The 112,795-nt window shown below is 42.2% G+C and overlaps 1 protein-coding gene across 2 annotated transcripts; it reads left to right on the top strand.

Moving 5' to 3' along the window:
- Positions 1–9,390: 9,390 nt before the first annotated feature.
- mtdha (metadherin a) lies at positions 9,391–93,158 on the top strand. 2 transcript variants are annotated; one of them, XM_043687643.2, is made up of 12 exons: positions 9,413–9,491; positions 24,052–24,165; positions 35,977–36,067; positions 50,560–50,748; positions 52,549–52,803; positions 62,554–62,640; positions 71,598–71,696; positions 74,178–74,302; positions 77,717–77,839; positions 84,912–85,034; positions 87,638–87,791; positions 91,007–93,158. In XM_043687643.2, the coding sequence occupies exons 1-12, from the start codon at positions 9,438–9,440 to the stop codon at positions 91,075–91,077; spliced, it is 1,485 nt and encodes a 494-aa protein (XP_043543578.2). In that variant the 5' UTR covers positions 9,413–9,437; the 3' UTR covers positions 91,078–93,158. The 2 variants fall into 2 exon arrangements, with proteins under 2 accessions (XP_043543580.2, XP_043543578.2); XM_043687645.2 differs by lacking the exon at positions 62,554–62,640 and having other exon boundaries at positions 9,391–9,491.
- Positions 93,159–112,795: the final 19,637 nt, after the last annotated feature.

The following is a 112,795-nucleotide window of genomic DNA, read 5'->3' as shown; positions in this document are numbered from 1 at the left end:
TATCAGTCTAATAGTCTCTGGGGACATATCACTCTCACACATTTGTGCGCACGCACATGCACATTCAAACCCTCTCCCCAATAATTGCCCAAACCCCACCAAATACAGCAGACCAGCTTGTAGGGGTCACTAGCTGGTGGTTATTCATTAATAACCACCAGCTTGTAGGCATCACCCTAATACTCTGGGTTCAGGCCTCACCCCAAACCCTAAAAAATTACAGTGCTCCCAAATCCAAATACCCAACCCGTACACTGCAGGGATTGGTGTCACTCCAGTAGTTCCACTCAGCCCCCCTGTCAAAATCTCACTGGCTCCCAATACCCCGCTGAACTCAAATACCTCTGGTGGGCCAGGCGATACCTTTATAACTGCCATGCCCGAAACCCACCTCACTCCAATACCAGCCAGGTAACCTAATTCCCCAAATTGCTTAACTACAATATCGTGAAAGACCAAATATTCCAAATGGGGCCGACATAATTCTAGTCCCCCACCCCGTTCAATACTTGTCTGAAACTTAATAGGTAAAAGTGAGGACTGCAGATGCTGGAGATCAGAGCTGAAAAATGTGTTGCTGGAAAAGCGCAGCAGGTCACGCGGCATCCAAGGAGCAGGAGAATCGATGTTTCGGGCACAAGCCCTTCTTCAGGAAGGGCTTATGCCCGAAACGTTGATTCTCCTGCTCCTTGGATGCTGCCTGACCTGCGCTTTTCCAGCAACACATTTTTCAGCTCTGAAACTTAATAGACCTGCTTCAGTGGCCCTGTGGTTAAGTAACCACTTATTACCTCCTCAGTAAACCACATTCCCCCAAAACCCTTGAAACTGAATAGTTCCTGAAACCAAAGATCCCCCTCTATAACCCTTTAAACCAATACAACTTTATATCAAACTTCATTCTTCACATCCTCTTAAACTGCACAACCTCTTCCATACCCCGAAACTAAATACCACTTCTAAATTGCATATCCCACTCTGTGCCCCCGAAACTGAATCTCCTGTTTAGATTTTCTTAATACCCAAAAACACCTCACCAAGGAAGATATCTGTATTCATTAAAGCAAACCCCTTAAGTTCTCTATAATTTCTCAACATATGCCGCCTTGAATCACTCATAATTAACATCCACAGTCCCCTCAATGTCATCTTCAAATCTACTCTTAACATAATATAACTGTTAATCTTTATACATCTTGAAACTTCTTTGTACATCCCATTCTTTACAAGAGGGTTATAAATGTCAGCAAATAGCTGAAAAATAATTGGGGGGGGGGGGGGTGGGGAGGGGGTTTCCTAAAGTAGAATGTCTTCACAATGTGCCTTGTGAACAGCCTCAACTGAGGCTTGCCGACAAAGCACAACGATGGTGTGGTTAGGACTGTATCCAAGAACAATTTGTGTGATGTGGCAGTCCCAGAGAGAGAGAGGGAGGAAGAAATTTGTGCCCTACCTACATTTATGGGTGCACAAATGTCGTGGCTCTTTTGTGAAACTGCACATGCATAGACAAATTTACTGTAGTGATACATTAAATGGTTACTTCCGTTTCAGTGTAGATTAGCTAAAGAAATTTGTTGAACAGTTAAAGCGTGTGTCTTGGCTGCAAGTAGTTAGCTATAAACTTGTGTGTTGACTGAGCAAACAAAAATGTTTGTTTAATATTTTGCTACTGCGAGTTACTTTGTGGCACTGTTTCAATCATAAGCTAAAATGATAAAAGGAAATCTGTTGAATACAGAAACCTATATTTTCTTAAATACTAAATGGACATTTTTCTGCAAAGTGCTCTAGATATACTTTTAGTCAGTATTGTGACCAAAATTCCTCCTTTAAAACTCTGTTTGATGTGGGGAACGATTGAGATACTCACTGTTTTTAATCTCAGTCTTGTGACCAGACAAATTGCAACTTTGGTGTTGCCTTTCATCCTCCAGCCTCCCATGTTCTACCTTCTATACGCTTGAGATCATCCCAAAACGTCACTCACATCAAATGCTATTCGCTTATTACCCCTATGCTCACTACATTGGCTCAATTTGAAAAATCTTGTTTCAAATTCCAGCATGGCAAAGGCTATCCTGATCTTTGTAGTCTTCTTAAGCTCTGAAATTCTTTGCAATCTATACGCTTGCAATTCTGAAACTCTTGTGCATTCTCTATTTCAGTTGCACTACCTCTGACAGCTGTGTCTAAAGCTGCCAATGCCCAATGCTCTGGGATCCCCCCCCCCCCCTAAATTTAAGACGTTCCTTAAACCTCTTCTTGATCAAACTTTGATTTTCTGACCTTGTATCTCTGTGTGGTTCAGTTTCATATTTTGTTTGATTTTGTCCCTGTGCAGCATCTGGGGTGTTTTGTTATGTTAGACAACCGATCTAAATGTAAGATCGTCTTATAAAAATTACATTAATTGTTGGGTACTTTCAATAATGTAAAATGCCTGTTTCTAAAAGTACTTCTCGGAGCCTGGTACAATTTGGGGTGGTGAGGAGTGATGGATGGACCAAAAAGCCAGCTTGAAGAAATAGATTTGAAAGGATGGAAAGGTAGAAAATATGGGGAAAGCGGAGGACATGGATTGAGACAGCAGGAACCTGTCACCAACAGCGTGGAATACATGAGATATGAGAGGCTGGGAGCAGTGGGTATGGGAAAACTGGGAAAGGTGGCCGAGTCGTAGAGATCTGCAGCATGGAAGCAGACCCTTCGGTCCAACCTGTCCATACCGACAAGATATCCCAACCCAATCTAGTCCCACCTGCCAGCACTCGGCCCATATCCCTCCAAACCCTTCCTATTCGTATACCCATCCAAATGCCTCTTAAATGTTACAATTGTACCAGCCTCCACCACATCTTCTGGCAGCTTATTCCATACCCGTACCACCCTCTGCATGAAAAAGTTGCCCCTTAGGTTTCTTTTATATCTTTCCCCTCTCACCCTAAACCTATGCCCTCTAGTTCTGGACTCCCCGACCCCAGGAAAAAGACTTTGCCTATTTATCCTATCCATGCCCCTCATAATTTTGTAAACCTCCAAAAGGTCATCCCTCAGCCTCCGACGCTCCAGGGAAAATAGCCCCAGCCTGTTCAACCTCTCCCTATAGCTCAGATCCTCCAACCCTGGCAACATCCTTGTAAATCTTTTCTGAACCCTTTCAAGTTTCACAACATCTTTCCGATAGGAAGGAGACCAGAATTGCACGCAATATTCCAATAGTGGCCTAACCAATCTCCTGTACAGCCACAACATGACCTCCCAGCTCCTGTACTCAATACTCTGACCGATAAAGGAAAGCATACCAAACGCCTTCTTCACTATCCTATGTACCTGCGACTCCACTTTCAGGGAGCTATGAACCTGCACTCCAAGGTCTCTTTGTTCAGCAACACTCCCAAAGACCTTACCATTAAGTGTATAAGTCCTGCTAAGGTTTGCTTTCCCAAAATGCAGAACCTCGCATTTATCTGAATTAAACTCCATCTGCCACTTCTCAGCCCATTGGCCCATCTGGTCCAAATCCTGTTGTAATTTGAGGTAACCCTCTTCGCTGTCCACTACACCTCCAATTTTGGTGTCATCTGCAAACTTATTAACTGTACCTCTTATGCTCGCATCCAAATCATTTATGTAAATGACAAAAAGTAGAGGGCCCAGCACCGATCCTTGTGGTACTCCACTGGTCACAGGCCTCCAGTCTGAAAAACAACCCTCCGCCACCACCCTCTGTCTTCTATCTTTCAGCCAGTTCTGTATTCAAATGGCTAGTTCTTCCTGTATTCCATTCCTTGCTAATCAGTCTCCCATGGGGAACCTTGTCGAACGCCTTACTGAAGTCCATATAGATCACATCTACTGCCAAGTATGTTTGTCAAGGGCTTTGACTGATGTGTGGATGTAATGTTGGTGTGTCACTTTGTTTAGCTGGGAGGTAGAACAGGGCTTAGTATGGCACAATAGTGTCATAGAGATGTACAGCACGGAAACGGACCCTTCAGTCCCAACTCGCTCATGCCGACCAGATATCCCAGTGCCCAACCCATATCCCTTCATACCCTTCCTGTTCATATACCATCCAGATGCCTTTTATACTATTGTACCAGCCTCCATCACTTCCTCTCGCAGCTCATTCCATACACATACCACACTCTGCGTGAAAAAGTTGCCCCTTAGGTCTCTTTTATATCTTTCCTCTCTCACCCTTAACCTCTAGTTCTGGACTCCCCCACCCCAGGGAAAAGACCTTGTCTATTTATCCTATCCATATCCCTTATGATTTTATAAACCTCTATAAGGTCACCCCTCAGCCTCCAACACTCCAGGGAAAATAGCCCTGGCCTATTCAACCTCTCCCTATAGCTCAAATCCTCCAACCCTGGCAACATTCTTGTAAATCTTTTCTGAACCCTTTCAAGTTTCACAACGTCCTTCTAGTAGGAATGAGACCAGAATTGCACACAATATTCCAAAAGTGGCCTAACCAATGTCCTGTACAAACGCAACATGACCTCGCAACTCCTATATTCAATACTCTGACCAATAAAGGAAAGCATACCAAATGCCTTCTTCACTACCCTATCTACCTGCGACTCCACTTTCAAGGAACTATGAACCTGCACTCCAAGGTCTCTTTGTTCAGCAACACTCCCTAGGACCTTATTATTAAGTGTATAAGTCTTGCTAAGATTTGCTTTTCCAAATGCAGCACTTCACATTTTTCTAAATAAAACTCCATCTACCACTTCTCAGCCCATTGGCCCATCTGATCAAGATCCCATTGTAATCTGCGGTAACCTTTTTTTGCTGTCCACTACACCTCCAATTTTGGTGTTATCAGCAAACGTACTAACTGTACCTCTTATGCTCGCATCAAATCATTTGTATAAATGATGAAAAGTGGCACTCCACTGGTCACAAGCCTCCAGATTGAAAAATAACCCTCCACCACCACCCTCTGTCTTCTACCTTTGAACCAGTTCTATATCCAAATGTTCTCCCTGTATTCCATGAGATCTAACCTTGCTAACCAATTTCCCATGGGGAACCTTGTTCAATGCCTTACTGAAGTCCATATAGATCACATCTACCAGTCTGCCCTCATCAATCCTCTTTGTTACTTCTTCAAAAAACTCAAGTTGATTTCCTACGCACAAAGCCATGTTGACCATCCCTAATCAGTCCTTGCTTTTCCAAATATGTACATCCTGTCCCTCAGGATTCCCTTCAACAACTGCCCACCACCGATGTCAGGCTCACTGGTCTGTAGTTCCCTGGCTTGTCCTTACCACCCTTCTTAAACAGTGGCACCACGTTAGCCAACCTTCAGCCTTCCGGCACCTCACCTGTGACTATGGATAAGGGCAGTGATGATTCAAATAGTAGTCTGGTCAGTGATTCCAGTGGTGAAAGAGCTGTATTTGTGGTGAACAAGGGCAGTACTGCTCAGAAGAATTCTTGGCGATTGTTGAAGTGTAAGATTGCAACTCGATTTGGACAAGCAGCATCTGAATAGTGGCTTAATGAGTACGTGTGAAGTGGGATTGGTGGCAAGGGAATGGAATGATGTGAAGTCAAAATAATGGCCTCTGTCTTGGAACATGAACAGAAATGAGTTTTTTGTACAAAGCAGACAATGGAGACATTATAAATAGTGAAAGATACGTGCTTCAGAAAGCAGTATCTGGCATTTTGTACTCCAGGTTTGGATACATTGGTCATGTTTGAAGATGCACTGAGAGTTATGTCACTTCAGTTTCATTTTAAGAGCCTTTTAAATTGCTTTGCTTAAACTTCTGTTGTCCCAAGGTGTGCCTATTTAATAGGCAGTGATGCAAGTTTAAAGGCATGGGTGATACAGTGGCTTTCTTGTGTTGAGCTGGGGTGGAAGAGAGTGAAATAGCCCAGAATAAATTTCAGAAAATGAAACGCTGCATCCACAATTTGGAACATTGTAGACTTTGCTTTATCATTGTTAAATTGTATCTTAACTTTTAACCTACAAAAATGTTACTCTTAAAATTTGCAAGATTCAAGAATAAAATTGAATTTCTGATTTGCGTCTGAAACATTTCCACTGTTTGGAACTCTCTCTGTTGTAGGGGTTCACCCTGAGAGAAAGGTTGCCCTTCTTCAGATGTGGGAAGGGGAAATCTGTAGTTCAGACTTTCTGTTTATGTTTGAAAATCTTTTAAACTTCTTCGCAAATGCACACTTTATCAAGTACAACATTGTGTGCTGCTGTGTCACAGCAGAATTTTGCTGGCAACTTTGCACTACCAGATTTGTTGCTATTCCTTCACCTCGCACTATCGGAACAAAAGGCCACTGTAGCTACATGAGTGCCGGCAGGCTGAAAAAAATGCTGATGGAAACCTTTTTTGCTGGTTTGACATAAAGATGGAATTTTGTTTTGCAGCTCCCCTCTCAGGCATGGTTTTTGCACATGGATTTGTTAATTTAACTCGCTGTAACTGTTTATAAGGAGAATACCGTGGTTCAAAAGTATGCTGACTATCTCCACCTACAAGATGCATCACGCTGCTTGATCAGAAATAAAAATAGAAAGTGCTAGAGTAACTTAACATGTCTGTCAGCATCTGTGGGGCAGCATGGTGGTTCAGTAGTTAGCAGTGCTGCCTCACAATGCCAGGGGCCTGGGTTTGATTCCAGCCTTGGATAAAGCACATGTGGGGTTTGCACATTCTCATATTGTCGGGGTGCTCCAGTTTTCTCCCACAGTACAAAGGTGTGCAGGCTAGGTGAATTGGCCATAAATTGTTGGTAGTGTCCAGGGATTTGCAACGTAGGTGGTTTGCCATGGTAAAATACGGGATTACAGGGATAGGATGGGGGGTGGGTTTGAGTGGGATGCTGTTTGGAGGGTTGGTGCAGACTTGATGGGCATATTGGCCTCTTTCCACAGTAGGGATTCTATGATTCTCTGCTTCTAAGAGAGAAACCGAACCACTGGAAGATAGAAATAGGAGTGGGATTAGGCCATTCAGCCCATCATGGCTGATGCTCTGTCTCAACACCATACTGACTCCTTTACACCTTAAGCTGCCAGAAGTGTTTCATTCTTAAATATATTCAGTAACTAGCCTTCCACAGCTTTTCTGTGGGAGAGAATGCTCTTGTTTGCCATCCCTGAGTGAAGATATTTTTCACGGCCTATCCCATATCCTGAGACTGTGACCCCTTATTTTGGGTCCTCTGGCACAGGGAATCATCACTGCAACCAGTCTGATTAGAAATTTATGGGATTCCCTCTCATTCTCAAAACTCCAATGAATACTGATGCAGTCAATGCAATCTCCTTAGGGGAAAAACTTGAGAGCCCAGGAATCAGTCTGCTGAAACTTTACATTTCCTCTCTGGAAAGTATATCTTTTAGACTTGGTATTTCCAGTCTGATTTTTTTCTTTTTCAAACTCTTGCTCTGTGAATTTGTAAGAAAGGACAGTACTCCAGAAATGAAAAAGGCTATTTGATCCCACATTGAGTGCATGAACTCTTATCATATCTAATTAAACAAGTGTTTATTGGTTTCTCACATTTTACTTACTCTTCCTGTCAAGGTGAGGAAAATCAATTATGGATTCCAAATGGAAATTAGAAAGTAATTGAAGGGATAAAATACGCAGAGCTTCAAGCGAAGGTGGAAAAGTGAGACTGGCTGGATTGCTTCTGCGTTGCGTACCAATTCAGAATCCAGCAGGAGCCCACCTTGGGTAGAAAATCTACAGTCGAATGACCTTTGGAGAAAAATAAAACATTCTGCCGTCTCAGTCTTACATGGAAGACACCTAATAGTTTTAGACAAAGGGAAACATCCTCTTAACATCCACACTGTCGAGCCCCTTTGGGATCCCATAAGTTTCAATGTGATCACCTGTCATTCATATGAAGTCCAACGGGTGTAAGCCTAGTTTGTCCAATCCTTCGTCATAAAGCAACCCCTTCATCTCAGAAATCCATTGAGTGAACTGTTTCTCAACTACTTCTTGTGTTATTCAAGTAGGGAGACCAACACTACACACAGGATTATGGATGTCCAGCCAGCATGGACTCAATGGGCTGAATGGCCTTCACTTTTGTTGAGATCCTTCTGTGATTCTATTTCCCCTATTATACTCTACCTGTTGGTCTACTCAAGCCTTTGCAAATGCTTCATGCCTTCCTGAGAGCTTACTCTTCCACTTAACCTTTGTCATCAGAAAGCTGGGATGCATATTTGTTGCCTTCATTATGTTTGTTAAAGTATTTTGTAAATATCTGAGACCTCACCACTCATCCTTGTGACACTTCACTAGTTACAGCCTGCCAAGTTAAAAGTGAGCTGTTAATCTTGATTCTCTGCTTCCTATTTGTTATCCAATCCATGCTATTAGACTTAACTCCAGGAGCGATTATCTTGTGTCGCCTTATCAAATGTTGTTTGAAAATCCAAATGCCCGTTAGTACGAGTTTCCTCTTTATCTACCCTGTTACTTACATCCTCAATGTAAAAAAAGCTAATAGATTTGTCAAACATGATTTCCCTTTCATCACTCACAGGGTTTTGAATCTTTGAAATTTTCTACCACACAGAGTGGTTGCTTGTTTGATCTGTATATTCAAGGCTGACTCATTTTAAAGGCTGGTTTAAAATAATTTTGAAATTATTTTTTCCATTACACTTAAGATTGTGAAACTTTAAACCCTCTACTTTAATCTTTTTTGCATTTTGTATCCTGTTGAAAGAAACTTTATCATGCCGGTGACAATACTGGTGTTTGTTCTCAATTTGGACTCGCCAGTGTATTGGAGAGTTTTAGTGTAACAGCAGTGAGCTTGCACTGCTGTATTTTACATGAAAATCTTTTTATTGTATAGCTTTGCTCTGGTGACAGTTACGTTAGCTTTACGTAGACTTTACGTGCAGAAGCAGACTGTTCAGCCAAACAGTGATGTCAGTAATTATGTTTCATATGAGCTGCCGTTATTTTTCATATGAAACCCAATCTGTTCTATACCTTGGTCACTTTTGTAATTAAGGCACTCCCTTAAATGTATTTGTGCTGTTTGCCTAAACTACTCCACACTCTAGCCGTTGTCCAGGTTGAGGTACCTTCAGGTAGACAGTAGCAGTTTGAGATAGCAGCTCGTGATCATAAATAAGCACATGGGTGATGATGGGGTAGTGTAGGGGTTGAGCTGAGAATAGTTCACAGGTCGGTGCAACATCGAGGGCCGAAGGCCTGTTCTACACTGTTGTTCTATGTTCTATCACGTTCCCGGGACAATAATGCATGGGTAATAAATGTGCCCTAGCTAATGGTGCCCACAACCCTGAATTAATATTGAAGTATGTTTCTCCTAGAATTTCCTGTAGTAAGTATCGGTACCTGTTATTTTTATGGCCCTTAGGTCTGGACTGTTCCACAGATGCAAAGATGCTCTCTAAATTGATCCTAACAAATCCATTGAGTTTTAAAGACCCCTATCAGGTCAGTTTAATTACAGTTGCATATATGTTCCACATAATTAGCTATGGTAAATCCCAGGACTCTGATGCTGTTGATGCTTAACTAGACAGGCTTTATTTCATTTTTGAATTTTTTTTAAGCAAATGTATCTTTTCAGTAAACAAAGTTCTTTCATTTTCACATTGCATGAAGCTCTTAGTTTATAACCATCACTACAGTTCAAAGGCTATAAAGCACTCTTGGACATCCGACAGTCATGCAAGTCAAGACAAAATTGCAAGGCTTACCTTTTATTTCAACTCTCAGTTGATTCTAAATGACATGAGTATCTTCAACCTATAGTTAGATCCTGGCTGAGGTTGACAGGAGGTGGAGTGAGTGAGAGAGTCTCACTTTGGCACAATGATATGAAAAAAGTCTCTTCTGAGTTTGAAATTAAAGGCGAATTTGTGAGTACTTTAGAGAGAATTTGTGGCAAGGGGTGTTCTAGACCTGAAATGTTTGCTATATGCCAGCAGAAGGTTCAGCTTTGTGTCCATTCAAAATGGATCAACTGTAACAACTTGAATTTATACACCTCAGTTAATGTAATAAATATTTCCCAATGTGCTCCATAGGTGTATTATAAAGCTGAGTATGATACTGAGCCATGTAAGGGGACATTAAGGTATATCAGTAAGACTTGGTCAGAGATAAGTTTTAAGGACTGACTTGTAAGGAGGGAAGCAGAGAGGTGAGGTGGTGTCAGGAGGAAATTCCAGAGCGTGGGGCTCCACCAGTGAAGGCCCAGCTGCTGGTGGTAGAGCAATTAAAATTGAGGGCACTCTCGAAAGGCCATATTGGGGGAGTGCAGATTTTTCAAATTGAGAGGCTGGAGGATATTACTGGGATATGGAGGGGACAAGACTCTGGAGGGGTTTTAAATTGAAGATAATTTTAAAATCATAACTGTGAGATTGACGAGGAGCAAGTGTAAGTTTAGGCATGGTCAGCAGAGTTTTAGATAACCTCAACCCCAAGTTTAGAGTTGGAGACCAATTGGGAGTGCATTGGAATTGAGTATAGAAGTAATAAAAGCACGAATAAGAGTTAAAAGCATAAATAACAAGGTTGGTTTTGTTTATGATAATTGCCTAATTGGAATTGTTGCATACTCTGTGCAGTTTAACCCCATGAAGAAGTTTACTTCACTTTTTCGCTAAAGGCATACAGCATAATAAGAGCAGAAGCGGGCTTTTTTTTTCTTGTGGGATGTAGACATTGCTAGCTGGCCAGCAGTTGTTAACTGTCCCTAACTACACTGGAGAAGGTGCTGGTGAGCTGCTGTTTTAAAACGCTGCAGTCCAAGTGCTGTGGGATAGACCCATAACGCTCTTAGGAAGGGAATTTCAGGATTTTGACACAGCAACACTGAAGAAAGAGCTTTACATTTCCAAGTCAGGATGGTGAGTGGTTTGGAAGGAAACATTCAGGTGGTGGTGTTCCTATGTATCACGTGCCTGTAATAAGATCTATCTCAGTGGTTTTTAAACCTTTCTTGGCGCAAATGGGTTAGTGATCACAGTCATCTTCCATGGTATCGTACACAAAATGCTATTTTGTTGAAGTGTGTAACTGTGTGTCTTTTTAATCCTTATCCCTGCAATTGTTGCATCCTCAGCACCTAGGTGCTGTTCAAGGATTTTCTGATCATTGAACATTAAGCTAGATTTCTTTTCCTGGATACTTTAAAGAATAAATAAAAACCTCTCTTTTCTAAATAGACTCCAAGTCAGTGTGAGGGTCTGGTTTATCTACCTTAAAATAATTAGAAGGTGCTTGCAGCAACTGAACCTTCAGTTCAGTGAGAGATCAATCTAAGTTTATTTTATATGATGCACATATCACACTAATAATTTTTTTATTCATACCTGTATTTGCCTTTTGGCAAGGTTTATAAACTTGACACTACGTACAAGCATTTAATTTTTAGAATGAGTTTACCCAGTCATACTAATAATTAATTAATGTACAGAAATAGATGCCCATGAGGAATCAACTCTCAAAATATGTTAACAACCATGTATCTATGGTGTGCTTCCTGTGTTCAGATTCTCCTTTGTCCAAAAGTTGACATAGAGTCATACTACACGTAAACAGGCATTTCAGTCCATGCCAACCATAATTACAAACTAAACTATTCTCTCTGCCTGTGCTTGGCCCATATCCCTCCAAACCTTTCCTAGTCATGAACTTATCCAAATATCTTTTAAACATTGTCACTGTACCAGCATCCACCACTTCCTCTGGAAGTTAATTCCTCACACAAACCATTCTGTGTTTAAAAAAAAAAGCCGCTCATGTCTCTTCAAGGTATTTCTCATGGTTTACAGGCACATTGAAACATGCCTTGCAAATACCAGTCCAAACCGCATACCTTCCTGACTGGGATCTATATTGTCATTTCTTCCTTGTAGTTGGGTGAAAGTACTCAAGCACCCCATCCAATGGCCATTACACTGTGCAGTTCACCACCAGGATATTCAGGGACAGACAACAGATACTGTCACTTTGCTAGTGACATTCCTTGAACATGTCAGCAGTGAGTAGCATTGAGACAGTTTAGAGACTTAGAAGGTGCTAGACAATTACAAGTTCATTAGTCCCTTTGAATGTGAAGAATAGTTGCTTTGTTTCTGACCAGCGTTCCATCTGAATTTTCATTATGCGCTGCTTGTTTTAGTTCAAGGAAATTACTTTTCTGTAGCTGTCCATGGGGTATCTTAGACAAAACAACTTGTTTCTGAGTGGTATGCACAATACCTTCATGATTGCTATGTTCATCTGCTGCTGTGCACTCTCCCTGCTTAGAGAGATCTTTAATAGGTCCCCCTCCACTCTGCTACCCCACCATTAAACCTCAGTTTCTGACAACAAGTTGTAATCAATTTTAGAGAAATTGATGGATGTACCATCCTTTCCCAATACAAACAGTTATAACTAATGCATAAACAAAATACTGTGGTTGTTGGTAGTATGCAGTAAGTCAGGCAGCACCAGTGCAGAGAGAAGCAGAGTTAACAGTTTGGATTGCTGCCATTTTGTTGAACCTGGGAAAAATTCGAGATGGGTCTGGCTTTGCAGTTGCAACAGATAGGAAAAGCGGGCTGTAAAGAATAATTGAGGTGGGCAGTGATAGGCTAAGTGGCAGGAAAGATTAATGGAGCAATGATGCAGGCAATGGGGAAAACGCTAAGATGGCCATGGTATGCAAGTGGGAGAAGTGTATAATTACAATTTAGGAATTTCAATTTTAAATGTGGAAATTTGTACTGGATGGCTAAAATTAACCTGAAAAATGGGGGACTGAATTGCAATAGTCTCCTCTGGTTTATTTACTCCTCTCTTTAATCCTACTTCACTTAATTTCAAATCCATTATGCAACCATTAAGAAGCAACCACTATTATATATTAGGTAAAAATAATTACTGTAGATGCTGGAAACCAGAATCTGGATTAGAGTGGTGCTGGAAAAGCAAGCAGTTCAGACAGCATCCAAGGAGCAGGAAAATCGACGTTTCGGGCAAAAGCCCTTCACCAGCTATTATATATTAGCCTACAAGTGTGTGCACTCCCTGGACAAACCTGTCATTATCAATGGATTTGTCTGCATTTAAAACAAAAGTCTGTGCTCTCTGCCTCCAGAACTGTATAGGTTGCTGTCACTGCCTAGGCAGCAGCAGGGCCTGTGCAAAAATTAGATTAGATTAGATTACTTAGTGTGGAAACAGGCCCTTCGGCCCAACAAGTCCACACTGACCCGCCGAAGCGCAACCCACCCAGACCCATTCCCTTACGTTTACCCCTTCACCTAACACTACGGGCAATTTAGCATGGCCAATTCGCCTAACCAGCACATATTTGGACTGTGGGAGGAAACCGGAGCACCGGGAGAAAACCCACGCAGACACGGGGAGAATGTGCAAACTCCACACAGTCAGTCACCTGAGGTGGGAATTGAACACGGGTCTCTGGCACTGTGAGGCAGCAGTACTAACCACTGTGCCACCATGCCGCACATAGCTTCCTGCATCAAAGATTGGGTCCATCCATAACACACAACAATCCAAACCTGTTCTAGCAATTGCCAAAATGTGTTCTGTTTCAAATATTGTGTGATTTTGCTCTGGCAGCCTGATATGAACCTCCGAATTGTAGTTCACAGAGCCCAGCAAGGTGTAGAGCTAGATAGCACAGCGAGCTGAGCCAAGCAGACAGCAGCCAACCACCATGCCTTTTGGAGTGCTGAGCATGTGTGTGTGTATGCATATGCAATAATGTCACTGACATTGCAGTTGTGTCTTTTGGCAAGGTGGTTGTCAACTTTCTATTCCAGGCACACATTAATTGGGCCTGTATTGGGTGGCATGGTGGCTCAGTGGTTAGCACTGCTGCCTCAGCACCAGGGTCCGTGGTTCAATTCCAGCCTTGGGTGACTGTGTGGAGTTTGCACATTCTCCCCATGTCTGTGTGGGTTTCGTCTGGGTGCTCCAGTTTCCTCCCACAGTCCAAAGATGTGTAGGTTAGGTGAATTGACCATGCTAAATTGTCTATATTGTATTAGTCAGAGGGAAATGGGTCTGGGTGGGTTACTCTTCGGAGGGTCAGTGTGAACATGGTGGGCCGAAGGGCCTGTTTCCACACTGTAGGGAATCTAATCCAATCTGATGTCACCAAATTCCTGTACCAATGCAATGGCAGGAGACACTAAAAAATGAATTTAGCTGGTCAACGTGTAATGCCATCCTCCTGCTGAAGTGCTTCCATTTTGCGACATCTGCTCTACACAAAAGTTGAACCAATTCTGTAAGGGGGAGGGGGGGCTTTCCCACTGAAAGAACTGCTAACCAGTTCACAATCACCCGATTGTTGAAATAGTATGTGTTGTAAAACCCCAGCTGGTGCATTGTTGTCCTTTCTAGTCTGGGCTGCTACCTGATTTCAGTCAAACAATGATTTAACTGAATCTTAAACTGCCTTCTGAGCTGGCTGAGCATGTTCTGGGCAGCTAGGATGAGCAATAAATGCCAACCTTGCCAGTAATGCTGACAGCCTATGAATGGATAAAAAAGGTTTAAAATTATCTGCTTCATTAAAAAAAAGCCCTCTACTTTCCAAAAGCTGTTGCTATTTAGCTATAATTAATATTAAATTAAAAGTGTGTATAAGGCTAAAATGTATGATATGAAAATAGATGTTGAATTGGATCTGGAGGAGGCCTTGGGTCAAATATCAAACATCATTTTCTGAAGCTGGATCTAAATATTAATTCTCTGGATAGTATCAGAATGGTTCCTGGAATCAGTGACTTGAATGATGTGGAGCAATGGCATTGTTAATGTTAAAGTAGAATACCTTAACGGGAGCTTTAATAAGGTGCTGCAACCCCCCCCAGTTCATTCATAATTACTGGCCCTCGTTTTGGCAGAAAGGTCGCTAACCAAGGAATGCAGAATGACCAAAGAATTGGAGATTCCAGACAATATATGGTCCAAAAGATCCTCAACAGAACAAGTAAAGGATGACTATGGATCTTCTTAATTGTGAAGGGCAAAGAAGGCCGAGGCCAGAAGATGGTCCCAATTGCTCGCCACAATATGATTACCAACCCATTAATAATATGTGGACAGTGATGGCACTGCATGCTCCCATGTTGAAGAAAGTCAGGTACAAGCATTTACCAGAGTATACTGCGATCCTGGAGAGATGACGTCCTTAAATCAAGGCACAGCTGACGACAATGAGAAGGGTAATGAAATGGAAGAATTGTTACAGCAAGGAAAGGTGTAATTCTGCCCATATGTCAGTGCTAGCTCTTGTAAAGTGTAAAGAGATTACTTTAAGGCAACTAGTTAGAATCTGGAATGTTTTGAATGAATAGGTGACAGAAGCAGAGTCAGTAGTAGCTTTTGCAAAAGGAATGTGCCTGATAAGCAAAACAATTGCAAGGCAACGAGGAGAGAGCATCAGAGTTGAGCTGATTGGATAGCCCTTTCGAACGGCCAGTATTGGCACAATGGGTTAAAATCCATTCTGTGATGTGTTATTGTGTGTGGACCCCAGTAGCAGGTGGTGCAATCAAATCGTTGGCCGTTTCCTGAAGAACACTGGACCTCATGATGCTGTAACCATATAGTGGTTTTTTACAAAGGGTTTTTGGTGGCGATTTCAGAGTAAACCCTTCGAGTATGCACCAATATGTAATTATATATTGAAGTATTCCATCATTTATTTGGACAATTAAGTCAACTGCCCATTGTAATCAATTAAAGGTGGGCCTTGTCCATAATCAGTCTGACTATAAATGCTGCAATATGAGTTAATCCTTTTACAGTAAATTGCCCTATAAGGTGTATTTACTGCAGCTTAAGGTCAAGGGCCAATGTGGGTAGTGATATTGTTGGTCTGCCAGCATACTTGTCGTCTTATCAAGCAAGTATGTAACTTCTTGTCCTAATTTTTTCTGGCATATGGATGAAATGATTTAGTGGCCTCCATGGTCAATGTTGTAATTAACAGCTGATCCCGAAATAAGACATACGATCAAATGCAAAGGTGGTCTTTGCAACATTTGCGGAGCTGATTAGCAATAGTTTAAAAAGTGGCTACCGGCAGACGTCAGCTGGAATGAAGTGATAGACTTTGAAAACTGAAAATAGTGATTAGGAGATATTGGTGTGGTGGGAATATCAGTTAATCAGTCAGTGAGGTAACCAATCTAATTCTGTGCAGACATGGGTTCAAATCCCACCATGATGGTTGGTGAAATTTATATTCAATCTGGAATATTGAGCTAGTGACCATGGTAACTATCAACAATTCTTATAAAACTGCAACTAGCTTATTAATGTTATTTAGGGAAAAGAGCAGAACGTTATTTAAATTAAGAAAGACAACAGAAAGATGCAGCACCAGGGGATTTTTGGATCCTCTTACCTGAGTCATAATAAGCTAACATGCAAGTTCATTGTGTATCAGGAAGGCAAATGGATGGTTTGCCTTTATTTCATTGAGAATTGAGTGTAAAAATAGGGAGGTCTTACTAAAACAGCGTTAGTTTAACCACGCTTAGAGTACTGTGAACATATTTCGTCCTGTTACCAAAGCAGCAATATTTTGGCATTGGAGCCATTCCAGAGAAGGTTCATGAAGTCAAATCCAGATCTGGAGGGGTCTGCTAATGAGATGAGATTGTCGGTTGGGCCTGTCCTCATAGGAGTTTAGAAGAACCTTGTTGAAATTTATAATTAAGGTGATCGATAGGGTACATGTTGTTTCCCTTTGTGGAAGAATTGAGGAGAAAGTGAGGTCTGCAGATGCTGGAGATCAGAGCTGAAAATGTGTTGCTGGAAAAGCGCAGCAGGTCAGGCAGCATCCAGGGAACAGGAGAATCGACGTTTCGGGCATAAGCCCTTCTTCAAGAATTGAGGACCAGAGGGCATAGTATCAAAGTAAGAAATCACCCATTTAAGACTGAGACAAGGAAGAATCGCTTTGAAAGTAGTGAATCTGTGGAATTCTTTAATGCCTAGGGCTGTTGAGGAAGGGCCATTAAGTATATTCAAAGTTAGGATAGATTTTTAATCAGTACGGGTTCTGGAGAAAGGGCAGAAAAATGGAGTTGAGGGTTATCAGATCGACCAGGATGTCGTTAAATGGTGGAGCAGATTCAGTGGGCTAAATGACTAGCTTCTGCATCCCATGGTCTTAAGGTTGAAAATCTGCCATTCTTTCCCGGTATGATCGACTCCAGACACACTGCAATGTGGTTCACTCTTAACTGCCCTCTGAAATAGCCTAGCAAGGCACTCAGTGCATGAGCTGTTTGGAATGAGCAACAATGCCGGTCTTGCCAGCACGCCCACATGAATGATAAATGAAAAACAGTTACTTTTGGAATGCAAGTAAGCTCAGTGATGAGGAATTTATGTACACAGCTTGATGGAACATTAAAGAGAGTACCTGGGTTGATGTGGTGATATCATATTAAAATCAATTCTCTGGAGCTAGGTTTATTAAAGAAGTATAAACGAAAAGATAACTGAGGCCACGTAAATCGATGATAGCTTCTTGAGTGGATTAGAATCAGCATTGGTTTTTCTTGTTTGTTAGATTTATTTAGCCTGTTAACCTGTTCAGCTATGTTGTGATGCCATACCTGACCTGCATCCTAACTCTATCTCCTTTAACAGCGCTGGCTCATTAGACTATCTCAGATTTAAACTTATTAGTTGACTTTGCTGTCATTCTTTTTAATCTTATTTTTATTTCTGCCAGAGCCCTTCCCCCTCAGTTATGTTGATTTAAAGTTCTTTCTGGAGCCCTATTTAGCCTTTCAGCTTTGAACTGTGTCCCTGCCTGGCTTAGGCGATGCCCATCCAGAACCATAGCGTGCTCCTACCAATACAATTATCAAAATCCTATCACATGCAACCACTTTCTTGTTCAAATATCTTTACCACATGTCAGCTTTCCGAATCTATTTCGCCCTATGTAAATTTGCTTGTACTCAAATGTATTGAGCTTGCACAGAATCTGTCAGTTGTTATGACACAAAAGGAGGCCACTCAGCCCATTGTGCCTGTACCAGTTTGTTAAATGAGCATCATGACATGTGTCGATTTCCTGCTTCCACATCCTGCCCCGATAATGTTGCACATCACTCGATTCAAATAATCATCTGAATGCCTTAATTGAATCTGCCTGCACCACACCTTAACTACTGAGTGAAAATTTTTATTTTTTCACAATGCTCTTGCTTCATTTGTAAATCACTTCAAATCTGTGCTCTCTCATTCCTGTTTCTTTTACAACAGGGAACAGCTCCATCTAGTCACCTCATGATTTTGAAAACCTCTATCAAATCTCCTCTCAGCCATGTTCTCTTCAAGGAGACTAGTCCCACATCTTCAATCTTTCCTCCTAATTGAAGTTTCTCATTCTTGTACATCACTTCTGCACTTTATCGAACGCATTCACGTTTTTCCTATAATTCGGCAGCCAGCTGAGATCTAACAAGTTCAGCATCACCCCCTTGCCCTTTAATGCTTTACCCCTATTAATAAAGCCAAGAACTTTATTATTAATATTAACTGCTTTCTCCACTTGTCCTGTCACCTTCAATGATCTGTGCACATGTGCACTCTGCCCTGCCCTCTTTAGAATTGTACCTTCTATTTTACATTGTTTTTCAATGTTCATCCGACCAAAGTGCATCACCTCACACTTCTCTGCACTGAACCTCATTTGTCACCTATATGCAGAGTCCACCAACTTGTTAATGTACTTTTGAAGTTCCACACTGTCCTCCTCACAGTTTATGGTTCTTACAAATTTTGTTTCATCTGCAAAGTTTAAAATTGTTCCCTGTGCATCAAGATCCAAAGAGGAGAAAGTGAGGTCTGCAGATGCTGGAGATCAAAGTTGAAACTTTATTGCTGGAACAGCACAGCAGGTCAGGCAGCATCCAGGGAACAGGAGATTCGACGTTTCGGGCACAGGCCCAAACCACCGCCAAACCACAACAACCCGACGGTCGGAGGAGGAGCGTCTTATCTTCCGACTGGGAACCCTCCAACCGCAGGGGATGAACTTGGACTTCACCAGCTTCTTCATCCCCCCTCCCCCCACCTTGTCTCAGCCGGATCCTTCCAGCCCGGCACCGCCTTCCTGACCTGCAGTCTTCTTCTTGACCTCTCCGCCTCCACCCTACTCCGACCTATCACCCTCACCTTGACCTCTTTCCACCTATCACATTTCCAACTCCCCTCCTCCAAGTCCCTCCTCCCTACCTTTTATCTTCTCCTGCTGAACACTCTCTGCTCATTCCTGAAGAAGGGCCTGTGCCCGAAACGTCGAATCTCCTGTTCCCTGGATGCTGCCTGACCTGCTGTGCTGTTCCAGCAATAAAGTTTCAACATCAAGATCCAAATCCTTAATGTATTGTAAGGATCCCAATATGAACACCCGTAGAACTCCATTACAAACTTTTCTCCAGTCTGGAAAATATCCATGGCTATTTCTCTATTTCCTATCGCTCAACCAATTTTTGTATCTGTGTTGCTCCTATATCTCTTATTACATGCTTCACAATTCAATTATGTAGCACTATCATGTGTGCATGAATACCACATTAACAGCATTACTATCATTCAATCTCTCTGTTACCACTTCACAAAATATCAGCAAATAATTCAACATGATTTCTCATTTAGAAATCAATGATGACTCTTATTAATCAACTCAGCTTTTTCCATTTGACTACTAATTTTATCCTGGGCATACTGAGACATTGTGGCCAGTGGTCTAGCAGTTTCTACATTAATTTCATTCAAAATCCTCAGATGCATCTCATCCAGTTCCAGTACGTTGTCAACATTACAGAACATTTTCCTGATTATTTTTGACCCCTCCTTTTGACAGCATTTCCCCCTCTTTGGCACAGCCTAATCAGCATCATCTTTTGTAAAGACAACTGCAAAGTATTCATTTAAAATCCCTGGTGCGACCCATGCCTCCAAATGTAAATCTCCTTTTAGCCTTGAATCAGCCCTGCACCTCCTTTAACTACCTCTTCTTATTTATATGTCTGGAGATGATGTTGAGATTCTCCTTTGTATTACCTGCTAGTCTTTTCTCAAAATTCCCATTTATTTATCTTATACACTTTTTCATCTCCTGTCTAAACCTTGAGTATTTCGTTTGGTTCTCAACTGTATTTTCTGCATTAAACTTGTCAAGAACACTTTTTTTCCTTTCTGACATTAATTTCTCCCTCCATTGTCATCAAGGAACTTTGGATTTATTTGTCCTACCTTTCCCATTTGAGGGAATATGCCCAAGCCATCACCTCTTTGAAAGTGGCCCATTGCTTGGTTACTGTTAATCATGCCAACCTTAGTATGTAGACCGGCAGAAGAGGGGAGAGGCCATTTTGGATTTGGTGCTTGGCAATAAGCCAGGACTGGTGTCAGATCTCGCGGTGGGAGAACACTTTGGTGATAGTGACCATAACTGCCTCACATTTTCCATAGCCATGGAGAGAGAAAGGAGCAGTTACCATGGGAAGATATTTAATTGGGGAAAAGGAATTTATGACGCTATCAGACAGGAGTTGGGAAAGTACAGACTGTGAGCAATTGTTCCACAGAAAGGGGACAGCAGACGTGTGGAGACTGTTTAAGGAGCAGTTGCAAGTGATGCATAAATTTGTTCCTTTGAGACAGGCAAGAAGGGGTAAGATTAATGAGCCTTGGGGTGGCGAGAACAGAGGAGCTTCTTGTCAAAAGGAAGAAGGCAGCTTATGTAAGGTGGAGGAAGCAAGGGTCGAGCACAGCTTTAGAGGATTACAGGCTTGATAGAAAGGATCTTAGACATGGACTGAGGAGAGCCAGGAGAGGGCATGAAAAAGGCTTGATAGGGAGGATTAGGGAGAACCCAAAGGCATTTTACTCATACGTGAGGAATAAGAGAATGATCATGGAGAAGGTAGGGCCGGTCAGGGATAGCTTAGGGAACTTGTGTGTGGAGTCTGAGCAGATAGGGAAAGCCCTAAATGAGTTTTCACTTTGGTTTTCACTAAGGAAAGGGACCTTGTTGTGAATGAGAACTTTGAGGAGCTGGGATACAATAATACAATAGATCAAGTTTGATGAAGTTGATGTGCTGGAAACTTTGGCAAACATTAAGGTTGATAAGTCCCCAGGGCCAGACCACATTTATCCTAGGCTGCTCCGGGAAGCGAGAAAGGAGGTTGCTAAGCCACTGGCGAAGATCTTTGCTTCGTCACTCTCCACGGGAATTGTTCCAGAGGTTTGGAGGGAGGCGAATGTTGTTCCTCTTTTCAAGAAGGGGAATAGAGAAGTGCCTGGCAATTACAGACCAGTCAGTCTCACGTCTGTGGTCCACAAGGTATTGGAAAGGATTCTGAGGGAAAGAATTTATGACTATTTGGAAAAGTATAGCATGATTAAAGGCAGTCAGCATGGCTTTGTGAGGGGCAGGTCATGTCTCACAAATATTATTGAAGTCTTTGAGGACTTGACGAGACAGCTCGGTGAAGGTCGGGCAGTGGATGTGGTGTATATAGACTTCAGCAAGACATTTGATAAGATTCCCCATGGTAGGCTCATTCATAAAGTCAGGAGGAATGGGATACAGGGAGATTTGGCTGACAGAAGGTAGAGAGTGGTTGTATTCTTCCTGGAGGTCAGTGGTGAGTGGTGTCCCTCAGGGCTCTGTTCTTGGGCCTCTGCTCTTTGCAGTTTTTATAAATGACTTGGATGAGGAGGGTGAGGTGTGGGTTAGTAAATTTGCCGATGACACAAAGGTTGGAGGTGCTGTTGATAGTATCGAGGATTATTGCAGGCTGCAGCGCGACAATGACAGTATGCAGAGAAATGGCAGGTGAAGTTCAACCCAGATAGATGCATTTTGGAAGGTCAAACTTGAATGCTAAATATAGGATTAAAGACAGGATTCTTGGCAGTGTGGAGGAACAGTTGGATCTTGGTGCATAGATCCCTCAAAGTTGCCACCCAAGTGGACAGGGTTGTTAAGAAAGCATATGGTGTTTTGTCTTTCATTAACAGGGGGATCGAGTTTAAGAGCCACAAGGTTTTGCTACAGCTCTGTAAGTCCCTGGTGAGAACACACTTGGAAAACTGTCCAGTTCTGGTCACCCAATTATAGCAAAGATACGGAGGCTTTGAAGAGGGTGCAAAGAAGGTTTACCAGGATGCTGCCTGGATAGGAGGGCTTGTCTTATGAAGAGAGGTTGACTAAGCTCGAATTTCTTTCTCTGTAGAGGAGGAGGAAGAGGTGTGACCTGATCGAGGTATACAAGGTAATGAGAGGCACGGATAGAGTCAATAGCCAGAGACTTTTCCCCAGGGCAGGAGAGACTGGCATGAGGGATCATAGTTTTAAGGTGTTAGGAGGAAGGTGTAGAGGAGACGTCAGAGGTAGGTCCTTTACGCAGAGAGTTGTGAATGTGTGGAATGTGTTGCCAGTCGTGGTGATGGAAGCAGAGTCATCAGGGACATTTAAGCAACTGCTGGGCATGCACATGGACAGCACTGAATTGAAGGGTGCGTAGGTTAGGTTATTTTATTTTAGATTAGGAATAATCCTCGGCACAGCATCATGGGCTGAAGGACCTGTTCTGTGCTGTCTTTTCTATGTTCACTTAATCCTGGCCAACTCTGTTTTTGCCCCATTGAAGACAGCTCTTTGCCTGTTGACTTTTCTCCCACTGTCAAAAATCACAAACATTAGGTTATGGTCCAACAGGTTTATTTGAAAACACACGCTTTCAGAGCCCCAGGCAGCTAGCCAGTGTTTCTCACACTGGATTGTTGTATGTCATTCTCCCTCACCATTTTGAACTGTACGATGCAATACTCACTATCTCCTAAATGTTCTCCCACTGACACGTGATCCACTTAGTCCACCTCATTTTGAAGGATCATGTCCAACAATGCAGCTTTTCTTATTGGATTAGGCACACATCACTGTCAGAAGCTCTCCTGAACACAGTTTAGGAACACTTGCTCCTCACTGGCTATTATACTACCAGTATCCCAGTCTATATATGATTAAGTGAATTCCCCCATTATAACTTGAAATAGCAATAAAACCATCAAGAATGAGTATAAGAACACAGAGTGATTTTGCTAGAATGCTTTCTAGTATAAAATACAAGCACAACAAATTGAGAGGAGGAACTGGGGCTTTTTGTAACATTGCAAATTATGGGAGTAATATAACAGAAATCTGGTTTTACGTGCATGGGGCAAGGTGGACAGGAGCTGGTGAATGTAATTCTCTGCAGTGGAAGTGTTCAGAATTTGGGACTGGAGGTGAAGAGAGAGTGAAATAAAATTTGTAACAAAGAGTTGTGAGGTTGTGAAATTGAGATTATTCGATGAGGAACCGACTGTATCAACATCAAAAGTTAGCTTGGTATTTAAGTGGATGAAGAAAGGGAAAAGGAATACGTGAAGAGGGTGAGTAAATGTCATTTGCTTGAAGGCAGGCAGCATCTTGAATTTGCTTGAGCCAAGTGTGTATTGTTGTAGTTGTATATTAGTCAACATAAAACTTCTGGCTCTTTGATTTTTCTACCACCTTGTCTACAACTGGTCATGGAAGAAATCAAAAAGTTGCCAATAATTTCTTTTGTTCTCATTGTTTGACACTTCAAAGTGAAACACCCTGTATTTAAGACAAACTTCTGTGAAAGTTGTAGCTGTCGAGCATATTTCAAAATGAATTGAATTTGTTTTCAGAAGATGCCTGGTTGTTGTGTGGAATTATTTCCAAGTTGAGGACTTTGGTTGGCAGTACTTGACACAGGAATAACCGTTGCAAGTTTGAATGCTGGGTGGGGGTTACCACTGTTCTTGACTTTGGAGGACTTGTTCTGTCAGAGCTATTTATGCCACTTGCAGTGAAAAATTAAGAAATAATATTCCTCCACTTGTTCTGACATTCATGAAGAATCTAAAGGCTGTGTATTTATGGTTGGTCTTTGTTTCTTAGAAATCGCAGCCAAATGGGCGAGCGGGAACTGAACCATTAGACGAGGAAATTCTTCACCCGTTTGAAAAGCTAATTGTCAAACAACAACTGGACACTGAGAAGAAAACAGAAAAGGTTTGTTAAAGTGTGTGTGTCAGATGTTTTAATTTTTGGATATGATATTTGTGTAAGCACATGTGCTAAACCAGCTATTTCAAATAAGTAATTGTGAGTGATGTTCTACTATAGCAACTTGTATTCAAAGCCTTTTAGTAAAATTAATTATAGAACATTTCAAAGATGTATTCAAAAAGTAGTTACTGGAACAAGGTGGGTGGGATTCATTTTGCAGCTTTACGTGTTTGGAAACAACTGAATGGGTGAGCGTGGATGAATCCTTGTATCCAATAATAAAAACACATATTGCAGTGGTTCAAAGGGATGGCCCATCGTAATCTTGGGCAGCAAGTTTTGACGATAATGTACAGAACTTGACCATGTCTCAAAGATAAGTTCAAAGCACAACATGGTTGAAGTTAGAATTTTACGTTCAACTTGATGAAATACTTTGGTTATGCCTTACAGCATAATGTGATAGTGTAATGTGGTTGATGGTTCTAGAACGTAAGAAATAGGAACAGGAGTAAACCATAATTATATTTTAGGTGAAAGGACAATTTGGGCAAGAATTGCAAGAGAAAGGTGAGGAAGAATTTTTTAATCCAGCAAGTGGTAATGAACTGGAAGTGCGATGTATTCAGGATGGGGGTGGCTATGATTTTTCAAAAGTAAATCCAGTGGGCACGTGGGTGAAATAAACTTAAAAAGCTGCATGGGTAGAACAGAGAAATGGGATGTAGGAGCAAACTACTGCAGATGCTGGAATCTGAACTGAAAACAAAAAATGCTGGAGATCATAGTGGGTCAGGGAGAAAGTGAGGTCTGTAGATGCTGGAGATCAGAGCTGAAAAATGTGTTGCTGGAAAAGCGCAGCAGGTCAGGCAGCATCCAAGGAGCAGGAGAATCGACGGTTCAGGATTTCCTGAAGAAGGGCTTATGCCTGAAACGTCGATTCTCCTGCTCCTTGGATGTTGTCTGACTTGCTGCGCTTTTCCAGCAACACATTTTTCAGATCATAGCGGGTCAGGCAGCTTCCATGGAGAGAGAGCAAGCTAACATTTAGTGTCTAGATCGCATGTCAGCAGAGAAATTGAATGATTTGTTCCATAGAGAGCTGACAGTCAGTGAGCTGAATATCCTTGCTCTCTGCTGTAAATGCTTTCAAACTCTAAATGCTTAGTTAAAATCACTTGCTCAAGTTTAAAATCTGGTGCTGATGTACAGTTAAATACCTGAGATAGTATGAACAATAAATATGATAGTTCACTTAGCTTTTATCAATTTATAGCAAGGAATAATATTTAGTTGAACTCTAAACACTTGCAGTAGAGATTGTATTTGTTGCATTTAAATGTGGGAAGCTCATTTTTGTGGTAGATTCTTCAGATATTGGAGGTAGAACCCCAGGTTTTACTTGGAAGCAGGAAAGAACGTTATAAATATCAGCATCCTGGCCAATTTTATTTTTAAGGCAGTGGGGAACTTTCAGTTTTACACAATCCTGCAGAGTTTCTCCAGTCACGTTGCAACAGCTAAAAGTCTTTCCAGAGCAGCTTGGCCACACAAACTGCCACAGCTCAAGCAAGTATGACTTGTCACTTTTTTTTCCTGATTTGTTCTTTTCTCCCTCAAACAACTTCCTCACATATTAGACTCCAGTTGTGTTAAATCCACCGCTTCACCTCCCTCAGAAGGAGCAGGCTGACCTCGGGCACTCTGGGTGGCAGCCAAATTTCGTTGCTTCCTCCTGCAACCTTGCTGATATAGAGTCCAACCTCATTTGGGAAGTTTTAATTGCCAATGGGCAAGATTCCAATGTGTAGAACTTCCTTGTACTCAAATGAACGTATGAGCCTTTTAGTAGCAAAACTAAGGCTGCAGTCCTTTTTCAAAAAAAAAATCCATCCAAAATAGATGTATAAACGTGATTCTTTCATGGGCATTTTATTCCTCATACCTAAATGTCTTTGAACTGAATGGCTTGTTAGGCCTTTTCAGAGTGGTTTAAAGTAACCACATTCCTGTGGGTGTGGAATCATAGTTAAATTAATCAGCCATGACACACCTCCAGGGCTGGTGGAACCTGAACCTGTACCTCCTAGGCCAGAGGTAGGGACACAGATGCTGTGCGCGAAGAGTCCTATGGTCTGGAGTCACATGTCATCCTGACGAGGTGAGGACAGCAGATTTCCTTTGGTGAAGGATATTAATGAATCAAATGTGTTCTTATGGCAATCTATATTAGCTCAATGGTCACCATTAATAAGATTAGCATTCAATTTGACTTGGAATAATTGAGTTTAAATTCATTGGTTGTCTTGGTGGGATCTGAACCTATGACCCCAGAGCATTAGCTGAGTCCCTGGTTTACTTTGCAGTACTTTACCATTAGTACATTTCAGTTATGTCCTTGTTGTCCTTTCAAAATGTCATACATGTGTATTTTTCCATTCAACAGTCTGACAGTGCAGACTATAGTTCTCCAGACTTTTCAGCTTCTGGACAGAGTACACTAAATCGCACCTGATGCTCCCTGCAATGTTGCCTGTCCACCCATTTCTTAGTGATGCACCACCAATCAACTGTTGATGACTCTGAGATCTGTGAAGGCAGATAAGAGCAAAGAAGCAAATGAACTGAAAGGGGAAAGTTAAAAGAAAAATATTCAAGATTAGTTTAGTGCAAGAATGCCAAAGCTATGTGGTTGAAGCAGATGCGTTGATGTCTTTCATGGAGAGCCACTGGTTATACAAGCCTTTCTAACAGGAGGCTTCAAACTTACAAGAAAGAGCATTGAGTTGAAGGGTTCCAGGGCAGGTTCGGGGAAGGCATGTGCAGAATGAGAATGTTTATTATGGACTTGGGATGGAAATAGAAGGGCAAAGCAAGTGAGGAAAAAAGGGCAGGTAACTTTGCAATTAATTCTTAATTAGGTCTGATTGATGTTGTCACAAAATTACAACCTAGTTTTATGCCAAGAAGGATGGAAACAATATATACAGCTGATTCGTGCTCAGAACTGAGGCTCTGAAGCCAACTGCTACCTTGCGCAGCGATTGAAGAGTTGATCGCAGACATTCAACAAATTAAATTAAATTAACCAGTGACTGAAAAGCCTGTGAAAAGCAAGGCCTTGCAGTGAGTTAACAGATGAAAGAGATTAGTTCCAATTTCATAGCCTCTGGACTCTCAAAGTAGTTCACACCCAGCAACAATTTTGAAGTGTAAATCCTGTTGTTATGTTGGTGGATACAGGACAGCATTTCTATCAAACAGCAAATCAGATGAATGGCCAGTTTTTCTGGTTTTGGCAATGGTACTTGAGGGAGGAACATAATCTCTGAATAAGTTGTGGGATAAGTAGTGTTGCAATTTACATAGGAACCTTGATTATCCGAATACCAATTATCCAAAAATCGGATTATCTGAAGGATATATCAAGGTCCTGATGGAAACATTACGTCAAAGACGTGTTGCCAGCAGTGATCGCGTCGTTTGTTTACAGTGATTAAACAGGTACAGATCCAAATGACTGTATGTCTGCCCTCTCTCTCTCCCCACACTTTCCCTGGAGTTATACACGGGGATGTACCCTAACACCCCCCTTTAGATAATCCCTCCAATATTGTCCTGTACAGGGCAAAGGTGGAACCTGTCAAAAAGTTGCAGTAAAAAGTTGTGTATGAGAGTGCTATTGGGAGACTTACCCCACTAAGGCAGCAGCAGCAGTAGCTGTCTTGTTGTTGGTGTCCAGTGCAGCTGCCCTGGAGAGAGGGCAGGAAGGTACAGGGTTGGGGATAGGGCGGGGGCAGGGATGGACGGGGTTGGGGGCAGGGGGGACTGGCATTGGATGGGGTCGGGGGCGGGGGTCGGGACCGTCGTTGGATGGGGTCGGGGGCGGGGAGAGCGGTGTTGGATGGGGTCGGGGGCGGGGAGACCGGCATTGGATGGGGTCGGGGGCAAGGGGGCTGGCGTTGGTCGGGGGGGACAGGCGTTGGATGGGGTTGGGGGCGGGGAGACCGGCGTTGGATGGGGTCGGGGCCGGGGAGACCGGCGTTGGATGGGGTCGGGGGCAAGGGGGCTGGCGTTGGTCGGGGGGACAGGCGTTGGATGGGGTCGGGGGCAGGGGCACCGGCATTGGATGGGGTCGGGGGCAGGGGGACCAGCATTGGCTGGGGTCGGGGGCGGGGGAACCGTCGTTGGATGGGGTCAGGGGGGAGGGACCGGTGTTGGATGGGGTCGAGGGCGGGGAGACCGGCGTTGGATGGGGTCGGGGGCGGGGAGACCGGCGTTGGATGGGGTCGGGGGCAAGGGGGCTGGCGTTGGTCGGGGGGGAGGGCACCGGTGTTGGATGGGGTCGGGGGGGAGGGACCGGCGTTGGATGGGGTCGGGGGGAGGGACCGGAGTTGGATGGGGTCGGGGGCGGGGGAACCGTCGTTGGATGGGGTCGGGGGCGGGGGAACCGTCGTTGGATGGGGTCGGGGGGGAGGGACCGGTGTTGGATGGGGTCGGGGGCGGGGAGACCGGCGTTGGATGGGGTCGGGGGCAAGGGGGCTGGCGTTGGTCGGGGGGACAGGCGTTGGATGGGGTCAGGGGCAGGGGGACCGGCATTGGATGGGGTCGGGGGCAGGGGGACCAGCATTGGCTGGGGTCGGGGGCGGGGGAACCGTCGTTGGATGGGGTCGGGGGGGAGGGACCGGTGTTGGATGGGGTCGGGGGGAGGGACCGGCGTTGGATGGGGTCGGGGGGAGGGACCGGCGTTGGATGGGGTCGGGGGCGGGGGAACCGTCGTTGGATGGGGTCGGGGGCGGGGGAACCGTCGTTGGATGGGGTCGGGGGGGAGGGACCGGTGTTGGATGGGGTCGGGGGGGAGGGACCGGCGTTGGATGGGGTCGGGGGGAGGGACCGGCGTTGGATGGGGTCGGGGGGAGGGACCGGCGTTGGATGGGGTCGGGGGGGAGGGACCGGCGTTGGATGGGGTCGAGGGGGAGGGACCGGCGTTGGATGGGGTCGGGGGGGAGGGACCGGCGTTGGATGGGGTCGGGGGGGAAGGACCGGCGTTGGATGGGGTCGGGGGGGAGGGACCGGCGTTGGATGGGGTCGGGGGGGAGGGACCGGCGTTGGATGGGGTCGGGGGGGAGGGACCGGTGTTGGATGGGGTCGGGGGGGAAGGACCGGCGTTGGATGGGGTCGGGGGCAGGGAGAACGGCATTGGATGGGGTCAGGGGCGGGGAGAACGGCATTGGATGGGGTCGGGGGCAAGGGGGCTGGCGTTAGTCGGGGGCGGGGGGACCGGCGTTGGATGGTGTCGGGGGCGGGGGGACCGGCGTTGGATGGGGTCGGGGGCGGGGGGACTGGCGTTGGATGGGGTCGGCGGGGAGGGACCGGCGTTGGATGGGGGCGGGGGGACCGGCGTTGGATGGGGTCGGGGGAGGGGGGAATGGCGTTGGAAGGGGTCGGGGGTGGGGGGTCCGGCGTTGGATGGGGTCGGGGGCGGGGGAACCGTCGTTGGATGGGGTCAGGAGGAGGGAACCGGCGTTGGATGGGGTCGGGGGCAGGGGGACTGGCGTTGGTCAGGGGCAGGGGGACCGGCGTTGGTTGGGGTCGGGGGCAGGGGGACCGGCGTTGGTTGGGGTCGGGGGCAGGGGGACCGGCGTTGGATGGGGTCGGGGGCAGGGGGACTGACGTTGGATGGGGTTGGGGGCAGGGGGACTGGCGTGCAATGGGGTTGGGGGCAAGGGACTTGCGTTGGTCGGGGGCAGGGGGACCAGCGTTGGATGGGGTCAGGGGCGGGGAGACCGATGTTGGATGGGGTCGGGGGCAGGGGTACTGGCGTTGGATTGGGTCGGGGGCAGGGGGACCGGCGTTGGATGGGGTCGGGGGCAGGGGGACCGGCGTTGGATGGGGTCGGGGGCAGGGGGACCGGCGTTGGATGGGGTCGGGGGCAGGGGGACTGGCGTTGGATGGGGTCGGGGGCAAGGGGACTGGCGTTGGTCAGGGGTGGGGGTTACCGGCGTTGGATGGGGTCGGGAGCGGGGGGGACCGGCGTTGGTCGGGATCGGTGGGGAGGACCGGCGTTGGATGAGATCGGGGGGGGACCGGCGTTGGTTGGGGTCGGGGGCAGGGGGACCGGCGTTGGTTGGGGTCGGGGGCAGAGGGACTGGCGTTGGATGGGGTTGGGGGCAGGGGGACTGACGTTGGATGGGGATGGGGTTGGGGGCAGGGGGACTGACGTTGGATGGGGTTGGGTGCAGGGGGACTGGCGTGCGATGGGGTTGGGGGCAAGGGACTTGCGTTGGTCGGGGGCAGGGGGACCAGCGTTGGATGGGGTCAGGGGCGGGGAGACCGATGTTGGATGGGGTCGGGGGCAGGGGTACTGGCGTTGGATTGGGTCGGAGGCAGGGGGACCGGCGTTGGATGGGGTCAGGGGCAGGGGGACTGGCGTTGGATGGGGTCGGGGGCAAGGGGACTGGCGTTGGTCAGGGGTGGGGGCTACCGGCGTTGGATGGGGTCGGGAGCGGGGGGGACCGGCGTTGGTCGGGATCGGTGGGGAGGACCGGCGTTGGATGAGATCGGGGAGGACCGGCGTTGGTCGGGGGCGGGGGGGACCGGCGTTGAATGGGGTCAGGGGCGGGGGGACTGGCGTTGGACGGGGTGGGGGGGCAGGGTCTTGCGTTCTGTGTGTTGCTGCAGCCTCCTGAACGGGGAACAGACTTTAAAAACTCTGAGCCCCAGAGAGAAGGCATTTAATCGATTAATCGAATAATCGATTGTCCGAACGAAATAGTGCCCGCCCATCACGTTCAGATAATCGAGGTTCCCCTGTATTGGCTCTCTGAAGTCCCTCAATGAGGTGGTGGTGGGCCTCGAGGCATTGCCAACTGTATGAAGATGTTCCAATGATGTTTTGAATTTTTATTCACTTCCAAGATGTGAGCATGTCTGACAAAAGCAGCATTAATTATCTTTGAGAAACTGTTGCTGAACTAACCTTTTGTTAGCTTTGTAGCTTGTTTAAGCCATTTCAGAGGACAGTTAAGAATCAACTGGGTGATAGCATTCTTGTCTTGGGTTAGAAGGTTGTATGTTGAAGTCCCAGTTCATACTTGTGCACACACATTTGGCTGACATGTTTACTACATATTTGGAGATGCTGTCTTTGGGATAACGTGTCAATCTGAAGACCCCTCTGCAGTCTCAGGTGAACACAAAATCCAACAGCACAATTTCAACGAAGAGCAGGGGAATTGTCTGTGTTGTTCAGGCCAGTATTGTCCTTAATCAGTTGTGGAACAAATGTAGCTGTGAAGAAGTTACTTTTTGTTGAAGTGTTTTTGCCTTGTATTTATCACGACATCTTGCAAGAATACCAATCTAAAGGGAACAATTATTTTTGATATTCTTGTGAAAATGTCGTTTCTCACCATAACAAAACTAATTGTTATCAAGTTGCACACTGTTTGTGGACATTTGCTACGTGCAGATTGACATCTGAGTTACAGCAATGACTGTACTTAGAAAAAGTATTTTATAGCTGTAAATGGGCGATGAGCTGGCCAGTGATCATGATAGGCACTGCAGAAATGCAAGTCTTTTTTTTCTCTCTCCATGTTGCTGTGGGTCAGGAATTGTATCCAGGTAGGGACAGCAGAGCTTCCACTCTAAAGGGCATTGGTGAGCGAAGAAGTTCTGAAGAAGGGTCACTGGACCCAATACATACACCCTACTATCTCTCCACAGATACTGCTTGACCTGCTGAGTTTATCCCACAATTTTTGTTTCTTTCAGATTTACAGCATCCAAGTTGTTTGTTTTGTTTTGGGATTTAATGGACATCAGGAAGCTACATATCCCCATTACTAATACTACGTCTTATTGTGCTGATTTGTTTTGTTCACAGTTGAATTTCCCCAGGTGCTATTGCAGTATTTGAGTTTGAAAGCCCAGATTATTGATTCAGGCCTTTCGATTACTAGCAATACCATGATGCTCCTGTTAAGTGTTATTGAGATGGGATTATGGGATTAGAGCAGTGGATAGGCTGGTACGTGAAAGAAGGACCGGCTTTTTCCTCTGAGACACAATTTTTTAAAAAAATGTTCTTCTGATGTGAGCAGTGCTGGCCAGGCCGCCATTTATTGCCATTCTCTGATTGCCCAGAGTAGTGGTTAAGAGTCAGCCAAATTGCTGTGGATCTGGAGTGACAAAAAGACCAGACCAGTCAAGAAGGGTAGATTACCTTTCCTGAAGGACATGAATGAACCAGATTGGTTTTTATGACAATTGGTGATGGTTACATGGTCGCCATTGGATAACTGTTAATTACAGTTTTTTAATCGATCAAAAAATTTATCAAACTTACTGTCCATGAGAATAAAGGGGTCCATTCGCCAGTACCTTGAATCTACTGTAACATCCTTAATCTTAACCATGAGGTACACTGGAGCATGATCAGAGATGACAATATTACCAATCGTATAAGATGCCACCAGATCCAGGGTTACCGCAGGGGTCAGAAAAAATCAATCCCCCTGTGACATCTATGCGGATTGGAGAAAAACGTGAAATCCCTACTTGGAGGGTGGAGACACCACCAGACGTCCACCAACCCTAATTCCCCACACAAGCCCAATAACTGTTTAGAGGGTATCGAGGGACCTTTAGGCAACCTGTCTACTGTGGGGTCCATGAGACAGTTAAGATCTCCCCCTATAATGATGTGCCGAGACTTGAGACTTATCAGTTTAGAAAAAGCATCTACCTAGAATTTAAGAGGATGAGCTGGGGGACAATAAACATTTAAAATACCATATTCTTCCCCATTTATCAAGGATTTAAGAATTACAAACCTCCTGTTTGTGTCTTTAACACATTCCAACAATTTAAATGAGAGATTTTTCCTAACCAATATAGCCATTCCCCTACTTCTGGTATTAAATGATGAAAAATAAACTCGGTCAAAGCCATTTTGCTGTAATTTCAGATGCTCCTTGTCTTCCAAATGTGTCTTCCAAATGTAACAAAGCAATATCCACCTTTTCCTTTCTAAGACTCAAGAGTACCTTCTTCCTCTTAATTGGTGAGTGACTTCCCTTGATATTCCAGGTACATCATTTAATCAAATCACTAGCCATAATCTTCTGCAATTACATTTAAATTCCAGAGAGGAGGAACCCGAACCGCAAATTGCTGAGCCTTAGTGTTGCGTGGTCCACCAAATATAAAAACTACATAAACTAAAACCACTACATTTAACAAACATACAAAATTATTAAAAATAAAAAACAACAAAAACCAGAAAACAAACCAACATATAAAGTGCCAATAGCGCTGAGTAGGGGAACTCGCCCCCTGCCCAGAAGGGGCAACTACCCGTCCTGAACTGTCCATAAATAGGCATCTAACCATCTCAACCGCCTTCACTTCTCCCACCATCGCAAGCAAAGGCTAAAAAGAATAAACACCCCATAGAATATCAATATAAATAAAAAAAATCCTTTTATAAATAAAAGGGGAAATAAATACCCCACCCATCCTTTGGTATGTTCTAACTTAGAAATTTAAAATGTACACCTTAACCCCCGCCAGCCATAGTTTGAACCAAATTATTATCAGTATACAAAAAAAGGGGGAAAAACAAAGCTCCAACCGGATTTCCTTCATTTCTTTTACAGAATGATAAACACATACCCAAGCAACAATATTTATACATACTACAATTATTTAAATTAGGTTAGTTTGTCCACAAAGTCTCTTGCCTTCTCCGATGTGTCAAAGAGATGCATGGATCCATCTAAGGTGATCCGAAGCACTGCCGGATATCTCGGAGGTACTGAATCCCAAGCTCCTTCAGTCGTCTCTTGACACCATCATACGATTTTTGTTTCTGGATCAACACCGCTGAGAAGTCCAGAAAAAACATGATCTTAGACCCCTCGTAAATTAGGGCCTTTGGATCCTTCCCCTGGAGTCTGGAAGCCTCCATGACTCTCTCCTTATCCCGGTAATGATGGAACCGCACCAGGAAAGGACGAGGGCGTTGACCCAGACCCGACCTCCGCGCTGCGACCCAGTGAGCCCTCTCTATCTTCAATCCTCTCATGCCAGTCTCCAAGTCAAGGAATTTCAGAAGCCAATCTTCAACAAATTCCACAGGCCGCTCACCTCAGGCAGACCGATGATCCGAATGTTTGTTCTCCTGCCCCTGTTTTCAAGATTATCCACTTGGTCACGCAAATTACGAGCCTGCATCTCCAGGGCTTGGATCTCATCCTTGAATGAACTGGCATCAGCTTCCACCACTGTGGCCTTGTGTTCCACCTCATCCGTCCTCTTCTCTAGATCTCCCAGCTGCTGCTCATGCTTCTCCAGCATGAGAAAGTCTGGAGCCAGCTCCTCTTCAATCTGTTGCTCCAGCATCTCACGAGATTTCAAGAGCTGGTTCACCAGGTCCTGGAGAGTAATCGGCTCCGAGGCTGCTGCAGGCTGAGCTGCAGACCCAGCCTCGGATGCTGCTCCTCCCTTTTTAGGCATGTCTGGACAACTGAAAATACAGGTAAGTCAATTTTTAAATGTTTCTTGGCGCACCACATTCTTTCCAACGCCCCAAGAAATCCTGATGATCTGGGTTGGGCGGGTTAAAGGACTGTCCTGCTCCTGCTGCGATGCGAAGCTCTGCAGTGTGATCTTCTCAGATCGCCACCATCTTAGATCCCCAAGAAAGCTTGTTGTGGATGACCACTCCCCGGAGTTTGACACTCGTCCACTCGTTCCACCTCTGTGCTGTGTATGTGTAGGAGGGCATGAGTAACATCCTGCTGAAGGTCAGTAATGAGTTCCTTGGTTTTGCTGGCATTGAGAGCTAGGTTGTTCTCGGTGCACAGATTTTCCAGGTCTTCTATCTCCCGTCTGTAGTTTGTTTTGTCGCCATCTGAGATTCGAAAGGCTAACATCAGCAGTGGTGTCTTCAGCGGACTTGTAAATGCCATTCGTCTGGTAGTCCTCTGTTTCTATCTACACTGTAGTGACCTACCTACACCTGTAGCTGATGCAAGGGAAAAAATGGATATTAGTGAAGTGAAAGATTATTTTTGTGACAAAGCTTTAGCCAAAGATAGCAATGCCAAGGTTGCAGACTGTTTGGCAATGGCTTCTGTAATACCAGTCTTTCATTCTAGGTAGTTGCAACCAAGCTGTGAACATGTTGATTTGAAAGTAATATCAGCTTTTTTGAGCAGTTTTCAGTCGTGAGTCAAATTCAGAAACCACTACAGTGAGATTTGAACCCTTGTCCTCTGCATTATTTGTTTAACAAAGGCATACATTGTCCAAACTACAGTGGTATAATGTGTACAGATGCAGGTGAATGGATCACTGTCTGTCTCCATGCACATTTGATAGTCTGTAATGTTTTCTTTTGACAAGTCACTTCATTTCTGTGATGCAGCCAAGATTTTAAAGTCCTGTTTTAGGTTTCTTCATTTTCAATGGACTGCTGAGCCAAAAATACCAAAGTTATTGAAGTAATATAATGTAATATGATTTTTCTTTTCCCCATGTTAAACGTAGTGTTAGTTGTAATGCTTTTGCAGGCATATGTAGACAAAAGGAAAATAAGACAATGTCTCTATGCTGTTAAATCTATATTAAATGACCTTTTCTTGTGCTACAGTACACCCAGTCAAACAGATATGCAACATTGCTAAAAAGGTCACATAGCACTTAAGTGACAGAGGTATAAATATAGATTTGGCCTCAAATTTATCAGCTCTGAGTCGAGTTGGCCATTTGTCTGAGAAAAACTGATCCTTCATCTTTTTTTGACAGACAAAGAAAAACAAGAAGAAGCCAAAGGCAGACATGAAACAATTGCAGGAGGAGCCACAGAACTGGGCTGAAGGGAAAGAAACTGATGAAGGTGGGATATTAGTCTTATAGTTCAAGAATATGTTAATGTTGCATTTATTTTCAAATATCTGGGAGTCTTGTTATTTCCCATCACTTTTCCCATGATGGCATCACCTTAGCAAATCAGAGTTGACTAGCTGACCAGTCGGTATCCTGTTCTCCTAAGGTATAATTTATGATCATTTGAAATTTTGCATTCTTTATTTGTCTTGATAAGTACAAGGTGGAAAAGCTTTGGCAACATATGTCTCTTTTCAGTGATAAACTGGTTTTTACTAATTCTTGTGGTGTGGGTGTCACTGGCGAGGCCAACATTGATTGCTTGACCCTAGTTGCTCTTCAGTGGTAATGAGCTGTAGCCTTCCACTGTTGCAGTTGCTTTGGTATAGGTGCGTCCTTAGTGCTGTTATGGAAGGAGTTCCAGGATCCAGAGGAGCTGAAAATGACAGCCCTTGACATCAAAGCCGCATTTCACCAAGTATGGCATTGAGGAGCCCTAGCAAAACCTGAATCAGTGGAAATTAGGGGGAAAATTCTCTGCTGGTTGAAGTCATACTTGGCACGTGGGAAGATGATTGTGGTTGTTGGAGGTCAGTCACCTTAACTCCAGGGCATCGCTGTAGGAGATTCAGCATGTGCCCAATCATTTTCAGCTGTTGCATCAATGGTCTTCCCTCCAATCTAAGGTTAGAAGTGGGGATTTTACTGATGATTGCAGAGTGTTTGGCACCATTCATGTCTCCTCAGATACTAAAGCAGTTAATGTCCAAACGCAGCAAGACCTAGACACTATCCAGGCTTGGACTGAAAAGTGGCAAGTAAGATTCCAGCCACATAAATGCCAGGCAATATCCAACTCCAGTCAAAGGCAGTCGAACCGTTGCCCCTTGACATTCCAAGAAAACCCAAGAATTGTGGTTGCTGGAAGCCAAAAGCAAAAACAGAAAAATCCTGGAAAATCTCAGCAGGTCTGGCAGCATCTGGTGGAGAGAAAACAGAGTTACTGTTCTGGTTCAATGATTGTTCTTCAGAACAGTTCCGCTGCAAGCCAGTCACCATCCTGACTTGGAAATATATTGTCATTCCTTCAGTGTAACTGGATAAAAATTCTGGAATTACCTCCCTACTGGCTTTGTGGGTCTACCTCCAGTGGTTCAAGAAGGCAGTTCACCACTATCTTCTCAAGGGCAACTAGGACTGGAAATAAACCAGTGATATGCACGTCCCATGAGTAGGGAGAGAAGAGCAACAAGTGAAAGAGTGGTGCTGTCGTTGTCTGTTAGGATCGTGTATGACCAGGAGGGAAGCTGGTGCTATTCCCATGCATCTGCTGCCCATGCCGTTTAAAGGGGGTAGAGATTGAATTTTAATAATAATAGAGTATTTCAATTTAAGTCAGCAGATAATCTAAATTGCAAATCAATTTTGCTTGTAATAATCCACTAAAGATTAACTTTTCTGTGAAGGTTTTTTCCAAAAATTTAAACTTTGCTTCCTTGTTTGTGGATGGAAAGAATCTCTGAAAAACTGTAGTTCCAATACTGTGTGCCAGGCTTCATTGAAATGTACAACTGTGCAAAATTTAAGTACAAACTAAAAATCTAGCTGAAGGACCACAGCGAATAAATAAATCAAGATCTTGGAATCTTCTAGCAAAGCAAATAGCAACTAGTTGGTGGAAAAGTAATGTCATGGGGAATAACAGTAGCAGTGTTCATATTCAAACCCACAGGATCAAATTGAATTGCATTTGCATGATCCTTACCAAATATAATCCCAATGGGTTTATAAGACTATTACTGAGTCCCTAGATATTGGATCTTTTTGGTACGTGTTCCAACATTTCAGCATTTTCCTTCAATATTTAAGGCTAGAATCATGCAACAGTTTATATGGGGGGGAAAGCTAAATGAAAGAATTTATTTAACTGCCAACTGTTTGTGTTGAATATTTTAGAATCTCTCTTCACACCTTATTTAGGGTTGTACAAAAAGGATGCCTTGTTCAATAAGGGGTTGTTTGTTTTTGACAATTTTGGAACCGATTCCTGGCAACAATCCCAAGGAAAGTTCATTCTTAAGCTGATGTTTCCCCTGTATGAAATATTTATTCATCTGGTTTCTACTCCTAGGTTAAAAGGGGGAAAAAAAGGTTGATGTATTTTAGAGCCGGAAAGAAAAGAGAGAACTTGTATTGTTCTAACAACACTTTTTATCTGTGCTTACTGCATTAGCAATTTCTTGATTGCCACCAATTTCTCTTCTGTTGCCCTTGTTTAGCTTGTGGAGATCTTGATGTTGTATAGGAGCTGAGTTCAGTCTACTAGCTCAACTGTTCTTCATGTGAGTGTGCAGTTGATAAAGGAAATTGCAATTAGTGTGTCTTCTATGCCCGCAGGATGTCCCTGCACACGGGACATTAAGCCACTTTTGAAGTGTACTGACATTTAAAGACAGAAACTAATTCAAAAAGTTGTTTTCATCTAACAATAGTGACCAGGAGATCTTTTTTTCTCTTCTGATGTTCGTTGAAGTTTAAATATTGTTCAGCACACCAAGATCAGGTGATAAATAAAAACCGAAAGAACTGCAGATGCTGAAAAGCAGAAATTGCTGGAGAGCCATAATGGGTCTGGCGGCATTTTTGGAGAGAAATCAGAGTTAACGTTTCAGGCCCGGTGATCCTTCCTCAGAACTGACGGTGGCTAGAGAAAAGTTGTTTTTTATGCACAAGATAGGGTAGTTGGAGTAAGGAGTAAATAATAGGTGGAGATAGAGTCCAAAGAGGGAGGAGAACAGTCAGACAGACAAAGGAGTGGTTAATGATCAGCATGGATGAATGAATAGCTTAGTTGACAATTACTGGCTCTAGATTGGTTGTATGTAATAGTAGGCAGTGTGATAACAAAGCCTGCTGTGTGGGGGCTGAGGTAAAGACATAGGCGAAGGGGCCTCAAACCCTAAAATTGTTGAAGTTATGATAGGGGTTGAACCCCTCTGCTAATTTAAACCCAACACACACAAGCTCACCTCACGCTATAATCGGTTAAATTTTGAGAGGCAAAGGACTATCCCAGAGGTCACTATTTCAAGTAAAAATTAACAATTTTATTCTTTAAGTCCAACAGAGAACATTAAAACAACCACTATTTACAACTGTTTTCTCTTAAACATACCTTTCACCTCTCTCACTCTAATACTGGTCTAATTTGAGAAAAAAACCCCAATGAACATTAAAAAAAAATCACGTCTTAAAACGAGCCATCTTTGCCGATTTTTCTCTGTAGATTTGCCCCTGTGTTTTCCTGGGTCATCTTTTCTTCGGTCTTCTGCTGCACAACTTTTCTCGTGGACTAATACCTGCCAGAAAAATATTCGGCTAGCAGTCTATACTTGTGGGTACTCTTTGCTGTTCTCCCCCTAACAGTTCAAAATGTCCGATTTTATACTGCAAAACATTGGATCATTTCATTGGTTTGATGTCATCCCAAATAGTAAAATTCAAGTTCGGTTGGATTTTGGTATCTGCAATATAATTTAAACCGATTGGTCGAATGTGAATTTGTTTTTGTTCCATGACAACACAACTCCAGCTATTTATTTCAACCAGGTGTTATATTTTTAAATTGTTCCAAACACACTATGCTTTCAGTCAGTCCTTGCTGGTTTCCTCTCCCTCTTAAAACTACAGTACGTACCTACACCTTTGTGACAAAGTTAAAATTGAGTTCTGAAGGCTATGGAGTTCCCAAGCTGAAAGTGAGGTGCTGTTCTTCTGTCTTGCGCTGGAGCACTGCAGCAAGCTGGAGACATTTGTTGGCCAAAGAACACGGGCAGTAAATGCTGGCCACATTTCCCACATCCCATGAACAGGCTTTAATAAAATTGTGCTCTGTCCTGAAGTGAGTCATAAACTCTAAGGCTGGAGTACCACACGCTGAGCCGCAATCCTGAACTGAAGGTGGCACAGTTGCAGCTAACTTCGTATCAATTGAATTCCTGTAAGCATAGGTGTAAGATGGTGTACGTCAGTGGTCATTTTTTTTTTAAGAAAGAAAATATATTTTCAATTGAGAAGAAAATATACCTGTAAGCTAGTGCATTCACTGAAATATTTCTGCAAGTTGCAGCCAGTGAAGTATTTGTTTTTCTGATCATTTCAAAGTAAGAGACTAAGTAACAAAAATGTCTTTTTAACACTTCGGTCAGCTAAAGTATTTATTCACAGGGGGATTTGTAATAGTAATGTCTTCCTCTGAGAGAGATGCTTGATCAGTAGGGGAAATCAAGGGTTACAAAGGAAAGTGGATACGAGGAATGTTGGATCAGCCGTGATCCTATTTGGTGGAGTAGACTTTAGTGCCAAATGGCCTACTCCTATTTCTATTTCTTATGGTCTTATTGTACAGGATCTTAATAAGACCTCACATTGCCTATTATGTGCAGTTTTTCTCCTTATCTGAGGTAGGATATTCTGGCTATGGAGGGAGTGCAGCAGAGGTTTACCAGACTAATTTCTGGTATAGCAGGACTTAGTTATGAAGGGAGGCTGTATTAGTTAGGACTACCTTCACTGGAATTTAGAAGACTGAGGGTGAGATGGAGGGAGCCTGTAGCAACCTGGAAAACTCTAACCGGAGTACTTGGGGTAAGCACAGGATGTTAACGATGAATGGGGAGCCCAGAATCGAGGTCGGAGTCAAAGGATGCAGAGTAGACCATTTGGGACTGAGATGAGGGAAAATTTCTTCGTTCAGGGAGTGGTGACCCTTTGGAATTCTCTGCCACAGAAAGCAGTTGAGGCCAAACATTCAATGTTGGCAAGAAGGAATTTGATTTAGTTCCTAAAGGGGTCAGGGACTGGGGAACAGGGGACTGAGTTGGTTGATAAGCCATAATCATAGTGAATGCGGAGCAGGCTCAAAGGAATGAATGGCCTACTCCTGTAGCCATTTTCTATGATTCAGTGCAACGCAGAAGATTTGTTCTTAATTAAGGTGTATTCTTGTCAGTTAATGATCCCTTAGGGCTTCTGTTAATTTACTGCCTTCATGATCTGGTTCAGTTAGCCAGGTGCGCTCTGAAAGATCATCCCCATGACAGTAGTTCAACTGAGCAGAAGACCCCAAGTGCAGCACACACCCTTCCTCATGGGATTCGTCATCCATTTAACAATTCTCTCACAGAACACTTCATCTCCATCAGTTTTAAAATGTTCCTTATATTATGATTCTAATTATGTTATTAATTAATGTCATCCCTCTTTCTTGTAGTGAATGTTATTTTGCTTATAGGTTCACCCTAATTACAGCTAAATCTTCCAAGTTTCAAATTAAATTTGAGTTTTCTAAGAAGTTGACCCATGTCATTTGAATGAATCAGAGTTTTCCAATTATGCAAAGATAAGTGGCGTAGCAAGTAGTTTTGCTGAAAGTATAAAATCACAAGGAAATGGTGACAGATTAATGAATAGGAAAAATGGCAGCAAATGGATCTCAAAGTTTGCAAATGTGAGACCATTGCTTTCAAACAAAAATGGATAGAACAGAATATTTTTATATGATAAAATCTGGATACAGTGAACACTCGAATAGTCTGGTGGGTTGGGGGTGTAATGTCCTTACAGCTTCCCTTGTGGCGATAGTATTGACCTTAAAAGGAGTGCAGTATAGATTTACCAGTGTGATATTCAGAATGTGGTTAGGTCATTGAATATTTTTAAGACCAAAATGGATAGATTTTTATTGGGCAGGAAATCGAGGGTTATCAGGGATAACAGGGAATGTGGAATTGAAAAGGCAATCAGATCAGCCTTGATTGCATAATAGTGTGCATTCAAGGAGCTGAAGTGCCTACTTGTCCTATTCTTATGTTTATATGTCAAGTTTTGTCCCTTCCACAAATATCCCCATCCTCAATAATGAGGGCAATGCATTTCAAAAGGGAAGGCTGAAGTGTTTGCAACAATCTTCAGCCAGAAGTGCCGAGTGGTCACCAGCATTACAGATGCAAATCTTCAGCCAACTTAATTCACTCCACATGATATCAAGAAACAGTTGGAGTCACTGGGTACTGCAAAGACTATGGCCTCTGACAACATTCTGACAATAGACATACATGATGATGTGTGCTCCAGAATTTGTCACACCTCTACCCGAGCTTTTCTAGTTCAGCTACAACACTGACATCTACCCAACAATGTTGAAAATTATTCAGGTATATCATGTGTACAAACAGCAGGTAAAATCCAACCCAGCCAATTACTGACCCCTCAGATCACTCTTGATCATAAAAGTTATGGAAGGTGTCATCAACAGTGCTATCCAGCAGCACTTGTCAGCAATAACCTTTGGTTTCCGCCACTCGATCCTGACCTCATTGCCACCTTAATTCAAACATGGACAAAAAAGCTGAATTCCAGAGATGATGCGAGAATGACTGCCTCTGTTACCAAGGCTGCTTTTGACTGAGCGTGGCATCAAGTGTGGAGTCAGTGGGAATCAGGCAAAACCTGGTTAGAGTCATTTCTGACACAGAAGGAAGATTGTTATGATTGCTGAAGGGTAGTCATCTCTGCTGCAGAATGTCTCTATTGGACTTCCACAGAGTAGTATTGAAGGTCCAATCATCTTCAGTTGCTTCATCAATGACTTTCCTTCCATCATAAGGTGAGAAATGATGATGATTGCTCAATGTTCGCACCTTTTGTGACTACTCAGTTACTGAAGCGCTGCATGTCGAAATGCAGCAAGACCTGAATAATGTCCAGATTTGTGCTGAAAAGTGTTAAGTGTTGTGACTGAGGAATAGCAAACCAACCAAATTCACTTTGTAATTGCAACACAGTAGGATTAAAACATCTAGTGACCCTCAAAGTTGCTCCATTGTTCCTGACCAGACTTGTAAAAATAACAAATCTTGTAAGTTCAGCAAAAATGATCAATTTATTATTAAGAATGTAACTTTAGCAGAACACACACAAACTGCAAAGCGGTCTAATCAACATCCACAATTAAAGCTCAGTCTTCTTTGAATATTAACGTCACTATGATATGGACAGAGACAGACAAACAGACATAGTTGAGGGACAAATTTTAGAAAAGGCAATAAAAGAATGCCAGGTCTTCATGAAATCCTAGTACAGGCACATAGGACTGTACATGTGGCTTGAACTCTGAAGTCAGTGGTCAATACAAATAACTTCCACAGACTGCTAGAGACATACTTATGTCACAGTAGGAATTCTTTTCTCAGAACTTTCAACAAATCATTTAGTGGAGAATGACTAGAGAGAGCAAAGCAAAGTAAACTTTTCTAGTCCAGCAGCTTCTAAAGCAAACTTGTCTCCAATCCAAAATCCCAGACACTACCAGTTTACATTTTGTTTTCTTTTTTGTTTTAAATATGGTCTATCGTTGGCTGGCCATAACTGAACCTCCTTTATTTGACCAATTCAACATCCAGCAAACTGCCAGTCCCTCAGTGTAACAACATCTCAATGATAAATGGTCTGCAGTATCATCAGAGCAGCAATTAACCTGAATTATCTTTCCAGGGTAGTTCCCATGAGCAAATATCAGACTTTTAAGAGCAAGCTGCTATTCATAATTCAGTTATTGACTTCAACTCAATTCTAAACAAAAAGAGAAAAATTAAAGCAAAATAATGTTCTCAAGACAAGTAACATTTGTGCAACACCGATGCTAGGGAATGATCATCTGTAACAAAAGAGAATCTCAACATGGTCCCTTGTAATTCAATGGCATAACTATCACTACATCCCCTATTAACAATATCCTGGAGGTTACCATTGACCAGAAACTGAAGTGGACTATATTTATAAAGGAGGAGAAAGTGAGGACTGCAGATGCTGGAGACCAGAGTTGAAAAATGTGATGCTGGAAAAACACACAAGGCCAGGCAGCATCCTAGGAGCAGGAGAATCGACGTTTCGGGCATAAGCCCTTCTTCAGGAATGTAAATTATCTATGTATAAACTGCAACTACAAGGTCGAGTCAGGGGCTAGAATTCTGCAGCTCCCAGGTAACTCCCTAGGAGAAAGTGAAGACTGCAGATACTGGAAAGTCCGAGTCAGAAAATGTGTTGGAAAAGCACAGCAGGGCAGGCAGCATCTAAGGAGCAGGAGAATCAGCATTTCAAGCAAAAGCCCTTCATCAGGAATGAGGGTGGGAGCCTTGGGGAGTGGAGAGATAAATGGGAGAGGGGATGGGGCTGGGAGGAAGGTAGCTGACAGTGCGATAGGTGGATAGAGGTGCGGGTAAAGGTGATAGGTCGGAGGGGAGGGTAGAGCAGATAGATGGGAAGAAAGATGGGCAGGTTATGAGGGCAGTGCCAAACTGGAAGGTAGAAACTGGGATAAGGTGGGGGGTGGGGAACTGAGGAAATTGGTGAAATCCACATTGATGCCATAGAGTCAGAGGATGCCGAGGCAGAAGATGAGGTGCTGTTCCTCCAGGCGTCTGATGGTAAGGGAGTGGCGATAGATGCGGCCCAGGACCTGCATGTCCTCGGTAGAGTGGGAGGGGGAATTGAAGTGTTCAGCCGGTGAGGTTGGTTGGTGAGGAGTCCCGGAGATGTTCTCTGAAGTGCTCTGTGAGTAGGCGTCCCTCTCCCAGTGTAGAGGAGTCCTCATCAGGAGCAACGGATACAGTAAATGATGTGAGGAGAAAGTGAGGTCTGCAGATGCTGGAGATCAGAGCTGGAAATGTGTTGCTGGAAAAGCGCAGCAGGTCAGGCAGCATCCAGGGAACAGGAGAATCGACGTTTCGGGCATAAGCCCTTCTTCAGGAAGGATTGTGGATTCCTGAAGAAGGGCTTATGCCTGAAACGTCGATTCTCCTGTTCCCTGGATGCTGCCTGACCTGCTGCGCTTTTCCAGCAACACATTTCCAACAGTAAATGATGTGTCTAAGTTCAGATGAAACTTTGATGGATGTGCAAGGCTCCTTTGGAGGGATGGACAGAGGTGAGGGGGGAGGTGTGGGCATGGGTTTTGCAATTCCTGTGGTGGCAGGGGAGCGTGCCAGGAGGGGGCGTGGACCTGATGAGGTCCAATGGAGGGAATGGTCTTTATGGAAAGTGGATGGGGTGGGAAGGGAAATATATCTCTGGTGGGGTTTGTTTGTAGGTGGCGGAGGATGATGCGATATATATGGAGATTGATGGATAGAAGGTGAGAACCGGGGAGGGTGGGGGTCTGTCCTTGTTGCAGTTGGAGGGGTGGGGTTCGAGGGCAGAGGTGCAGGATGTGGATGATATGTGCTGGAGGGCATCAACCACGTGGGAGGGGAAATTGCTGTCTTTAAAGAAGGAGGTCATCTAGTGTGTTCTTTGGTGGAACTGGTCCTCCTGGGAGCAGATTCGGTGGAGGCAGAGGAATAAGGGATAGCATTTTTATGGGAGGAGGTGTAATCCCGGTAGCTGTGGGAGTTGGTGGGTTTGTCGAAAATGTCAGTGTTGAGTCGGTCTCTCTTGATGGGGATGGAGGTCCAGAAAAGGCGGGGGGGGGAGGGGGGTGGTGGTGGTGGTGCCTGAGATGGTCGAGGTGAATTTAAGGTCAGGGTGGAATGTGTTGGTGAAGTTGATGAACTGTTCAACCTCCTCGTGGGAGCATGAGGTGGTGCCGATTCAGTCATCAATATAGCAGAGGAAGAGGTGGGGAATGGTGCCGGTGTAACTGCGGAAGATGGACTGTTCTACGTAGCCGACAAAGAGACAGGCATAGCTGGGGCCCATGGCTACCCCTTTCGTCTGGAGCAAGTGGGAGGATTTAAAGGAGAAATTATTAAAGGCGAGGATCAGTTCAGCCAAACGAGTGAGAGTGTCAATGGATGTGTACTGGTGGGGACGTTGGGCGAGAAAGAAACTGAGGGCTTGGAAGCTATGGTCATGGCAGATAGAGGTGTTTCGGGACTGGATGCCCATGGTAAAGATGAGGCGTTGGGGGCCAGGGAAATGGAAGTTATGGAGGAGTTGGACAGTGTGGGTGATGTCCCGAATGTGGGGAATTCCTGGGCCAAGGGGATAGAACGGTATCGAGGTAGGTGGAGGTGAATTCGGTGGGGCAGGCGCAGGCCTAAATGATGGGCCGGTCAGGGTAGTCAGGCTTGTGGATCTTGAGTAGGAGATAGCACCGGGTGGTGCGGCTTTCCTGAACTGGGAGATTGGAACCTGTGGGTGGGAGATCCCCTGAGGTGATGAGGTTATGTACGGTCTGGGAGATGACGGTTTGGTGATGGGAGGTGAGGTCATGGACGAGGAGGTGGTAGGAGAAGGTGTCTTCGAGTTAACGCCTGGCTTCAGCGGTGTAGAGGTCAGAGCGCCAAACTACCACTGCACTCCCCTTGTCCGCTGGTTTGATGAGCAGGAGAGTCGACGTTTTGGGCATAAGTCCTTCATCAGGAATGTGGTAACTCCCTCCCGACTTCCTTAAGCCTGTCCATCACCTACATGTCACAAATCAACTGCCAGTTCCTCTCCAAGCCACTTACCATCCTGACTTTGAAATACATTGCCATTCCAGGGAAGTTACTGGGTCAGAGTTCTGAAACACACTAATAATATTATGTGTACCTACGCCAGATGAATTGCAGCAGCTCAAAAGGTCTGTTCAACATCTCCTCTTGAGTGCAACTAGGGATGGGAACTAAATTCTGATCCAGCCAGCATTGAGCACATCTCTTGAATTTTAGATGGTTATTAGCGAAATCAGTAATGGTTACACGGTTGCCATTAATTCCACGTTTTCATTAAATTTAAATTTCACCATCTGCCATTGAGTTGACCCATGACCCTAGAGAATTAACCTAGGGCTCTGGATTACTAGTCTGGTGACGTTATCACTATGCCGCTACCTTCTCAATAGCATGGAAGCAGAAGAACTAGCTTAAATGAACAAACTAATTTTGCGGTCCAGTTTGAAGTGAAATGGCACTAACCTCCTGAGTGAGGAAGGAATTTGTGAAGAGTTTAGTAAGGACTTTTTTTAAAGAAAAATTCTTATAGTGGTGATGTTGTGTCGAAACTAAATAACTACACTTCTAACTTCGCACTTAACAAAATTTAATTCTAACTGATGCACCAACATACTTTATTTTTAAGGGGCTATTTATTTAAAATTCTTAAAACATTTTTTTGCGTTATATTGTTATGAAGGTATAGATGTGTACTGTACCTTTGAGAGAAAGAAGGAGGAAGCTCGCAAGGACTGGCTGAAAGCACAGAGTGCTGAACAAGATAAAAATGTAATACTTGGTTGAAACATATAGCTGGAGTTGCGAGGCCATGGAACAAAAGCAAATTCAAATATGGTCAAACAGTTTAAATTATGCACCTGATACCAAAATCCAATTGAATTGGATTTTAGCATTTTTGTGACATCAAACCAATGATTAAGATTAAGATTAATCCTCACAGCACCAGGGTCCCAGTTTCGCTTCCAGCCTCTGGTGACTGTCTGCGTGGAGTTTATGCAATCTCCCCGTGTCTGCATGGGTTTCCTCCGGGTGATCGGGTTTCCTCCCACAGTCCAATGATGTGCAGGCCAGGTGAATTGGCCATGCTAAATTGCCCATATTGTTAGGTGCATTAGTCAGAGGGAAATGGGACTGGGTGGGTTACTCTTCGGAGGGTCGGTGTGGACCTGTTGGGCCGAAGGGCCTGTTTCCACGCTGTAGAGAATCTAAAAGATCCAATGTTTTGGGGTATAAAACTGGACATTTTGAACAGTTAGGGAGAGAACTGCCAAGAAAACCAACAAGTATAGACTGTTAGCTAAATAGCTCTCTGAAAGGTACCTGTCCGTAAGAAAAGTTGTGCAGCAGAAGAGGAGGCGACCCAGGAAAACCCAGAGAAAAATCTACTGAAGAAAATCAACAAAGCTGACTGGTTTTGAAATATGATTTTTTTTTGTTTTGTAAATCTTAATCGGTGTTTATTTTTGGGCCAGTATTGTAGAGTGGGAGGTAAAAGATCAATTTAGGAGAAGGGAGTTGTAAATAGTGTTTTTAATGTTTTCTGTTGGACTTAAAGAATAAATTGTTAGTTTTTATTTTAAATAGTGAAATCTGGGATGTTTCTTTGCCTCTTAAAATTTAACAGATTACAGTACAAGGTGAGCTTCACTGTGTGTTGTGTTTAAATTAGCAGAGCGGTTTACCCCGTGTCGTAACAATATGTACAAACTCAAACTAGTGTAATTTGCATTCCCAAGAGAAAATGTGCTTGTTATTTTGGAATGTCATATTCACACTACTGTCTTATGTTCCTGCAGCAGTAAATCTTTCTCTGAAGTGTGAAAGCTCATAACCCAGTGTAAGGTGGTGTTTAAGCGCTCAACATTAGCACTTAACACTTTAATCCAGTCACAGGCGAACTAATCTAGTCAGATGTTTCTATTGAATTTGATTTGTATTGCCTATGATCTTATTTTTCTCCTCTACTACAGAATCTACTCTCATGATCCAAAGGACCATCCCCTCCTCCATATCTCACAACTACACTCCTTCCCTTCCCTTCCCTCCCACCATCCCTTGAGTGCAGATCCCCACTTGTGGCTGAGAATTACGCATTGCATTGGATGCGAGGTCAGAGGCATGATCTGTAAGGGTCATGGAATCATCAGTTAATGCATCTTAAAAATAGGCCATTTAGCCCATTATGCATGTGCCTGCTGTTTGAAAGGCTATTCATTTAGTCCTATTCACATACTTTATGCAAACTGCTGTTTCCTTTTCAAGTCTGTTATAATTCCTGTTTGAAAGTTACTGTAGAATCTGCTTTCAGTGTTCATTCAAGTCGTATATCCCAGATCATTAGGCACTGGTTGATAATGTGCTTCTTCCACTGAACTAGTAATCCAGAGTCCCAGGCTAATGCTCTGGGGATGATGGTTCACATCTGGTGAAGTTCAAATTGATAATAAAATTGTAATATCAAGCTAGTCTTGGCACTGGTAACCGTGGTAGCTATCACCGATTGTTTGAAAAATCTCTTGTGGTTCACTTCTGCCCTTTGAGAAAGGAGATATGTCATCCTCACCCATGTGACTCTAGACCCGCAGCAATTCCTAACTGCTGGTAAAAGGTAAAACAAGACATTTAAGGGCACTGAGTGATGGGTAGCAAGTTTTGCCTTTGCCAGCACGCATGCCACAAAAGAATGCAAACTACACCTGTTGAATTTGATAGGTTTTTATATCTTATTTTTACGAGTCCTCTTCAATCTTTGCCCTGTGGTTACTGCTTTTCTCCTTTTTTTTTTAAGTCTTCCCTTAACTTTCTGTGAATTAAATTTAATCTGTACGATATCCTCTGTCTATCCTGTCACCTAAAGTATACTGCTGTGCACCTTACCACATTTACAGGTATTTATGTCATCTGCAAACTTTGAAATTATGACCCCTATGTCCAAGTCAGAAGAATAATGTACATCAGAATGAGTTGTGTGTACTATTCTCGGAAAACCAGCTGCACATTACCCTTAAACTGAAAAGCAACTGGCATCTTGAGCAATGCACTTTTTTTTTCTCTCTGACATTCCTGTGGAGTGTCAGTCAGGATGAAATTGGGAGTGGGACTTGAGCGTGCTGCCTACTGATCCAGAGTGCTACCCATCGAGACACATCTAACAGCTGTCCAGCCTTGTGATTACTTCTTACACCTTAGCTATATCCTTGTTGAACACGAGTGGCAGATGTGATATTCTCTATTCCATCTCTCTAATATACCACACATCTCTTTCATGTATCCCAATACTCATGAAATGAAGACTTCACAACTCCATTTGATTTCACCTGACTCTTAACATGCTCTTGCAACAATACAACTCCAGACTGAGCACCTTGTTGTGAGCGACACTTTCACCAGTTATTAACAGGTTAAAATATGTTGAATTTTAATTTTGTTGTACCATTTTGCTGAGGGAGTTATTAGCTTTCTCTTTACAAGAAAAGTAATGAGAAAGTAGAGATAAACCATTTTAAGATTATGCAGTGTTTTAAACTGACACATCACGTGTCTAAACCAAGTTATATAATCCAGTCACTTCGAATGAAACAGTTTGCTGTTTGGATCAATACTGTTAATTGATTGCATTCCGACACATGATAAAGGAATGTTACGATTTTTGCTGGCATGGATTTAGGTGTAGAATCAGATAAGTGAAATGTCTCCACTTTTAGGCTCGCTGTATTACCAATGTTGGGTGAAATAAAGTTTAACAGGCCTCATCACAGCATCCTGACAGTGGTACAGTATTGAAGATCTGGTGCACTATGCCACATTGACTGAGTTTCATGCAATCATAAAGTGATGCAAGCTAATTAGCCTTCCTTCACCCTGCCCTTTCTGTCAGCATACAGTTTCCCCTTTCTAGTAATTTTCCAGTTCTCTGTCTAAAGTTACCATGCTTTTGAAAAAGGATGGTTTTTGCTTCAATTATTAAGCTAAATATTAACTGGACTTCACTTTGGTTCTTTCACAGGGGCATGGGAGACCAAAATCAGTAGCCGGGAAAAACGACAACAGCGCAGGCGTGACAGAGGAATAAATGAATCTCCCTCCGTTGATTCTAGTCTCCCTGCAGTTGGATCTGAAGCTATTCCTGCACAGCAACACACAATAGCCTCAGCTGGGCTGGGCCCTCGAAAGACCAAAGGGGTAGAAACTGCAGGTTGGTTAGAAAAGGGAGGACTTCTGTTTTCTTTGTATTCCTTCTTGGGTTGTGGGTGTCTGGTGCCAGTGTTTTTATATTAAAAAGTAGGCCCCTTGAAGCGATTTCAATTTTAATGTAATGCTCGTGAGAGTTTGTACTTGAGACCTAAGTCTTTGGCTTCTTGTGGTGCCCCTGCCTCTTGTCCAGATTCAAGTCCTACCTCCAGGGTCATGTCACAACGTAACTGGGCAGGTTGATTAAAAGCCTAGAGAGATGGGTCTCTATTGTTTATAATTGAGTGATTGGGTGTTTTGTTTAATAGTAATGTTTGGATTTCTAAAATAAAAAAAAACCTGAGATCTTCCCCAGTAGCTAGTTGGCAGCTGGATAGGGAGAACATCCAGAAGTGAAATTGATACTAGCACTGAATTACAGTTTAGCAACTAAACAATTAAACCTTGAATTGTCATCACCGACCTGATTTACTATGTGGATGTTGCTGCGTCAGACATCTGGAAAGTCAGCATTTGTTGATTCTTGATCCCACCTTGAACCGAGTGGCTTGTTTGGCCATATCAGAGATAAGTTAACAATTAACCATGGTGTGGATTTGGAGTCAAATGTAGGCTAGACTAGGTAAGCACAGCAGATTTCCTTCCTTAAAGAACGTTAGTGAACTACGATGCCAGGACCACTCCCTTATTGGTGAGAATTTTGCTGCATGTGTTCCTCCTCCATATGTATTTTGCAACTCAGGAGTGTGTGCAATGAATTGATAATGTTGGGCACTAATTTCAGGGCTCAGTTGTTGCAATAACATTTTATTAATTATGCCCTCCCAGAAAGCAATGTCTCTAGAATCATCTTATTTGTAAAGGAGCAAAGACTTGATTTTGTGCAGTGGTTTTCATGGCATATTGAAGCACATTGCAGCCAGTGAATTAGTATGGAATGTCTAGTCACTGTTGTAATGTAGGAAATGTGGCAGTCAATCTGTGTAGTGGAAGATGCCCACAAATGGCAATGAGAGGAAAAATTGCAAGCCTGGTTTTATTTTATGTGGTGTTGATTGAGGAATGAATATCATTGATGACACTGGGGATAACAACCCTGGTCTTTTTTGAAATCATGCAATGGGAGCCTCTCCATCCATCTGAGATGGCAGACAGGCCCACAATTTAGTATCTAATCTGAAAGATGGCGCCTCTGACTGTACAGGGCTCCCTCTGTAATGCACTTGGGATTGAGAGTGTGGTGCTGGAAAAGCACAGCAGGTCAGGCAGCATCCAAGCAGCAGGAAAGTAGACGTTTCAGGCAAAAGCCCTTAATCAGCAATGCATTTGGGGTGTCAGACTCAATATTTATGTTTCATTTTCTGGAGTAGGACTTGACTCTAAAGTTTTCTAAGTTAGAGACAAGAGTGTTACTGATCCATGATTGGTGCTTTCTTTTAAAGCAAAGAGTTATATCAAGTTTCAATGATAATTGTCTCTGCCTTATTTGAATAATAGTTACCAGGGGTCAGTAATTACCAAAAAATTTGAGTTAGCTCCATTAGATTGGTCCTAATTTAGGTCAAAAATTGCTATCATCATAAGACTGAAACCTTTGTAGAAGCAGATTAGTTTACTTAACTTCTAAACTAGTTATACATATTGAATCTATTATTAGCAACAATCAGCTTGACATAGATTTCTGTTGCAAAATGAATTTTAAATGTCTCTTTGGCAAAACAGTAAAAGCAGCCACTGTTTCAGGCCGAATCAATTTTCTGGCAATTAATAAGGCTTGTTGATATGTTTTTTTTTCTCTTCAAAGTTGCTCCCGGGTGGGGTGAACAGCTAACAGTGAATGGAGGAAGCTGGTGTGATATCCCAGTGAAACTGCCCACTCAGATTAATGCAACTAAGGATGATAAATGGCGACAAATCCCAGTATTGGCAAATGCAAAAAGAAGCCCGGATCAGCCTGCCTGGGGCCAGGAAAGCAGTGATACCAATGCAGGGTCAAAAGAATGGGCAGTACCCTTAGTTGATAAGACTTGGAGTGAGCATGCACTTTACCCCAGCATTGGTGAGTGTTGAATTGTGTGTCTCTTAATTGAAATATACTTAAATTCAACATGAGGGAGATTGAAATAATTAATTCTTAATAAGATTGAAGATTTTTATATGCCTGTCATTTTCTTCAAACTAAACCTTTGGCTTTGTCAGTAAATGTTGATACTGATTCATAGTACAAAGGATTTCTGGTTTTAATTGCAAACTCATTAGATCTCAGAAAGGATAATACTTGACAATAGTGAACACCCTGTGGTTAGAGAGGGGGAAGTATGCACCAATATTTTTGCAGTTGAACATCATTTACGAATTAGTGTGGGACTATGCTAAATAATAGCCATAGCACAGTAGTTACAATGGAGCCAGCCCTACACTAGCAGGTTTGTGAGCATGCATGGATTAATATGTTTTCTTTGTTTTAAAGGAATGCAAAGTTAAAGATTAATCCAGGTTGACTACACTTTTAAGTCTGGCCAGACTGATGAAAAAAACTTTGATTTTTTTTCTACATCTTTTACTTTTAACATGTTGTAAATATGAGAAGCTGAATAATAACTGAAGTGTTGAGATTAAGCAACTGAGCTCAGTATAGGGTGCAGATGATTTCAAAATTCATGAAGCTTGTTTCTATTTCAATTTAAACGTTTTGAACATAATTTCGGATTGTGTTTATAGTTTACAGTTTTTGATGCTCATATCAAAAAGTAATCTTATTAGCATCTAAGCATTCCATTTTATTTTCGTTCATTAGATTATACATGACCCAATGCAGACTTGATTTTTAGATATAAGTGTTAACCCAATCATCACAAAATGATGCAAGGTATAGTGAAATATTGGAAATTATGCTTGTGGTCAATTTTTAAAATTCTTGTACTTCTCCACAGCATTAATTATAGACTTTTGTCACGATATGGCTTAAGGATTAGAATGGGAGAAGTGGGTTCCAATTTAGGGAGCACTGGCACTAGCATGAGGAAAAGTGAGAGGGCTGTACCTTTGGTACAGACTTCACCTCAACTGTGCTGCACAGTTTGGTTTTCAGTGAATAATATAACTAAGGAAGTAGAAAGGGCTTTAAACTAAATAGGGAAGAGAAGGGATCATTGAAAGAGAATATGAAGTAAATTAGAGGAAGTGGTAAAACAATAGATGAAAGATACTCAAAAAGGTCATGGTAATAGTATGGCAGAAATGATAGTGTTTGCAAACTTAAGTGTGTGTCTGCAGATTGGACCAGAGTTGACCAAAATAACTATTTTTTTAGAAAGCTGAATTAATGTTCCTGCATCTGAATGCCTGTCATGTTCACAGGAAAATAAATTGTCAGCTCAAATAGAAATACGTATGTATGATTTGATCGTCACTTCTCTGCCATGACTACAAAGAAACCAAAGCTGGGCCTGAATATCCAAGGAGTATAGACATTCTTGAAGGACAGAAGTCTTGGAGACCGCGGTAGTCTTGTTTCATTAGTAAATGAGAATATTAGTACTAATGTGAGAGATGGTTTTAGTTCTAAAATTCAGAATGTTGAATCAGTTTGATAGCACAAAGAAACAGCAAGGGGCTGTTGGTGGGAATAACAATGATGATGCAAGTTACGGTATAAATCAGAAAATTAGAGGTGCTTGTAATAAGCGTAATACAGAAATAAAGTTCAGTATTGGATGTAATAGTGTATGAAGGTGGATAAGTCTAGTCCTGAGCAGATATATCTAAGAGCACTGCAAATGGCTAGAGAAGAAATTCCGGGGCCCTGGCTGATATTTTTGCATCATCGCTAGCCTCGGATGAGGTCCCGGAAGACTGGAGATTAGCAAATGTTATGCCCTTGTTCATGGAGGGCTGCAAAGAAAACCTGTGAACTATAGACCAGAAAACTTAACATTGGTGGTAGGTAAGTTACTTGAAAAGATTTCTGAGCAAGAAGACATACCTGCATTTGGAAAGACAGGGTTTGATTAGTAATAGTCAGCATGGCTTAGTGAGTGGGACATCATGCCTCACAAATTTGAGAAAGTTCTTTGATGAAGTGACCAGAAAAGTTGATGAGAGCAGGGCGATAGACATAGTCTATAGGATTCAGTAAGACCTTTGAAAAGGCTCCACTTAGTAGGCTGCTCTGGAAGGTTAGATCGCATGGAATCCAGGGGAAGCTGGTAAATTGAATACACAGTTGGCTTGATGGTAGGAAGCAGAGGGTAATAGTGGAAGGATGCTTGTCAGACTGGAGACCTGTGACTAGTGGAGTGCCTCAGGGGTTGGTATTGGGCCCATTGCCGTCTGTTATCTAGATCAATGATTTTAATGAGAATGTCCAAGGCATGATTAGTAAGTTTGCAAATGACGCTAAAATAGGTGGTATCGTGGACAGTGAGGAAGGCTATCAGAAATTGCAGCAGGAACTTGATCAACTGGGGAAGTGGACTGAGAAATGGCAAATGGCGTTTAATATAGATAAGCGTGAAGTCTTGCATTTTGTAAAGTCAAATCAATGTAGTAGTTTCATGGTGAATGGTTGGGCCTTCAGAGTGTAGTGGAACAGAGAGACCTTGGAGTGCATAGTTCACTGAAAGTGGAGTCACAGGTCAACAGGGCAGCAAGGAAGGCTTTTGGCACACGGACCTTCATCAGTCAGGGCATTAAATATAGAAGTTGGGAAGTTATATTGCAGTTGTATGGGATGGTCGTGAGGCCGCATTTGGAGTATTGTGTTGAGTTTTGGTCACCTTGCTCTCGGAAGGATGTTATTAAAGTGGAAAGAGTGCAGAAGAAATTTTCAAGTGTGTTGCCAGGACTCGAGGGTCTGAGTTATAGGTTGGACAAGCTAGGACGTTTTGATTAAGAGCATAAGAGATTGAGGGGGGAGCCTTATAGAAGTGTATAAGATCATGAAAGGCATGAATCGGGTGAATGTGCTCAGTCTTTTTCCCATGGTTGTGCAATCGAGGACTAGCGAGCATCATTTATGGTTAGAGGGAAAATAATAAAAGGGAACCTAAGGGGCAACGTTTTTACACAGAGGGTGGTATGCATATGGAATGAGCTGTTAGCAGAAGTGGTTGAGGCAGGTATATTAACAACATTTAAAAGGCATTTGGTCAAATACGTGGATAGGAAAGGTTTAGAAGGATATGGGCCAAGTGCAGGGAATTGGGGTTGGCATGGATGAACCTTTTGGTCAGCATGGACCAGTTTGGGCCATAGGGTCTGTCACTGTGCTCTAGGACTCTATGACAGTCTGTGGCTCAGTGGTTAGTACTGCTGCCTCACAGCACCAGGGTCCCAGGTTCGATTCAAGCCTTTGGCGACTGTCTGTGTAGAGTTTGCACATTCTCCCCAAGTCTGCGTGGGTTTCTTCCCACAGTCCAAAGATGTGCAGGTCAGGTGAATTGGCCATGCTAAATTTCCTGTAGTGCTAGGTGCATTAGTCAGAGGGAAATGATTACTCTTCGGAGGGTCGGTGTGGACTGTTGGGCCAAAGGGTCTGTTTCCACACTGTAGGGAATCTAATCTAATCAACTACTAAGCACAAGTTGGGGAGTGTGAATTCTTGGAATGATTGCAACATGATTTTCCAGTGTAGTACGTCGTAGAGAACAGATTATTTGCAGTTGAAAAAAACCCAGCTAACTTGTTGTAAAGAAGCTTTTAGGAAAGAGTGACCATAATATAAAAGCAATTTTACATTAAGTTTAGAAGGGATGTGGTTAAATCAGAAATTGAGATCTCAATTTTAAACAAAAATCTATGAAGTTATGACGGTCAAATTGACTATTTTGTATTGGCAAACCATTTAAAAAATATTATGGTGACAGACAAATGCAAATGTTTAAGAACAAATGCATAGTTCATAACAGAAATACATTCCTTTAGAGCACAAAAAACCAACAGGGAAAATGCTGCACCTGTGGCTAACAAAAGAAATCAAGATTTTCAGAAGGCTTTCAATGAAGTCACATGCAAGAAATTAGTTGAAAAAAATTAGACCTCTTGGAACCAGGGGAAATATACTACTATGGATTGGGAGCTGGTTAACAGGTGGAAAATAGACAGTAAAAATCACAGAAATGTTAACAGAAAACCATTCTGCACTGGCTTGTTAAATGAACATCATTACCTCGTGCCAATCTCTGTTTTTTCCTTATACTCTTGCATGTTATTTTTACTCCAAGTAATCATCCAATGTCCACTTGAGTGCCTCAATTGAATATAATTCATTTTCAGGTTAGAAGACTGACTAGTGGGGTTTTATAAGGATGATTGCTTGGGTCCTAGCTATCCACAATCTCTATTGATGTAGATGTGGGAATTACATGTTATACATCTGAGTTTTCAGATGACTCAAGCTAGGTAGGAATGTAAGTTATGTGAAGGATGCAAAGTCACTTGAACAGAATTTGGAAAGGTGGAGTTAATGGCCATTTGATGTTATCCACATTCGTGAAGGAAAATAATATTGAGATGAATAGAAGATTAGCCATGGTTCCATTGACTGGCAGTGTGAGTTTGAAGACCTATATGGTCTCCTTTTACTTCTGTTTCTTATGTTAATAATTTAATCCTAACATCAAAGGAAGTTGTTGCACCCCTCATTTTGCCCATTCTATCTGTTTGAAAGAGCGTTCAACATACTTGTTTATTCCCTTTAAAATATTTTGTGGAATAACCTGCCACCACGTTTTCAGATGGTGCTTGAGGAAAAGAAATTGTCCTCATCTCTCCTGTAGATATTCCGTTAATTATTTTTTATCTATGGCCTCTGGTTAATGAATCATTTACCACAGGGGATTTTTTTTATTTCTTGATCTCTCTCAATGTCTCATCATCTTGAAAACCTTTGTTGTGTCACCTCTTCATCTCTTTTCCAAAAAGAACTGTCTCAACTCATCCAACTTGTTTTCAACAGTGTTGTTTCAGCATAATCTTCTTGAATTTTCCTAAGTCCCTTGCTATAATGACTTTTATAATGGCTTCTAACATCTTCCAATATCTTCCCTATGACCTGTATCTTGGAATTTTCTGTTTCCCTCCCTTTATGAATTGCTCACTATTTTCCAATCTAATGGCGGCTTCCCAAATCTAAGCAATTTTGGATAATTGCAATCAGCACCTGAACTATTTCTCTAGCTATTTAAGACCCTGGGATTTGTGTATCGGTACCAGAGACTTGTCACCCTGCAACAGTTTGCTCAGTAGTCTTTCCAGGAGATTGTAATTTTATTGAGTTCCTCCCTCACTTCCATTTCCTAAATGACATTTATTTCTGGGATGTCACTTATATCCTCTGAAGACTGATATGCATCACCTGTCCAATTAATCTGCCATCATCATGTCTTGTATTATGTTCCCCAGACTCACTTTCTATAAGATCAATGCCCACCTTGTTAACTTGTAAAAGTTTTTTTTAGAAGGTCTTGCTACTTGCTGACTGACACCCATCTTTATTTTAGTAAATGATCCTTATTTTACTTTGATACTGTCTTTAACTTTTTTAGTTAACTAAGAATGGTGGATCCTCCCTATGGGACTTTTTATTACTTGTCAAGGGATATGGGTGTCTCTGGCCAGGCCAAAGTTAACTACACAACACCAGGTTATAGCCCAACAGGTTTATTTGGAAGCACTAGCTTTTGGAGTCCTGCTCCTTCATCAGGTAGTTGTGGAGCAGGACCATAAGACACAGAATTTATAGCAAAAGATTACAGCATTAGGCAAGTGAAATAATATATTGAACAAACCTAGGTTATTATTAAGTCTTCCATCTTTTTGAATGGGGTTGCAGATTTCAGTTCATTAATATGTAAATCCCAGCACTAATTTTAAGTCACTTTCTCGAGATGACTTAAGGTTTCATGAATAAAGACGACATCTCTTCTCAGACAATGCGTTAAAGGTGTGAGGTTAGAGTCTGTCTGAGTCTTGAGTGAAACTGGTTCTGTTTCCAAAGTGGAATTTACAAAATGTTATGTGGATTGACTGTCTGCAGATTGTGCATTTTTTGAGCAAAATAGAATGTATCTGCAAATGTAATTCTGCAAATACATATTCACCCCATAGACTTAAATGTGTGTGTATGTGCGTGCAGGAGAAAGAGTGTTTGTTGGCATGTGCATGCTTGGTAAAGTGAGAGTGTGTGATCGAGTATAAGCCTGTGCATGGCTGGGGCGGGGGGCGGCATGTGCTAGTGTATGAGAGGGTCTGCGTGAGTATGTAAAAGTATGTGTGCTTTGTGTGTGTGTACACACAGTGTAGTGGAGACACTGGTAGTGTGACATGAACCCCAGGTCCTGGTTGAGGCCATTCCCATGGGTACCGAACTTGGCAATCAGCCTCTGCTCAGCCACTTTGCATTGCATTGTTGCCGATTGTTACGACCCTGGGTAAAACCCCTGCTTAATTTAAACCAGCAACACAAAGATTTATCCCATGCAGTAATCTGTGAAATTTCGAGAGGCCAAGGACTATTTAAAATAAAAATTTACTTTACATTTAACAACTTTATTTCTTAAAGTATAACAGAGAATAATTAACTAACAACTATTTACTACTCCTTCCTCTAACCTATCTTTTACTTTCCCTTCTGTAATACTAATCCGATTAAGATTTACTGAAAAAATTAAAATTTTAAAAACCAGCCAGCGGCCGAATCTTCTTGGTATATCTTCCTCTGTCGATTTGCTCTCCAGATCATTGTTGATGCTTTTTCTCTACGTACACTCCTTCTCTCGACAGGTACCTCTTGGAAAGTTCTGACTGGCAGCCTACATCTGTTGGTCTTTCGGCAGTTGTCTCCCAACTGTTCAATTTTATACCTCCCAAAGCATCGGATTGTGTCATTAGTTTTTAATATCGTCAATATACTAAATTCACACTTGATTGGAGTTTGATATTTTTTGGAGGTATAATTTGAACTGATTGGCCAAATTCAAATTTGTTTTTGTCTCCAGGCAACCAACTATCCTCGCTGTTACATTGTGTCTTATTCAGAACACTTGGTGCTATCAGGTAATTCTGCTAGCTTTTAACTCTCTTGAAGGTACAGTACACCCTCATCTTCATAACACTATCCCGAAGTTTCCCTTGGAGGATGGTCACCTGAAGATCCGAGGCCAAATGTCCCTGTCTGCTGAAGTGTTCCCTGACTGGGAGAGAACACCAGACAGGGTTGTTCCCTCCCAGTGGGAGAACACTTCAGCGGTCAGGGGCATTTGGCCTCAGACTTCAGGTGACCATCCTCCAAGGCAGACATCAGGACACGCAACAACGCAATGTGCCCGAGCGGAGACTGATGGCAAATTTCAGTACCCATGGGGATGGCCTCAACTGGGACCTTGGGTTCATGTCACATTACAGGTGACCCCACTACACGATACACATTCTCAAGCACACATACACACATACTCTCACATTCACACAGACCCCCTCTCATACACACGCTCTCTCTCATGCACATACACCCGCACACTCTCACCCATGCTTACACCCTCACAGGCTTATACTCCATCACAGTTTACCAAGCATGCACACATGCTAACACACACACACTCACATGCACACATTCTCTCTCTCTCTCTTTCTCTCTCATATGCATGTGCACACACACACACAAGTCTGTAGGATGAATTTGTATTTGCAGATACGTTCCATTTTGCTCAAAAAACGTACAATCTACAGTCAGTCAATCCATATAATATTTTGTAAATTCCACTTTGGAAGCAGAAACAGTCCGACTCAAGATTGGGATATAGACAGACTCTAACCTCACACCTTTAAGACATTGTCTGAGCTGAGATGTCACCATTTTTTATAAAACCTTAAATTATCTCAAGAAAGTGACTTAAAAGAAGTTCTGGGATTTACATATTAATGAACTAAAATCTGCAACCCATTCTAAACGATGAAAGACTTAACTCCAATCTAGGTTTATTCAATTATCATTTCAGTTGCATGACACTAATCTTTCACTATAAATTCTTTGTTTATGGTCCTGCTCCACAATTACCTGATGAAGGAGCAGTGGTCTGAAAGCTAGTGCTTCCAAATAAACCTGGTGTTGTGTGGTTTTTAACTTTGCCCACCCCAATCCAACAGCAACTCCTCCACATTCTGGCCAGGGCTTGCATTTACTGACCATCCCTAATTGCCCAGAGGGCAATTAACCAACCACATTGCTGTGGGTCTGGATTCACATGCCAGCCAGACCGAGTTAGGATGGCAGTTTACTTCCCTAAAGGACATTAATGACCAGATGGGTTGTTAGGACAATCAACATGGTCATCTTTATTACAGTTTTTAAAAATTGAATTCAAAAGTCAACATCTGTCATAGTGGGATTTGAACCCATGCCACTAGATCATTGACCAGTGGCATTACCAGTACAACCATTCTGTTGACCGTAACCTAATTTATCAGTTCATTTTATTTGCTTTCATGTTCTCATAATTGCCCTTGTTTAAGTTTTAAAATATTATCTTGGTAGCTGCAAGCTAGGGATGCCTTCACTACATAGTCATGAATTAATCCTATCCCTTTCCGCTAGATATAATGTAGCTTGTTTTCTCGCTCAAGGCATGTTGTTCTCAGAAACAAAAACCATTCCATAGACTCCTCATGAAGGCTACCTTTGCACATATTATTTTTCCATTCTATATATAGATTAAATCCCCCGTAATAATTGCTGTTTAATTTCCCATTATTTCTTCCTTTATGCACCATCCCACCCTATGGTTACAATTAGGAGACCTGATTACCAATCTCACAAGTGACTTCTTGCCAATAGTATTTCTCATAGCTACCTCCAAACTGTTTCCAATTCCCGATTTCCTGTAAAACCCACCTATTTTGCCATTATCGTCAATAGTCAACAGAACCAGCCCCTCCACCTTTTTGTAGCTATGTATCTTTACTATCATTCACCCTTTACACTTCAACTCCATGCCAGTCTCTGTAATGGCTATCAGTTCGTACTGATTTTTTTTGGCACTATCGGTGAATCTGTTTTGTTTCAAATGCAACTTGCATTCATTTAGAGAGCTATTATTTTATTACTTTTATTATCTTTGTTACTGTATGCTTTATCTCTTGATTTGCTCTTTGATTTGTACTCTGAATTTAGTTTTTATTTTCGACCCTCTAGATTGATTGAGATCATTTTTTGTTTAAGGTCTGGTGTTAGAAGTGTGAGCAGAAACATGTCGACATAGGTGCCTCAAATTTCTGCTGTTGCCCAGGAGAACTGCCTTGTGACTGGGTGGAAATATTATGGGACGAGAGATGAATCTTTGCTTGGCTGATGTTAGCAAAACTAGGGTTCTGTCCTCAGTAGTGTGAGATCTGATTTTACTCCAATATAATGGTGTATATGTAACTTCATGTTTATTTCTGTGTTAATTTGTCATCCATTTCCCCCTCTATTTATTATCCCACAAAGGGGGCCATTAGGCCCATGTGTTCCATGCCAGTCTCTGTGGAACAATCCATTTGCCATATTTCTCTCTCCCATTTTAGTCACCCTGCAAGTTTATTTGCTTCAAATGTCTATCTACAATTTTCTCCTTTATAAGAAATTCATTAAAACTACCTCTTGTCCAGGTTTTTGGTCGCCTGTCCTTATGTTTCTCTCTAACTTGGTTTCAAATATTTTTGATCCTATCGGCTCCCTTTCTGTGTCTTGTTAAATTAAGGCAGCTATATAAACGCCTTTTACATGAAACAAAATCTGTTGATGTTAATTGTATATTTTGTTTTTTATTAACAGGGGCTTGGGCAGGTGTCAATAACAGGATGAATACCTCAGAGCAGAAACCTCCTTTCTCAACCACGGGGATAAATGCTGCAGTAGCCAGTAAATATTGTTTTATAGTTGATATTTCACCCGAAAATTGTTTTGAATCCACTCCTTCACTGTATAGACAGAAATTAGTCTAACCATGAACCTGTGCATGTTCAACTGTTATTTCTACACACTACACACTCAGTTGTTCAGATATATAGGGGTTTTGTTAGTGTACCATTTTACATGCACTATACAGCAAGTATTAAGTTCTGATTTTTCTTCAGTCACTGTGTTCCAGGCAGTGTAGAGACCCTGCACTTTCCACAAAATAAAGTAAAATTGTAATTTTAAAAATCATTTGTGGGGTGTGGGTGTCAGTGCCAAGACTCCCTTTCAGTGGTCATCCCATATTTCTTGAGAAGGTGATGGTGAGGTGCTGCCCAAAATACATGTGAATGAATTAAAGGACCATTTCAGAGGGCAGTTAAGAGCCAGTCACGTTGCTGGGATGGACCAGACTGATTAAGGATGGCGGGTTTCCTTCCTTTCTCAGATAGATTTTTATAATGGTCTAGTAGATATATGGCCAACATTGCTGACATTAGCTTTTTTGTTTCATAATTTCATAGAATTATATAATTAGACTAGAAGGTATAGGAGCAGAATTAGGTCATTTGGCCCATTGTGTCTGCTTCACTATTCAATCATGGCTGATATGTTTCTCAATCCTATTATCTTCTCTTTGTAACCCTTGATCCACTTACGAATCAAGAATCTATCGATCTCTGTCTGAAATGCACTCAATGACTTGGCCTTCTGCACCAATGAGTTCCACAGATTCACCATCCTCTGGCTGATGAAATTTTTCTGCCCCTCACTTCCAAAGAGTCGTCCCGTCGTTCTGAGGCTGTGCCCTTAGGTCCTGGTCACTCCTACTAGTGGAAACATGGGTCCGTTCTATCCAGGCCTCTCAGTATTCTTTAAGTTTCAACCAGATTCCCCTCCTGCCGCCAATCCTTCACTCATCAGATCCAGATTCATCAACAGTTCCACATATGACAAGCCCTTCATTCTTGTTAACCTCTGGATCCCCTCTAATGCCAGCACATCCATCTTTCAATACAGGAACTAAAACTGCTCATGATATTCTGCATGCAATCTGACCACAGCCTTATACAGCCTCAGCAGTACATCCTTGCTCTTATATTGTAGTCCTCTTGAAATGAATGCTACCATCGCATTTGCCTTCCTAACTGCCTACTGAATTTTCATGTTAACCTTAAGAGAATCCAGAACAAGAACTCCTTTGTGCTTTGGATTTCCGAAGCCCTTCCCTATTTAGAAGATAGTCTATGCTTCTATTCTTCCTACCAAAGTGCATAACCTCAAACGTTCCCACACTATACTCTATAGTCACATCAGTCCAAAGATGTGCAGGTCAGGTGAATTGGCCATGCTAAATTGCCCGTAGTGTTAGGTAAAGGGGTAAATGTAGGGGAATGGGTGGGTTGCGCTTCGGCGGGTCGGTGTGGACTTGTTGGGCCAAAGGGCCTGTTTCCACACTGTAAGTAATCTAATCTAATCTAATCTAATCTTTGCCTACTCTCCTAGCCTGTCCATGTCTTTGTGCAACCTCCCTGCTTCCTCAAGACTATCTGTCTCTCCACCTATCTCTAAGTCATCTGTAAACTTAGCAACAATGTCCTCAGTTCTGTCATCCAGAGCACTAACATAACATGAATAGTTTGGTCCCAAAATATACTCCTGTGGCATGCCACTAGTCACTGGCTGCCATCCTGAAAAATGACCCCTTTTATACCCACTGTCTGCTTTCTGCCAGTCAACCAATTCTCTCTTCATGCCAGTACCTTGTCTCTGACACCATGGACTCTTATTTTGTTTAGCAGCCTCCTGTGCAGCACTTTGTCAATGGCCTTCTGAAAATCCCAATAAATCACGTCTATTGGCTTTTCTTTATCTAAGCTGCTCATTATGTCATCAGAATTCCAACAATCTCGTCAGGCATGACCTCCCCTTGATGAAGCTGTACTGACTCAGCCGTTTTTATCATGCACTTCCATCCTTAATAACGGACTCCACAGTCTTAGCATCAGCCTAGATCAGGGTAACTGGCCGATAATTTCCAGACTTGTACCTCCCTCCCTCCTTAAATAGGGGTGTTACATTTGCTATTTTCCAGTCCTCCAGGACGCTCCCTGACTCCAGTGTTTCTTGAACCAATGCCTCTACAATTTCCTGCACTATCTCTTTTAGAATTCTGGGGTGTAGTCCATCTGGTGTGGGAGATTTGTCCATCTTCAGACCTTTTGGCTTTCCCAGCGCCATCTCCTTAGTCATGGTTGTTGCACTCAGCTCTGCCTCAAGTCTCTTGAAGTTCTGGTGTGCGACTGGTGTTTTCCATTGTGAAGACTGATGCATAGCATGTGTTCAGCACCTCCACCATATCTTTGTTCCCCATTACTACTTTTTCAGCCTCATTTTCCAGCGCTTCAGTGTTCACTCTTGCCTCTCCCTTGCCCTTTATGTATGAAAAACACTCTTGCAAACCTCTCTTGTATTACTAGCTAGCCTTGTACTTCATCCTTCATAGACCATACCTCACACTTCATCCCCCCCCTGTCACACACACGCACCCCTCCACCACCACCCCAGCACTTTTTTTAACTTATCCTCAGCTGGAATTAAAAGGCTTCTCAATAATTTGGTTTTCCACTAATCTTCACCACATAGTAAGCTTTTTTCTTTTGTTTTTATGCTGATCCTGAGTTCTCTTGTCAGCCTTGACCTGCCCTTACTATGTTTCTTCTTCCTTGGATTGATTTTCAGAAACTCCTGCCATTGCTGCTCCACTATCTTCCCTGCTCGGCTCCCCTTCCAATCAACTCTGGCCAGCTCTTCCCTATGTCTTTGTAGTAACCTTTACTCAATTATGATACTGTTACATTTGATTCCAGCTCTTCCCTCAAACTGCAGGGTGAATTCTCTCATGGTCAGTACAACATCGGGGTTCATTCACGTTCTGTTCCCTAATCAAGTCTACTTCATTGCACTTCACCAAGTCCAGAATAGCCTGTTCCCAAAGTGGTTCTACCACAAGCTGCTCCAAAAAATAAGCATCTCATAGATATGCCACAAGTTCCTTTTCTTGGGATCCCCTACCAGCCCAATTTTTCCCAGTCCACCTGCATATTGAAGTCCCCCGCGACGATTATAATGATGCCTTTCTCTCATGCCTTTTCAATCTCCTGATTTATTTTCTTCCTCATATCTTGACTACTGATTGGAGGCCTGCACATAACTCCTATCATGGCATTTTCTCATTTACAGTTCCTCAACTCTACCCAAACTGATTCTACATCTTCTAGTAAGTTGAATTTAAATTCCACCAGCTACAATGGTGGGATTTGAATTTAAATCTCTGGATCATTAGTTTAGATTGCTACTCCAGTAATGTAGCCATTATAGTTGCCTACCTCCTCTGAGATTAAATGGTGACTATTATGACAGTTTGATGATTTTCAAACTGCTACATTGATTTTATGATAATAGAACTAAAACCGCTTGCTACGACAGACTAAAGAGAATGTTTCTCTTGGTTATACCTGCTCTGGGAGTTCTTGTATCTGAAATGAAGTGATACATTTCTTTCTTCACTCAAATTCTCTTACATCAATTACAGAAATTCTCAAGGGAATAATATATTGATTTGTGTGTGTGTGTGAACTTGTCAAATTTACTTGAAATTAAGTAAATTGACCTTTTCTCTTCCTTTGTTAAATTGTTTGATGTAGAAATGACAAAACTTTAATTCGTGAAGCACTCCTTAAGTTGTTCCAACTGCTTTTAAAGCCAAAGAATTGCTTAAGGGGTGACCTTATAGAGGTTTACAAAATTATGAGGGTCATGGATAGGGTAAATAGGCAAAGTCTTTTCCCTGGGGTCAGGGAGTCCAGAACTAGAGGGCATAGGTTTAGGGTGAGAGGGGAAAAATATAAAAGAGACTGAAGGGGCAATTTTTTCACTCTAAGGGTGGTGCGTCTATGGAATAAGCTGCCAGAGGAAGTGGTGGAGGCTGGTACAATTACAAGATTTAAGAGGCATTTGAATGGGTATATGAATAGGAAGGGTTTGGAGGGATATGGGCCAAGTACTGGCAGGTGGGACGAGATTGGGTTGGGATATCTGTTCGGCATGGATGGGTTGGACCGAAGGGTCTGTTTCCATGCTGTACATCTCTATGACTCTAATGTTGCAGCAACCAATGTGCACATAGCTTTGAGGAATTTGTGTTGAGCTGGATATTGGGAGGATCAATTAAAGCACTGAAATAAGTCTGAACTGCCCTCTATTAATTTTAAAATGCTCATTACTAATTATTCATGAACTTTAATTGTCAAGTTAGCATGAAAAAATTGAACAGGCCTCACATTCTATGAGTACCAATAACAGGCAAGGGATTGAGAGACTGATTAGCCATCATCTAAATGAATAGCTGAGATACTTGAAGGCTGAATGGCCTCCTCTTGTTGTGTTGTTGGAATGGAGAAGGAAACTGAAACAAGCTTATTATAGTATTGTTTTGAAATGCCACGAGATACCAAATTTTACAAAGGGAGGTCTTTATTTCTAAGACTGCTACTTTTAAAATGGATTCATATTCTCATCAGATAAGGATACCAAGTTTGGTCAAATCAAACTTGGTAATCTTGTAACAGTTTTTCAATGATGGATTGTGTATGTAATAAAGGCATCCAGTCCTTAAGTGAATCATTGTTCAATGGCATCTTTGACTGAGTGCTGAAGACCATTTTATCCATAGCAAAGTTTTTATTTAAAAGGAGAAACACAGAATTCTCATTGAGAGACTTGGGATAATGAATTAACTAATTGTCCAATTCTTAATAAATGAAATGATGGATGAGGTAACAAGCCATTTAGACCTAGATGAGGGAAGTACCTATTTGTATCATTAACCATAGGCCATAAATTTGCGGTAATAAATAAAATGAAGAACTCATCGGAATAAAGAAATGCCACTTTTCTCACTAGTTTAACTCGTGTAGGGTTATAGTGTTCTTTGTAAACTATTGTCTTAATCAAGAAATGCAAAACTTGTCTCGTTTTAAGAAGGTATTCAGTCATGGGATACAGACCTTACTGAAAAGCCCAATATTCACTGTTCTATACCAATTTTTGCCAGAATGCACTTGAGTCTAACTACATTGCATTGGGTCTGGAGTCTTATATAGGCCAATATCCTTTGTTCTTTTCTGGCTAATTTGACAATTGAAGTTCTTGTATAATTTGTGAGTACTTTTACATACTGAGGATAATTCAGTCTTGGTAGGCTAATCAACCCCCCTGCTTGTTTGGGAACGAACTAAATTAAACTGGGTTGAAAGTAAATGTATCAAGGATTGTATGAAAACAAAGGTTACTAGAAAAGTTACTTCTTGATATGATCATGAATTCTATATATTATATACGTATATAGAGAGAGACTTAATGAAACACCAGATTTAACAACTAAACAGACAGAAGAGTTGCTTGACCACCAGGAAGACGAATAAGCATGGGCAGGCAGTGTCGGAGTCCCCTTTGGCCATTCCCCCTTGAACAGGTATATTGGTTTTGGATACTATGAGAGGGGTTTCCTTAATAGTGAGAGAAATTACAGGCCAGTGAGCCTTTTGTCAGTGGTAGGGAAATTATTGGGGAAGCTTCCTGGGGACCGGGTTTACTCTCATTTGATAAAATATTGTCTTATTAGCAATAGGCAGGATGGCTTTGTGCTGGGGAGGTTGTGTTGATGTGAGTTTTTTGAGGAAGTGACAATGATAATTGTGGGGAGAGCAATGGATGTTGTCTATTTGAATGTTGTTCCAAATCAGTAAGGTCTTTAGAAGGACCCTTGTGGCAAGCTGATACAAGTGGTGAAGTCACATAGGATCCATGGTGAGCTGATAACATGGGTACTGAACTGACTTGGTCAGATGAAAAGCGTGGTCAACGGGCATTTTTCTGACTGGAGCTGTTACCAGGGGTGTTCCACAGGGATCAGTACTGGGATCCCTATTGTTTGTAATATGTATAGATTATTTGGAGGAGAATGTAATTGGCCTGATTAAATTTGCAGATGGCACAAACATTGAGGGAGCTGTGGATAGCAAGGAGGATTGCCAGAAGGCATAACAGGATATAGGTAGGCTGCAGACTTGGGCAGAGAAGATGCAGATAGAGTTTAATCCAGACAAATGTGCAATGATGTGTTTTGGAAGGTCTAATGCAGGAGGGAAATATACAGTAAATGGCAGAGCCCTTAATCGCATCAACATATAGAAGGCTGGAAGCATACAAGTCCACTGTTCCCTGAAAGTGGCAACACAAATCGATAAGCTAGTTGAGACATATGGCATGCTTGTTGTCATCATTGGGGCATAGCATATCTGAATTGGCAAGTCATGTTGCAGCTATATAGAGCTTTAGTTAGGTCACATTTAGAATATTGCTTTCAGTTTTGGTTGCTACACTACAAGAATGATGGATTTGGAGAGGGTAAGGAAATGGTTTCAGGATGTTGCCTGGTGAGGAGAGATTGGATAAACTTGGTTTGTTTTTATGTGAGGGTCGAAGGATAAGAAACTGACCTGATGAAAGTTTTGAAAATTATGAGGCAAGGATAGTAGGACTCTTCTTCCCCAAGGCAGAAATGTCATATTTATTAGGAACACATGAATAAGGTAAAAAGGGGAATGTTTAAAGCAGATGTGAAAGGTCATCTTTTTTACACAAGGGTGGTAAGTGCCTGGCATGTGCTGCCAAAGGAGGTGGTGGAGGCAGATAAAATTGCAACATTTAAGTGATAAAGGAAGAGGCAGGAAATAAGGGGATGCAGACTTCACAGAAGCAAAGGATTTTAGTTTGAAAAGGCATTGTGTCGGCACAGTCTTAGTGATATGGAGAGCCTGTTTCTGGCATTACTGTACTTTGTTCTTGTTGGGAGTATTGTGATTTCAGTACCACAAACCATCCAGAATGTGGCAATAAATAGCAAGATTCAAGTTTCTCACCAGCCCAAGTTAAAAGTTTTAGAGCTAAAGTTAACATGGTATGAAAATAAGCAATATTAGGATGAATGAGTAATTATATTCACCAAAGGGAAGTGGGTCTGTGGCACACAGTGAAGGAATGTGAGGGACAGAAGCCCTCGTCAGATTTAAAAAAAAAACACTTTAATGTTAACCCAAAACGGCTAGGGCACAAGAGCTTTTAGCCAGAACACACACGATGGACAACATGGCATCTTTCTGAGTGCCACATTTTGCTGGGTTTGTTTGAACACTGAATTTTGCAATTAAGTAATTGCGCTAGATTTCTGTCAGTCAAGTCAGCGATACTTTTGAGTTGAGGATTACTGATATGAAGTTGTTAGTTTTGAGGTCAACATCTCCCGCCCCCCCATGTTTTATTTTTAAAATTGTAGCCAGCTAGTGTTATCCAATATCACCAGTTTAACATTGCTGAATGTTTCTTCATTTCCCATCACCAAAACACTTTTGGAAGGATCAGTTGCATCAGATGGCCCTGTCACAATCATTTCAATCAAGATAGTTCTCAACACTTGCCATTGTATTGCTAAAATATAAGTATTTTGTTAAAGTGTTTGGTCTTTTTTCATCAGGATATTTTGCAAGAATATAAATTCACAGGGACAACTCACATTTGTATTGCGTGAGGGGGGTGTTGGTTCGCAAGTGAATTTGAGGCATTGCCATGGAGAATGCCCCATTAATGCTGATTGATGGTTTACATCCAAGCTTTGTTTAAACTTAAACCAGGCAGGGTAACTCTGATTTGACATACCAGTGCCCTGAGAAATGAGTCAGCAAATAGCTGGCAGCTGTTTTGTTGAATTGAAACAGATGCAGTGCCTGTCCTTGTTCTTTCTGTCTGAAAGGAATGGAACCCTGTGGATGAATATTTGTAGCTTCTAATATGTACACTGTGTCTCACTGCAAGCATAACTGTTTGCCTTTGCAATCCTAAATTAGTTATTATCGCCATTCCTTGCATATTCAGGATTACCCAACAAATGTCCAATTGCAAAATAACACCTAATATAAGTAATTGTTGAAAGTTTTGAGTGTACGCTGGTTTGGTGCAGTCAATACCTTACTGTGAGCAGCTCAATGGACATGCTGTTTGCTAATTATCCAGTCTTTGAGATGTACAGCCTATAGCTGGCATCGCACTATCACAGGAGTTCATATACCACATTATTTATTTGTGTGATAGTTAAGATATCTTTTTGGCCCAACAGCAGCATCCTCTTCGTGGCAAACATTAATTCATATTGTTACTGCATTGCAACATGAAATGCTCAAAGCTTGCAATACCTTAGCCTTCCTGGGCAATCTGGGGTCAGACTTTGCTGGGTGATTTCTCAGGGCATTGCCCTGTCTAGTCAGGGTCACCCTACCTGGTTTAAAATGTTTGCAAAGCCTCGCAGGTAATAATCAAACAGCATCAATTTTCTATAGCAATGCCTCTACCAATCAGAGTCTACTTACCAGCCAATCAGTACTGTTCTCTCATGCAGTGCAAATGCTGCATTTCCCTTGAATTGATATTCCTGTGAGTTGTCCTGATAAACACAAGATGAAAAGCTTTGACAAAATGTCTTTTCTTTTCCCCCAACATTTCTCAGGTGATATGTAACCAAACAACTGCCTGCCATGGTTTTCGCATCCTGTAATTCGATCTCGAGTATTGGTGGTGGTGTTTTGTTTTCAGAAAGTAAACAATGTGGATTTAGTTAAGTTTTTAACCAAAAACAGCAAAAGTTGATTAATTTTACATTTCTTCTCCATAAGAATCCATATCAGTTCACCAGAGTCAAGAGTCTAAATGGATCCTCCCTTCCAGTTTGAGCAGTTACCTTTGAAACCTGTTACTTCATGCCAGTTTGTTCGTATATAATTTGCTTTTTCCCTTCCCCTCCCCAGGCACCTCTAGTGAGCCAGCCTCCCAGTCGAGCACCGCTGATCATCAATGGGATGCTAACCCGACACCCAACCTTGTTGACGATGCCTGGTCTGGAATAAGTACGTGTTTTTCCCTAATAGTGAACGAATCACATGTTGATATTGGGCAAAGTAAAATGAATGTTTGATGAACATGATAAAAAGGAAAACAGAAGTCATCAAAACATTGCAACCTGCCACCCACTCCAAAAAAAAAGTATTGGCAGCATTAAGTGACCACATTTTGTCGCAAAAGCTATGTAGTTAAAAAGCAGACATTTGTCCCATGAGGCGCATTTCGGATGCATTATGCTGGTATCATCTTTAAACCAAAAGAAAGTGAAATCCCATTTGACAAACCCTACTGATGTCTTTTTTTAGAGCCCTAACAACAGTAGAGATGAATGAGAACCAGTGGATGTGCTGGATTTGGGTTTTCAGAAAGCTTTTGAGGAAGTTCCGTGTAAGAAGTTAGCATGCAAAATCAAAGTATAATGGATTGATGGTAATATGTTAGCATGGATTGAAAATTAGTTTGCAGTCAGGGAATAGTAGAAATACTGGGACAAATATGGAGAATACTGGAGAAACTCAGCATTTCTGGCAATATCTATGGAAAGAGAAACAGTTAACATTTTGAGTCTGGTATGACTCTTTTGGATTGAAGCAGGAATTTAGTTAAACTTCTAGGATTTGGAAAATAATTTCTGTTTGTGGGAGAGCGTATAAAAGGAAAAATGGCCTTAAATTTGGAGCCAGATTATTCCAAAGAGGTTAGTTAAGAAGTCATTCTTCATGTAACGAGATGTTAAAGGTGTGGAAGATTCCCACAAAAGCAGCTAATAAATTTTAAATCTCGGGTAGTTTGATTTTTGCACTCCCTTGGATATTGAGTGTACTGGAGCCAAGGTGAGCAGATAAAATTGGGATGCTGTGCAACCATGAGGTCATTGAGTGGTAGAACAGGCCAGAGGTGTTGAATGTTCCAGTGTCAGGAAAGATAGAGCTTGAATTCTATAGAACTTTTCTACTTATGTCTATTTTCCCAAAAGCAGCTTGTGGCCCAGGTCATGAATGTTCAATCTTCAGCTGGTTATGATTGCAGTACATGAATTCCTAATCAAACATTTTTAATTAGTTCATTTTCTGACGAATACAGGTCTTGGAGTAAGAACAGCTACGTAGTGCATCAAAGCTTGTCTATTCATCTTGAAGTGTTTGGGTGGAACAGGTTTACAATTGGAGATAATTACAGGGGTGTAGACAGTGAGACTATCTGGTTTACTCTTTCAAAGAGCTTGCACACATTTGGCAGACCAAATGACCAATGTTACTCTACTGTCTGACTGGCTATAACTTTGCTGCTATGTCAAAAACCAAACCATGTTGGGTGTCCAATATCTAGGTGCTAGTGCCCATTCATGGTTTGATTTAATCAGTCTTTTCCACAAACATTTTCAAACTTATTCCTTGATAATAAATACCAATTAGGATTTCTGTGTCTGAAGGCATGTATGTACTCAATATCCTGAGGTGAAATAACACAGAGTTAGCTTATCAAAGATGTCTTTCAGCAGTAGAAAACTTTTGAAAATCTGAGGTGCATATGAAAGCTTCTATTCTGAGGCACATGTCGGGCCAAGTACTTAGCACTAACGTATCTTATATGGATTTTACCTGGCAAGTTGCAGTTGTAATTGCTGTTTTCCCCAGAGTGGTTATAAATTGGTGTTTACTTGTAATTAAATTCCCTCCAGGGTTTATTTTAGGGATATGTTCTATGTTGTTCTGCCAAAATTTACATTCATATTGATGGGAGCCTAACGCAAATGCAGTTGGAAAAATGTCAAGCTGGTATTTCTCAAGAATCTTGTTTTTCCTTTCCACCCATTTGTATATCTCCACCTTTTCATTACCTACTTTTTATGTGCTGAGCTTCTTTGTTTATGAATGAAAGATTAACAATTTATGCTCTGCCTTTATTAAAGGTCTGGAATTTTTACTTTGTTTCTCCCCATTCTGCAGTTGGCTTGATTTAATCTAATTTGATTTCTTCTGTCCCTTTATTGGCTATCTCATCTTCAGTTGTTTTCTTTTAAATATCATTTGCTAAGACTTGTCTGTCTGAAACGAGCCCCCTAATTGCTGTGGTTTTCTTTTAAAGCTGGTTATGATAAAGACAAGTGGAGGGTATTTGCAGAAATATCAACAGCCTCATTGATCTGTTAAGATTCTCAGTTGGTGGTTAACCCCAGAATTGCAAGTCTGCCTTGCCTGTAAGCTTGGAATTAAAGTATTCAGCGTTAGTCATTTGAAATCAGCGTAATTGCTATATGCAACCGTTCACCTCATTTAAATGTATAATTGATCACTGATTTGAGGAGCCTTAAAACGTCCCAAAGATTTTAAATTACTGTCCTTAAATGTTGAGCATGTTTCTGTGCTTATCATGAAAGCTATGACAGAAGCTGGAATAAACCAATCAAAATGAATTCGGAAGTTGATTTAGTTCAATAATTGCACCTATTAACTTGATTTCATATTTTGCCCACCATTCAACAGATGGGATTTCGACAGTTGACCCAAGTTCTGACTGGAACGCTCCAACAGAAGAGTGGGGGAACTGGCTGGTGGAAGAAAGCACTTCACCAGCACAGCCTGAGGATGTTGCTGCAGAAACTCAAAAAGTTAGTATCCCTGGCCATTGTTGCTTCCTTCAGTGACCTTCCCTTCTCACTACCGCCAGAGCTTATATAGTTGAAATAGCAGTAGGGAATGCCTCGACAAACTCTCCTTTGTTTGCATTTATATGTTTGACTTGAATCCAAGTATTGGTCAATGTCGGTTCCTACTTAACCCATTTCCCAAGGTGATCCATACAGGCATTCAATATCAATTACAGTCATTAATTTAGTGAGAGAATTCAAGTAAAAGAGCCAGAATGTCTTGCTAGAATTGTACAGGGCTTTAGATTACACTTGAATACTAACATAGGAAGAGAGGTTGAATCGATTAGGACTATACTCATATGAGTTTAGAAGAATGATGATAGATCTCATAGAATCCTATTCAATTCTAACAGCACAAACAGGATAAATAACAGGAGAGGAGGAATTTCTTTGCCAAGAGAGTGGGGAGCTTGTGGAATTCTCTGCCATAGAAAGTAGTTGAGACCAAAACATTGAATGTTTTGAAGAAGGAGATAGATTTAGTTCTTAGAGCTAAAGAGACTAAAGGGTGTGAGGTGAAAGTGGGAACAGGCTACTGAGTTTAATACTCAACCATGATCATCTTGAATGTTTGATCAGGTTCAAAGGGCTGAATGGCCTCCCCCGTTCCTATTTTTGACCTTTCCATTTTGCACTAAATCAGTTGCGTGCAATGTTAGTGATAGAAATAGTGTGCATGTACTTAGCTTCTATTTTTATAACTTGCTAACTGGGATTGCATATTGATCACAGGGAGTTTTCAAACCCATATACTTTGAACTTGCAATGGATAGTTCCTTCCTTAAAAAGCTGCTGCACATAATTTACTCATGAATATCATTTCAAATTCCAAAACCATATTTTATGGCAGTATTTTGTTTAGATGTTTTTTTTTAAATTTGTGAGACTTGGGCTCTTCAATAGCAACAGGTTGTAAAAGTTTCAGAAAGTTCATGGCACAGGAAGAGGCTTCTGTGCTTTCCCCACCCCACTCCACAAAATTGAAGCTATTCATCCTAACTCACTTTTCCAGCTTTGGTCTATGGGTTTGCTGGTTATACTGCTTAAAGCAACAATAGTTTCTCCCTCGACCATCCTTTCAGACTGCGTGTCCCATACACCTGCTAACCTCTGGGTAAAAACCATATCCTACTTATATCTAGTCTTTCTGCCAAATACTTCAGAGTATGATCTATACCCACCGGTCGTGGCCTCTGCTCAGGGGAATAGGTCCTTTGTCTCCACTTTCTCTCTTTGGCTACTCATAATTTTCGACCCCTCAATTATATTCCAGTCTCATCTGTCCAATGAAGATAGCCCCAGCTTTTTTCATTTTTAATCAGTTAGAATTCTCAATTTCTGGCAGCATCAATGTTGACCACCCCCCTGTGCCACCTCTAGTGGATTTGCTTCAAAATGGCTTTTTTTTCCTTCCCCTATGTTGGCTTTGAATTGTTCTGCTCAGAGGAAGATGAGTGTTTAAAAGTAATCCCTGAGGCAATGTTGTGAGGACAGAATGGAAGAAGGGACAAATACCAAACAGGGAATTCAAGCCTGATGGAATGAATAAAAACAAAAGGGAAAAACATGAGCAGACTGAGCAACATGTCAGAGCAACACTAATGAACAGTTCAGAAATTACAACCAAAAGCAAAAAAAAAGGAAATAAGATTATAAGACAGCAAACAAAAGAATGAGATGGAAAAGACATTTGAATAGATGGATCTGATGTTGTCTGCTGCTTTATCCACCCCTCCAGAATCAATATCAGTTGAAGAATCCCACTTGCTTTGAAAAACCACTGTCTAGGTTTTAACCAGATATCATCATTCCTTCTTTCAACACTAGGAACTCTATGCAGAGTCAAACTGAAGAAGCAAGGCTGTCAAATTTGCAGCTGTTCCATTTGTAACTTCGGAATTCCCAGCTGCATTGAGTATTGGAGTACTTGAACTTTTTGGGAAGGGTGGGTGGAGTGATGAGGGGCTGCTTCTCCTGAGAAACCTCAGCACTTTTTGGACTTTAGCAGAGTCGCTTGCCAGTTGGGTTTAACTTTCAGGTGGATTATTAGAACACTTGAACAATGCAGCAGAAAGAAACAAATTCAGGGGGCTGAGAGATCATGATTAATGCAATATTTGTGTGCAGATATTTGAATGAACTTGTTCAGTCTGCTAATGTCAGTGTATTTACCTAGTAAATTATGTTATGAGCATGTTGATTGTCTTGGGATTGCAAATTATACAGTTACCTCAAGCGCCAAAACACGAAGTTAAGAAAATAATTAATTCATGGTTGAATTATTTTTAGCAATGCTATTTTTCTCCCTGAATTTAAGAAGCTGTTAACTGGAAACAAATGATAAAAATAGGATTGTAGAATGTGAACGAAAGGAATTAATAGCCCTAACAGTACTAAACACCTTTCTTCAAAAGCATTGCTGATAGCAGAGATGTTTTGATATTTATTTATGGTATTTTGATCTCTCTTTGCCACTGAGATTTGCTATTTTGGGTACTTGTATTCAATAGAGAGTTGCTCAGCTGTCAGAAGCAGCCAAGTCTGTCAGTGACTCGCACGACAGGAGTAATGTGGAGTGGTATCCTTAATGGTACCAGATGCCATTTGGGAGCCACCTGAGTTGGAGACCTTCAGTAACACCTGACTCTTAAGTTGAGCATAGGGTTGCCACTCATGAAGCCACCTCTCAGATGCCACCCAAGGCTAAAAACAAACGTTTTGCATTGCGATCATCAGCAATATCAGCTGAGGGAAAACCCCCTTCTGACTTTAGAAGTATGAAAGTATCGGTGTTCCACAGTAAAATTGATGTGAAATTTAACCAAGAAAGCATTAGTAAGTGGCCACAGGAAAAAAAACCATTGTGATGAGAGTTGTTTTCTGATTAGCATGTTGTGCTGATCTGGGGTTTACTGTTTCAGATGACGGTGAAGGTAGATTTAACTCTGCTTTTCTAAAGGTAATTGAACCTTGACTTAAAAAATAAAATTTGTCAGGCTGTAGAGAAAGACAAATGGCAATGTATCCGATTCGATAGGTTCTTCAGAGCCTACAATGGCTGGAAGGGCTGAATGCCTACTGTGTGTTTTATTCTATACCAGCTAAGTTGATAACTTCAGGAGGATACATTTGAAGGCATGCATGTCAGAGTAAAATCTATGTATTAAATTGTTGTGGCAAAAAAGGAAGTTTTTATTCCAGAATAAAATGTACTTCTTTGCACTCCTGTTTTATGAACCTTCAGTCCTGGTCTACCAATAACATAGTCCACCCTTACAACCCGACGAAGAGGCTTACAAATTAGCAAAGGAACTTGATTGGTATGTGGAAGAAGTTGCATAATGTTTAAGAACTGGTGTGTTCCATTTCCAGCTGTCAGATGAAGAAAAAGAGAAAGCGGACTCTGGTCTGCAAGGTTCTGCAACCAGCAAATCAAAGAAGAAGAAAAAAAAGAAGAAAAAGGGCGAAGAAGGTGCTGCTGCTGCTCCTGTGCAAGTGAGTCACGTAAAAACCAAGCTGTACCCTCAAGTTATAAAAGACAGTAAGAGGTCTACTTCACAGAATTGCAGAGGTGTTACAGCACAGACTGAGGCCGTTTGGCCTATTGTCTCTTCAAATTAGCATCATCTCATATTGCCAATGTCCTGCTTTTTCTAAATGCTCTTGCACGCTACTTCTTTTGAAATAATTCTCTAACAACATCTTGAACGCCTCGATTGAACCTCTCTCCATACTTCCAGGCAGTATATTCCATAATAACTCAAAGCCCTCAAGATATTAACAGGAGAAGAAAGGGTAGATAAAGATAAGTTATTTCCATTAGTTGGAGATTGTAGAACTAAGGTGCACAGTCAGAGAATTGGGGCCAGACCATTCAGGAGCCATGGTCCCAGCTATGCCTGCCTCTTCGGCTACATGGAATAGTCCATCTTCGGTAGTTACACCGGCACCATACCCTACCGTTTCCTCAGCGTCACCTCATAATCCCACGAGGAAATTGAACCCTCCATCTCCATTTCCAATGACCAACTCAACACAGACATCTACTTCAAATCCACCGATTTCCACAGCTACCTGCACTACACCATCTCCCACTCCCACTCCTGTAATAATGCTGTCTGTTACTCCCATTTCCTCTACTTCCATCACATCTGCTCCCAGGAGGAGCAATTCCACTCCAGAACATCCCTGATGGCCTCCTACTTCAATGACTGCAATTTTCCCTCCCATGTGATCGACAATGCCCCCCCCCCCCCCCCCCCCCCCCGAGTGCATTTCCTCCACTTCCTGCACCTCTGTCCTTGAACCCCACCCCTCCAGCGACAACAAGGATTGAACCCCACTGATCCTCACCTTCCACCCCCACCGATCTCCAGACACAATGCATCATCCTCCCCTGCTTCCACCACCTACAGTCAGACCCCAACACCATATTTCCCTCCCCACCCCATCAGCATTCCGCAGAGCCCATTTCCTCCGTGACTCCCTCGTTAGGCCACACCCTCCACTCTCGACACCTTTCCCTGCCACTGCAAGAAGTGCAAGACCTGTGCCCACACCTCCCCCCTTACCTCCATTCCGGTTTGATTGCCAGGCCTCTCAGGATTCCCGTGCATGTCTTTGTTAAGCCTGTCACAGGATGGATGTATTATCTCAGTTGCACTGGTGTCCCTCTTCGTCTGTGTGTATGGATACTCGTGATAGTTGGCCATGTCTTTTGGTGGCAAGCTGGTGCACATGTGGCTAGGTTCCTGCCTATTGGCCTGATGTAATGTTTGTTGCAGTCCTTGCAGGGTATTTTGTGTATGACATTTGTTCTATTGGTTGTCCTTTAAATTCATCAGGAGCTTTTTCAGTGTTTGTGGGCTACCGGAACTCCATTAGCAAACATATCGATTTGGACCCCATTTACAAACCCCTCAGAAAAAGAACCAAAAGTGATATCACCCCCACAACAGACCAAGACACACAAATAGCAAGTGGGACAGAACACCAGCACTTCATTGGAGGCTCACTGATGTTACTAGCATGGTGACAAAACGTCTGAGAACAAATTTACCAACTCAGCTAGCAAACGTACAACCTGATCCATAACCTAAGCTACAAATCTTCTCCAAATTCGCAGATTCACTACCCTCTATCATCATCTGTTTTAAATGTGCAGCCCCTGATTCTGAGATTATGCCCTCTGGTATTAAGACTGTCCCAAACAGGGAGACAACCTTACTGCATCTGCCTGTCAAGTTTTCTAAGAATCTTACATGTTTCAATAAAGTCACCTCTCATACTACTAAACTGAAATCTGTGCTCATAAGGCAATCCTTTCATACCCAGAATCAGCCTTCCTCACTATGTATACTGAGATCAGGGTCGTTTGTTCTTGACCTCTGGACAACCCTGCGTCCAGAAGCTTTTGTCTTATAATCCATTTCAAATGGTGTTTGTTGAATCATGGAGCAGGCTTGAGGATCTGAATGGCCCACTCCCCCTTATTTTTTATCTCCCTACGTAATCTTGGGTGCACTGTCTGAATCTGCTTCCACTAATATTTCAATCATTTCTTTCAAATAAGACTTGGCTAACTATTTTTGAAGATTATCAGATTGGAGAGCTGTAAGGAAAAAGGAATGGCAGAGGGATTAACTGGGCAATTTAAGAGCCATTTCATCCATACAGGTTCAGTAGTCCTCCCTCCATCTTATATGATTGTGTGAAATAGCTCCTGGGATGACCCCTCTGTTTGAGGTGAGAGCTCATTAAGCAATACGCTGATTAGATTAGTGACAGAAATGGGTGGTAGTTTTAGAAATAGCAAAGCAACAGAAAGAGTGATAAAGCTTTGAAAATGTGCTTTTTGACAAACATCAAGCTGTTGACAAGCAGTGAGCATGTGGACTTTAAACTTGAAGGAATGGCTTTGCCCAAGTGATGAAGGGGCTGTAAGGTATTATCTGAAATGTTCCTGAGGAAAAGGATCAGCTATCACAAAATGGAAGAGTAAAATACTATGAATGCTGGAAATCTAAAGTGTAAATAGGAAATGGTAGAATTACTGAGATATGGCATCAGTTTGGCGGTTGGTTAGTTCATTTGGCTGGTTTGCAAAGCACTATGATGCCAACAGTGCAGGGCCAACTCATACCAGCTGAGATGCCCATAAAGGTTTTGCCTTCTCAACGTTGCCACTCAGCTGTGGCATGGTGACCTTCAGGTCAAACCCATCACTAGTCATCTAGTGGTCTATGGTCCACAAGGAGTATGGCATCTGAGCTTATATTTGCAGAGAAAGGAAGAGTCAACATTTTGGATCAGTGACCCTTGAAGTATAATAGGTTTTAATAGGTCTACAAAGTCAAAGATAGGAAAAGAAAAAGAAAGAGCCAAATAGGAAATCTGATGGAGTGAAAGCCAGGAGAGATTAAACAGTAACAGGAATAGCGATGCATCATATCATCGCTTAGTCATTTAAGCTCTTCTGTCAACCACTGCATTATATTCCTTTTTGTTCTTTCTGCACTTCACCCTTTACCTGCCTGTTTATTTGCTTTAATACCTGTTATAGTTATTGTTTCTCCAGTTCTGATGAATGGTCATTTTCTTGAAGCATTAATTCTTGCTCCACAGAGATCGCCTAACTTAAACAGGAAAATGGCTTCAGAATAAGCGATAGCTGCACAAACCAGATCATAATGTTGAGATGCTTTGAGAAAGTATAACGAGTTTAAATTGCCTGGGGCTTGACTTCCCGAGTACAATCGATAATTTTCATGTGATGCAAAGCTAATTGAAGATGTTGAGCTGCAGAGCTGAGCAGGATATACTACAGGGTATTTTGAATATACTTCAGAATAAAGGTGACAGATGAAATCCAATACCATCTCGTGCAAATGGAACAAACCCAGAGGAAGGGACTATTACTGAGTTGTAAAGAAAATGTATAATGTGACCCAAGCTATCCTGTGTCACAAACCAAAGGTATCGCACACAACAATGTTCGATGAATTAAGCAAATCTGATGTTGGGAAACATGAATTAAAAGATAATTATTGGGCCAAAATTAGGATATAATCCTGCCATTGACACCTGGAATATTATGTAGCGTTCTCCAGTACAGGGAGAATATTCTGAAGAAGGCAGCTCAACCCAGAACATTACTGTAGGAATTCCTCAAGATAGATAGTTTCTAATCACCTGTTTGAGATATTATTGTATATATCTGGAGCCGTGGGACTTTAACACAGGCCTTCTAGCTCAGAGGGAGGGATGCTATCACCACCCGACAAGAACCCAACAAGCATCTTCAGTTATTTAAAGCCTTCTCTCCATCATAAGGTCAGAAGTGGGGATAATTGCGTAATGTTCAGTGTCATTCTTGACTCCAGATACTGAAGAAGTTCACAGCCAAGGCTTGGGCTGAAAAGTTGGCAAGTAGCATTCACGCCACACAGATGCCAGGCAATGAGCATGTCCATTCAGAAACAGTCTAGCCATCGCTCCTTGACCCTTAATAGAGTTACCATCACTGAATTCCCACTATCAACATCCTGGGGGCTACCATTGACCAGAAACTAAACTGACTTGCCATATAAATACAGTAGCTTACAAGAGCTGGTCAGAGGCAAGGAATCCTGCAGCAAGTAATTCAACTCCTTACTCTCTAGAGCCTATGCAACATCAACCAGGCACAAGTGAGGACTGTGATGAAATACAACAAGCACTTCAAACTTGACACATCCGGAGCAAAGCACTCTGTTTAATTGGTACCACAAACATTCAGCTCCTCCACCACCAACGCTTACTAGCAGCAGTGTGTGCAATCTACAAAGTGTGTTACAGAAATTTACCAAAGCTCCTTCCAAACTCATGACTACTTCCATCTAGAAGCTCAAGGGAAGCAGATACATTAGGATTCTATCACCTGTAATTTCCCCCCAAGCTACTCACTGTCCTGACTTGGAATTATATCATCATTTCTTATGTATCATTGGATCAAAATCCTGGAATTCCCTCCCTAACAGTATTGTGCATCTAACTATAGCACATGGACTGCAGCATTTAAGAAAGCAGCTCACTATTAAGGACAACTTGGGACAGGCAATAAATTTTGGCCCAATCATTGAGTATATCCAAGACTGAGATTGATCAGTTTCGAATTATTAAGGATAGTCAGGACTGTGATAGTACAAGAAAATGGCATTGAGGTGGAAGACCAACCATGATCTAGTTGAATGATGAAGGAGGTTTTATGGGCTGAATGGCCTCATTTCCTTTGTGTGTGATGGAGTTTTTCCTGCCACACAACACTCTGAAATTTGTGCTTCTCCGTTTCTGGCCTATTGAGTTTTCCTGATTTTTAATCACTTCACAATTGGCTTTCTTTGAACTTTCTCTGACCGAGCTTTTGATCATCGCTCTTGATATCTCCTTATGGATTCTGTTTCAAAACTTTTCTTTATTCCTCTGAGATGTGAGCATCACTGACCAAAGCCAGCATTTGTTGCTCACTCCTAACTGTCCTTGAAATGAGTGTCTTGCTGGGGGCCAGTTATGATGGAATATTTGGAGTCATATGTAGGCCAGAACAAGTATGGACAGCATGTTTTCTTCCTTAAAAATTCTTAACAAATTAAATGGGGATTTTGTTTTAGAATTTCTTATATGCCCCTTCAGATGCTTCATTATGCTAAAGATATTAAAGGTGCTATGTAAATGGAGGTTGCCAGTGAGACCTACAAAGGTTAAAGTAACCAATGCTCATGTTAATGGAAGGAAGAACCCGTATATCTTAGTCATTAAACATATTTGGATAGGCATGATAATTTGGCTATATCGTTGAGCATGGTCCTTCAAACATGGAGGAACAGTTTCACGTGAGGTGATGACCACATGCAAAAATCTGAGCTAAGTTTACACTGGAAGAGATTGGATAAGTGCCAGATCATCAGACAGGCAACTGTAGAGATTTGAAACTAGAAGCTGTAGAGATTTCGCAGAACATTGTTCGTTTGATTCATAACTGTGGATTATCTTTGGTCTTCCCAAGCAGCATTGTGCAGTAATCAGATCATCCATGATCTCATGGAATGGCGGAGCAAGCTTGAGAGGCAGAAGGGCCTACTGCTCCTCATTCTTGTCCATATATTAGTTATAGCTGTTTAATTATTTTGTCATGCATTAGAGCAGAGAAATGATGTGCAGTGCAAACTTCAGACTTTGTTCAAAGGTGACGCAAGATGAAGCTGTTTTAAATCACTGGTCACTGGCCTTATTTTATTCTGACAGATTGTGCAGTCATGATAGTATGTGATTACACTGGTTGGATCAATCTTTGGGTAAAATTCAGCACAAACCTAGTAATATTTAATTTGTATTTGAACATAACTAAAATATATTTTATTTCAGATCCTTATTAGTTTTCTTAATGGCATATGCTGGAATCCTGTGGGTTTGCACATGGAAACTCCTTGCTTGGCCATTGTGAAGTTCAGTCACACTAAGATATGTTTTCATCCCTGTTATCATAATGAACCTGTGGCTTAAACCCTTATTATTTGCAGAATGTTGTGCGTTTACAATAATTCATTGTATTACATTCAGAATGACTTCACAGCTGCCTCAAGTACATAAAATCCAGACAAGTGGTCTCATTTGCCACTAGTGAAATTGAATTAAGCAACATGAATAAAAAAGTAAAGTGGCAATTAGAGGCTGAAAAAAATGTAATCCAATCATATGAGTTGAATGAGCAATGCCATGGATAAAACCAAGTCAGTGTAGTTGCATGTAATTATTTTTAATTCTTGTGGTTGTGTGGTGACACCCCACGCCAGAACATGAGCATGTATTTGAGCTGACAATTCAGTAAGTAATTCTCGTCCTGACTCCCCAGAGCCTGTCTACTGTCTATGATGCAAAGTCAGGAGTGTGATGGAATGCTCTCCTCTTGCCCAGATTAGTTCAGTCCAACTTGAGAAGCTTGCCCCCATTCAGGATAAAGCAAGCTCTCTTGCTTTGTCATTGTAATGGCATTGCTGGTTCCATAATTATTTACAATTGGCACCGCATCTCCCTCCACCAGTAAGTGTATACTGGCTGCAGTATGTACAAGCTGCAAGGTGCACTGCCACAATACTCCAAGCTGCCTTCAAAAGCACATTCCAAACCTATGAACACTATCACTGAGAGCAGAGCAGGCTCCAGGGGTTAATTGGCTTATTCCTTTAAGAATAAGCACAGCAGGTACATGAGAATACCACAACCTGCAAGATCTTCCCCAAGTTGCACAACATCTGAAAAGTTCCAGAGGTTTTCCAGTTCCAAATGCCTTCTGAACTGTGTTCGGAACAGCACTGGAAAGGAAAGTTGGTAAATGAGAGGGGAGAAGGTGATCAGGGAGAGGGGTGAACTGATTCTAAAGGGCCAAATTTTAAATACATAAAGGATTGAGAAAAATATTAATGTAAGCACTGTGCTGCATCATTAACCTTCATTATCATTAACAATTAAGGAATTATTTTCTTGGGTTTTAAATGTATCACTATTTCAATGTTTTCTGAATTTATGAAAGGAGACTGACGAACAAGAAAAGGAATCCATCAGTGGAGATCAGGAGCAACTTATTGTACAAGACCAGCCTGAAAAGGAGATAGCTCCACCTGTTGAAACAATATGCACTAGTGAACCAGCAGAGGTAAGAGTGACAGTGACGCAGCGGAGTCAATCTTTAATAATATACTCAAAATTTGCATTGTCATTGGAACAGGAAGTGGCCATTTTGCATCCCTCCCCCCTCCCCTTACAAACAAACCAAGATGTGTTGATTCCATTCAAACAGTGTGATTGAAAGCCACTTTATAAAGCTAATGTTCTAAATGATATTGATAGAGGATTAACTGACTAGTAGAAGATAGCCAGTTGGGATAGAGGATGCATTTTCAGATTGGAAATCTGTAACTAGTGGAGTGCAGCATGACTGTACTGGGTCCATAATTATTTACAATATATATTAATGAGTTGGATGAGAAAGTAAGTGTACCATTACTGAGTTTGCAGATGACTTGAAATAGGTGGGAAGGCAAATAGTGAGGATGACACAGTCTGCAGAGAAATGTAGACCAAGTTAGCTGAGACCAAAGGGGTAGCTATGGGCCCCAGCTATGCCTGCCTCTTTGTCAGTTTGTGGAACTGACAAAGCTGCGCCAGCACTATCCCCCACCTGTTCCTCCACTATATTGATGACTATTGGTGCCACCTCGTGCTCCCACGAGGAGGTTGAACAGGTCATCAACTTCATTAACACCTTCCACCCCCAACTACAAGTTCACTTGGACCATCTCAGACACCTCCCTCCCCTCCCTAAACTTCATCATCTCCAATTCTGGCAACCGACTCAACACAGACATCTACTTCAAACCCACAGACTCCCACAGCTACCTGAACTACACCTCCCACCTGACCTCCTGTAAAAACGTGATGCTCTGCCTCGACTCCCAGGAGGACCAATTCCACCATAGAACATCCCAGATGGCCTTCTCCTTCAAAGATCGCAATTTCCCCTCCCATGTAATCAACAATGTCCTCCATTTCCCACACCACCTCCTTCAAGCCCCACCTCTCCAACCGCAACAAGGACAAAACTTCCTGGTCCTCACCTTTCACCCCACCAACCTCCGGATACAACACATCATCCTCCGTGATTTCCACCATTTACAAACAGACTCCACCACTAGGGATATATTTCTCTCCCCAACCCTGTCTGCGTTTTGCAGAGACCATTCCCTCTGCAACTCCCTTGTTAGGTTCACGCTTCCCCCATCAATCCTTTCTCCACTCCCGCCACCTTCCCCTGCCACCACAAGAAGTGCAAAACTTGCGCATACACCTCCCTCCTCACCTCTGTCCAAGGCCCCAAAGGATCCTTCCACATCCAACAGAGATTTACCTGTACTTCTACATATGTCATCTACTATGTCTGTTGCTCTCAATGTGGTCTCCCCTACACTGGGGAGACAGGAGGCCAACTTGCAGAACATTTCAGAGAACATCTCTGGGACACGAACTAAACAACCCCACTGCCCATAGGCCGAACACTTTAACTCCCCTTCCCACTCTTTCAAGGATGTGCAAGTCCTCAGTCTCCTCCACTGCCAAACTCTAAGCCATCCAATGCCCGGAGGAAGAATGCCTCATCTTCTGCCTTGGGACCCTCCAACCACAGGGGACCAATGTCGATTTCACCAGTTTCCTCATTTCCCCTCCTCCCAACTCATCCCAGATCCAACCTTCCAACTCAGCAATGCCCTCTTTAACTGTTCTACATGTCCATCTTCCTTCCCACCTATCTGCTCCATCCTCCACTCTGACCTATTGCCATCACCCCCCACCATTCCCAGCTACCTTCCCCATCCCCTCCCATTTATCTCTCAGTCCTTTAGGGCCACCCTCTCATTCTTGATGAAGAGCTTATGATTGAAACGTCACTCTCCTGCTCCTCGGATGCTGCCTGACCAACTGTGCTTTTCCAGCACCACACTTTTCGACAAGTTAACTGAGTGGACAAAACATGGTAAATGGAGTACATTATCGGAAAATGTGAGGTTATTAACTTTGGCAGGAAGAATAGAAAAACTGAATGTTGTTTAAACAGAGTAAGACTGAAAAAAGAATTGCAAATCATTCAGGTTGAGCAGGTAGTAGGGAAGGAAAATTGAATGGTGGCCTTTGTCACAGGGAATGGAGCATCCAGTTAGGGAAGTCTTGCTAAAACTATACAAGGTACTAGGCAGACCAAACCTAAAATATTTAATTATTTTGTTCCCCTCATCTAAGGAAATAAATACTGGTATTGGTGGCAGTACAGAGAAGATTCAGTAGGTTGATCCCAGAACAGCAAGACTATCTTGTAAGGAGCGGTTGAGTATGTTCTGTCTGTACTTATTGAAGTTTAGAAGAATAAACATATCCTATTGAAGCAAATAAGATCCGTTAAGTCTTGACAGGGCGAATGCGGAAAGGTTATTTCCCTTTGTGAGAAAATCTCGTACTAGAGGAGAGAATCTTAAAATGTGGCTCATTTAAGACTGATATTAGGTGAATTTCTTCGCTCAAACATTTCTGTACATTAATTTTGCTTTGTCAATAAAATTGTTGATAGAAATAGGTGGTTACGTATTTCAGGTGACATCCTTCACCTGTACAGTTGAGAATTTCCTGCTTTTGGCTCTAAAGCTGTTTTGGGCTGGCAGGGAAGATTTAAATCTAAAACTTTTTATTCTGGTTTTCGATTCTTCTCAGGTTGAAGAGGCACAGCTGGTAGAAATCACTGAAGAACCAGCTGTAATTATGGAAAGTTCTTCCCAAGATATTACTTCCCAAGTGCCAGACACACTTTCAGAGACAGAATTACCTGTCTCTGCCACTAAACAGAATAGCCTGCCTCCTTCACAAGGTCAGTATTTGAAATCACTCAATGTGGACAAAGTTGTGTGTGCCTATGATATTAAAATCAAACAAATTAAAAGGTACTGTAAGCTGCAATTTGTGATTCAAAGTAATTCTCAGTGGTGTATGATTAGTTTCAATTGTGAAACTTACACCATTCAATTATCTCTAAGATTGCCTTATTCCAAAAATTATAGACAATGCTTTAAATTCTGTCTGAGCATTATTTTACTCACTGACAGTGAGGGTGCAGAAGGTAATGGCAATTTGTCTCTCACCACAATTAGCCTAAACATGAGCGATCATAGCACTTATTCTGTATGGAGTGTTAGCTTAATCTTTGTGGACACATCATAATGTACAAGATTTCCTGCCCTAAGGGACAGTGCTGAACCAGCTAAGTTTTTACAACAATCGATAGTGAGTACATGGTTGACATTAGAAGAGCCTTCAATTCTAGAATTTATTGCCTTCGAGTTTCACTATCTACTGTGGTTGGTTTCTCAGCACCCCAGAGCATTAGCTTAGGCCTCCAACTATGCTGCCACTTACCTGAGAATAAGGCAAATTACTCTGTTCAACTTTTGTGATCGTATTCTCTACATCCATCTTCTCAACTCTATCACTATTTCCCTCAGTCACAGCAAAGGGCACTGGACGATGTTTCTCTCCTTCGTAACCTCTTAATTCAGTAATTGCAGCCATGACCCTATTCATTATGTGGGCGGTTTTCTCTCCTCGTAACCTCTTAATTCAATAACTTTGAGCCATGAGGCTACTGGGCACAACTGAAAGGAGACCTTACAACTTTAATCAGTGGCAAAGAGAGAGATTTTCATCCCCTTCACCTCAAATGAACATACAACACCAGGTTATAGTCCAACAGGTTTATTTGAAAGTACAAGCTTTCGGAGCACTGCTCCTTTGTCAGGTAGCTTGAGAGTCAGGATAATAGGACACAGAATTTATAGTAAAACATCAAAGTATCATACAACTAATGCGATGTATTGAACAAACCTAGATCGCTGTTAAGTCTGAATCATTTAGAATGGGGTTCCAGGTTTCAATTCATTCATATGTAAATTCAAGAACTACTTTCAAGTCGCATTCCTGACGCGAGGTTTTATTGTGAAAAAGGGGACATCTCAGCTCAGGCAATGCATTAAAGGTATGGTGTTAGAGTCTGTATGTATTCCAACCTTGAGTCAGGCCAGTTCTTTTTCCAAAGTAGGAATTTATAAAATGTCACATATCAAAAATTGGGTGCTTTTTGAACAAAATAGAATGCATCTGCAGATGCAAATTCACCCCAATACATCACATCAGTTGTATGACACTTTGATCCTTTACTATAAATTCTGTGTCCTATGATCCTGCCCCACTAGCAGCTACTTGACGAAGGTGCAGCTCTCTGAAAGCTAGTGCTTCCAAATAAACCTGTTGGACTATAACCTGGTATTATGTGATTTTTAAAATTTTGTCCATTCCCCAGTCCAACACCGGCACCTCCACATCAAATGAACATAAAAGTCCAGCATTTTCATTATTTATATACCAGTAATAACCTAGTAACATTTTTTTCATTCACACCATGCAGGTATTGCTGCTAACACATATTTATTGCTCATCTCTAATTGCCCGTTAGAAGTTGATGATAAACCATGTTGTTGAATCCAGTCATGAGGCAAAAACAGAAATTACTGGAGAAACTTAGCAAATCTGGCATCATCCGTGTAGAGAACATAGAATTAATGCTTTGAGTCTAGTGACCCTTCAGAGCAGCTAGGCAATTCCAGGGTCATTTACCAGTCAGCCAAAGTGAGGACCTGAAGTCCAGTTTAAGGCAGATTGAGCAAGGGCTGTGTTTTTCTCCTGAGTAACTTTTATTCAACATTGATTTGGTCATAGTTTCGAGATAAAAGGTTAGCCATTCAGGGCTGAGATGAAAAGAAATTTCTTCACTTGAGAGCTGTGCATTTGGAATTCTGTAGCCCAGAGAGCTGTGGATGCTCATTCGCAGACTGAACTCAATAGCCTTTTCCATACCAAGGTAATAGAGGCATGCAGAGATAAAGCATGAAGGTGAAGTTGATGAGTAATTCAGATTTATGGAGCAGTGAAGCAGGCTCAGGGAACTTTTTTATGCCGTTGTATGCATAAGTCGTGAGTCTATCTCATAACCATTTCTAGATAGAGAATGGTTCAAAGTGACCAGCACAGATACAGCCCATCCTTAAATATCCTTGAGAAAGTAACAGTCCCTGTTGTTTCTTGCAGAGATCATACAGTGTAAGAAATTTATTTTATTCATTCATGGGATGTGGACGTCACTGGTTGGGCCAGCATTTCTGTACCATTCCTAATTGCCCTGGAAAGGTCAGTGGTGAGGTCCCTTCTTGAGCTGCAGTTCTTTTAGGGTTTGGTTACATCAGTGTTGTTAGAAAGGGAGTTCCAGGAGTTGGACCCATGATGAATATATGATGACAAATGTCACTATATTAAAAAATATACAGTAACTTTAAGACAAGTCTTTAATGTTCAGATATGTTTTCAGATAATGTTAAAATTGCTTTCCAGAATTACGTCCTTCAGAGATGTTATTTTCATCAGTAAATGCAGATTAAGATAGTATTGCTCTATTAATGTTTTTAGGTTAAATATTGAGGTGGGAGACAGGTTAATGTATGAGTTGTTGTCTCTACAGTGCTTTCTATTAATGCAGAGATTGATTGGCACCACTTCACTCCACCATCTTAGACACTCAGTCACTCCACCACCAATGCGTAACACAGCACTGTGTACAGCTACAAGATGCAGTAACTAGCCAAGGCTCCTTCGACAGCATCTTCCAAGCCCATGGCCTCTACCACCTCGAAGGAAAAGGGCAGCAGATGTATATTCACCACCACTTGCAGGTTCACCTCCAAGTCACTCACCGTCTTGATAGGAACAATATTGCCTTTCCTTCAGTGTTACTGGGTCAGAATTCTAGGACTCCCTCCCGAACAAATTCCCAACGCAGCGGTTCAAGAGGCAGCTCAACCCACCATCTCCTGGGTAATTAGGAATGAGCAATAAATACCGGCCTGGCCAGCGATGCCCCCCTTTCCCCTGTTGATGAATGGATGAGAAACAAGCCATGTGTGTATTCTAAGATCAAAGTTATTAATAAATGTGGTTACTTATGTCTGTGTCTGAATCCTGTCGTTTTCTTCTTTCCAGCAAAATCGGATGAAAACTGGGAGTCCCCGAAGCAGATCAAGAAAAAGAAGAGAGCAAGAAGGGAAACATGAGCTTTTTTTTTGTATTCAGTGGTCAGTTGTTATGCAAAATGATCTTGAAGAAAAAAAAAATCTGTTTATGCAATAATTTGTGAAAATGTACAGAATTTTATAGAAGAAAATTTGAGTGTAATTTTTATTAAAACTTATTGCAATGCGCATGAGCAACTTGATTTGATACCATGTAACAAACTTCAAGTGAAACACACTGATGCTGTCTACAGCCACTTTCATGCTGGGTCTGAGTTTGTTGACACTAGAAAATGTGATTTTGTCTTTTCTTTCATTTTTTTTGTAAGAGTTTGGGCAAGTCTGTGCAGAACTGCATCATACATTATGACCTTTGGCTCCACAGTAGAAATTTGCAATGAAAGTTGCCTTCTTTAATGAAGAAACTGGGCCATGTGATGAGCAATTGCAAGGGAGGCTTTGAGTTTTCTGTTCCGCTTTACGCTCCCCGTCCCATCTAACGTCTCCCCCCCCCCCCCCCCCCCCACCCCTTTCCCCCAAAAAACTTTGGGGAAAGCAGTTAAAATTAGATCACACGATGTTCGTAGTGGTATCAGGTTGAGCCTAAAGCAGATAAAAAGGGAACGAAAACATTTAGATAGCTTTAATATTTGTGGACAGAATTACAATTTATATCAGGAATGACATTTTACTGCCTTAACCTGTAGTGTGTAGAGAGAAAGATGTTTAGATAACCTAAAGGGAAATTCCAGTTTTCAATGAATCCGTAAACGCTGGTTCATAACAGTGGGTGGATTTGGCGAAATTAGCAGTTGCATAAGCTGGGAAGATGTTTCGCACCAATTAACATTAGAAAGACACTGTAAAATATCCAACTGTTCAGGTGGATGCTTTTTTTAAAATAAAAATCAATGTCAATCTCAAGATGCCATTCCTCTGCTGATTAAAGTGGGCCTCGTCTAACCTGCAGTTTGGTTCTGCTGAAAACTTGCCCCTGCTCCTAAATCAGAATGGTGTGGGAGTTGACACCATTCAGTAGTCAAATCGCTAACTTGACCAGCGCTTCCTGAGCTTGTTCCCCACCCCGGGTAGCCTTGTATTGACCCTTGAAAATTGTCACAATCTCTCAGCGAGATTTGAGGGAACGGGTTTGGGGGAAGTAGGGTGATGTGAGAGAGTGCATGTAGTTGTTATAACTCCGTCTGAGCTCCATGAGAGCGACTACTGCTGCTTGGAGACCACCACCCCAGAATTTCAGCTTGTTGCCCCACTTGGGATTCAATGCCACCATTTTGGGAAGCCCTGCACTAGACTTTGCCAAGCAGCATAAATCTGACAGACTCCCATCAGTCAGTGGCAGCAGAGGGAATTGCTACTGGTCCCAGCATCTCATTATTAGTGCTGTCGCACAGCTTATCACAGTTAAGAAAACTAATGACAGAGAAGGAAGAAAACTAAATTGGATAAGAACAAATGGGAATGCTTGAAATATAAGGTTTATACATAGACAAAGTTAACAAATCATTAAACTGAAATAGTCTGGATAGAACCTCAAACAAAAGCCTGCAGGTAAAGATTCCAGTTTCTACTTTACAGTGTTGGCATCTGAGTATTGTTTGGAGTGTCTGGTGCATGTTATGCCATGTGCATTGTTTAATAACTTTACCAAATGTACATTCACTTGATGAGGACCATGGTATTTTACACCACCTACTTGAGTTAACCTGATCATCGTAAGCCATGATTATTGTTTTTGAATGGGTGTAAAATGTTCATGCTGCACAGTGAGAACAATGGAGCATAACGTTTAAGCGAGCTGATACTAATGGTACTTAGTCCACTAATCTACTGTCATGACTGTTACTTAGTTTGGTGACACCAGATTGCTAAGATTTTGCAAAGTTTAAATAATGAGTGTCATTATGCTCCCAGTAACCTGCCTTAATTGGTTATGACGTGGTATTTGTTGTGCTTTCGTAATTACCTTGATTACTAAAGTTAAACAAATGTATTTATACCTGTTTCAGAAACATAGCGAGTATGTTTACATGTTCTAAAGTTTGTTAAAATGCAATGAATTTCTAAGTTGATTTGTTCAAATAAATTTAGCAAATTAATACTCATGCATTGTTTGTTTCTTCAAGGGGTCTTTGCAGCAGTTTATTGAAGTAGTCACGGTCAGTTTATTTTTAATCGTTCGTAGGATGTACGAAGGTAAGCACTTGTTGACCATCCTTAATTGTCCCTGAGAGCAGTGAAGAGTCAACCACATTGCTGTAGGGAAGCTGGAGAGAAATAGAAATGGGAGGAGGTCCTTCAGCCTGCACCACAAGTCTAATTGTGTCCAAATCTGATGGTGGCCTTAACTCCATTTTCCTGCTGACCCCTATTATATTTGATGGTGAAGAGACATCTGTTGACAGACCAGACAGTGAGAACTGAGCCACCTTCAGGTCCAGAAGCAGAAATTGCTGGAAATGCACAGCAGGTCACAACATCTGAGAGAGAAGAAACTACTGCTATTTGAACCTTCTGAACTGAAGAGCAGAAAATTAAAAAAGCAATTCAATGTAATCCAGAAGGGAAAAGAGAGTGGTTTGAAATAAACTACAGTAAGGAAACTATATGCTGAAATCATAAAGTTAACTATTAACTCGAATAGCCTTCAAATAAAAGCAAATGATTGCTGGATGATATGAATCCACTTAAACATTGAAATTAAAGGCTAGGTGGATGAATTGTTGGAGCATTTATAAAAATAGACAGAACCTAATTTCTCATTCATAGGATGTGGTATCTCCAGCATTTGTTGCCCGTTCTTAAGTTTCTTGAACTGAGTGTCTCTCAAGGCCATTTCAGAAGGCACTTAAGAGTCAGCTGTGTTGCTCTAGGTCTGGGGTCGCATATAGGCCAGACTGGATAAACAGATTACTTAAAGAATATTGGTGAATCAGATGGAGCTTTAGAATAATTTATAGTTTGATGGTTACTATTGTTTTGTATTCCAAGTTAATTCATTGAATGTAACAAATCTAGCTTCCTGGTGCCTGTGTTCTCAGAGAATTATCCTGGAACTTTGGATTACTAATCCAGTGATGTTAACATACACCATCTCTCACTGGACTGTTAGGAAATGGAGGATGTGGCTAAAATCAGATGATACAAAGTCAACTGCAAAGGTTCCAAGTGAAAGATGAATTCTTGTGCCTGAAACTCACAACTAAATGCCTCTCTCACAAACACAAGGCTGAACGACTGAGGTGAGGTGGCAAAGCACAGCGATCTGAGGACGGGGTAGTCTAAGGAACTGAGGTGCAAACTGGCAGGCCCTAATTCATATTCCAACAGAGAGGGCAGCAAACCACGTAAAGCAATTAGAACATGCTGAATAAAGAATGCTGGAAATACCCTGAGGGAATGGCGTCATCAGTGGAGAGAGAAACAATGCTAACATTTCAGATAGAAACAAAAACAGATAATGTAAGAAAAACTCAGCAGCTCTGGCAGCATCTGTGAAGAGAAAGTAGACTCTATGTTTCGGTTCCAGTGACCATTCTTCAGAATTTTTCGGGTTGATGTCCTTTTATCAGAACCAGGAAGAGTTGGGCGTGTAGGTTTAAAGTAGGCAAAATGGGAGAGGGTTTAAATGACAAAAGGGAGTGGTAATGGGACATAGAAACAAATATGTCCGGCGGAGATGAGAGTTCCTGAGTGACTAACAATTTCTGTTGGAAAGCACAAACGAGAACAAAGCCAAAGTATTCCAAGAAAAGGGAAGGAACTGGGGCAGAGATTACAGTCTGAAATCACTGAACTCTGTCAGATATAATTAATCTAATCCCAGTCTGGGCATTTGATGGCCATTGAAGAAGGCCATTTGTAACATGGTCAGCAAATTTGATTACCATCCTTTAAATCCTAACAACAGGCCTGTGATAAGAGTGGCGGAATTTCCTTTTGAGCTGTGCTAGAAATTCAAGCCTTGGATCAATGGGGAAGGTTGATGGTGGAGAGGGGCATCTGCTGTCAAATTTAGCTGCCAAATCCAAAAATATTGGTAACCATCACTGCTGTGTGACCATTCAGGACAGAGATGTGACCCTCATGTCACATAGGAAAGTTGAAAGAAGGAAATAAGTTTCTTTTTCCTCCATCAAGTAGGTCAGTCTTACAAGATGTTAATGAACCAAATGGGTTTTCCTAATCAATGGTAGTAATGTGTCACCATTTGGCTCACATTTTATTTTTAATTGATTTCAGATTCCATCATCTGCTATGGTGAGGTTTGAACCCATGTTTCTAGAGCCTGAATTATCCATGCCGTGTTGTTAGCAAGACGCCACTGCCCACCCTCCCTCTCCTGTTATGTTTTTCTGGGGTAGTGAGTTGGAAATCAAGTCCCATTATTCACATAATCACAAAAAGCCTTCATAAAAGTATGCAAAATTCCCAGATTTATTTTCCTTTCAAGCCAGGGTGACAACATGGATCTGGAATCATTCTATACTTAGCAATAATTATGATTTTAAAGTAGATTAATGAAGGTCACTTACAGTCAGAAATAGGGATGTTTTAATGGGGAACAAAGAGATGGTGGATCAAGGAGATATACACTCTAGTTCTGCCTTCACAAAGAAGGATGCAAATAATATCCCAAAAATATTGAGCACAGTGTGTAGTGAGAGAAGGAACAAAGGAAATCAGTATTAGTAGGGAAATTGTTAGGGAGCATGGTGGAATTAACAGGCCGACAAATTCCCAAGGATTGATAATCTACATCCCAGAGTACTTAAGGATGTAGCCCTAGAAATAGTGGATATTTCAAGATTTTATAGTCACCAGAGGAGTTCCTAGGGATTAGAAAGTAGCTAGTGTAACTCAACTATTTAAAAAAGGAAATAGCAAGAAGACAGGTAATTATAGTCCCATCAGCCTGGCATCGGTAGCAGGGAAACTGCTGGACTGCATGAAAAGCAATGAAAGGAATGGAAAGAGTCAGCATAGATTTCCAAAAGGGAAGTCCTGCTTAATAAATCTACTGGAATTTTTCAAGAATGTAATTAGCTGGTTTGTTAAAGAGGAGCCAGTGGATACGGTTTACTTGGAACTTCAGAAGGCCCATGTAGATTATCATGTAAAATTAGGGGATGTGGTTTGAGGGTAGTGTACTGACATGAATAGAGAATTGCCAGACAGGAAGTAAAGAGTAGGAATAAACAAGTTTTTTCTTAGTGGTTGACAGTGACTAGTATGGTACTGCAGTGATCAGTGTAATATTTTTTCATGATTTATGAGAGGAAATTAAATGCAATATCTCCAAGTTTGTAGCTGAGACAAAGCTTGGTGGGAAGGTGAGATGCGAGTATGCAGAGATGCTTCAGTGTGGTGTGGATGAGTTAAGTGAGTGGGCAAATGAAGTATAATGTGGATAAATGTGAGGTTATGTGCTTTGACAGCAAAAACAAGTAGGCAGATTATTACCTGAATCGCAATAGATTTAAAAAGTGGGAGATATAATGAAATTTCTGCCCAAACATTTACACCAGTAAGCCATTCAGCTACCTGGGAGCCAAACACATAGTTGTTGGAGGCAGAACACATTTGTTATTGGTCTGTTGACAACCGGTCATTGTTCTATCAGCTACTTGTTGCCAGCCAAATCTACATTCATCCACACTTAGGCTCACTCCATTTTGTCTACAGTACTGCTTGACCAAGGAGCTGTGCAAACAGCACTTATAATGAGTGCTAGTAACCTGCTTTTTAAAAAATGCAGCAACCTATCCACAAATCTTGGTTCTTAAGAGTCCTTTTTCCAAAGTCTGCAATCAAAAGTACAGAAAAATAAGGTGAAACAGTCTTTATATTGTAACCTACTTTAGCTCTACAATCCTTCAAGAACTCAGCAATCTTCCAATTCTGGCCTCTAGAACATCCTTGATTTTAATCATTTCACCACTGGCACCAATGCTTTCAACTGCAAATCCCCTAAATTTGGGAATTCGTTCTGTAAACCCCTCTCTCTTGTATTAAGCTGTTCCTTAAAACCTGTTTATTTGATCAAGTTTTTGACCAACTGTTCTGAGCATTTTATTTGGTGAGTTGCCAAAATGTTATTGCCAATGCTTACATTAATCACCCTGAAATGCTTTGCTACTTTAAAGGTATTATATAACTGAACACAGGGACAGCAAGTCGAACCAAATCAGCCCTCACTATCCACATTGTGGATTTGCGGCACAATGAAATTGAAAAATTCAATAACCCCCAAAATTGCTCAATTATTCTTAAGTCGTCTTTAAAAATAACAGATCTTTGACACCAAATCTAGACAAAAATTAACAATTTATTATTAAGGATGTAACTTTAGCAGAACACATAAACTACAAGACAGTCTAGTTAATAGATACGATCTAAGCCCAATCTTATTTGATTATAAATCTCCACCCAATTTTGAAGTTGCCACTCAATGCAGACAACCTCTCCAGACCTCTAGAGAATTTTAGTTATTTCTTGCAGACTGGGGTTCTTTTCTCAGAACTTTCAACGTATCAATAACTGGAGATGAACTAGGGACAGCAGGACCAAAAACAAGCCCAGTCCAGAAGCTTCCACAATAAAACTGCCCCTTGCCCAAAACCCAGTTAGAGCCAATTCATTTTTTGTTTTCTCTTTTTTCAACCTTCTCTGTGATTGGCTGGCCAGCACTGGTCCTCCCTTGATTGACCATTTCAACGTCCAACCAGCGATCAGTCCCTGAGCATAACACCATCTTGATGCTGAATCATCTATAGTGACGTTCAAGCAGTGATTGACCTGCATTAATCTTCCAGACTAGTTCCCACGGCGAACATCTGTCTTTTGTTCTCTACTCATTTAAAACAAGCTGCTGTTCAAAATTCAATTAGCTTCAAATTGCTGTTCCAAACCAAAACCGAGCAAAATAAAAAAAATGATGGTCTCAACATAACTATAAACGTACATTCTTGTGGACTGCCTCACAAGTGAAAACCTAATCTCTACATCTAATTTATCAGGTCCCTTCATTATTTTCAAAAGATCTCTATGGATCACCTCTCAATCTTCACTTTTCTCAATAACTCATGGGGCTGAATGCTACACTGGTATTTGAGGAGGCCGCTGTGGTCGGAATGTGTTAAATGTTGATCAATAGGCAAGGATGAATAACATACCACAGTCTCAAAGTACGTTGATTGCCACTTCAGTTATGCAGCACATTGATGAGTATACATCTCAAATATCATGTGGTTTTGGTCTGTTTGTTCAAGGAAGGTTATAAGTGCATTGGAGGCAGTTCAGAGGCGTTTACCGGATTGATATCTGGAACGAGTAGGTTGTCAAAAAGATTGTTGGATAAGACTGAGTTTGTTTCCACTGCAGTTTAGAAGAGTAAGAGGTAACTTACAAGGCGATCTTAACAAAGTTGATGTGGAGGGGAGGTTTCTTTTTGAGAATCAATTCAGAATTCGGGGGCAATGTTTTAAAAAGAGGGATTGTCATTTTGGGATGGAGATGAAGAGAATGTTTTAAAAAGTTGTGTGACTTTGGAACTCTGCCTCAAAAGGTGATCGAGGGGGGACGATTGAATATTTTTAAGACTGAGGTGGATAGATTCTTATTAGGTAGGGGAATCAAGGGTTTATTGGGAGTAGATGGGAATATGGGATTCAAAATACAAACAGAAAAGCCACAATCTTAACAAAAGACCGAACAGGCTTGAGGGGCCAAATGGTCAACTCCTGTTCATATTCCATTTGAGAACTCTTTGTCCACAATGACAGTGGGTGTGGAAACAATCGATCATTTCACAAATACATTGAATGGATGCAATAAGGAAATAATCCAGTAGTGTCATAGGGATCGAGATGGAGTGGGACTGACTGGATTGCTCATGGGAAAACTAACATGCACTGGATGCGTCAAATGGCTTCCTCCGAGACTGTACATTATCCATCAGCATGGAGGTGGAAGATGATGCCACCTCCACGAAAATATCACGAGAACTGCTTGAACTGCAGGACTTTTCTGAAAATGAGCCAACATCTACCTTTTCACAGGGTTTTGTTTTGCAGCTGTTAGGCGTCAAAGTCCACTACTGGACATCTGGCAAAAAGAAAGAAACAAAAGAGTACTCAAAGGGGCCTCCAAACTGTGAGCACTCAGTCTGAGCCTCAGGGTTTGTGACCTCTCCCCTCCCCTCAGCCTCATCTCGTGACCCCATGGGGTCAAGACCCCCAATTTGGGAAGCCTTGAGGCAGAGCCCATTCGCAGTGAAAATGAGTCCTTTTCAAGAGCATGAGCCAGAAGTCAAGCCCATTGAGCTCTTCAGGCTGAATGATAAATAAATGGTTTTCAATGATTTCTTTAATCTTTGTTCAATTCCAATTCCTCCTCTCAGCACCCGCAAACCTCCAGCCCATAATTCCCCACTGCCACACCCGCAGGAAACAGGGAGTGGAGAGTGAGGTACCCAGGAGAGAGATTGGACTGCTGTGTGTGAGTGAGGCATGGGGGGATGCCAGGAGGGGAGAGATTCTAGAAATACAATGCTAAGAAGCAAGGGGTCCCAGGGAAGTGAGGGAGTGTTTTCATGTTCCTATTGATTTAACGAGCTGTCCTCCTGAGCATGTTTGGCACCAGCTGGGGTGAGACCCTAAAGGTGAGGATAGTGACCTGGTGCGCATGTCAGTGAGTAATCCAGAGACCTGAGCTAACATTCTCGGGACATGGGTTCAAATCCCACCATGGAATTTAAAGGTTTAATTTATAAATTGCATGACATGAAAATATTCCTAGTAATAGTGACCATGACACCTCCCATTGACTGTTGTAAAAACCCACCCGGTTCACTTCCTGTGGAAACTGTTGTCCTTACCCTTGTCTCCTGTTTTGCACCCCCAATATCAGTGTGTCCAATTGGCTCTAGATTCTTCCCCCAACAACCCAACAGGTAGGTTGCTCCTGTTTTCACAGGGCAGCAGCCACCGTTCTTGACCGCTGAGGATGTAGGTGCTCATTAAGGTGGTGCGTTGAGGCTATTAACTGACCTTCTAAAGGGCCTTTCGTCCTGGCAGTTTGGGAACATTGCCCATGAGCCTTTTTGCCCAGAACCTAATTGGTGAGAAAGGGGTAGAATATCTCAGCTGGGCCAACTCTCCCAGTGTTCCCTCTGCAGTCACCATCTGGGCTCTGGAGTGTTATTTGTTCAAGCCACAACCTTTTGACTCAGAGAAACATTTTATAACTGAGCCAACACTGACACCTAAAGTACATAGAAGAACATCAACAAGTTTGTCACTCCTTGACGCTGACGCTGCTGCCTAGTGAAACACAGCTGATACCTCAATCGCACTATCATCCAAATAGGTCAGAATTGTTAGGGAAATCTGTTCAAGACATGTATACATTCCCTTAAAGACATGAGGGTTTGAGAATCATCTGTAAGAGTAAATTGAAAACAAAATTAAGCAGCAAAAATACCAAATTTAAAACAAAATATATACTTTAGAATGAAATGATTAAATTTACCCTATTGAACTTTTTTTTTAATCTTCAGTAAAATTTGGACTTTTGTATCTGAATTTCATTGTTACATTTTTGCCATCTTCAGCTGCTTCATCAATGACCTTTCCTCCATCATAAGATCAGAAGTGGAGATGTTCGCTGATGATTGCACAATGTACAGAACCATTCGCGACTCCTCAGACACTGAAGCAGTTCATTTCAAATGCAGCAAGACCAGGACAATATCCAGGAGAAAATGAGGACTGCAGATGCTGGAGATCAGAGCTGAAAATGTGTTGCTGGAAAAGCGCAGCAGGTCAGGCAGCATCCAAGGAGTAGGAGAATCGATGTTTCGGGCATGAGCCCTTCTTCAGGAATGGATGGTGACAAGCTTCTTGAGTTTTGTTGGAGCTGCACCCATCCTGAAGAAGGGCTCATGCCTAAAACGTCGATTCTCCTGCTCCTTGGATGCTGCCTGACCTGCTGCGCTTTTCCAGCAACACATTTTCAGCTCTGGACAATATCCAGGCTTGGATTGAAAAGTGGCAAGTAACATTCACTTTACACAAATACTAGGCAAATACCAACAAGGCTAGGAATACTGCAGTGAGTAACTCACTTCCTGAATCCTCAAAGCCTGTTCCCCATCTAGAATGAATAAGTCAGGGGTGTGATGGAATACTCAACACTTACCTGGATGGGTGCAGCTCCAACAAAACTCAAGAAGCTTGTCACCATCCAGGACGAAGCAGCCTGCTTGGCTGGCACCACATCCACAAGCATCCATTCCATCCACCACCAATACTCAGTAGCAGCAGTATGAATCTACAAGATGCACTGCAGAAATTCACCAAATATCCTCAGACAGCACCTTCCAAACCTGTGATCACTTCCATCTTGAAGGATAAGAGCAGCAGATACATGGGAATGCCACCCCTTGCAAGTTCCCCTCCAAGCCACTCACTATCCCAACTTGGAAATATATCACCGTTCCTTCAGTGTCACTCGGTCAAAATCCTGGAATTCCCTCCCTAATGGCATTGTGGGTCAACCCTTGGCAAGTGGACTGCAGCAGTTCAAAAAGACAGCTCACCACCACCTTCTCAAAGAGCAACTAGGGACAGGCAATAAAACTCTGGCCAGCCAATGATGCCCACATCCCACAAGTGGGTAAAAAAGGAGAATCTAAACATCACCCTTTGATATTCAATGGCATGACTATCATTGAATCTCTCACTATTAACATCCTGAGGGTTACCACTTAATAGAAAGTAAACTAGCCACTAATATAAATTCAGTGGCTATAAGAGTAAGTTAGAGGTTTGGAATTCTGTGATAACTCGTCTTCTGACTCCCCAAAGCCTGTCCACTATCAGTAAGGCAGAGGTCAAGAGTATGGTGGGGGGGAAGTGGGGGGAGGTTTTTTTTTGTTGTCCTACCAGGAGTGCCTAGGATTTCAGTATGGAGGGGATGGGTTGGGTGCCCACTTTTAACTTTCTTGTCTTAAAACATTCCCTTACTTTGTGTTGTCTGGGGTTGGGGGCATGGCTCCAACTAAAAGGAGTCATGGTGGGATTAATGGATGGTATGAGCGCCCCCTGCAAACAAGGGGGAAAATCTCCTTTCAGATATGTTATATGTTGGTATGTTGTAGAAGTAGTTGTTAGAAGTTTTGATTTAGTAGTTTTGGAAGTTGTATTCTTAAACTTATATGAACTGTTTATGGTTTTCACTCGGCGCGCTATGAGTGGAGTTTTTCCTCCCGGGGGGGTCATGGACTGTTTTGGATGATTGTGGCTAGCCATTCATTTAATTGGTGCACCTGAAATATTAAGGGAAGTCACTCACCAATTAAGAGAAAAAAGATACTCTCAAGCCTTAGAAAAGAGAGGGTCGATGTGGCCTTGTTACAAGAAACACATTTAACCAATAAGGAGCATTTGAAGTTGCAACAGGAAGGATTTGGCCAGGTGTTTCCTCATCTTTTAACTCAAAAAGTAGAGCAGTGGCTTTTCTCATCCGGAAGAACCTCCCATTTCAAATGCTCGGCCAAATTAAGGATGAGTCCGGGCGATTCATAACACTTAAAGCTCTAATACATGGAGAGGAATATGGGATTCGGAATGTATATTGCCCTCTCCCTGGCACATCCCTTTAAATTAGTAATGGATGCCCTCTCTAGATTGATGGCGCTTGGGCCACATCATACAATTATAGGGGGAGACTTTAATCATATTATTGACCCCAAGGTGGACAGGATGCCTCGGGGCCTTGCGGCTATGTCTCCGCAATCCCGGCAGTTCGTGGACCTGATTGGGGAGTTGGGATTTGTGGACGTCTGGAGATGTCTTCACCCCGAAGGTAGGGACTTTACCTTTGTTTCTCACCTACATAAGTGCTATATGAGAATTGACAATTTTTTTGTCCCATTGACCTCTTTGAACTCTGTGCTGTCTTGCAGAATAGGGAACATAGCTGTTTCTGATCATGCAACAGTGTACATGGAGGTCAAAGCTGATGGTGTCGGGACAGGCTATCGGCACTAGTGCATGGACCCTTTCCTCCTGAAAGATAGCAAGTTTATAGAGTATTTTTTGTGGGAGTTTAAAATTATTTAGGATATTAATTCAGGTACGGCCAGTAATTCATCAGTACTGTGGGAGACTGCCAAGGGCTATGCACGGGGTTTGACTATTTCTTACTCGGTGACCCGGAAGCGACAGAGGGTAGAACAGCAACGTTTGCTTGAGGATCACCTGAAGGCAGCTGAGTTAGCATACTGTGATAGGCCATCTATAAATAAATTGCAGCGGATTACAGCCCTTAGGGCTATTTTGAATGCTGCAATTACCCAAACAAGAAAGAGGGAAATCTCTTTTGTGAAACAGAGGTTATTAGAGTATGCTGATAAACCAGGTAGATATCTAGTGTACCTGGCCAGAAAGGAGAATGCCCATCCCCCCAATCTATTACATCCATCAGAGAGTGCTGGTACTCTTGTAATGCCGAAAAGATTAATGCAGCATTTAGAAAGTTTTATTTTGAGCTGTATCAGTCGGAGGGCTGTGAGGATAGAATGATAGATGGAGTCCTTTTTTAAGACCCTGGACCTTTCTGGCACAACCTCAGAGCAGGCGACCTTTTTGAGTGCCCCCTGACAATTCAGGAAGTACAGGAGTCAGTGAGGCTGCTCCAGAGTGGTAAAGCACCCGGACCAGATGGATTTCAAAGTGAGTTTTATAAGGAGTTTACAGACAAGCTGGCTGGGCCACTCTTAGATATGGACAATTACTCATTCAGTCAGGGCTGCCTCCCATCTTCTTTGAGAGAAGCAAATATTTCTATTATTAAGAAAGGAAAATCCCCAGAGGATTGCACTTCGTACTGGCCCATATCGTTACTGAACGTGGATTTTAAATTCCTGTCAAAAATGTTGGCATTAAGGCTGGAGAGGGTATTGCCTTTTATTGTAAAGGAGAACCAGACGGGTTTTATTAAGGGTCATAGGAATACCAATAATATTAGAAGAGTATTAAATATGGCCCAAATATGTCAGCAAAGAGCGACCCCGGGTTTGGTAGTCTCCCTGGATGTAGAGAAAGCATTTGATCGGGTGGAGTGGCCGTACTTCTTTTACGTCATGGAATGGTTTGGTCTTGGAGAGGTTTTTACCAAATGGGTGGCAGTGCTGTATAGTGATCAGAAAGCAGTGGTGCTCACTAATGATACAAGATCAGATAGTTTTAGTGTTGGCAGAGGCTGCCATTAAGGATGGCCTCTGTCGCCACTATTATTTACATTGGGGATTGAGCCGCTGGCGGAGGTCATTCGGGTGGATCCCAATATAACTGCCCGGAGGTAGGGTCAGGCAGGCATAAAATCATTCTCTATGTGGATGACATCCTCCTCTTTTTAGCCTATCCAATGATATCTGTGCCCCGCTTAATACAAGTGATTAATCTATTTGGTTTGTTGTCAGGGTATAAAATTAATTTCATGAAATCAGAGGCCATGCCTATGAGGGGTCTTCCTAGCATCTCCAACTTTCCCCTTCCAGTGGTCACAGGGAGGTTTTCTGTCTTAAGGTATTTTTATTACCCTGGTTTTCAATCAATTATGTAAAGCCAATTATGGGCAGTAGTTAGAGAAGATAAGGCAGGACCATCAGGAAGATCTTCCGATATCCTGGTTGGGTAGAATAGCTCTGGTTAAGATGAATATTCTTCCACTGTTATTATATCCCATGCGAATGCTCTCTTTGATGCTGCCAAGGCAAACAGTGTGCAGGTTTTACAGCTGGCTCGGGTCTTTTATTTGGCATCAACGACGACCTCTAATTAAGCTGGATAAATTGCAGCTTCCGCAAGAAAAGGGGGATCTAGATTTTCTGGACTTTAGGAGGTACCAATTATCCTATGTGGCTGAATGGGCCTGTCACGATCCGCAATCAATTTGGCTAGACATTGAAGCCTCCCAGACAAAATGCCCTCTTATTAATTTGTTGCTTATGGACAAGATGAGAACTGTTATGGATCACTGTAAAAACCTGATTGTCCTAAACACAGTTAAAGCATGGAAATAATGCGGCAGGGCGAGGGCAATTTACAAAAAACTTCCCCTTTCACTCCCATAATGGGAATGTTGAGATTCCAGCCGGGTTCCATGGACTCCGGCTTTAAGCTCTGGGAGTCCAGAGGAATCTTCTGTTTGGGAGATCTATTTGATGGGGAGGTCATGGTGTCCTTCGAACAGCTGAGTCAGAAGTTCAAGCTACCTGGGAAAGATCTCTTTCATTACTTCTTCGTACAAAAAAAGACTACACTGATGGTTAACCCCTACAAGTCAGACATGGAGAAGAGAGTGTTCCAGTCTACGGGCGCCCTCTCAGCACCCTCTATCACTTGTTAGGTAGTAATGTCTTGAAGGACATTGAAAGGCTATATAAAACCTGGACTCAAGAATTAGCAGTGGAAATCTCCTCAGAGATGTGGGAGAATATCTGGGAAAATGTTAGGAATATCTCGATTTGTAATAGGACCCAGGCTATTCAACTGAAGATACTTCATAGGGCTCACCTGGCACTGGGACAGCTTGCAAAATTTAAGACAGGAGTGGCCCAGTGTGCCCCAAGTGTAAAATGGAGGTTGGTACTCTTACTCACTGCTTGTGGTCACGCCACAAGCTCTGCAGATATTGGGATGACATAGCAAGTGTTTTGGCAAAGGTTTTGGGAACTGAGGTTACGTTGCATCCGGTGTCCCTCCTTTTGGGTCTTCCAAATCTTCCCTCCCTGGGACAGCATGGGAAAAACTTGTGTAATATTCTTTCTTTGTGAATGAGGAAGAACATTCTAATGAGCTGGGTGTCAGAGAAACCCCCAGGACTCTTGAGTTGGCACAGGATAGTCATGGAGCACATCTCCCCGGGTTTCCTTACGAGAATGGTGCACCAGAAAACGGAATTGTTTTACAGAACATGGCGGCCCTTTTTGAATTATATTGATGCAGATATATCGGCTATATATCCAGGGCCTTTGTACAGCCATGAGGGTTATGTTTGTCGGTCTGGGGCCCCTTGGGGGGAGGAACCCTAAACAAATACGAGTTTATTTACTATTGATCCCAGTGGTGGGGAGCTGCGATGAGATTACGCTGAGTGCAGTAATTTAATTGAATATAATTTAAATTACCTTGTTATAACTTGGTTTAATTTTATTTCATTTGTTTATTTATTTTTCTTCTTTCTCCATGGTTATTTATTGAATTGTAGTTTATATAGGAGTTTTTAGTTGTTTTTTTTCGTGTTTCAGTAGTCTGTGGAATAGGGTAATAGTTTGTTTGCTATTATTGCTATTAATTATAAAGTTGCCATACTATTTTGTACCGATTTTGTAACTTTGTAAAAAACCTAAAATCTTTCTTTTCAGTAAAAATCTTTATTAAAAAAGTAATATGGTGGAATACTCCCCAGTTGCTTAGATGAGTCTAGCACCAACAACACCTAAAAAGCTTGATACTATCCAGATCAAGGCAGACTGCCCATTCCACCTTCAAAATTCACTTCCTCAATCACCAATGCACAATGGTAGAAATGGTCCAAGTTTAGATTAGATTCCCTATAGTGTGGTAACAGGCCCTTTGACCCAACTAGTCCACACCGACTCTCTGAAGAGTAACCCACCCAGACCCATTTCCCTCTGACTAATGCACCTAGCACTGTGGGCAATTTAGCATGGCCAATTCACCTGACCTGCTCATCTTTTGGATTGTGGGAGGAAACCCATGCAGACACGGGGAGAATGTGCAAGTGCCACACAGACAGTCACCCGAGGCTGGAATCAAACCTGGGATCATGGTGCTGACAGGCAGCAGTGCCAACCACTGACCAATGTACCGCTTTGCTTATCTCACCAAGGCTCCTTTGATAACACATTCCAAACCCGTGAGCACTACCATATAGAAGGCCAAGTCCACAGATGCATGACAACACTACCAACTGCGTGTTTTCCTCTCCGTCACATACGATTATTACTTGGAGCTATATTGCTATCCCTTCACTGTCGCTGGGTTAAAATCCAATGAAACTGACATTCTTGTGACTAGTCTCCCTTGTTCTATCCTCAGTAAACTTGAGGTTATTCCAATCTCTGGTGCTCGTGTCACAGTTCATACTCAGTTTCATTCACCCAACATCCCTGTGCTCGCTGTCCCCACGCTGGCTCCTAACTAAGCAATGCCTCAGTGCCTGGATTGTTATCCCTGTTTCCTAAATGCTCCCCTCTCAGTCTCAGTAATCACCTCCAGCCTTGCACCTTCCAATGTCTCTGCACTCCTCCCTTTCCAGACATTTTTATCACAACATCTTTGTTAGTTGTGTCTTCAGTTATGAAAAATCCTCCCTCAATCTCTCCTCTTCCCTACATATCTGACTTGACGGTGCTCATTAAAATCTATCTATTTGACCAAGATTTTAGGATCTCCTCATCACTGTCAAAGGTTGTAGGGTGCAAGGCTAAATGATTTGACAGACAGGATTTTTGCATTGGTAAGGTTTCAGGTTCAAACAATACAAAGTAAAAAAGATGATATATAGAATAATGTTGAATTCCACACAAAATCAGACCATTTGGCCCTCTCATCTAGTTCAGTGTTTATATACCACATGATTTCCCTCCCACACCAATTCCCCCTAAAAGCAGATCGTCCTACTCCTTTCTCCTTCATTTACCTGTCTAGCTTCCCCATAAGTGCACCCACAATGCCTTATATAGACCAAAGAACATCGTAACTACAGTGGAGACAAATACCCAATTTCAGGTATAAGAGACTGGTGGTCAAAACCATATATGGAACAAGAGCTGAGTTATTTCAGTCGGCTCAGGGAGGTAGGACATTTTGTATGAGGGCGTGAGGAGAAGATGGTGGTGTGGTGGTAACGTCATTGAGCTGGTAACCTAAGTCAATAGGGCACAGGTTCAAATTCCACCATGGGTTTATTTTCGTAATTTTTTACTATAATTACTTTTGCAGATGTGTAAGGCTGGATGTTTGATTTCTTTATTTTTCTAATTTCTTTTTTCCGAAGAATTTGCAGTCAAGAATCTGTACCTAGGTACAGTCTGTGTGGCATTTGCACATTCTCCCCGTGTCTGCGTGGGTTTCCCCCAAGAGCTCCGGTTTCCTCCCACAGTCCAAAGATATGCAGGTTAAGTGAATTATACAATATAGTCATAGAGATATACAACACGGAAACAGACCCTTCGGTCTAACTTGTCAATGCCGATCAGTTATCCTAAATTAATCTAGTCCCATTTGCCAGCACATGGCCCATAACCCACTAAACCCTTCCTATTCATATATCCATCCAGATGCCTTTTAAATGTTATAATTGTACCAGCCTCCACCACTTTCCCTGGCAGCTCGTTCCATACACGGACCACTTTCTGCACGAAAATGTTGCCCCTTAGATTCCTTTTAAATCTTTCCCCTCTCACCTTAAACCTATGCCCTCTAGTTTTGGACTCCCCCCAACCCTGGGAAAAGACCTTGTCTATTTACCCTAACCACGCCCCTCAGTTTTATACATCTCTATAAGGTCATACCACAGCCTCTGACTCTCCAGGATAAATAGCCCCAGTCTATTCAGCCTCTTCCTATAATTCAAACCCTCCAATCCTGGCAACATTCTTGTACATCTTTTCTGAACCCTTTCAAGTTTCACAACTTCCTTTATATAGCAGGGAGACCAGGATTGCACACAATATTCCGGTAGTGGCCTAACCAATGTCCTGTAAAGCCGCAACATAGAGTCATAGAGTCATAGGGATGTACAGCATGGAAACAGATCCTTCGGTCCAACCCGTCCATGCCGACCAGATATCCCAACCCAATCTAGTCTCACCTGCCAGCACCAGGCCCATATCCCTCCAAACCCTTCCTATTCATATACCAATTGGGGGCATCCAAATGCCTCTTAAATGTTGCAATTGTACCAACCTCCACCACATCCTCTGTCAGCTCATTCCATACACGTATCATCTTCGGTGTGAAAAAGTTGCTCCTTAGGTCTCTTTTATATCTTTCCCCTCTAGGGCAGTAAAGACAAACCAGGGAACTATAGACCGGTGAGCCTGACCTCGGTGGTGGGCAACTTGTTGGAGGGAATCCTGAGGGACAGGATGTACATGTATTTGGAAAGGCAAGGACTGATTCGGGATAGTCAACATGGCTTTGTGCTTGGGAAGTCATGTCTCACAAACTGATTGAGTTTTTTGAAGAAGTAACAAAGAAGATTGATGAGGGCAGAGCAGTAGATGTGATCTATATGGACTTTAGTAAGACGTTCAACAAGGTTCCCCATGGGAGACTGAAGAACAAGGTTAGATCTCATGGAATACAGGGAGAACTAGCCATTTGGATACAGAACTGTCTCAAAGGTAGAAGGTGGTGGTGGAGGGTTGTTTTTCAGACTGGAGGCCTGCGACCAGTGGAGTGCCACAAGGATCGGTGCTAGGCCCTCTACTTTTTGTCATTTACATAAATGATTTGGATGTGAGCATAAGAGGTACAGTTAGTAAGTTTGCAGATGACACTATAAATTGGACGTGTAGTGGACAGCGAAGAGGGTTACCTCAGATTACAACAGGATCTTGACCAGATGGGCCAATGGGCTGAGAAGTGGCAGATGGAGTTTAATTCAGATAAATGCGAGGAGCTGCAGTTTGGGAAAGCAAATCTAAGCAGGACTAATACACTTAATGGTAAGGTCCTAGGGAGTGTTGCTGAACAAAGAGACCTTGGAGTGCAGGTTCATAGCTCCTTGAAAGTGGAGTCACAGGTAGATAGGATAGTGAAGAAGGTGTTTGGTATGCTTTCCTTTATTGGTCAGAGTATTGAGTACAGGAGTTTGGGAGGTCATGTTGCGTCTGTACAGGACATTGGTTAGGCCACTGTTGGAATATTGCATGCAATTCTGGTCTCCTTCCTATCGGAAAGATGTTATGAAACTTGAAAGAGTTCAGAAAAGATTTACAAGGATGTTGCCAGGGTTGGAGGATTTGTGCTACAGGGAGAGGCTGAACAGGCTGAGGCTGTTTTCCCTGGAGTGTCGGAGGCTGAGGGGTGACCTTATAGAGGTTTACAAAATTATGAGGGGCATGGATAGGATAAATAGACAAAGTCTTTTCCCTGGGATCAGGGAGTCCAGAACTAGAGGGCACAGGTTGACCTCCCAAGTTCTCTACTCAATGCATTGAACAATAAAGATAAGTGTACCAAATGCCTATCCTATCTACCTGTGAGTCCACTTTCAAGGAACTATGAACCTGCAATCCAAGGTCGCTTTGTTCAGCTACACCCCCCAGGACCTTATCATTAAGTGTATAAGTCCTGCCCTGATTTGCCTATCCAAAACGCAGCATCTAAATTAAACTCCATCTGCCACTCTTCGGCCCATTTGCCCATCTCATGAATATCCCTTTGTACTCTGAGGCAGCCTTCTTCATTGTCCATTACATCTCTAATTTTTGTATCATCTGTAAAACTACTACCATACCTCCTATGTTCACATTCAAATCATTTTTATAAATGACAAAAAGCAGTGGACCCAGCATCAATCCTTGTGGCACACCGCTGGTCACAGGCCTCCAGTCTGAAAAACAACCCTCTACAACAACCCTCTATCTTCTACCTTCAAGCCAGTTCTGTATCCAAACTGCTAATTCTCCCTCTATTCCATGTGAACCAACTTTGATAACCAGTCTACCATGAAGAACTTTGTCAAATGCCTGACTGAAGCCAATATATATCACGTCCACTGCTCGACCCTCAGCAATCCTATTTGTTACTCCTCCAGAAAAAACTCTATCAAGTTAGTGAGACATAATGTCCCAATCACAAAGCCACGTTGACTATCCCTAATCAGTCTTTGCCTTTTCAAATACATGTACATCCTTTCCTTCAGGATTCCCTCCAAAAACTTGCCAACCACTGATGTCAGGCTCACTGGTCTGTAGTTCTCTGGCTTTTGCTTTCCACCTTTCTTAAATAGTGGCACCACGTTAACCAACCCTCAGTCTTCCAGCACCTCACCTGTGACTATCGATAATACAAATATCTCAGCAAAGGACCCAGCAATCACTTCCCTAGCTTCCCAGAGTTCTGGTGTACACCTGATCAGGTTACGGGGATTTATCTAATGTTATTTGTTTTAAGCCTTCCAGCCTCGTCCTCTGTAATATATACATTTTTCAAGATGTCGCTACTTATTTCCCCATGTTCTCTACCTTCCATATCCTTCTCCACAGTAAACAGTGATGTGAAATACTCGTTTAGTATCTCCCCCGTCTTCTGCTGTTCCACCCATAAGTGGCCTTGCTGATCTTTAAGGGGCCCTATTCTCTCCCTAGTTACCCTTTTGTCCTTAACGTATTTGTAGACATCTTTTGGATTTTCCCTAATCCTAATTGCCAAAGCTATCTCATGTCTCCTTTTTGCCCTCCTGATTTCCCTCTTAAGTATATTCCTACTGCCTTTATACTCTTACAGGGATTCATTCGATCTCTGCTGTCTATACTTGACATATGTTTCCTTCTTATTCTTAACTAAGATCTCAATTTCTTGAGTCATCCAGCATTCCCTACACCTACCAGCCTTCTCCTTCATCCTAACAGGAACATAAAGATTTTCCATTTTCCAGCCGTCCCTTTACCTGCAAACGTCCACCCACAATCAACTTTTGAAAGTTCTTGCATAATATTATCAAAATTTTCCTTCCACCAATTTAGGACTTCAACTTTTAGATCCGGTCTACCCTTTTCTATCATTATTTTAAAACTCATAGAATTATGGTCACTGGCCCCAAAATGCTCCCCACTGGCACCTCAGTCACCTGCCCTGCCTTATTTCCCAAGAGTAGGTCAAGTTTTATTCCTTCTCTAGTAGGTACATCCACATACTGAGTCAGAAACTTTTGTTGTACAAAGAGGAAAGGACTTTGTCTATTTAACCCATACATGCTTAACAAATTCCTCTCCATCTAATCCCTTAACACTATGGTGGTCTCAGTCCATGTTTGGAATGTTAAAATTCCCTATGTTAACCACCTGATTATTCTTATAGATAATTGAGATTTCCTTATAAGTTTGTTTCTCAATTTCCTATTTGGGAGTCTATAGTACGATCTAAATAAGATGATAATCCCTTTCTGATTTCTCTGTTCCTTCCAAATAACTTCCCTGGACATATTTCCAGGAAAATCCTAAGTACAGCCATAATGTTATCCCTAATCAAAAACACCACACCCTCCTCTCTTGTCCCCTTTCTGTCCATCCTATAGCATCTATACCCTGGAACATTAAGCTGCCAGTCCTGTCCATCCCTGAGCCAAGTCTCTGTATTTGCTATGATATCCCAGTCCCATGTTCCCAGCCATGCCCTGAGTTCAACTGCCTTACCTGTTAGACCTCTTGCATTGAAATAAATAGTTTAATTTAATTGGCCATGCTAAATTGCCCATAGTGTTATGTGCATTAGTCAGAGGGAAATGACTCTAGGTGGGTTACTCTTTGGCGGGTCAATGTGGACTTGTTGGGCTAAAGGACCTGTTTCCACACTGTTGTAGGGGAATCTAATCTAAAAAAAAGGTATCCCTGTATTTAAGATGGGGCCATAAGTGGTGACTTGTAAACTGTATGTGACAGTTAAGCTAATTCAATGATTCAGTGGTAATGTCTTTA

Source organism: Chiloscyllium plagiosum, unplaced genomic scaffold (genome assembly GCF_037043375.1).
Source record: "Chiloscyllium plagiosum isolate Xiang-an unplaced genomic scaffold, Cpla_swu_hap1 HiC_scaffold_4, whole genome shotgun sequence".
Classification (NCBI taxonomy): Eukaryota; Metazoa; Chordata; class Chondrichthyes; order Orectolobiformes; family Hemiscylliidae; genus Chiloscyllium; species Chiloscyllium plagiosum.
This window is presented reverse-complemented; position numbering and strand designations above follow the sequence as displayed.

What these genes read in the sequence shown, in the direction of transcription:
- mtdha (XM_043687643.2), top strand. Translation starts at nt 9,438, where the DNA reads ATGCTCTCTAAATTGATCCTAACAAATCCATTGAGTTTTAAAGACCCC. An exon ending in CTGAGAAGAAAACAGAAAAG is followed by an intron (nt 24,166 to 35,976) that starts GTTTGTTAAAGT and finishes TTTTTTTGACAG; the next exon opens with ACAAAGAAAAACAAGAAGAA. An exon ending in GATAAATGCTGCAGTAGCCA is followed by an intron (nt 62,641 to 71,597) that starts GTAAATATTGTT and finishes TCCCCTCCCCAG; the next exon opens with GCACCTCTAGTGAGCCAGCC.